The sequence below is a fragment of the Pinus tabuliformis genome, chromosome 6 (assembly GCF_031772625.1).
Source record: "Pinus tabuliformis cultivar Carrire ecotype Pingquan chromosome 6, CPIR1, whole genome shotgun sequence".
NCBI lineage: Eukaryota > Viridiplantae > Streptophyta > Pinopsida > Pinales > Pinaceae > Pinus > Pinus tabuliformis.
In genome coordinates, this window is record NC_142292.1 from 629,394,834 (window position 1) to 629,539,012 (window position 144,179).

Genomic DNA, 144,179 nt, shown 5'->3' on the forward strand with positions numbered 1-144,179 from the left:
AAAATTGTAATTTATAATTTTAAAATTACTAATAAAAAATATTAACATGCCAAATTCTTTATTATTATTAAAATTTGTCAATATTTATTTTCATTTTAATGGATAATATTTAATATATAATGGAAAGTATAAATTTGGAAAGGGCTACCCATATTATAAATATTAAGTGCATTATAATGTAATTTGAACCATTTAAATTTATGATTTTATATTTTTAATTTAAAAATAAAATTTAAAACATATAATTAATTAAATTTATGATTTTACATTTCTAATTAAAAAAATTTCAAAACATAGAATTGAAAACATATTGAAAAGAGGGTCCTCTGCATGGAGCTGGTAGAAATGTTCACTACAAATGAGATAAGGTGTCATTGAAATCACATTATACACTTGTCTGATTCATCACTGTAATGAGCCAAGGTATACGAATTTTAGGGATACCCAAAGAGCAGCCAGTAGCTAAAATTCTTTATGCCAACACTATGAAACTAGAGGGAATGGATTCAATGGAGATCAAGACCTTGCTTTGTGCTTTGCTAAGTGGAAGAGGTCCCTATAAATTAAAATTTTCTTGGAGATAGGGACAAGCAACTAATAAAAAGTGAAAGCACTAACAATGTATCAAGGAGTCAAGTTCCTCAAGGGCATTGTGCAAAAGGATGTAGTTATTGTTGAGGACTCCAACATAATCACAAGATTTAATTTACGGGAAATACCATTGTACTATGAGGAGCATACAAGAGTATGCTTATGTATTACTACTATATTCAATGCTAACCTTAAAATTCATGAATGGTATATGTTGAACCAGTGTTATGATTTATTATCTATGTTGTTTATAATCAAAGTAATAATGAGAACCAACACCTTGCAAAAAAAGAACAATTATCATGAAGTATATGGAAAGTGAACCAAATGGTAGCATACCCTCCTAGTGGAATTATGTCTTTCATAGTTGAATATTACCTTGTTATTGAGTCACAAGTGTAATCACTCAATCAAATGTTGTAAACATACCATTGTCATTTTGGAACTAGATTGGTAAGCCTAATAATAAATGTTATGTTAATTTATAAATAAGATTAAATACTTGTTGAGTAGCAATGACATGGTACACTAATTAGAACCAGTGTAGATCCATATTAATTCTGAATTTATTAAATGCTAAGAGGGATCAAATTTTTTGGCATGCAAACATTTCTTCAGGTTTTGCACTAAAGGTTTTCACTTCAAAAAATTTGACCCCTCTCAATAATTGATAAATGATTTAGGCTAATATATTAAATGATTTAAATAGCTGATATTCACATTGTATTAATATAAAAAGTTATTAAATCATTTATAATTCAACTTTATATTTCTTTTAATTCAAAATATATTTGAGAAATTATACTTGTTAAATAATTGATAATTAAATATATCATTTATATTAAATTTTAAATCTATTTTTTTTAGATTTAATGATAATTTTGTCTCACTTATATTAATTTCATTATTTTTATTAAATATTAAAATTTTATTATTTTTAAAAAAGTTTACTAAAATCACTATTGATATTTCAAAATTTTAAAGATATTAACATTTATACACAATTCAATTAAAAGGCTCAAACTTACATAACTTAGAAGGCTCTCTTATATATAATTTATTTAGTTAAAAAGCATTTAATTTAAACAATTTGTTAAACTGTCTATCATTAATACCAATCTAGATCCATTTTAACTCTTTATCTACTAAAAAGGGATTTAAATCCCATGGACAATACCATGGGTTCTCATAAACTCAGAGCTCAAAAACTAACTTGACCAAGTCAAATTTACCATAACTACCCAATAAAAATTAATTAAAAAAATAATAACTTTTTATTTTAATATAGGGTTATTTTTATTTTTATTTCAAATTTACCTTAACTACCCAACTAAAATTGATAAAATAAATAATAACTTATAATTTTTATTCTAATAATGTTATTTTTATTTTATTTTAAGTAACCAAAATTATAATATAATATATCAAACATTTCACCCAAAAATAATAATAAAAAATGTAATTAAATTAATTACATTTTACACCATTAATATTATTAAACATTTATCAACATGAACATTAAAGACCAGCACCAACTTTGAAAGAATTTCTTCGCTATCACGAGCCAACTCTAAATAAAGCCACTCCAGATTTAGTGACATATGTAAAGGTGTGTCAGATTTAGTGACATATGTACAGGTGTGTCATAGCTTTTATTACTCTGCCATATAGTGCATACATCTCGCTCAATGTTGGGAATTGATATGTAATTTGCAACCACCTTGTCTCTTTCATGATAAGCTCCAGTGCAAATATTGTCATAATAGTACAATTCAAGCAGAGAAAAATATTAAAAGACTCGTTGTAGTAAACAAATAGAAAAAAAAAAATCCAAGTTATTTTTATTTTAATTAGATTTCGAAACTATTTTAAAATTTGACGAAAAAAATGTTAAATAATTGACATCGTTTTTATCAATCAAATTCAAAAATATTCTATATGCAAAAAATATACAATCACATTAAATTCAACTAGTGTAAATACTTTGCAAGAGAAGTTTCGTTATATGTTTAAACACTTATATTGGACTTTGACGGAAGAAACAAGAACATAAGGAGTCAAGACACATTCTATGGTGGATGTGCAATAACCATCAAAGTTGGCATCCTTTTCATTGTGCAATTTGTTTATCGAAAATCTAAGTAAGATGTTGTAGAGCTTGATATCCACTGTTTAGGCATTGAACCATACCGCTTTCTATTTGATTTCTATTGTTGATTTTTTTAATAAACAGTTAGTTAATACAACATTAACTGCTAGAACAAAAATAAGGAGTGGTGAGATTTTTTTTATCAAATGAGTGAAAAAAGTACCTAGCCTCTTTCTTGTTATTATACCTGCCCACTGCTAGGTATGCTAGGTATATAGCAATCGATAAATTGCTGAAAGCTTATTATTTTCTTTAGATTTTTTCCATATGGCTTGATTTAAGCCAATGTTTTCTAGAAATTTTTATTTTAAATTATTTTAATTTTATTTTAAATTTTTTTTATTGGACAAGCAGTCAACTCAACTGATATTTGGAAAAAGCAGTCACACTTCAAATCAACGGTTAAAAGTGTGTCACCTGATCCAACAGAGCAGAGCAAAACTTCAAAGCAGTTAAAAGTGTTGACGATTGTTGATCCATACCCTTAAAAACTGATATCCATTGCCATGCATTGATAACATAATAGATAAACTTCAAGGAACTAAAAAATTTGGTAAGATTAATTCAAATTCACTTGTAAATAACGTGATTAGGGAAATTAGTTGTACAACAAATAACCAGTAATATAAAAGGAGATCTGCCTCATTGTATGCAATGGCCCCATTTGATATAAAGATCATATTTTACATCTCCCATGCATTGTGTATTTGGTCTTTCATATTGACAAACAATACCAAGAAGAAAGAGAATAACAAAAGATCATCCTTAGTCGGTTAAAAACAAATATTGGTATGTTAACAAAAATGATGACCCATCGAATGACAAAGAAAGAGGAATGCTCAGTAAATTTCAAGAAAGAAGGAAATTCTCATCAAGAGGATACTAAGGTTAAACAGCCTGAAACCTTCTGAATTTGAGGACTTCCTCGTTATCTTCCACCATGCTTTAAGGTGAGACAGCTATATGCAATCTTTGAAGCAGCAAAGGAGACCCTCGATAGTATCATGGCAGACATTCAAAATGCTGTTGAAGGATCAGTTCTACGATATTGGATATCAAGAAGATCCATTTAATTGTGATATTTTCACAAACAAAAGAAAAATTGTTCAGGACTACACCACTGAATATAAGAAACCAACAAGCTTGCTAAATCTCAAAGTAGAAGTTCCTCAAACGTTGATAAAAAATTGAGGAGAACTACATGGCTACATCAGAAAGGAATTTACCCCATTTGAAGTAAAGAACCTTAATGATGCTGGTAAGAAGGCTCTATTTATTGAGTACAAGAACAGAAAACCAGCAGTGGGGAAATGGAAAACCAAGGAAAGGTACCTAACATCAAAAATCTCCTAAGCAAACGAACAGAAATAGGACTTTCACCACTGCTCAGTGACTCAAAAGACAACACCAGGAATCACTGCAATCATTGCAGTGTTGATTTATGGGCACACTGAGAAATAATGCTGGAAATTACATCTGAAATTATATCCTACAATTTGGAAGAAAACATCTACGAGAATGTTGAGTGACAAAACTGGAAAGTTTCCAAAAGAGAAGAATATAGCTTATATGAGTGCAGACCACCAACTAAAGAGGACACATTATTTAATCCATTGTCACATATTTAAAGGCATATGTCCATGTGCGTGCAATTTTGACTTGTCTAGCAGTGTATAACTCATGAGGTACTCACCGATGAAGCTTGATATGCATTATCCAAAACAAGCAGCAAACTTCACTTTTCCAGCAAACAATTAGTAAAATTTTCATTTTCCAATCTTCTTAGGCAAAGGATCGATTCAGCAACCCCCAAAACCCTCAGCACACTCTGTTTAAAAAAATAGCAATTAGTTTTGGGCTGGGACTATAATCCCTCATCAAATTTTCGACCGCAAGTCCACTGGAGGGGCATCAGATAAAAAGGTGTGTTTTGCTTAATTTTTGTGAAATGCGCTCAACAATCAGGTTCCAACCCACAAGTGCTCACAAAGATGACTTAATAATGGCAAGTTTAAGTTGTCAGCAGAGTCAGACTCGTGACCTAGTTAACTAAGGTCAGCAGCAGAGCCCAGCTGGGTTTCACCCAGGAGAACCCTGAAAACTCTGTTTTTTTCAACAGAGCTGGTTGGTAACATAGCAATAAAGAAGATTAAGAGCTCAAGCCCAACCCTATGTTCTTATTAAGATCTACGACCTCGTTCTAATCAAAAAAATGGGAGCTAATGTTAAAAAGAGAAGCCCAGCCCATGTTCTCCTTAAGGCCTGCGACCCCACTCAACTCAAAAAATGGGGAGATTCCGTATAAAAAAAAGGCCCACGACTATGTTCTTAAGGCCTGGGGCTGCCCACCTCTCTTCCTCGCAAATAGTTGGCCTCCATCTAGACCTTCTCATGTTTAGACGCCCTCCATCTAGACTTCTAATCTTTAGAGCCTTTTGGGTTCCACCTGTGTCTAACCAAAGGAGGGTGCAACGAAGTAATTTTGGTACTCAGAAATCTCAAGCAGAGAACCGCTTATCCAATTGGCTAGTGAATGTCATTTGCCAAAAAGTACCCTTGGGTTCAATGTGATTGGACTGAGCAACTGATTATATAATATGGGCCCCATTGTCTATGGCACAGATGGGATTGTAGGTCGTGGAAGAGGAAGAGGCCGTGATTTTCGATTAGATGAACAAATGCATGGAGTGCCTGCGGTAGCCTGATTGTCTGATACAGTTAGCCTTAGAACATATGGATGCCTGCTCTTGGAAGCTTAGAATTTTAACGAGTATATGAATTTTGTGTATTCTCACATCTTTGACGAATGAATCGATTTGATTGAGTTAAGCATAAGAGTAGTCAATTCATGCTAGTATTTTCCAATTTCTTTCCCAACAATCTAAGTTTAAATTGATCATGCGGATTCCCCCTGGGATAGGCAGTCTCCTTGGTCGGGCAAGGCCATCAAGGTGACAGTGAGTGGCTTGCCTATTATGCGTCTAGGCTGTCCCATTGAGGTTAGGACTTTTCCTCCTAGGTGATAATTTGAGTGGTAACAGTGAGTTTGGGTGATATTTATGAGTTAAACTTTAAAGAATAAGTCGGGATTGATTCAGATTCAGCTGATTAGACTCTGTTTCCTCTTAAAACATAGTCAAACTCGCGACTCCACTTGGACTGGGAAGAGTCTGATAACACTGCCAAGAAGCTTCGTATGGCATATGGCATAAATTGCAGAGCAGTAAAAGCATTAGTGGACTGAAAAGAAAATGTCATACAGATCAACTTGGTTAATAATTTACTCAGTCCATCTATATTTAAGAAGCACATCTATAATAATTGAAAAGCCACTGACCTTGAAGAAGAGGGGATGGTTGAGGTTCTGTTCCTACATCTGTTTGAGGACTGCAAGCCAATCTACTCTTTTGGGCTTCATTATTCTGACCCACTTCATGATTAATTCAGATGGATCATCCTCTTCTGATAAACAAATTATATGTTTCATCAAGGCCTTGCTCCTTCCAGACAACTTTGGAGGCAGAGCTTCTATGAGCCTTTTTTGCGCCTTATCCAATCCATTGTCGTCTACATCAGCCCACCTCAATCCCTTGCCCTTTACTTGCTGGTTGTCTTTATCTCCCCCAACATCAGAATCTGATTCGTCCTCTGCATTTTCAACCTCAACTTCATAATACTTTTCTTCATCGGTTGTCGCTGTTGCTGTCGTTAATGGGTGTCCGGGGCAACAAGGTCGGAGTGCAGAGAATCGAGAATGTAATATTCTGGGAGGCACGGAAATTGCAAAGCACGTGGAGCATAAACTGCAATGTACAGAACCCTAGAATTGCATTGCATACATAAATCCTAAGATAAGTCAGCTGGCATCAAAATCAGAAAAAGCATAGCACTTGGAGTGCATTAAATTTTGATGTGTGGAACCTTAAATTTGCATTTGTGCACAACATAAATCCTATTCAGCATGGGAAACCTTTCAGGGAAACATCCTATTACATATAACAGAAAGCGCAGCACCTGTAGTAAATTCCAGGGAAGAATAAAGATGACCCTTGCAATTATGTTCAGCTTCAATTACACAGGCACACACAAAAATACAAAATAGTTCCATTTTAACCCTCAGTAGATTCAAAGTAGCTTTGTGAATTTGAATGATGAACCTTGGGGTCCACAAAAGAAGTGAGTTAAATTTTGGAAGGAAAATAATGCTAGAAACAAGATGTACCTGATCATGATTTCTATTCTGTTATGATACCATTGTCAGGCCAGTGCTATAAATTAAATTTAGATGATATGATTGCAGGGTTAAATTTTTCTGTTCTCCTTACCATAATACCCCTTATTTTTTGGCCAAGTCAGGGACTGATTTCCCCAATCTGCTGCTAAAATCTATTCATATCAGAACTGCACTTCTGGGTATATGGCTGAGAATTCTCTTATTTTTCCTGGGAGCCCAACTTGGGCCAGCAATACACCGATCTTCATTCTCTGAAGCATTGATCTATCTCATTGGTATAATTTCCTTTGCCTATCTTCAATATCATAAGCAAGGAAGAGCATATGCATGGGCAGATTGATCTGGCAGTCAGTGATATTGTTGACATCCACTGTCTATACTATTAGCATTTAAAAATCAAAACTATCTTCTACACTTGGGGTTTCAGTTGAAGCAGGGTTTCAAATCATAACCCTGCAAAAAGTTTTGAATAACAGTAAGATCTTCATCAAGTTTGAGCTTTATCTAGCAGCAGGGCTGCTCCATTTCAGTAGTATGAATGACTTGTTTCAAGTATGGTAGTAAGGATGACCAGGAGGAACAATCTGTACAGAATGGAGCTGAAGAGACACAAGAATTCAAAGTTGGAGAAAATATACAACTTGTGAAAGTAGACACAGTGGCCAGCAACCAGGAACCTTCTAACATGGATACTCCATTGAAGGTGCCTATGCTTACAGAAGGCCTTGATATGTCTTCTTGCTTGAATTCTTTTTTTGGTAACTGGTTGGTTGATTGTTCAGTGAAGGGCTGAACTTGTTGGTTGATTTACTTCTGAAAGATGGCTGACTGTAATGGTGCAACATTCATTGTGAGTTTATCCATTGTACAGTACTAAGTGGGGGCTGTAATTTTGCAGAATTTGCAATGGAGCAGCAGGGGATGTCTGCTGATGTGATTCGAAAGGCCTTTTTAGCAACAGAAGAGGGGTTTTTGTCCATTGTTACAAAGGCATGGCCTACAAATCCACAGCTTGCAGCAGTTGGGTCTTGCTGTTTAGTAGGGGTGGTTTGTGGTGGGGTGCTTTATGTTGCCAATCTGGGAGATTCCCGTGCTGTTTTGGGAAAATTGGTCAAGTCTACAGGAGAAATAGCTGCCATGCAGTTGTCAATGGAGCATAATGCAGGTATTGAGGCTGTGAGGCAAGAGCTACAATCTTTGCATCCAGATGACTCACAGATTGTAGTTCTAAAGCATGGGGTTTGGCGTGTGAAGGGTATCATTCAGGTACATTTAATCTCTGCTTAATTTACTGTGTTAATACTGGGCAATTTTACGTCTTTACAGTGAGACCACAGCTCAGCTGACATGGCACTAAAGTTGGTACCAACTTATTATCAGATGCATCTCATGGAAAGTGAGTAATTGGAAAATAAATATGGTACATATGACCATAACCATGTACACAGGATAGTCCTTCCCATTAATATATACACTACTAAATAAATAAAAGATGAACACTTCTATTTGAATCTGGAAAAATGACTTCTAAATCAAAGTTTTATTGCATCAGATCATTGCTATAGCTAAGAAACAAAATGACAAATTCTTTTATTTGTCAGATCACCACACAATGCATGGACAATGGGCTATTTATATGTTTCAACCAAACTAACGGTATAAGCCATCAAACCTTCCAAGATAAAATACGAGTTCATCAGCAAAATTTTGCATCCTGGATTTAGAAGGTAAGTTCGTAACTCAAGTCCAGATATTTCTCGTAGCTCAGAGAAGGATATTTTCTCAATTCAACACAAACAGAGACAGATATAATTGTTATTACATAAATAAACAACAAACGTCAAGAACTCCCTCTGGAATCAACTTTACATTAGAAAATACCCACCCAAAAAAATAGTTTTACATTGTAAAACTGCAAAGTAAACTACACCTAAAGCTCAATGGAAAAATCTCGAATTGAATTTTTGTATATAAAATTTTATGCTGAACCATCTCAAATTGAATTTTAGCATATACTATTTTATATTGAACCAGGCTTTTTTTTAATCCTTGAGAGAAAACTAACCAATAAATCAATGTTAAATTAATTTATTAAGGATAAAAAACTTGAAATGCATACCTCTCAACAAATAATACACAATTTATTAAGGATCAAAAACTTGAGATTCCTACCTCTCAACAACTAATAACACAATATATCCTGCCGGGCTAACATTGATCTATGCTAGTTTATTTACAATTGTTATTTAAATATACACCTTGATTGTTATTCAAATATACAGCCCTGTTTAACAGGATCTATGTTAGTTTATTATTATTTAAATATGAAGTAAAATAACTAATTCATCCCTGATATGGCTCTGTAATTCATCTTATTAAAATACCATCACATCATCCCCAGACTGGCTTAGAGTAGTTTATTGTTATTCAAATATGACAAGTAAAATAAATAATTAATCCCTGCCAAGATATGGTTCTATTCTTCATTTTATTAAAATACCATCACATTATCACCAGACAGGCCTAGATTACCTCCTTTCTCTACGTGCAATAGCAAAATAAGATCTGGGCCTAGAGCACCTCCCTTATCTATATGCAATAACAAATTTAATAAGGAATAATACATCTTGATTAAGACAATACAGGTTCCAATTACTTTTAAAAGAAGCAGCATAAAGAAACTACAATGGAGATAGTAAATGAATTATTGTCCATAATCTTCTCTTAATAGAAGAAGCATGCCAAAAGCCCTATCTAATATGTAATTTATGGAAATCTTTCAGCTGCTCTCTGCTTATGAGAGCATAACTACAGAGTTTGGTACAGTGAATACATATTATAGCATCCAGACCACTAACCATGCAATTTCAAAACAATATATTTAAATTTTATCAGAGCAGCGGTTACAATACCTGGATTTCACACAAATAAAAGGTCCTTTATATTTCACAAAGAACAACATTTTTTGCAGAATTGGATGCAATTGCCGTGTCCAACAACAACATGCACAGGGCATGGAAACCCTGAAGACCTGTTTGGGACCATCAGAAAAAACTGAATAATTTCCACATCTGAAACAAACCCAAGCACATGACATTTCTAATTTACAAGCACAAATCCCCTTTAAATGCTGCAATTATCTCAAAAATAATTCAGGACTTCATATTGCAACTACCACCCACCAGTTATTATAGAAAATACTTTTCCCAAAGTAATAAAGCATTAGCCGACTTACCAGAACCAACCAATGCACATAATTTTTTTGTTTTAAAGGGGGGGCTTCTTACCAGTAAGTTCGCATAAACCCTAAGCCCAAAAACCCCAGTGATTAACCACCGTGCAGCTTCACTTGAAGGACCCCGCGCTCATATTTCTGCACAAAATTCGAGCGTTCATCTCGTTGACGGTATCAATAAGCCCTCCTAAGTCCATAGTTCCACCGGAGGCCTCGTTCTCCTTGTCTTTCTTCTCCTGGGGTTTAGCCGCTCTACGCTTAAACTCAGTTGCCTTCTCGAAGAAATTCTCATAGATATACTCTGCCGTGTAGCCCTTCTCCTCATCATAGAGCATGATGTGACCGTGCCATTCCCAGACGCGGTAGCCGGGCTCTGGGTCCTCGTGGAACCCCACGCAAACTTGGTGCTCGCTAATGGTGACAGCCTGGCCGGAGTTCGCCTTCAGTTTATCAGTGTCCCCGCTGGATATAATCTGAACGATATTCTTCTCCAGCTTCGCCTCCTCTCTCTCCAATGGGCTCTTGCTCTCGTCCGCGATGATGCAATCATACGAGTTGGATAGGAAGGTATTGGTGTCCAGAAAAGGGCTGCGCATATTTAGCCGACTCATCATGGTGCTCACAACCAGGCTTTCGAAAGAGTTTTTGGTGGAATACTGGTTCGCCATTTTCCCTCCGATGGCTGATATCCACTCTCCAAGACTTCCTTCCGGTGGATATCAATATATAAATTGCAATGGCCAGGCATATGTGGGCTCTCAAGGAATTTAACAGCTTGGGGATTGGAGGAAACCAAAGGGAAAAGGGCGAAAGCAATAAATTTCCTTTGCCTTTATCGCCATCAGAGTATCAGTGTTTATCTTCATGCCTGACAGTTAAACCCCAAAATTAGCATCCTTCAAGTTCATATCCTCTGGCAGCATTTAACAGCTTGGGGATTGGAGGAAACCAAAGGGAAAAGGGCGAAAGCAATAAATTACCAGGAAGCGCAGGCATGGCGCAAGATGCCACGGGCTTGGGACTCTTCTTGACCTTGACGAGACACATACGGCAATTTCCGGCGATAGAGAGGCGGGAATGATAGCAGAAGCGAGGGATAGGCGCGAATGATAGCAAAAGCGAGGGATATCGACCCCCGCTAGGCACCGATAACAAAAATGCCGACCATTCCGCCTGAAGGATGAAGACCATAACAGAAATGATTGAACAATTTCCCGCTGAATGTGGACGCCAGGTGTCAGTCTCAGAAACAAAAGGACGACGAAAGTTTCTTTCAAAGGAAGGCCTATCGGCCTAATAATAATCGATTCCTTTCTACTCGTGTTTTGAATTTCTGGAATTTTTATATAAGAAGTCCCATTTTAACGAAAGCCCACCTAAGGGGGAGTCTCCCTAAGCACACTAGCATTTCCTCAGCTCTTGTTGTTGCTACTTGAAGTCTTTTTGCTGAAGTAAAATGCAGTGGCATAGATTATCTTGTGTTCTATGTCCCCAATCCCAGTTTTCATAAATATTGTTTTTCCATTGTTTGCAGAGTTGGTATCTATGTTCTAACAAGACTGATTTGAACACTTTAAGTCAATGTAGAGTGTTATGTTGGTATCAGAGCTCCCCCCTACATAAATAAATCTCACAATCTGGAAGATGCAAGTGGAATTGGAAAACCATCTCGGTAATTGGCTAGTCCTCTGTGCTTTTATTCAAGTTACTCTAATATGTTACCTGGTACAATTATGTTTTGTTCTAGCTCCTTGAATCTCTTGGCTGTATTGACTAAGTTGTTATTTGCAGCATCATGGTAGTTCACTGTGCACTTAATTTGAATTCCTCTTACTTAGGATGCACTCTTTCATTCATTTCATTTGCTTTATTGATACAGCCATATTTGGATTAAATCTCAACCACTTAAAGATTAATATCCAAAACTTACCCTTGATATTGACTGTCCATGGACAACCCAAGAGGGATTCCTTTCTGTGCTAATTGTCTCGAGCAACCCAAGAGGGATTCCTTTCTGTGCTAATTGTCTCGGGTAACCCAAGAGGGATTCCTTGTTGTGGATTCCTTTCTGTGGTAATCTTTGAAATGCATGGCAGCAGATAGCATTTAGGGACAGAGTGCCCAACGCATCCATGAACCAACGAACACTTAACCAACTTGGAATTGCATCTGTGTCCATTGCTGAAGTCAGTTGCAACCTCTATAAGAGTAGCTTCTGACCATGCTCACTTTATCAGTTGCGCTTCCACTTGCGCCTTTAGTTAAAAGAGACACTTCCGCTGAGCCTGCGATAGAACCATTTCAGTGCACCATATAGTGTTACATCCAGTACCGTAGCACTTAATCTAAAGGAACCCTTATCTGCGGTTCATATCTTGGGCCCGCAAAATAGGACCTCGGTATTCTCTATGCCAAGCTCCTCACTATGGTATGTCACCCCCGGTATAAACGAATCAAGGGCGATCTTAGAAGCATACATTTTAGTAGGATAAAGAAATCATGTTTGAAACCACACTTGGGTATGAACTACCACCACTCTACTGACCCCTTGATATTGTACTAGCACTGAAACTACTAGTACTTCCTCCTACTACTGCACCAGGCTGACTACAATTGCTAGAATAATGATTGTACCAAGGCAAATAGAAAGCAAAACCAGAAAAAGAAAGTACCATATGACTTATGGATGTCAAAGTGGTCAACATTGGGCTAGCTCTGTGGTTTCTTGACATTACCTCTTCGACAACGGGGGTTCAGAATCTCAGCTTCTTTCATTATCAAGAAGCAGACAGTTTAGTAGGCTAAAGATTCAATCAGGATTGCCATACAGTTCTCGATGATAGATTTTTACTGATGAACAGTAGTTTCATGTTCTAACTCTAACCAGGGCACTATGCTTTGCTAATCATAGCACTATGTTTTTATACACCTATAGGGTGTTATAATATATTCTTTTGGTTCTTTGGACTTCTTTGGAGAGAAAATCTCGTCTGAAGTTCTTTAGTGCAGTGTGTTACTATCACTGGTCTACTCTCAACATATGGATGGAAACTTCCCTTCTGTAGATTTGCAACTTGAGGTCACATTGTTCTCCACTGTTCTTTATGGGTTTGAGGTGTGAGGGCCTTGCCTTTGAGACAAACTATGCCAAGATATAGAGTGTAGAGACCCATATGCTTCTGCATGATCAAGAGAAATAAAACAATTCCGCATGCCATTGTTCACGTAGAGTTTGTGACCCATTCACTCTGGCTTGAGACCATTTTTAGATTGGTCTAGCTGTTGCATCATATTTGCTATATCTTTGACACAATATTTAGTAGGGAGTGTTATCCATACTTTGCTTTTTATACCTATTAGGCCATAGCCTCGAATAGAGACCCATTGATTGGCTTCATTGTTGAAAGCAAACTCGAATAGACCCATTGATTAGCTCCATCATTGATGCTTTCAGAGGTTTCAGACCATCGCCAGTCAATTGGCATCTTGGTGGATAGCTTTCACATATACAGGCAGGATGTCTAGGCCTGACTTGACCTACCAAGTGGGTTAAAGGGCAAAATGGCCTTTTTTTAGAGATTGTTCCCTCATATGGTATGAGGTATTCAACCTGGATTCTCGATTGATCTATCAGTCACAGTGTATGGTCTCTCCATTTGAGCTACAAGGTGTGGGTCTTTGTTCCGTTGGTAGTTCAAGGGCTGCCCTCCAAAGTTCACCATGCCAAAAGGAAGTAGTCAGATAGTTTGTGCCCCTTTTTCATCGTTTAAAATCCTTGGAGCATCTTTTAAGGGATTGTAGATTTTATAGATCATGCTGGAGGTTGGTGCAGGACTGGCATTTTGTTCTGCTTCATGGGCAGCTTGATTCGTGCACACAGTTTCATTGGTGTGCAGGTCTTCTTGGGGTTTTTCAGTGCTTGGTTTCATGCTTTCAGGGGTTTGGGACTGTATTTAGATTTCAGCTTTGATCCACAATCTAGAAGCTTCAATGCAAGTATGCTTGAGGTCAATTTTATCAATTATTTTTTTCACTTCTAGCGAAAAGAAGTAGGTATGAAATTATTTGTCAAAGGATACCTCCTAATAAAGGATGCCAAAGAGCTTATTGCTATCACGTACTGAGGTTATTGATGCCTTAGTTTCTCTCAGGAAGAGGATATGATTCATGTATGTATACACTCTTTTCTTTTGGTTGGTTTTTCTGTTTCGGATACTAAGTACAATAGAGCAAAATTTTATCACTCCTTGTGGACTTCCACTAATGAGGCAAGGTAATTTGCCTATTCTCGATTCTACACTACATATTAACAATGTAAAGCCCATTGCACAGTTTGTATAATAAATTACACTACATATTAACAATGTAAAGCCCATTGCACAGTTTGTATAATAAATTTGCAATTTTTGGATTTTACACTACATATTAACAATGTAAAGCCCATTGCACAGTGTTTTTAATAAATTTGCAATTTATGTAAAACATACCTGGGTAATTGCAGAGATCTTATAGATAATTTATAAACCTTGAGTGAGTAATGTGAAGTAGCATTAAAGTCATTTTTTTCAATATAACAATAGTGTTTTCAATGGCCCAGAACAAATGGGAGGTGCAAGTCATTTAAGCATTCAAATATTACTGTTGTAAAGGCCTTGCACTAGGACTTCTATTGTTGATTTCACACGGTTTAATTAAAAACAATGAACTACATTATATTTAGATGTTAGCATTCTCAATAATTGATTAAGATTGAAAACTTTCTTTGAATCTTGCACTTGAGACAAATCAGATGGAAGAAAAAAGCAATCATATTACCATAGGAATCTAAAGGGTTATGGTAAAATGGGATCCAGTTATATGAGCAAATCACAGTAACAAGTACCTAACAAAAATACTTTCAGGAAAATGTTTATAGGGCTTAAAATGCATTGGGAGTAAAAGGGCTAGTTGGCCTCTTTTCTGTGGTGGATACCTTCGAAGTAGTATTCCACATGGTAAGCACATTCTCTGGCCTCTCTGCAATAAGATATACATTTGCTAAAAATCATTAGAACTTCATAAAATCTTCATTTTCCACCCATTAATCCCCACCCTAAATCCATTTCTATCTCGCTTCTCAAATCAAAATAATTTAAGACCTCGAAAATATGAGTTTTTTCCCTCAGCATAATAATATAGTTCTGAGATGACACGCAGGAGTGATCTGAGAACTTCACGTGCAATTCCTTAATGTAGCACCATATACTTTGCCTTGTATAACTCACTACGTTGTACTTTTCCTTATATGACTTACTGCAATGTAATAGACTAAGCCATGCCTATTATTCTAGCTAGACTTAATTTTATGATTTTGGGGCCGAAAAGTTCTTTTAAATCTAAGAACCGTTGTGTATATGGGATTGATGTTGTTCATGGTCACAACAATGTCTATGGGGCTACCGTCTTCCCTCACAATGTTGGGCTTGGAGCTATCAGGCAAGTAGAGTATCAACTCCATTTTTTCTTCACAACATTTCCTTGCAACTAGAAAATGTCATGGCTAATGATTTAAACAAATGAGTAGGTTGAGTGGTCGGCTATATTTCATGAAAACCCTTTATCTCTAGACAATACTAGAGAGCCTGGCCTATATCCGTAGGCATTATTTTTTCATCGTAAGTAGTATTATGATTTAGAAAGTGCCAAGGGGCACTCTGATTGCAATCAGCAAAATGTTAGGAGACAATGATTTGAAAAGTAACTAGGGTTATCTGAATGATTATGGGCAAAATCTTGAGTAACTGAATTGGGATAATAACAGAATCAGGGTGAAAATGTTGATGTTTAATATATCATGGGAACTCTGGCTTCTGATTAGTACCCTCAAAATCAAAATCTTCTAGAAAGTTTGGCTAACAATTTGTATCAACGTTTTATGGATACAGGGATCCCGATCTGGTTAAAAGAATTGGAGCTGCCATAACTCTGGAAGTTCGATCTACTGGCATTCAATACACATTTTCTCCATGTGTTGCTGTAAGACTCTGGCATGGAAGTGCTCGATGGAAGTTCATTCAAAAATGAGAGTCAAGTTTTCACTGTTTAGAATGTCTTGTTTGATGCGAGCAGGTTTGCAGGATCTTTACAAAGGGGGTGTCGTATGTGGCTGGACAGTAAGTTTCAAACTTTTTGTTTTATCCCTACTTAGAACATAAATTTCTTTGATCAATCAATTGTACCACAGTTTTCTATATAATTGGACATTAAGCTGCAAACCTTTTGCTTTATCCATGCTTAGAATATGAATTTCTTTGATCAATCAATTGTACCACAGTTTCCTGAAATAGTTTTCTAACCATGTGATTTATTGATGTTTGTCAGGTCAAATATTGTAGCGTGTGCTAAGCACTTTGTGGGCGATGGTGGAACAACCCAGGGTGTCGATGAGAATAACACTGTCAGCAATTATAAACAATTAGTCAACATCCACATGACCCCCTATTTCAATGCCATTGCCAAAGGAGTCTCCACCGTTATGGTTTCTTACTCTAGTTGGAATGGACAGAAGATGCACGCTAACCGTTTTCTCATTTCTCATGTTCTAAAAAAGCAACTTAGCTAATAGAATTCCCAAATCTATAATAGAATTCCCAAATCTATTTTATATCGTATTGCATATTGTAGATTAGTAGATTGATCTAAAATTTAATTTTCATTACTGGTTAAAATCATGTACATACTTTTATGACAAATCAACTTTCCTCAGAAGCATCAGTTAGTTAAAAAACAAATGGAAGCCATTAGAATTCTCTGTTTTTCAAATATCGGACTAAATCAGATTTGGGCGTCTTAATGTATTTGAATTCTATTTCCTGTGCTTCAAAAGATTTGTAGGCTCCAGGCTGTGATATATATCTAGTGCTTTAAGCAAAGACCGGTTTTCAGTATACCTGGCCTCGTTTCTCTGGTTTGAAGCGATGCAATTGGGAGTGGAGTCCCATTAATATTCTATAATTGCACTTCAAATCTAAACTCCTAATGAATTCTGAGTGCAGGCATTGAGGGTGTCTTCAGTCTCATATATCACTGCGTGGTTCATTATATTATTTTCAAATGTTTGTTAGGATCCCCATTCAGCTTAATAACAACGAATGTAAACACATAATTTAGGAAATTTTAAGGTGTAAATTTCAGTCTTAAATTAATTTTGTATTTTCTAAAATGATTTGACTAGGATAAAAATATTTTACATTAAAAATTTCCAAATCTTTTTAAAAGCTATATAAAATCCTTAAGAATTCTAATTTTTTTAAAAACTACATGATCAAACATGTTATTATTAGTATTTTAAAAATTAATATTCATAAATTTGGAATTAACTTATATCTATGCTAATAGACTTGCCAGCTTGAAGCATTGGCTTCTTTGAAAGCTGAAATTCAAAGCCTTTCACACATTCATATGATTCCTTAACCAGAAAACCAAATCCAGGTATTTGGCAATGTATCTACCATATACTTTTCATTTCAATGGCTTGTTAACATACTTGCTATAGGGGTGCAGAGCGGGGTATAGAAAATATAATTGGATCCTGCTATAAGGGTGCAGGGTGGGTTATAGAAAATATGATTGGATCCTGATGTGGTTTTCCTATTTCATAACCATAGAAGGCAAAAACTATAAAGACACTTGTATCTGGTTGATGTATAGAAATTGCATCAGATACATGAATTGTCAGCACTGTGTGCATATATTTGCAGGGCAATGATAAAGGCACTCAGTACAGATCTGGCATATATTACTATTCAGCTGATCAAGAAAGAGCTGCACGGGAATCAATGGAAAGGCACCAAAGGCCACTGCATAAAGAGATCGTGAGAGAGATCCTGCCAGCGAAGAAGTTTTACAGAGCAGAAGAGTATCATCAACAATACCTGGAAAAGAGATCAGCTGGTGCCAAACAATCTGGGGCCAAAGGATGCAATGATCCAATTCGATGTTATGGTTGAATAGTGACTCGATCAAATTAACTGGACTTCTTTCAAAATTAAAGTATTTGTATCTTCTTGTTTAGTTCAGCTAGATATTACAACAGAGTGTTGTATAGGGGAATAGGGGAGTATTATGGCGGTGGAAATTTTGCGTCATGCCTCAACCATCCATCTTGGATAGTGTCATCCGATTTCAAGCTCTTAAAGATGATTTTGATTTCAAGCTAGTAAAGCTCAGGGCTCAAGTATAACTCTATACTTATCTTTATTTGTAATCCTGCTGTCAAAATAAGTTTAGCTTATCTAGTTAGCTATGTTGTTAAATGTCATTTGGATTTTAGTTGAAAGAAACAGAGGAAGAGATGAATTGTTTCTATTCTCTGCATATTTATTGATATAATTTGATTCTCTTCAAAAGAAACTTTATGAACAATGATAGTTAATAGTTCATAACTTTAGGACTATTATCTTCTCTCAGGAAATATGGTTTCTAAGAAAGAGTACAATGTACTTATATTCTACTCTTGTACAGAAGGAATTCCTATTAGACATTGGAAGACTGTTTGTGGGATATGGAGTTAGACTTACTTGTTTTACTGTATGTTTTTGAACTTGATTAAGTATGCCATTAGAAGACTATTTGTGGGATATGGAATTGGACTGTTTTCATTTTTTGGATGCAAGAATTGACAGTATTTTCTCTTAGCATCATGCCCTTGGGCAGGGACTTGTTACTCGCAACCCATCTTGTTAAAATATCAATCCACAGTCCAAGCGTATTTTACCAAAAAGGGTAAAACATAAACAAGACAAGAGACATGACTGCATGGTGAATAGAACAAGAAATAGGACTCAAGGTTTCTGGCGAATTATAAGCGTAAATCACCTAAGTGACGGCGTACATTACCACTATAAAATTGAGTTTTGGAGATACAAAACCTAGTTTACTAGAAATAGGAAACATAAACATAACTAGAAACAAAACAAAACTAGAACCGTGACTATAGAATTTTAACGGATAAGCAACTTGAACCCACCCATCTCCCTGAATATATCATGCACTTAAAGACTGGTGGTGTTGTAGAAGTGTAATCCCAACAGAGGAATGGAAATGATAATAGGAACAAGAACTGAATGGAAAAGAGGTATACTAGTCACGCCTCTACTGACATTGATCTGAACAATGTTGCATGTCATTAAATGGGCATGTAGCACAGGATAGAGAAGTCCATCGGTCAGGGGTAGACCTAATCTTCCATTCATTTCCCATCGTAGTTTTAACAAAAATTTACTTGGGAATATCGACATCCAACCTAAACCGTTCTATTGAATGACATGCAAGCTATTAGTTATTTCAAAAGTGAAAAACTCTACATAAGCCACCAATAAGGCATTGGTTCACTAGTGAGGTCAGCAGAGTTTAACCCAACCACCAGGCTTTACTATCACTGTTGTCCATGCCACCTAAATGGCATAACAGAAAAGCACCGGGCGATTTTGGTAGAAAAATTACCATCCAGACTTATCACCTAAACCAACGGAAGTCACTCATGGGCAAGTTTCTTGCATTAATTCTTATAATTAAACAATAAAAATAAAATGTAGTTACCTACCTCTTGAGTGGGTTTAGTATCCTCTGGAAACCTCTCCTCTGGCACAGAGCCTCGATCCTGCTTGTCTTAGCTCACATCCATTTCCTCGGCATCTGATTTCATTGCTCCGGAACTCTCGGAACCCTGTGGTACAAGCAAATCTGAGGCCTTTTTTGTGTCTCTGACATTTATAGGGACGACTGGATCATCACAATCCACCTGTGGCAGAGCATCTAGATGGTGACCTCCTACATTCTTGGGACATTTTATTTCCTCGTCTTAATCAACGCATTTTTGCTCTCTTTTCTGCTTAATTTCTTCACTGATTTCAGGGTCGGAAAGACACCTATCGCTTCTTTGGCACATAACACATACCTTCGGCTCCATCTTCCTCTGCGGAATCTTGTACATACAGCCTCTTGAGTGCCTCTTGCACTTGTCTAGAAGTATTTTAAAGTTGCAAAGAGTGATGGAGGCTTGGGGATGGGCCATCGCACAGGAGTGTGGGGAACCTTGTGCAGATCCCTTCGTAGAATGAAACCACCACGATTGGAGGCACCTAGAATCCAATTTCTTGTATTCAACCAAATGTATCAAATCAAACCTGCGACAACATGGCCGCGACCTTCCTCTTTCTTCCCTGGAAAAACCCTGCAACGTGAGGGAAATGAATAAATTTTGATCTTTGAGAAACATAATGGGATGATATGGCGACCTTCCTCCCTGGAACGCGAGGGAAATGAAAAAATTTTGATATTTGAAAAACCCTGGAACGCGAGGGAAATGAACAAGTTTTGATATTTGAAAAGCATAAATGCCGTGAAACCTTGAACGGAACTTAAATGAAATGCTATTGTGTTTTTCAATTGGAATTAAATGAAATGTGTAAGTGTTTTTTTTGGCTTAATGGGGAGGTATTGCTTATGGTACTGAATGGAAAAATTATTTGAGGGGATTTTAGTTGAATTGGAATTAAATGAAATGTGTAAATGTTTTTTTTGGTTTAATGGGGAGGTATTGTTTAGGGTAAAGAATTTTATGTAGGAAAAATTATTTGAGGGGATTTTGGTTGATTTTTTAATGTAATCATGTTACATTAAAGGTGAATTATGGTGACATAAAAACAAGTTGTGTGTGGTCAAAAAGTGCAATGAAGTCGTAATATTATAAGATTAATGATTATTTCTAATAAAATGTTTGGTTTAGTAAGGTTAACTAATCTATGGAGATGCTCCAATATTAGATAAGAAATTGTAGATAGAACAGAAATCAAATGGAAATAAGGAATTTGTCTAGAGAAGATCAGATGGAAGAATCCGAGAGGAATTTCCATGGCGGTCTAACCCTAGGGTTTTTTCTGGTGCGAAGATGGGTTTTCACCTACACCCGGGAGCGATAACAGCGTGAGAGAATGGTCACAACGCTAGCAAACAAGGGTCAATACACCTGGTTTATATTTATCTGCGGCGGTTTGGCAACTTATGGTCTCGCGGGTTTTCTCGGTCAACTAGTAAGGGGATCAAACAGTGGAGGTGAACATTTTGTTCGGTTGGGCCAATGTCTCTCGGAGGGTGTTGTGCACAGCATCACATGGGGATAGTATAACAGAGTACATGTGAACATCATTTTATATCGATGAGGAACTTGTGGATTATTCTTCTCATTCTATGGAGGCTTCCCAAATTTGGGTTGAGGGGCCACATCAACACCAAACTGGGGTTTCACCGGCGATACACCATGAACTGGAAATCCAGGTCAACGCATTTACGTCAGAGATGGATGATGTGAAGGTTTCCCTAAATTCCCTAGGGTTTTCCCACCCGGGCTCGATGGTAAATCCAAACTTTCTTCAACTGCAGGAGGACCAGGCTCAACCGGTCCTGAATATCCCATCACCATCGGAGTTACAGTATTGGGAACTCGAACAACAAGGTCTCGCAACAAATGTACAGGGGGCGTCTTATGTGGTGGTTGAGGGCACGAGCGTTCATGGAACTAATACATATGGCGTCGTAAATACTGGGAATAATGTACCATGCTCATCAGGAGCAGACCCCCAAGGCTAGCAGCCTGCTCATGTGGCTCGCACTTCAGGACGTTTTGATGGCATCACTCGTCAGGAACCTTGTATTGAGGATACTAGAGCAGCGGATTCGAATGAGTAGGAGTCAGTAGAGGACGAACAACACCCAATAGACCACGCATAGAGAACGGGGGGGAAGAAAAAAACAAAATGCACCAAGGTGCATGAGAAGGGACGTCTATTGGTATTCGGAGAAGGTATTAGTATGGCCCAACAAGCTAGACAACTTCAAATTGTATGTCCCTTTCCGAAAGGGGCTTCCTCCTAACAGCCATCTAAGAACTCTAACCACAATTGGAGGGATCTTAAGGACAGAAGGGGATCTAAAAATTCAACTAGACAAGGAAGAGACAACCCACAACATCCTAATACATTGAACAATAAATCTTAATGCATTCAAAGCATATTATTTTGGATTAAATATTCCTCTACAGGTCAATCTTTAGGAGAATACATTTGAGGTGCTTGGACCAGATGGAATGAAGAGCTTCCTGGGCGGATCCAATGGCTTCATGGATCTATCTATTCTCAAGGAAGGCAAATTGCTGGGGTGCAATGTGTTTAGACAGAATGGGTTTGAGCCAGTTTGCAATGATCTTGGATATAATCTTGTAAAGGACATTACACAAGGATATGGGGCGAAATTCATCAAACGAGGATGGGGAGTCAGTTTTAGGGATAAGGGCAATGAACGTAGAGTTTATAGCATGATATAGACACCCAGATGTTCTGCTTTCCTCTACCACCCTGAGTAGGTCCTGTCCCAGCAAGTAAAAAAAGGCTAAATAGAATTCAATAGTCCAACCATCCGGCCCAAGGCTCTTGTCTTTTTTGAACCATTTTAAAGTGCTCTCCAGTTCCTCCATAGTTACAGGAGCCGTAAGATCAGCCGAGTCCTCCTCGTTTACAAATCTAGGGAAATGATTAGCCACATTAATGATCTCTGCCAAATTTGTGCCTGGTGTGCTTCTGTAAATGCTTCTGAAATGAGATGTTCCAAGCTGGGAGAGCTTGTTGAAGGAGTCTACGAGGCCCCCTTCTGGTAGAGGGAGATTCCAAATAGTATTTGCCACTTTCCTTCCCTTTGCATAATTATGAAAGAACCTTGAGTTTTCATCCCCTGCTTTCAGCCAGATTGCTCTACTTCTCAATCAAAGAGATTCTTCCCTTAGTTTGAAAATATTTGTCTTCTGGTTTTCCAGCTCAATCAATCGAGCCTTGTCTGCTCTAGTGTTAAATCCCAAATTCCGTTCATCTAAGAGAGAGCTTAACTCTGCTTCAATATGTGTGAGCTGGGCAGTATCCTTGATGTTTTTCTCCTTGGCCCAGATAATGACTAGATGCTTCGAATCAGCTCTGTAAGGTTTTTACAAAACCCCTTCGCCAGTGATGCTTCTTTGTCGATAGAGTGTGCCTTCCAGAAATCTGTGACCAATTTCATGAAGTCTTGGTCCTGTAGCCACGAATGGTTGAATTTGAATGGGGCTTTAGGCTTTCGATGAGGGCCAAGAATCTCCAACAGTATTGGGGAGTGATCAGATATACCCCCCGATCCAACCCATTGTTTATAGTGATGTAAATGATGAAGCAGGGGGCCTTTTAGTAGAAATCTGTCCAGTCTGCGAGCCAAAGCTGCTGCGCCCACCCTTCTGTTCCTCCAAGTAGGCATGGGTTTTTGCATAGGGACATCAATAAAGTTTGTCTGTTCCAAGGTATTTTTCATGAACTCGGTGATGGCATCCACCTGAGCCAAAGAACCCCAGGGTTCGCTGAAGCCCAAGGAAAAATTTAGATCTCCCCCCAGGATGATGTGGTCAGATGCCATTAAAGTAAGATTTAGGAGGTGCCTCCAAAACGACTCTCTCTGGTGGCAAGGGCCATATATATTCACAATTCAGAGGGCTTGACCGAGTTCCATAGAGAAAATATCCATTCCCAAGAATCCATTTCCACCCCAGGAGGCATCAACCCTGATGTTCCTAGGGTTATATTCGAGCGCCAGTCCCCCAGATCGCCCGATAGCATCAATTGCCAAAAACTTCCATTTTGGTGCCAGAGAATGTAAGGATTGAGAGATAGCCTCGGCCGAACCAAGAGTCTCTTGGAGGAGAATAATATCAGGCTGTTCAACCTCAAAGAGTCTCTGAAGGGCTAGTTTTTTGGGGGCACTAGCCAGACCCCGACAGTTGAAAGATAAGCTTTTCATGGGGGAACCCTTCGAGGGGTTAAGGGTGCTCTAAGGACCCCTTCAAGAGTGGATTGTCGACCAGATGCGACCTCCGCCCCAGCTCGCCTGATAGCTTTTGACAGATCAGATTTCCTACCTCTGGAGGACAGAGGTCCCATTCCCAGGGAAACAATACCCAAGCCGACCTGAGGTCCAGCGGCATCCGCATTGTGAGTGCGGGGACGCAGAGAATAAGGGTGGGAGGTGGACTGCTTGGGGGAAGACAGCGAGGAGGATGAGGATGAGGCTGGCAGAGTTGGAGGGGCAGTGGAGGCTATCATGGGGGGGGGACGATATAGTGCAGTGAGCCATGGTGCACGATGCATTTGATATAACCAAAGAAGAGGAGATACCAAATGAAAAGGAGGAAGGGTTAAGAGCGGTACCCGAGACCTGAGCGGCTGCTGCTGCGGCCCGAGCCCTAGTCAATGGAGGCGAAGACGAACCGAGCCCCTTCGTCCCTGCTTTTATTGGGGTAGCATGTGCTGTTGCGATCCCCTGTGATGGGCGAGGAATGACAGGGGAAGCTCCTCTAGAAGGTATATGAACATATTCCTTTCAGATGTCGAAAATTCCATGAGCATGGGCACCTATTTAGAAACTGCCCTCTCAGCAAAATAGAGAACAAAAGTAAGGCGAACACAAAGAAAGATACTAAAGGCTTTCACAAAGTGGTTCATAAAGGAAAAGGGGGCAGGAGGGGGCTAAAGCAGCAGCAGATAGAAGGACCACAGACTAATCTAAATAGGTTCCAAGTTCTCGAAGAAGAAGAAGAGATAAGAAAGATAAATCAGGTAATGGAAAGAAGCCCAAGGGAAAAGGAGAAAGAGGAAGACACAGCTCAAACACAGGATAGTATCAAATAGAAAGAGACTATGATGAGCGATGCAGAACCAAAGATGGACCAAGAAATGACCCAGAGTGAGATGGAAATGGAAGATCATGAACTACAAGAGATTCTTGACAGGGAACACCTAGATCTGGAAGGATTCTTGAAACAGGGGACCATGAGTGGGGTAGACTTTTTACCGCCAGAAGATTTTAATAGGGTACAACAGCTGTTCCTATGGAAAACTCAGGCTATAGGGCTGGATAGACAAGGAAAAAGTGAAAGGCAGGGCAATGAAGGTGTGAAAACCATGAAAAACACACCAAGATTAGCTCCCAGAATTTCAGGAAAGAAAAGAGGCAGGAAAAAGCAGAACGAGTTATTAATGGAATGTGGAAAGCTAATGATAGATTCAGGTAAGATGAAAGGTCTAACCAGCTACTCCTTTACAAATCTTTAATAATGAAGTTTACATCTTGGATAGGTGCACTTTTCAATTTTCCAACTTCTCCTTAGCATCATTGCCATCCAATATCACGTTTAGCATATTCACCTTCACATTACACTGTTTCTTGTAGAAAAATAAGGACACTTGTAGCAGTTTGCAACCCGACTTCTAAGCTTGCCCAAATTCACACGAAACACATGATTTTCGTTAATTCTCTATACATACTTACTGTCTCGATACTCGACACTTAACATACATACGAGCTTGTAGATTGAAGCCCTAATTTCTCAATACCCGATATGTTGAAAGGCCAATGGTTGAGCTATCAAGCCACTGGGCCCTCAGGAAGAGGCTAGAGAGTGTCATTGATACTAATTAGTTGATATCTTAACATCCAAACGCCCAACATCCACGTTGTCACTATATGGTTACCACCTATACAACACCTCGGTGCCAAGTCAACCTTCCATTGCCATGTCAACATGCCATATCACTTGCCACATTGGTATGCCATGTCATCTAGACCCACATTGGTGCCACATCATAATGAGACGTTAGCATGTCAAATCAACTGCCACACAATTGACATGCGATATCCCCGGGTCCACATCCACTCATCACATCATTACTCTATCGTTATCAAGGTTTCTTGTTGGTGACTAGTGTCCTACTTACTGATGTCTACTACTCAATATTGTGACATTTTGATAGGTCGATAACGAACAACTAATACATTGCATTCGTGTTGGTTGACCTTGAGGTGTCCTTAATACAGTTAGCCTGACATTTGACCTCTTGATGGACTATAGTCCCCAACCATCAAGTGAGAGTCCTTGAACCCTCTATCTCCATGAGCTAATAGATAATGTAGGATAATATGTTAATATCGAGGACATCTAACCTAGACTAGGTTAGTTGGGGCTTTTTGCACAATTAGGTGATGAGGAGCACTATTTGCCAGCATTATAAACCATAGGTATATAAATGTTGTATGGGTGTTAATGTGAGGATTTGCCCAACAAGGATGACTTTTGTTGGGGCCTTGGACATCATCTAAGAAGAAACACCATTATCATCTTAAGGCCTATGAATGGTTTTTAAGGTTTAGCAATAATATAAACTATGCACATTATACAAAACCACTTCCCGGTGCCTCTAAAATGAATGGTTTATAAAATGCAAATGTATGTTTATATAATTTATAGGATGCACAGGTTAGTTAATATTATATGGTTTGTATTAATAAAATAAATGGACAAATTAATAAAACTGCTGGCAAATCAACATTTAAAAAATTATTATGATGAAGACTTTTCAAACAATTTTATGGGAAAATTCAATTAATAGAACTGTTGGCAAATGAACCTTTAAAAAAATATTATGAAATAGACTTTTCAAACATTTCTGTGAGAAAATTTAAAATTTTGTGGGAAAATTTGGGCTTGGCGCCAATCGGCTGTTCGTTTCTCCTTGTCTCGAAGTCCCACCGCCTGAACATTCTCTTCCAACGATTGATTAAGGTGTGGCTGTCAGGGTTCACACCCAGTGGAAAGCTTATTTTCTGAACCAGCTGTCTTATATTATTATATGATATTTGGCAAGGTGGGCTCTATAATATCTGGTATTCAACGATTTGGAAAACTTTTGAGCAGACAGATCAGTGTGCTTTGAGGAGCAATAGCCAAGACAGGTTTACCAGCTCTGCATTTACTACTATTTTTTCTGTGAGGCCGATCTTCCATAGTTTTTGCCCAAAACAGGTATGTGTTTTAGCTTTCTCTTTGTTTTCTTAAAAAATAGCTCCTTGAAGATAGGGTGTAGAAACTGCAGGCAAAATTAGAGACAGGGACCATAGCAGCTTCCTCCCACTCCAGCGAGAATCATCACATCCCGTCGTATACCCTACCGGATTCCCAGTCGTTGCAGATTTCGTCATAACCTGTCATCTCAGGGTTAAAATTATATTAAAACACCCGGGACTATTGGACTTCAAAAAAATCATAAAAATTTTGTTCTTGGCACTTCTGCACTTGCTAAGACAGCGATGAAGGAGAAAATACTGGTTGTGGCTGAGCAGTATACGGATATCTACACCAAAACCCAAAACTGGTTGAATCTAGCCGATCTTGCATTGCAAGACCTTGATAGGGGTATACCGATTTTATCAATAGGATGCATATGTTTGTGTAGTTTTTTTATTGTCTTAATCATATGACGAAAACCAGAGTACAAGAATATGGGTTTCAATGCTTTGCAACCGTTGAGTTCTTGAGGCTCGGTTGCAACTTGGAGAACTAGGAATATTTTGAGAAGAGTATATATATTCTTTTCAATCCATGTCCTTGCCTTGCAGGACATTGAGGGGTATATAGATTCTTCTCAATGGAAAACAGTTGCCGTTTGTGTGGTTGTTTATGATCTTGCCATTTATTCACGTTTTTTTGTAATATGTAAAAAGTTGCAACCTCATTAAATGACATTTACACAGCTAGAATACACCAGTGCTACCTCTAGAGAGATAAAATCAGCTGCGTTCATCTGATTCCTCAGTGCTCAAGATACTGGCCCATTGTATAAACATAATCGAAGGGAATATCCTTCGCTTTGACAAGTGAAATAGCTAGTAAACTCAAGGCAGCAATATCAAGATGAGTCCATATGTGCTACATTATTAGATTAACTTGGTAAACTGATATCCTGTTGCCTGTTCAGATTGTTGGGGCTACCTTTAGATTCTTTCTTTTTGATTGTACAGACTTTAAACACATACCCAACCCATTTCCTTGTAAGCGTTACTAAGCATAGGATGATAATATGGGGCATTTTCTTGGATCGGATTCCAGCTTAGTTATTTCCTCTGCTTTTGGGCATATGTAAAGTTAAGTGCATTTTAATGGAATGTGATTGCTTGTTTCTGTGTTAAGATATCTGCAAATTTCCTTGCTGACACTTTCACATCAATGTAAGAGAAGTCCTTATAATCAAATGGGTATTTATCCCAGGAGTTTATTCTTGCACATTCTCACACTTTCAAGGCTTGCATATGTGCCATAAATCATAGACAAGTACCTAGACTTGGAAGAAAACTCAAAGTTAGAACCTCTTTTGACAGCGTATAGGTCCTCCTCATAAGACAGTTGTAGAGACTTCTCCCTTCAATGCGGTTGGGCTTTAAGACTACCGCTAAGACGCGCTAGGTCTCCTTACTTGAACAACACCTAAAACACATCCTTTAGGACTGTGTATTTAGTCTATTTCTTATTGTGGATTAGGGGTTCATTTAGGCTCCCTTTGACTGCCTCTTAGATGTGAATAGAAGACTGCAGCTAGGGCTCTTTTGGAGCTTCCTTTGACAGCGCATGGAAGCCTCCTTGCTGTGATGAAGAGCCTTCTTTTGGGACATCGAAGGAGCCTCTCTTCACTGTGATTTAATCCCTTTAGGATAGCATATAAGGCTTGCGGCTAGGGCATGTTGTACAGCAACTAGGGCTCCTCCAAGGCTGTCCTAAAGGGCTCTTTAGATGAATCCTACACCTCTTGACAAGACTGTCCTATTGTGCCACTGCTGCACTATGTCATGGCTGTCCCGTTGTGCCACTACTGCACTATGTCATGGTTGTCTCATTGTGCTTTGCCATACCATAACAACACCATGAATTTGCCACACTAAATACTAGTTGTCCCATGTTGTACCATTGTACCATTGCTGTCCCGTTGTGCACTATATGCCATTGACCATTGTTGTCTCATTTTTGTAACATATGCTGCACCATACTGCACCAAGTTGCCTTTGCTGTCCCATTGCTGTATCATTGCAGCACCATGTAGCATTGTTGTCCCACTGCTGCAACAAACTTCTTGCTATCCATACTGCTGCACCATTGTTGCAGCATACATTTTGTTGTCCATTCTGCTGCACCATTGCTGCATCATACATCTTGTTGTCCATACTGTTGCACCACTGTTGCACCATACATCTTGCTGTCATCGATAATACTACTATGGTCCCTAACCCCATTTCCCTGCTCATTAATCAGATGAGAGGTACTTCCAATGAGTCTCAGATTGCATGGGTAGGATGCCTCGATAGGGGAATTGATCATCTATCCTACAGGAGAACTAATCATCCTGGCTCACAGGAGAATGAATCATCCTATCCCAAAGTCACCTTGGGGTATTACAAGGGAAGGCTAAGCTATTCATCTTGTACACAGTGCACCATTAGGGGAGGGTGAGTTGCCCTATGGTCGTGTGTTGCTCCAGTAAGTACCCCAAACCCCTTAGATCTCCCAGAGCTCAATGCATGCAACATGCAGGACCCTTATACGAAGGTCTCTCAACGACTCCAGGTTGTTCGGGAAAGTCACAAATTTGACCTTTCCCCTGGGCTTTGACAAAATGTTTGCAACCTGTACATCAGTCTCAATGCGATGGAGCCTCCTCGCTCATCGACTTACCATATTCTAGATAAGTTAGTATTTGATGTCTATCTACTGGAGCAATCATCGAATACAGATTTCTCAACAATCGAATCCCCCCTGGTTGTCACAGAGGATCACAGTGTTATTCATCATTTGTACAAACAACGCACTGAAGAGCTTCCACAACCAGGCAACGTCACACAAGATCATACTCGTAGCTATGTATTCGGTCTCGGCGGTGCTTATAGCAATCGACTTCTGCTTCTTGCTCATCCATGATATCGAAGCAGAATCCAAAGAGAACTAGCACTGAGAAGTTCTCTAGTGATCCTCCCCATAGCCTGCCCAGTCAACATTCGAATAATCATGCAGCTTCATATTTCAGGCAGTGAATCTCAATCCATGAGAGATTGTGCTCCGAAGATATCTCAAAAGGTTCTTGGCACCAATCTAGTGAGGCTCAACCAAATATGAGCTCACCATGCTAACTATAAAACATATATACGGACAAAAGTTCACCAAGAACATCAATGCAAATGAGTTTATGAAACTTAGAGGCATTTCCCAAATCTGGTCTAGCATCATCACAATATAACTTCTGAAAGTTAAGATCCTCGAGGTAGTCACGGTCTTGCAGTTTACCATTCCACATCCGGAATCCAACTCTCTCTTACTTTTGCAAGTGAGAGGGTCTGCACCTATCAGAAATAGGTCGTTCTTTGAAGGTGTCGGTATGAGAGGTCTATCATCCACAATCTTCAAACAATGGTTTGGATTGGCTTCACTCTTAGTGAATCTCAGCTTCATCTGACAATTATCAATCCTCTCATATCAAACCCGGGGTGATTTGCTTCAAGCCATAGAGGGCAGCGTATTTGATGCAGAGGCCCAGAGAGGCCAACGTATTTGACGCAGAGGCCCAGAGAGGCCAACGTATTTGACGCAGAGGCCTAGAGAGCTAACGCAGGGCCTCCTGGGGTTGACACAGGCCTAGATAGGCTGACGCAGGGCCAACGCTGGGCAAGGAGAGGCTGACGCAATCCAGATTGGGCAGACGCTGGGGTTTTAGTGCAATTTTGTGCTAAGGAGTTGCCAGAATGATTATCTGAGGTTTCAGCCAGGAGATCTGTGAGAAACTGTGAGGTATTACTGCTAAGGAAATTCTCTGTTGGGTAGGCCAGTTTTGACACCCAGATTGTACTCTTATATTGCTTAGTAAAAAAATCCCTCAGATAGCTGCACCGGTTTTCCCGCATTGGGTTTTTTCGGGGACATTGGTCCAAAAATAACGGTGTCATATGGTGTGTTTGTTTCTGTTTCTTTTAGTAGCCTTTTGTGTTGTAAAAAAAACCTCTTATACTCCCTTTTTCTTCAACTAGCCTTTTGATAGTAATATATACGAAGGTCTCTCAACGACTCCAGGTTGTTCGGGAAAGTCACAGATTTGACCTTTCCCCTGGGCTTTGACAAAATGTTTGCAACCTGTACATCAGTCTCAATACGATGGAGCCTCCTCGCTCATCGACTTACCATATTCTATATAAGTTAGTATCTGATGTCTATCTACTGGAGCAATCATCGAATACAGGATTTCTCAACAATCGAATCCCCCCTGGTTGTCATAGAGGATCACAGTGGTATTCATCATGTGTACAAACAACACACTGAAGAGCTTCCACAACCAGGCAACGTCACAAGATCATACTCGTAGCTATGTATTCGGTCTCGGCTGTGCTTAAAGCAATCGACTTCTGCTTCTTGCTCATCCATGATATCGAAGCAAAATCCAAGGAGAACTAGCACTGAGAAGTTCTTTGGTGATCCTCCCCATTGCCTGCCCAGTCAACATTCGAATAATCATGCAGCTTCATATTTCAGGCAGTGAATCTCAATCCATGAGAGATTGTGCTCCGAAGATATCTCAAAAGATTCTTGGCACCAATCTAGTGAGGCTCAACCAAATATGAGCTCACCATGCTAACTATAAAACATATATACGGACGAAAGTTCACAAAGAACATCAATGCAAATGAGTTTATGAAACTTAGAGGCATTTCCCAAATCTGGTCCGACATCACAATATAACTTCTGAAAGTTAATATCCTCGAGGTAGTCATGATCTTGCAGTTTACCATTCCACATTCAGAATCCAACTCTCTCTTACTTTTGCAAGTGAGAGGGTCTGCACCTATCAGAAATAGGTCGTTCTTAGAAGGTGTCGGTATGAGAGGTCTATCATCCACAATCTTCAAACAATGGTTTGAATTGGCTTCACTCTTAGTGAATCTCAGCTTCATCTGACAATTATCAATCCTCTCATATCAAACCCGCAGTGATTTGCTTCAAGCCATAGAGGGCAGCGTATTTGACGCAGAGGCCCAGAGAGGCCAGCGTATTTGACGCAGAGGCCTAGAGAGCTAATGCAGGGCCTCCTGGGGCTGACACAGGCCTAGATAGGCTGACGCAGGGCCAACGCTGGGCAAGGAGAGGCTGACGCAGTGCAGATTGGGCAGACGCTGGGGTTTCAGTGCAATTTTGTGCTGAGGAGCTGCCGGAATGATTATCTGAGGTTTCAGCCAGGAGATCTGTGAGAAACTGTGAGGTATTACTGCTAAGGAAATTCTCTGTTGGGTAGGCCAGTTTTGACACCCAGATTGTACTCTTATATTGCTTAGTAAAAAAAACCCTCAGATAGCTGCACTGGTTTTCCCGCATTGGGTTTTTCCGGGTACATTGGTCCAAAAATAACGGTGTCATATGGTGTGTTTGTTTCTGTTTCTTTTAGTAGCCTTTTAGTAGCCTTTTGTGTTGTAAAAAACACCTCTTATACTCCCTTTTTCTTCAACTAGCCTTTTGATAGTAATATAATATGTGGCAAACCTGGTGTCACAAGGCCCGAGCAACTCTCTAGATGCATTATTCTTGTACAAGCTCAATGTGAGTTGATGGTTAAATATGAAGTGAGAAATTTTTTCCCCCTCCGAACTGTCTCATTAATCCATGGAAACTTTGCCAAGTCATGTAACAATAAGTCAAGACAATGAGCAACACAAGGTGTCCAATATATTTTTCTGTATTTATCCATGATCATTTTTCCTGCTCCGACACAATTTGAAGCACTAGACCACATTTTCTTCTCCAACCTCAAGAATAGCTTCCTCTAAAATCTTGAAAATAAATTCAGAGGTCTTCTTATTCCCTGATGCATCAACTACTTTAAAAAAAAGTACCCCTTTAGGGCAATAAACCAACACATTAATAAGAGGTCTATGATTCATATCTGACCAACCATCTGATAAAAGTGTGCACCCTGTTTCCTTCCAAGAGTCTTTGATCTTCTGCAAATTGTTTGTAACCCTTTCTTTTGACCTCTTCAAAAGAGTGGTCCTTATAGTCTCAGAACTAGGAGGGACATATCCTTTACCAAAACTTGCCATCATCTTACACGCATTGATTAAGTAAGGGCTTCTTGCCACATTAAATGGAATTGCAGATTCAAAAAACATATCAGCTACAACATCATCAACTTCTTGTTTCTACATGGGCTTTCAAAGAGAATTTAATGTAGCTGTCCCACTTGATTTACCGATCTTTGACTGAGATGAACTCCCAACACCAACCGTGAATTTTTTCCTTTTTTAGATGATTGCAATGTAGAATATTAATATATGTCCAAAGTTTTGAGTCGTTAGCTCAGATTCTATAACTATAAGTTATTATATGATGGACTAGAGGGTCGACGATACCTGTGTTACGTGTAACGTGTTCTAGTCGTGCACACTACAGTCAACGTTGAAGCTCGAACGAAGGTGCAACAAATCACGATTCACACTGCACAGCCTACGGCTATAGCTTATAGGCTCACATGGTAGTGGGCACGGGCTCAAGCAGCCGCGTAATCAGCGACTAGCAGTGACTGAACTTGCAAGGTGCCTGCATGCCGCTGCAGGACTACATCGATCTCCTCAAGGCTCACACTGCACAGCGCAATAAAATGCACAACAATATGCCAATACAAATGCACTCCTGCTATGCCAATACAAACACTCTGCTAACTCAATACTCTATTCACTCGACCGACTGGCACAGCTTGTGCCAAATCCTTAGAGCGCCATTGTTTATAAAGAAAAAATTGGCGGGAATCGTTGTAGAAAAGCAGTATTGGGCCCATGGTTTTTCACGTAAACAGGCAATTAAAACTGTAAAAAAAAAGTGGCAAACCCTAAGTCGAACCTAAAAAAAAATCGATCAAATTCGCGTTCAGGTTCGTGTTCGGATGAGGTTCAAATTTGATTAGGTTCGCCTTTTGGGTTCAAATTTCAGGGTCGGTGAACTTGAACGAATTTCAAATTTTTTTTTTGAGGTTTGCCGAATTTCAAACCTAAACCTTCAAATTCAGCGAACCTTGTGACATAGCCTGCTACATGAGGGGAATGGTCCCTTTGTAAGATTTTCCTTCGGTACATCTCAGACATGTACCTTCATGCTCCTTTTGTATTCAGGCATCCCAGTCACCATCTGACTCACATCGAGTAAGGCCCCACAATAAGTAGACCTTTGGTGCTATAGATGAGATGTGTCAACTAACATGGTCCCCGATGGACCATCCTGCAACTTGGTACAAATTGCCAATGCTGAACCCATGAGTAAAAGCATCTTTGAAAATTCTATTTTCAAACACGTACCTTCCCATCGATGAATGCCACCCTGAAACCTTTGACTTCTGTTGCCGAAATGGACACCAGGTTCTTCTTGCGATCAGGTACATAAAAGAGATTCTGTAAATGAATTGAGTTACCCTCATTCAATTGAGGGGTAACATTTCCTACACCCTTTTCGGGATAGGTGGCATCGACTCCAAATATAATCCCACGATTGTTTCTTACCAAATTCAAGAGAGCACCCTTCTATTCGATGAAGTGCCTTGAAGCACTATAATCAATAAGCTAGCTTCCCACAGAATCTGAAGGAGAGGGCCAATACAAGATAACGCTTCTTTATCTTATCAGAAACAACATTTGATTCTTCATACCTGGGGTTCCTTGCTTTCTTTGAAGAGTCAGTCGTTTCCTTGATGACCTTCATTATCTGTCATTCCTTCGATCATTGAAGATGTCCTTGGAATGATTGTTATCTTCATCAATAGATGTGTCCTTGCCATTTGTACATTCCTTCGCATAATGGCCGAACTTATTGTAATCTGCCTTTCCTTTCACCCTGAGATCCGGACTTCCCATTGAAGTGATATGTAGGTAGGCCATCAAAAGCTTCCGCTGCGCCATTTTGATGATATGCTCTGCTTCGACTTTACCCTTGGCAAATTTGAAGAGGGATGAGGAATCCATGGATCCTTTTGTCCTTTCCCAACTGCCTTCACTGATTGCTATTTCACTCATGACTGCGTATGGGATAAGGGATTTTCCTTTTATGACTGCATATAGGATAAGGGCTTTTCCTTTCATGATAGCAAGGGCATTCCATGTGTAGAGCACTTCTTCTAGGACGATGTTGAGGTGCCATCTCCATTAGGCAGCGTAGCGACTAGGTTTAGGGCATCTCTTCTCCTTAGACTTGCGGCCAGGGTTTCTGCCTTCATTTCCATGGCTGCATATTACTACTTCTTCATAGGGCAGCATTTAGGGCTTCTCCATAGGGCAACATTAGGGCTTCCTTCACCGTGCTAGATCTCCCTTTCCTCTCGCATCTAGGGATTCTTCATTAGTGCAGTGTAGAGCCTAGGGCACTCCCTCTAGACTAGTGCTATAATTGGTCACTTTTGATGATGGTTATCCTCTTGAGCGTTCATTCTCCACACTAGCAAATGCATATATTGGATTAAGTATAGAGAAGGAGGATGATGGGTGAGACAACAATGGTAATACACAAATTCTAATGATTATGGCATCGAGGAGGACTACTGATAGTCATCGGCTATGAGAATCTTCCATCTATGGTTCTAGTGTCCATGCTATTTTGTATTTTCCATTGGCATTCCAATCTGTAGTAGCATTGAATCAATATCTATGTTGTATGTTTTCTACATTCTGATTTTTATGACTTAATGAGAAGACCACAGATTGTGGTTCTAACTTCTTGTGTTTGCCATTTGATCATCATTGATGTAGTACTAGTAAGTACTAGTTGTATGATTGAATTTGTATCATGTAGATGTTCTAGTTTCTAAATTCTAAAATAATTGAAATCCTTATTGTCATGTTTTTAGAGTCGATGTGTCTTGTCTCACATATGAGAGATGAAACACTTGGTATTACCTTAGATTGGGTATTTATTTGGTATTTGCCACTGTAAATGGGTTGTTATTTGGTTGCTTGAAACTGTTCATGTACTGTAGGTGTAGAATTTCTTTGCTAACAAAATTCATAGTTGATTTGCCTCCCAAACAAATTATTGTTTGTGTGTGGATTTTTTGATTTGTTGATCTTATATGTCTTGCCATAATATTACAAGTGTCCACAATGAATGAAACTCTGTGATTTCTTGTTGGGGTTGCACATTCTCTAAGCATGCTCCTATTTGGATCGCAGGAAAATCAAGGTTATGGTCTTGAATACCAACATGATTGGACCAAGAACCAGTAATGTATGTCTAACAATAGACCTTAGGCATCACAAAGGACACACTTCCAGTCATATGATGGTCTGATAATTGATGTCAAAGAATTTTTAAACTCCAGTATCAGTTGTAGTTGCTTTAGTTTCTTAAATAGTTTCTTCTCCTGTGATTGGGTGCATAGTTATACTTATCTATTGATCTGATTTTGTCAAAAATTGGGTTCAAAAACTATCTTGAATTCATGTCTGGAGGGATATAATAATAGTGGTCACTGCAAAAGGTAAGTTATTAATGGTAGTTGTTGCCCATATTTCAGAAATTTTGATATAAATCCTGAGAGAAGCTTTGTATCCTAAATTGAGTGGGGCTTTAGAGACTTGGGGATCCTAAACAAAGCATTGGAAGAGAAATTATGTTGGGATTGACTTCGGTTAGAGATGAACTCTAGAAACAAATATGGGATATGAAATATGGCCACTCTTCTCAATTGAAAAAGTTGCAAGCAACCAAGCATCCTCTAAGATCTTCCATATGAAATTTGCCACAGGCCAACTAGACCTTAATTCAAAGTCATGTTTTTTGAGAGACCTGGAATGGTCACACTAGTGACTACATTATTCTCAAAAGATTCTTGGCAATAGATGCCACAATTGAGGGATTGTTAATCCTAGAGATTTAATAACATTTACTTCAAAGCATCAGGGTCTTACTGTAGAAGAATTTTAGAAATTGATTCAATCCCCTAGGCTATGGAAGGAATGGAAAACAGTTGAAGATTGGCAATCACATCCATCTTTCTCTCCTTGGCCTATTTTAGCTCATGAGCTTCAAAAATGAAAATAATCCAATGCTCAGGATGAAGACAAACTCTGGTGAGGTTCTCAAACCAAAGGGATGTTTACTCTCAAGGAATCCTACTCTCTTATAGTTGGTCATCAAGACATCCACTAGGATCCCATTTGGAAGAAAATCTAGATGAATGGTGTTTTCCCATGGTCCTCAATTCCTTTGGCTAGTTGAATGACGTAAGATCCTCACATGGGATCAAATCAGGAAAAATGGATTTTAGGGCCCCTGACTTTGTACTTTATGTTGGAATTATGAATATTCTATGGAGCATATATTGAATGTATGTCCTTCCATTGAACATATTTGGATGCATAGTTGACTGCCTTTTGGATCCTTGTACTGTAACTTCAACAGTTTTTTATACTTGTACTCCCTCATAGATCCAGCATATTCAATAGTCCAGTTCAAAATAGAGAGTGGATTATTTCCCGTAGTTTTGTCATGTCAATGCTTTGGAAAGAAAGGAAAAACCAAATATTTAAGCAAAAGAAAGAAAGGACAAAGTCATGGTCTACATCAAAGTGCAACATGGGGGTTACGTTATTCCTACTCAAACTCACAATGAAATGCTGAGGTGCCAAGTGTATTACCATGAAAGTCTACAGCTCCCTTACTTTCAGTGTCTGTGAAAATAGGATTAGTTTAATGAACTGTATTTCTGTGACCTCAATAGTGTTTTCAGGATTTAAATTATCAGCAAGGAAAGCGTGATCTTCACCATACTTTTCATATGGTTGATTTTCTTCCCCTACCTTTGCATGTTGTATATGTACTTGTATGTTTCTTTGGTAGAGATTTCTCCTCCATGAGAAAGACTGCCGCAAGAATGCCTATCTGCCCTCTTAGACAGAGCAATATCTGCGTAATAGAGATGAGATCTGTAATTTGTTGATCTTATATGTCTTGCCATAATATTACAAGTGTCCACAATGAATGAAACTCTGTGATTTCTTGTTGGGGTTGCACATTCTCTAAGCATGCTCGTATTTGGATCGCAGGAAAATCAAGGTTATGGTCTTGAATACCAACATGATTGGACCAAGAACCAGTAATGTATGTCTAACAATAGACCTTAGGCATCACAAAGGACACACCTCCAGTCATATGATGGTCTGATAATTGATGTCAAAGAATTTTTAAACTCCAGTATCAGTTGTAGTTGCTTTAGTTTTTTAAATAGTTTCTTCTCCTGTGATTGGGTGCATAGTTATACTTATCTATTGATCTGATTTTGTCAAAATTTGGGTTCAAAAACTATCTTGAATTCATGTCTGGAGGGATATAAAGATAGTGGTCACTGCAAAAGGTAAGTTATTAATGGTAGTTGTTGCCCATATTTCAGAAATTTTGATATAAATCCTGAGAGAAGCTTTGTATCCTAAATTGAGTGGGGCTTTAGGATTGAGAGACTTGGGGATCCTAAACAAAGCATTGGGAGAGAAATTATGTTGGGATTGACTTCGGGTTAGAGATGAACTCTAGAAACAAATATGGGATATGAAATATGGCCACTCTTCTCAATTGAAAAAGTTGCAAGCAACCAAGCATCCTCTAAGATCTTCCATATGAAATTTGCCACAGTCCAACTAGACCTTAATTCAAAGTCATGTTTTTTGAGAGACCTGAAATGGTCACACTAGTGACTACATTATTCTCAAAAGATTCTTGGAAATAGATGCCACAATTGAGGGATTGTTAATCCTAGAGATTTAATAACATTTACTTCAAAGCGTCAGGGTCTTACTGTAGAAGAATTTTAGAAAATGATTCAATCCCCTAGGCTATGGAAGGAATGGAAAACAATTGAAGATTGGCAATCGCATCCATCTTTCTCTCCCTAGCCTATTTTAGCTCATGAGCTTCAAAAATGAAAAATATCCAATGCTCAGGATGAAGACAAACTCTGGTGAGGTTCTCAAACCAAAGGGATATTTACTCTCAAGGAATCCTACTCTCTTATAGTTGGTCATCAAGACATCCACTAGGATCCAATTTGGAAGAAAATCTAGATGAATGGTGTTTTCCCATGGTCCTCAATTTCTTTGGCTAGTTGGATGACGTAAGATCCTCACATGGGATCAAATCAGGCAAAATGGATTTTAGGGCCCCTGACTTTGTACTTTATGTTGGAATTATGAATATTCTATGGAGCATATATTGAATGTATGTCCTTCCATTGAACATATTTGGATGCATAGTTGACTGCCTTTTGGATCCTTGTACTGTAACCTCAACAGTTTTTTATACTTGTACTCCCTCATAGATCCAGCATATTCGATAGTCCAGTTCAAAATAGAGAGTGGATTATTTCCCGTAGTTTTGTCATGTCAATGCTTTGGAAAGAAAGGAAAAAGTTAAAAACCAAATATTTAAGCAAAAGAAAGAAAGGACAAAGTCATGGTCTACATCAAAGTGCAACATGGGGGTTACATTACTCCTACTCAAACTCACAATGAAATGCTGAGGTGCCAAGTGTATTACCATGAAATTCTACAGCTCCCTTACTTTCAGTGTCTGTGAAAATAGGATTAGTTTAATGAACTGTATTTCTGTGACCTCAAAAGTGTTTTCAGGATTTAAATTATCAGCAAGGAAAGCGTGATCTTCACCATACTTTTCATATGGTTGATTTTCTTCCCCTACCTTTGCATGTTGTATATGTACTTGTATGTTTCTTTGGTAGAGATTTCTCCTCCATGAGAAAGACCGCCCCAAGAATGCCTATCTGCCCTCTTAGACAGAGCAATATCTGCGTGATAGAGATGAGATCTGTAATTTGTTGATCTTATATGTCTTGCCATAATATTACAAGTGTCCACAATGAATGAAACTCTGTGATTTCTTGTTGGGGTTGCACATTCTCTAAGCACGCTCCTATTTGGATCGCAGGAAAATCAAGGTTATGGTCTTGAATACCAACATGATTGGACCAAGAACCAGTAATGTATGTCTAACAATAGACCTTAGGCATCACAAAGGACACACCTCCAGTCATATGATGGTCTGATAATTGATGTCAAAGAATTTTTAAACTCCAGTATCAGTTGTAGTTGCTTTAGTTTTTTAAATAGTTTCTTCTCCTGTGATTGGGTGCATAGTTATACTTATCTATTGATCTGATTTTGTCAAAATTTGGGTTCAAAAACTATCTTGAATTCATGTCTAGAGGGATATAAAGATAGTGGTCACTGCAAAAGGTAAGTTATTAATGGTAGTTGTTGCCCATATTTCAGAAATTTTGATTTAAATCCTGAGAAAAGCTTTGTATCCTAAATTGAGTGGGGTTTTAGAGACTTGGGGATCCTAAACAAAGCATTGGAAGAGAAATTATGTTGGGATTGACTTCGGTTAGAGATTAACTCTAGAAACAAATATGGGATATGAAATATGGCCACTCTTCTCAATTGAAAAAGTTGCAAGCAACCGAGCATCCTCTAAGATCTTCCATATGAAATTTGCCACAGGCCAACTAGACCTTAATTCAAAGTCATGTTTTTTGAGAGACCTGGAATGGTCACACTAGTGACTACATTATTCTCAAAAGATTCTTGGCAATATATGCCACAATTGAGGGATTGTTAATCCTAGAGATTTAATAACATTTACTTCAAAGCATCAGGGTCTTACTGTAGAAGAATTTTAGAAACTGATTCAATCCCCTAGGCTATGGAAGGAATGGAAAACAGTTGAAGATTGGCAATCACATCCATCTTTCTCTCCCTGGCCTATTTTAGCTCATGAGCTTCAAAAATGAAAAATATCCAATGCTCAGGATGAAGACAAACTCTGGTGAGGTTCTCAAACCAAAGGGATGTTTATTCTCAAGGAATCCTACTCTCTTATAGTTGGTCATCAAGACATCCACTAGGATCCCATTTGGAAGAAAATCTAGATGAATGGTGTTTTCCCATGGTCCTCAATTCCCTTGGCTAGTTGGATGACGTAAGATCCTCACATGGGATCAAATCAGGAAAAATGGATTTTAGGGCCCCTGACTTTGTACTTTATGTTGGAATTATGAATATTCTATGGAGCATATATTGAATGTATGTCCTTCCATTGAACATATTTGGATGCATAGTTGACTGCCTTTTGGATCCTTGTACTGTAACTTCAACAATTTTTTATACTTGTACTCCCTCATAGATCCAGCATATTCAATAGTCCAGTTCAAAATAGAGAGTGGATTATTTCCCGTAGTTTTGTCATGTCAATGCTTTGGAAAGAAAGGAAAAACCAAATATTTAAGCAAAAGAAAGAAAGGACAAAGTCATGGTCTACATCAAAGTGCAACATGGGGGTTACGTTATTCCTACTCAAACTCACAATGAAATGCTGAGGTGCCAGGTGTATTACCATGAAAGTCTACAGCTCCCTTACTTTCAGTGTTTGTGAAAATAGGATTAGTTTAATGAACTGTATTTCTGTGACCTCAAAAGTGTTTTCAGGATTTAAATTATCAGCAAGGAAAGCGTGATCTTCACCATACTTTTCATATGGTTGATTTTCTTCCCCTACCTTTGCATGTTGTATATGTACTTGTATGTTTCTTTGGTAGAGATTTCTCCTCCATGAGAAAGACCGCCCCAAGAATGCCTATCTGCCCTCTTAGACAGAGCAATATCTGCGTGATAGAGATGAGATCTGTAATTTTCCCATTTGACATTGAGCTCCATCAGAAGAGCCAAATTTTCAGCATGTGGCCAACTGGAAGAGGAGGAAATGACAGATTGTTGGCAGCCAATATCAGCAAGAGTGAACAGCTCATGCCTGTGAAGAAACTGGATGATTGGGGGAGGAAGAATGTGATTCCCAGCCAATCCAATGATTACTAAAATGGCTTACAACTTCTTGTAGGATGTCTTTCTGAGTATTTAGTATTATATTGTCCATATTTCTAATATACCAGATTGTGTCGGAATTTTTTCTTTTGGAAGCTATCTTATGAAAGTACTTAGTATTATTATCTCCCCTAGAAACCCGCGTCATTTTTATTTTTTGTCTCCATTCCTCTGCCTGATAATTTAGAGAGCTCCAATATTGTATTTTTGCTTTGTTCAGATAGGAAATTAGGCCTTGTAGGGTCCATCAATTCTGAAATCTCTTTATCTATAATAGAAAACTCCCGAGAGAGTGTCTTCTTGCACTTGATGATGCATGTCTTAACCTTTGACTTTAGCCTGTGCAGTTTTTGAGTGACCTGATACATCATTTTATTTTTCATTATCCCTAAAGGCCTCATCCAAGATATCTTAATCAGGTCCACTAAATATTTATCTTGTAGCCATACTTGATTGAACTTGAATGGTAATTCCTTGGCTTCTTGTTCACCATTCCATTCCAAAAAGATTGCATTATGATCGGAAACTAAAAGAGCTAACCGGTTAATAGATAATTATATTGCGGCACAGTCTCAAACTCCAATTGCTAGCCCCTTACAAACTATACACACCCCTCTAACACCTCCAAGGCCAAATCCACCAAGAGTGATGGCTGCTCGTTTTGCACCCGTTGTTCTGCCTCAAGTTCTAGATGATATGCCCGCAGATTATCAAAGCAAAATCCCGTTTTTTGATGGCACTCCTAACAACATTACTGCCCAGCAACATGTGGACAAAATGGCAAACTTCTATGAACTTCATGAGATCGATGCCGAGAATGTGGCATTGAGACTCTTTATACAGACATTTGTAGGTGAAGTGAGAAGTGGTTCAGAGGTTTTCTGGCAGCACGTATCGCTACCTTGGCTGATCTACAAAGAAAATTTTTAAATTGATGGAAGTAAAAAAGAATCCTCTTCAAATTTTGGCTGAATATGAGCAAATTAAACAAAATGCTGGTGAGTCGGTCCAAGATTATTGTGTTAGATTCAATACAGTTTATAACGAAATTCCAGATCATCTAAAGCCACCTGTGGGACTAGCTATGATGAAATTTCCAAATAGTTTTGACGCTGATATGGCCTACCAATTAAGAGAGAGAGAACCAGCTACAATGGAAGACATGCAAAAAATCGTGGTCGGCGTTGAAGCAAATCTCCTGTCCAAGAAAGCTAGATCGAAAATAGAAAAGAAAGTCACGGTTAAGGAAGAGTCTTCTTTAATGGATCAATTACCCAAAAAGGTAGAGCAGATGCTTGAAAGGGTGAAGCTCGACAAACCTGAGCCACAAGTTAGAAATCCTAACTTCCGGGGCCAGCAACAACCACAATATAGAATAAGACAAAGAGATCAGCGCGCCCAAGAGTAGATATCACAACAACCAGTATAGACACCTTTGCAGCAAAATTTTGTGCATGGAGCGGAGTCAGATGAAGATGGAAATGTAATAGGTGAAGAAAACCACCTCTTTACTCTAGATGAGCTGCCTACTTACATTACTGAAGAAGAGGAGTGTGCGGTGAGCTCAGCTGCACACAAAGATGCAGATTTCATTCTAGCAAGTGACACTGTTTACAAGAAGAATCAAAGGAGTATCAAAGGATATATGAATGCTATGTCTGCACAACAGCAACGATATTCACTTAGAAACAGAGATCTGTTGGCCAAACCAATTCAGAAAAAGAAGGATGTTGAAGCATCAAAGAATGATTCATCAGTTTCATAAAGGAAAGGAAAGGAGGCGGTTGGTCCCGAGAGTAGCAAATCAACATAGGAAGAACAATCACATCAGCAAGCTGCATCAAAAGAAAAGAAAAAAAAAAGAAATCCCAGTCAAAGAGGTAGAAAATATTCCCGCTTTTAATTTAGAGAATGAGATTTCCAAATTAAAAGTATCCATCCCCTTGACTGAAATAATGAAGAGTAATAGTTATAGAGGACAAATATCTAAGATAATGAATTTGGACACAATATCTGACATGGTGAATGTTGAAGACGATCAACCTGAAATGATTTTTGGACGAACATCGAATGGTGAGTCTCCTGATAGTGATGTGCCACCCTTTTATATCAGTTTAAGAGTGCATGAATTTGTGTTACATAACGCCATGTTCGATTCCGGAGCTTCTCACAATCTCATGCCCAAGGCTATCATGGATAAGCTTGGTCTGGACATCACCCGTCAATACCATGATCTATATTCATTTGATTCCAGCAGAGTAAGATGTATAGGACTCATCAAAGACATTGTTGTGAGTTTGGATCAGCTTCCCATGAAAAATGTTTTGATGGATGTTGTGGTAGCAGATATTCCTCCAAGGTTTGGCATGCTTCTTTTCAGGTATTGGGTAGTAAAATTGAAAGGGACACTACAGTTAGATTTCTCCTATGCAGCGATTCCGGATGTTCGGACAAATGAGGAAATTATATCGGGAACAAAAAATGAAATATATGATCACAAGCAAGGAGAAACCCATAAATCATCTAACTAAATATCTACATACAAATTTAGAGTCTTTTGTGTTGTATTCAGATAGTTTAAATGATATAGATAGTCAGGTAGTAGAAGCAGATGATATTTTGGAAATAACAGAAAATTTCAAAGAAATTTTAAAGAAAGAAGGACAAGAACATCAGAACAACGTTGGGCCATCAGCTGAAAGTAATGGACAACGAGTAGACAAGGCATAGCAAACATATTTCTAGCACTTACAAGAGGAGGAAGAAGGTTTGTGGACCATGGATTTTGATGGAGCAGTGGGAAATGATGGCGCTAGAATTGGAATTTGGGTACGCAGTCCTTTCTACGCCCCAAAAAAAGTGCCTAGTAGCGTGAGGGTTTGCTCTTACAAGTTCGCTTTTGAGTGTTCAAACAATGAAGCTGAATATGAAGCTCTGATTGCTGGCCTGAAGATTTTAAGAAAGCTGAATGCTAAGAGGATTTTGGTATATAGCGGCTCCGAATTGGTAATAAAGCAGGTAAAAGGTGAGTGTCAAGCAAAGCATCCTAGGATACGGGCCTACCATAATGCAGTTCTAGACATCCTAAAATTATTTTCAGAATACACCTTGACATGTGTGCCTCGTATACAAAATAGTATTGTTGACACTCTTGCTAAGGTAGCAAGTAGTTTGAAGATCCCAATGAATTCCAGCAACAAATTCGAAATCCATGTCAAGCATCGTCCAACCATTCCAAACAATCATAGATATTAACAAGTGTTCCAAGATGATGAGGAGATTAAGGATTTTCTGTAAAACAAAGGAAAGTTTAAAGAAACCTCAATAGATGTATAAAATGACGATGGTAAAGGGAATGGTGCAGATGAAGTGCAGATCAATGAAATGGACGTGTTGCAGCTGAAGAATAACGTTATTCCTAAAGGCTTGATACCTTTAGAAGAAGTTTTTGATCAAGATGATGTAGCCCGCAAGCCAACACTACAGCCAACAAAGAAAGGTGTAGAAGAGGTCAACATCGGAACAGCTGCCAATGCTAAGTTGGTAAAATTGTCCAAGCCATTGCCGCCAAAGATCAAGGACAAATACATTAGTTTGTTGGCTTCATTTGCAGATGTGTTTTCTTGGGACTATTCTGACTTAAAGACATATGATACCAATATAATTCAGCACACTATACCCATCAAGCCCAATCAAAAACCATTTAGACAGAAGTTGAGAAGGAAAAATCCAAAGTTGCTGCCATCTATTGAAAAGGAGGTAAACAGGTTGTACAAGTCAGGTATCATTGTGCCCATCAAATTTTAGAATTGGATCTCTAACTTTGTGCCCGTATGAAAGAAGAGAGGTGAGATCCGCTTATGCATTGATTACAGAAATCTAAATAAAGTTTCATTGAAGGACAACTATCCACTGCCCAAAATGGAACATATACTTCAGTGAGTAGTGGGAGCATCTTGTATGTCACTACTTGATGGCTATTCCGGATATAACCAAATTTCTATCCATGAAGATGATTGGGACAAAACAACATTCACCACTCCATGGGGAACCTTTCATTATGCTAAAATTCCTTTTCGTTTAAAGAATGCAGGTGCCGCATTTCAGCGTGCAATGGACTTGGCTTTTGCGAATGAGAAGGATGTGTTTTTGGTGGTGTACATGAATGATTTTATGGTGTTTTCCAAATCTGATTAAGAGCACATGCATCATCTAAAAATTGTCTTTCAAAAGTGCAGAAAATATGGTTTATCGCTGAATCCGATGAAGAGCTTATTTGCCATGGAAGAAGGTAAATTGCTTGGGAACATTATCTCAAAATATGGCATTCGTGTTGACCCAACACTTGTGCAAGCAATTCAACAAATCGACTTGCCCCAGAATAAAAAAGAGATACAATCATTCAATGGTAAGATGAATTTTCTATGTCGCTTTGTACCTAATCTTGCTGAACACTTAAGATAAATGAGAAACATGCTTAAGAAGGACAACCAAGTGAAGTGGACGGAGGAGGCTATAAAATCTTTCAATTTGGTCAAATTGGCTCTTTCTTCAGCTCCAGTTCTAGTCAACCTGGACTACACTTAGGATTTCATATTGTTTTCATTTGCTTCAGAGCACACTATGGCAGCAGTATTATTGCAGAAAAGAGATGGTCATGAAAGACACATTGCATTCTTCAGAAGAGCTATAAGGGATGAAGCCTTAATGTACTAAATCATTGAGAAACAAGCCCTGGCACTTGTGAAGGCATTGAAAGATTTCCAGGTATATATTCTACATTCTCATATTCTGGCCTATGTACCTAATGCTGCTGTAAAAGATGTTTTAGTGCAGACCGATCCTGAAGGAAGAAGAGGCAAATGGATTGCAGCCTTGCTGGAATATGATGTGGAAATAAAGCCCACAAAGCTAGTCAAAGGACAGGGATTGGCAAAGCTAATGGCTGAATCAAACTTGCATGCCTTGGACATAAATCTGATCGCTGCTATGTCTGATGAGAATGAGGAAGGATCATCCATTCAGGTATCTGAAATGTTTACTCTTTCTCCATGGTATTCAGATATCATATATGTGCTTAAAAATCTGTCACCACCGCCCAGCATGACTAGAAACAAAGCGAGAACACTCAAGTTGAAGGCTGCCAAGTTTTTCATTTTAAATTCTATGATGTATTGGAAAGATCCCAGTGGCGTTTTGTTAAATTTTTTGGTGGAAGAGGAGGCAAAGAAAGTCATGGAGGATTTCCATGGAGGAGAGTGTGGTTTTTGGAAGTCAACAACAAATAAAATTCTGAGATTAGGGTACTATTGGCCGACATTATTTGCTGATGTACATAAGATGGTTAAGCGTTGTCATAAATGTCTGGTTTTTGAAGGAAAACATAAGTTACAGCCTTTGCCACTTAAGCCTATTGAGATGAGCGCTCCTTTCCAGCAGTGGGGGTTGGATTTCATTGGTGAAATTCATCCCCTTCTTCCGGTCAGCATAGATGGATCCTCACAGTGACATATTATTTCACAAAATGGATTGAGGAAATTCCCACCAGACAAGCTACAGATACAGTAATCATTTCATTTCTTGAAAATAACATCCTGTCTCGTTTTGGTTGTCTGAATAAGTTAATCACCAATAATGCAGCAGATTTCAAATCAAAAAGGATGGTAGAATTTTTTCATAAATATGACATCATTTTGTGTCATTCAACTACTTATCATCCGAAAGGAAATGGAATGGCGTAGTCTTCAAATAAATCATTGATCAACATCATCAAAAAGCTACTGGAAATAAATAAAAAGAGTTGGAATAAGAGGTTGGTCCATGTGCTTTGGCCAGATCGGATCAGTCAGAAAAAATCCGTTGGTATGTCACCATTTGAGCTTGTTTATGGACTTGATACAATATTTCCTACCTCTCTCGATGCCCCGGTAGTTAGACTTCTTCAGGAGGCCGACAGTGAAGAACATACCGTGCAGAGAAGGTTGAATCAAATGATCCACTTGCAGGAGACAAGAGAAGAAGTTTTCAAGAACACATCCAAATTGCAGGAGAAAATAAAGAAAATTTATGACAGAAAAGCAAAGGCAGATAAATTTCAGTTAGATGATGTGGTGCTGAAGTGGGATGCAAGGAATGAAGAGAAAGGTAAGCACAGAAAGTTTGAGAATCTTTGGAAAGGTCCTTTCAAGATTGCAGTATATAGGGGTCAAAATGCCTTTCTTTTGAAGGAAATGAACGAGGAAGATTGTCCAGGAGGGCCGATCAATGGTCGGCTGCTCAAGCGGTACCACTGCTGAGTTATTAATGCTGATTCCACTATCATTGTAAATACCATTTTTATTTCAGTTTGGTTTCAGTTTGTCAAGTTAGTCTTTGAGTCATTTCAATGTCAAGTTTGAGTCAATTTTTTGGTCATTTTAGTTTCATAAATGAGTCAGAGTCCTGTGTTGTTGTCGAAATGATGACTCCTTAGCCCAATGGATGAAGGAACTATCTAGCTCTTCCAGAGATCTGCTGTTCTTGGCACCTCCAAGGAGCCACCATCCCCCATTGGAGCCAATGTTAGAGTTGGTATGGTCAGCCCTCCATCAGAGATCAAAACTATTTAAGCATTTCATGTTTAGGTGTCCCTCTCCATTCATTCAGCTGCATTCCGCTAAGGGCATGCCATGATCTGATGGAGAAGGTCATGCTAGTCATTTCCCCTCATGTCTGGCTCCTGCTGGCTTAGGTCTTTGGTTAATCCTCACAAAAGTCCATGACAGTCAAGGTCTGGTCCTTTGATGGACAAAGGTCGTTGTTGATCATTAGGTCTAGGGATTTATCAGTTTGGTCTTTAAATATGTCCAATATAGCCATGCATGCCAGAGTGGTGCCCGTGTAAATTGATGATTCATAGAGTTTCATCATCATATTGATAAACTTCGACTGTTCTTCAAAACTCTATTTTGAAGAAAAGTCAAACAGTGTTATTGGTGAAAAAACTTTCAAAAAGGTCTCTAGTTGATTTCTTCAAGTGCAGTAATGGTTTCCGTGGCCAAATGTCCTGTCAAGAAATCCCTGCAAAGAGTGCCTAAAATTCCATCACTTGAGCCTAAATTCAGAGGAAAAGTGAAAATCAGGGTTGTTTTAAAGTCAGTGAAAAAGTGTCAAACATGACATTAGAAAAGTGGGTTTTTTGAAAAATAAAAATTTAAAATCATGACCTCCAAGTCTTATACACAAGTTTCCATCACAAACCAAACCAATTGTGCAATCAAAGGCATAGGGAAAACGTTGCAAGGTCTTGGAGTGTGAAATCGTGCGATTTGGAGAAGTTTGGAAGAGGCTTCAGGGACACGACGCACATAGGCAGCGGCGTGGCGCACACACAGGGAACAATGCACACAGAGCCCGCCCGTAGTGATTTTTTATAACTGTCGCAGCACACACAGACAAATGGCCAGAAACAGTGCCAAACTCCCTCAAATCTTTTGTGAAGCCCATCAAATTGCAAGGTAGGCTCTATAACATCACTTGCTCCTCAAATTTTATAGATGATATGGTGGCTTTATGCCTATGATTGAAATGCATCAAAACTCATAAAGCAACCACAAGAAAACACAAAGGGCCATTTTTGCTAGGGTTGTGTAATTGTGTTGTTGCTGCCAAGGCTTTATTTTCCCTACCTTACCCCTGTTCCTCCCCATTACATTACTCCCCTCCTAATACTCCCTTTGTTTCATTGTTCCCCTTGGTGGCAGATATCACAAACAACACCCAGCTTCACCATCATCAAAGGGGCAGCCTTAATACGGTATATAAACAACAGTCATGGCATTTGAGGGTTCATCAAAGTATGAGGTGGAAACCCATAGTGATATAGCTTCAGGAGAACATGCCCCTAGGAGATATCACAAGAGTGGAAAACATGTTAGGTATGAGCCAAACACCCTCACTGAATTCCAGGCATGCCCTCTTGCTATCTCATGTTTCTAGCACCTAGCATGTTTTGAATTTTGTCAAAGGGTGGAAAATGTCAGAGTTCATCATGAGTTGGCCTATCTGTTTGTGCTTCACCTACATAGAGGCCAGTCTATCTCGGTTGGGGTCACCTTCACATTGACACCCGAAACTATCTCAGTGGCAACAGACATACCAAATGTTGGAGAATAGTGGCATAAGAAAAAGAAGGTGGATAGGCATCATTATGAGCCTTACATTAAGGCCAGTTGTTTGAGGCATCTCACAAGAGTCTTCCCATTCAAATTTTTGAAAGATGAGTATGCTCCGCTCATGAAATTGATCATGCAGTACTTCAGTTGTGAGGGGAGGTTTTCTCACCTATATGCCTATCACATCAGGTTGCTCATGCACTTTACCAAGGTGCGGATGATGAACCTCCCATTTTTCATTTGAAGGGACATAGAGAGGATGAAAAATTTCATGCAGCATAAGACCCCTCAACAGCAGCTCAACAGTGTTTATCACTTTGCTCTTATCCGGATTTGGTGGATCATTAGTTGGGATTGTAGGGAATTTTTGGGTGGACTTCATCTCCCGTGACTTCTTCAGTGCTCCAAAGGTAGTATCAGAGGCAGAGCATGAGATAGGTGGTCCTTCACATCAGTATGAGTGCCATGAGACTGCTACTATGCCAGTATTCATCACCTATCAGTGAGGCAGTAGACATTTATTTGCAGTGGCAAAGTGAGTGTTATCTCCACCCGGGGTGGAAGGGGCCTCGTTTCCGACATCAGCATCACAGGAGCAGAGAAGGGGTAAGGAGCCAGTGCAGGAGGAAGGGCCATCAGGTGAACAAGAGACCGAATTTTTTCTCCTCCATGATGATGAGACAGATACAAAACCAACAAATGCAGAGCTTAGAGAGATCATCTAGGAGCAACAATCAGTGATTGAGGCCTTATCCCTCGACTTGGAGAGGGCTAAGTGGAACATGAAGTACTTGGAGCAGAGAAAAAAATAGCTAGAGTATCAACGGGTAATCATGGAGCTTCAAAACATTCGTGAACATCGCCAAGCTGCACAAAGGAGAAGAGTTGAGCTCACATCATTGGAGTAAGAGATCAATGAGGACTGGGAGGCCCATATTGAGAGCATCAAAATTCACTTGGAGAGGCTTCTAGACAAATTTGACAAGGACCATGCTTTTCTGAAACACATGGCTTATCATTACAGGACACGAAATATGAGTGCAAAGGCCCGGATAAGGAGCTTGAAGGCTAAATTGAGAAAAGAAACAAAAGAGGCAAAAGAGGCAAAAGAGCAAGATTAGCTTCGAATCTTGGCTGAGGCTTCTTTGGCACAACATAACACCCCATAGAGAACCTTGAGCCCAAATTTCAAGGAATTTGGGGAAATTTTGGTCACATGAGAAATATTTGGGCAAAACACATGTTTTTTCTCCTGCTAAAAATTGGGAGCTCCAAATGAGTAATGGTTTGCATTTTTGGATTCATCATGAAAAATCACGACTACTGGTGCCTGGACAAGAAATTTGGGCAAGATCTGAGCCTCCAGGAGGTCAAAAACACCCAAAAAATGGCCTCTCTGCCCCTTTTTTGACACACAGTAAGCAGTCTTGGGAGAATGAAGATTTGGAGGGGAAAATGAGCACCAAATTCAGAAATTCTAGTTGGGTTAGAAATCAGACAGTACAGGCTTTCTAGCAACCACACTTGGGCACATTTTGGACACCTGCAAGTGCCTCAAATCAAGCTCCAAAGTAGCACAGCGCACAAAGAAAAGGGCACGACACACATAGGAAAAATTGCCAAATTTGCTTCCGTTTCGCGAAATTTCGATTCGTGACTTCTCCTAGTGGGCCCACTCATCTACATTTCGATTTTTTGACACCTAAGGCGGCATTTAAATTATTTTCTCTCCAGATTGGCTTCTATCCAAGTGGCGAAGGAAGGAAAATGGTCACCCAAGCCATTTTTCATGTTTGTAACACTGCACCTGTAGCTGATGGTTGGCTCTTCACCTCCATTTTGAAATGATTCGAGTAACTCCCCAACCCTTGGGCGTTTTATCTCTTCATGGCACATTCTATATATTGTATGCAAGTTATTTGCAAAGGGTTGGTTGGCTTGTAATTTCTGGGAGACCGTGGGAAAGAAACTCTGCTTCTTCACTGTATATTTTTGACAGAGAATTAATGAAAGGTAGCAGCTCTGTTTCATGAGATTCATGTGGTTGTCAGTGTAGCAAATGTGTCTCTTATGTTTTCATATGTATTTCATTATGTTTCGTAATTCAATTCATCTTCAATTCCAGTGAAATTTTCTGAGTTAGATAAGGTAGAATTCAATTTTATTGCTCTGCCTGTGGGAGAATTTCATGTTCAATGTTCTTCTTCTATTGAAAAGGATTCATTTTCCTATGCCCTTTTCACTCTCCTAAACAATCTCTCCATTCCGTGTTATTTCAAACTAAATTGCTACACTTTCTTCCTGCCTTGCCTCACAAAGTAATCTGTGCCTTTGTATTAAATTCTTTGTTCTTTGCTGACCATTGGTCCCATAACATCCCAAAATCTCGGTCATTCATGAAAATTGTTTCTTGTATCCCTATTCACTTACTAGCCTAAGATCAATATTTCACAATAAGTCATCTCAGACCGTTTTTTTCTTATCTATTCACTGAGCATGACTGGGAGAGAGCCCTCTCCTGTTCTGGTAGGGCTAGTTACCAGACTGAGCATGGTTTGTGGTTACCCTGAATTTCACCTTCCTTCAGCCTAGGGTGGATTTAGTTGCTAACATTACTGACGGGTCAACTTGGACTCATTTCCAGGTCGGTGGAATTTCTTCGTGTCGTGGAGGGTTTGGAACTATGAGAGTCTTTCCAGTTTATACTTGTATAGGATATTTTGGATGGCGATTTATAACCGACATTTATTGTACTTTCAACCTATGTTTGCTATGGTTGGCAATATTTTAGTTTTCCTTGGTACTGAATTTATCTACTTAATTTATTTTGGTAGAGTAAGAGTATAGGCCTTTGGCTTATGTTAACTTGAGAAACATATTTGGAATTCGGTCAATTCTTAAGACGTTGTTAATGAAACTGTGTTGATATTGTGATGGGGTACTTCCTTTGTACTTTGTTTCCATGTGTATAATGAAATTATTATTTCAACCCTTATATATGGTTCCATGATAATTATCTATGTGGAAAAAACCAGTTTTGTTGCCAAATGTTATTTCGTCACTCATATGTTGTGTCTGTCTAATTCTAATGATTGTAGAATAGTTCACTATGTATCCGCGACAGGTTCACTATTAGTATTCCACTCCATGTTTCACACATGCACTACTAATTTCTCCTTTTTCTTGAATTTTAACAGAAACCCATGACATTATATGTAAAGTAATTTTCGTTATTTGATAATGTTGGCATGTTGAGGCTACTAAATTCCCTCCAGTTTTTAATTCTACCACATCCATCTACTAGCACTGTTTAGAATTCATGTTTTCAAGCCAAATATATATTGATGATTAATATTGGTTTCATATCTTCCATCTGTTGATTATCTTTGTAGAATGTGATTCCTCAACCCTGGATCAAGCTACTGCATTTGCCTCTGCTTCCCAAAGGGTTTCGATCTGGTGGTTTATGGAACAACCTCAATCCATCTCTTAAGCTATCAATGGACCAGTAACCATTCGTGTTATTTTGTCTTTCTAATGCTATGATCAAGATTCCAAAATAAACTTTTATATTTATTTCCATTATTTGATAAATTAAATTGAAATTATAGTGTTGTTGAATAAGATTTATAATAAAAAAGATATCCGTGTTACAGTTACCCATGATTGTTATAGGAATGCTATGTTTATTCCTAGAATTTTGTTCTTAAATAAAACTTCACTGTGTGTGATTCATATATTCTCATCGGTTGTAATCTTAAAAAAACTGATTTTTTTTCTTATATATGCATCAGTCTTCTCTTCCATTCCTACTATAATTTCCCATCATTTATTGTTTTTATTACCAGAATACTTGTATTTCTGTAAAATATATCTTCTAGTGATACTTTCCACATGGAGAGAACACAATAGTGCTTGTCTTAGGATCACATTTCATCAACATAGGGAAAATGATAATATCTTGAGAGGTGCAACAATATTCTATTCCAGCCTTTCTAATTGCGAACGATACAAATATTTACCTAATAAAATTTTAGAAAGTATGGTAATGAAAATTACAAAATAATAATCCTTTTTTCTTTGTTTCCTAAACATTTATAAATTTGCATACATAATTTCATATAAGATAATATTTTATCACCTCTTCAAAGCTTGCATGCAATACTAAAATAAACGTTTCATAGAAATTAAAACGAACTTTACCAATCCAACCATAATTAAACAAAGCATTATCAAGATAACTAGTACTATGAAACTATTAAGCACTTGAAACTATAACATTGTTTTCCTTCTAGTTGTAGAACTAATTGTCTCAGTTCAAAAAAGAGTAGGGATTCCCTTTTCCAAGTGATCAAAAACCCATGTTGATCCTTGCGATAGGCATTTTATGATTTCCTTCCATGTGGGATTTTTCCTCAAGCAATATCCTGCTTTTGTGGTTTTATTTTCAACCAAAATATCACTTTTATCTCCCAGCGATGCTTTATGCCAATTCCATCTTAGCATTTATCTCCAGCTAAGCACCTAATGGATCTTTCTCTCCCATCCATTAAGTTATCCATAATTGTTTCTAGAATTCTTATCATGGAAAGGTGATCGAATCTCATCTGCAATTGTTTAGTTTTCAAGTGTTTCCAATTTGTTTCTCATTATCAATAAAACATTTATTTACATAATTATTTTATTAATTTTTTTATGACTTTTCGGTCATCATAGTTCATTTTTGGCAACCAATTTTTTTTATTAATAGTTCCAATAGAGGAGGGTCATTACAACCCCCCCTTTTATTTACACCGTCCTTGGTGTTTATGTCTCAATTTTGGTTTTATGAAACATAGCTCGATACTTTTTCTACATTGATTCTTCAAGTTCCCAGGTGGCCTCTTCAGGAGTAGAGTGCTTCCAATGAACCTTAACCTTAACAACAACTAGATTACGAAGTCAAATCTCTTTCTTTTCTTGAATGGCGAGTAGTTCCACTTGGAAACCTTCTTAGAGTTCCACCTATAGCATTTTCCAATCAATAATATGCTTACCATCATGTACATATTTTTCTTAATAAAGATACATGAAAAAATTTATGAATTTTAATGTGACTCGGAAATGCTAACTGGTAAACTACAGGTCTGACTCTGTCCAAAATTTTGAATGGTCCACAAAACCATGAAGATAGTTTTGAACAGGTCCCTATGCATAGAGTTCTTTTTCCGAGTTTCACCCTTAGATAAACATGATCACTGACTTTAAATTCCTTGTGTATCCTCTTCCTTTCAGAATAACTCTTTTGTTGATCTTGTGCTGCTTGAATATTCTGCTAAATTTTCTGAATAGTCTGCTCCATTTCCTACAAGATCTCTGGCCCAAAAATCAATTTGTCTTTTGGTTGAATCCAACTGAGGGGTGTGTGGCATTCTTTACCATACAAAGCCTAAAAAGTTCTCATTTTAATATAGGTGTGGTAGCTGTTATTATATCAAAATTAAGCTAAATGTATAAAGTATTCCCACTTTATAGGTTTATCCATCACATACATTCTGAGAATGTCCTCGAGGATTTGGTTGACCCTTTCGGTCTATCCATTAGTTTGATGATGGTATGTTGTACTAAAATTTAACTTAGAACCCATGTTTCCAAGCAATGACATCTAAATTTTTTAGTGAATTTGGCATCTCGTTTCGATATTATCATTTTAGGCACTTCATGGAGTCGAAAAATTTCCTTCATAAATATATTAGCAGTTTTTTATTTGCCATAGGTGGATTATACAGGTATGATGTGGGCTTGTTTACTTAGCATATCGACTACTACCATAATAGAGTCATGTTGTTTTTTGTTCATGGTAGTCCAGTGATAAAATCTAACAATAGTATTTCCCACTTCCATTCAAGAATAGGTAATGGGTTCAACAACCTAGCAGGGTGTTGATGTTTGACTTTAACATGTCGACACTCTATATATTTCGATAAATATTCTGCCACCTCCTTTTTCATGCCTAGTAAAAACAAAGTTTTCCTCAATGCTGTGATTGTCTTCTCGTATCCTAGATGTCCCGCAAATAGCTTCTTATGATACTCACAAGTATCATCTCTTTCAATTTCGGTGTGTTGGGTACATATAACTTCCCTTTGTAAGTCAACAATTTTTCAACATTTTATGCATACCTTGGTACATGAACTTGCTAAAATTTTTGCTACATATCCAAGTATTTTATATCCTTATGCATATCATCTTTAATTTTCTCTAGGAAGTTGTTTTTAATGCTACTCATAATTACCTCCATTATATTGTGAGAATTTCTACTTAAAGCATCCACTATTTTTTTTTTCTTTTCCCTTTATATGCTTAATGTCGAACTTGACTTTGCTGAGAAAGGCCATCCATCTAGCCTTCCTTGCATTACGGTTTGTATGAATAAACAAATAATTTAAATGAAAATGATCTATTATTAAAGTGAATTTCTTACCTAACAGGTAGCACCTCCATATTTTCAATGCATGTATAACAACAACCAATTCTAGATCGTATACAACATAATTTCTTTCATGATTCTTCAACTTTCTTGATTCATATGCTATTACGATATTATCTTGCAATAAAAATCCTTCCAGGCCCTCCATACATGCATATGTACATAATTTAAATTCCCTATTGGGATCTGCAAGTTTTAAAGTAGGTGTTGTGGAAAGTAACTATTTTAACTTATCAAACATTTTATAGCATTCAACGGTCGACACAGATTTTACCTCCTTTTTTTTGCAAAGAAGTGATAGGGTATGCTATACTAGAAAAGCCTTTATAAACCTATGGTAGTATCCTGCAAGTCCCATAAATGATAGGACAACAACTACATCTTTGGCCATAGGCCAGCTTATCATGGCCTTCACCTTATCTGGATTGACGACTAATCCTTCGTTTGAAATGACATTTCCCATATATTGCATTTTGGTTTTATAGAATTCACACTTGCTATAATTGGCATAAAGTTTTTTTTTCCCTTAATGTTTGCAGTACCTGCCTGAGGTGCTCCTTATGTGCATATTTATTTCTATAATATACCAGAATATAATCAATAAATACAAATGCAAATTTATCTATATATTCACTCAATACATTATTCATTAAGCACATAAAACTTATCGGGGCATTTGTAAGGCCAAATAGTAGCGCTACAAACACGTAGTTTCTATATTGGGTTCTAAATGTTGTTTTATAAATATCCTCATTTTTAATTGTAAGTTGATGATATCGTGTCCTTAGGTCAATTTTGGAAAAGATGGTGGATTCCCATTCTTAATCAAATAGATCATCAATGTGAGGTAGGGGATACTTATTTTTAATAGTTAGCTTATTCAACTGATGGTAATCAATGCACATTTAAATGTGATTTTATTTCTTTTCTTTTAACAAAGAGTACACATGCTCCCCACAGTAATACACCAGGCCTAATATATCCTCTATCTAACAACTCTTGTAGCTACATTTTCATCTCCATTAACTCTGGCGGACTCATATTATAAGGTGCTCTATACACTAAGGTGCACTAGGTACCAGATCTATGGAGAATTCAATATATCTATGGGGTGGTAAACTCAAAATATCGTCTAGAAATACATCTAAAAATTCATTTATCACTAGGATAATGTTTACCTCTAGTTTCCTGCTTTGTTGTTAATTATATTCGACTTGAACCATGTATATTCGACATCCTTTCTCAACACTCTTATTCATTTGCAGGGTTGTAATTTCCCTAACCAACACTGGTTTTGTCACACCCTGAAGGATGTGAGTCAGTGATTGTGAGTGAGTCGGTGATTTTTGAAAGACAACTTATAAGTGTTGCCTGCTGCTCCATCCAATCCATTCCAATTAATACATCAAATGACCCAAGGGACAATATGTTTAAATTTATTGTTTTTAAGTAACCAACTAAATTTAGTTACATTGTTTCACTTGGATAGTGATCCTTCTTTTGGTAGAAATTTCCAATTACACCAGACAAGATGTTTTATATTTTTGAGTTTTTAATTTACACTTCTCTAGTATTTGTGGTCCAATATAGCTTAGAGTAGCCCCAAGATCAATCAAAACAGAGACAGGTTGGTTGGTGAGAGTAACTTCTAGCTCAATCATTATGGATTGATGTTCCTCTTGTCTGTTCTCCAAGGCCGTGCTTATCCTCGGGATGCTACTAGCTAGGTTGTTTACCATAGTGGCTTCATGGTCGGCTTGCATATGTTGTAAAAATATGGGTTGTGTGGGAAATCCCTCAGTAAAAGAGGTTTACCACATCCCCAACATTTCAGTTCTCCTTTCTCCTTGTCTCCATTACCCCTTTTAGCACTCAAGTCTATAATTTTTGACCCTACCTAGGATTATGCTTGCTGATTTGTAATCACTTTATGAAACCTTTTTTTGTGGATGATCCTTTCCAAAATTCTTAAGATATCCCGGTTTTTGTCGCTTGCCTCCCATTTTGGCCTTGGTTCTATCCTTATTATGCAAAAATTTGGCACCTTTCCCATTATTCTTAAGTTGTTGGTAGCACAATCATTCTTTCCTAACAAATTCATCCACTGTTTTGGGGTTATCAAACTCAATTCTTCCTTTTATACTATATGTAAACAATTTACAAACCAGTGCACCTTGGTTTTTTCCTCCTTGAGATATGGAACATATCTCAATAAGTTTGTAAATTTTGATACAAACTCATCCATTGTAAGTAGTCCCAATATTATCTCATGAAACTCTTTAGCGTGGTCATCATAGTATCTCTCACTTAACTAACAATTCTTAAAGTGTTTACATAATTCATCCCATAATATATTTTGTTGTCCTCCATTAGCTATGCACCCTTCGCCTCCTCCCCCACAGGGAAGCCTTGTCTTCCATTAGCTAATCTGGCTTTCAGATTTCTTTCATAATAATAAACCTGGAAATATTTGGTCATATTTAATGACAAAGCCTTTACATCCTCCTCATTTTATCCATCAAAGGTAGAGGGTTTAATTTTACAGAATTATCCCTCAAGTTCTATCTGTCTCTTCCATTCGGATTTTTGGAAGTAAGTTCTATCTGACTCCCCTTCACTCTCAGATTTTCCATTTTTCATCCCCTCTAGCTCCACTATTTTTCGGTTAGATTTCTCTATCAATTTCATGATAATCCTTTCTTTCTCCTCGCTGACACGTAATAGATGCTCATTACTAACTCTTAAATGTGCGAACTCTTGTTGTAGATTTTGTATCACCTCCATGAACGGATTAGTGGTTGGGGTAGCCCCTTCCACCAGTTTTCCATATAAACCATCCCCTACTAGGATGTTATTTTTGTTTTCATTCATCTTACTCAGTATGTCCTTAACTTGGTTAACCTACAATTAATGTGAAGAAAAAATTTCACTTGTTAATTTAGTGTATTTTTCTGTATTTTTTTTTTTCTTTTTTGGTGGTTTATTGAGGTTTAGTGGAGAACATGGGCTCTGATACCATTTTTCATATCTCTCCTTTTAATATCACGATAACCACATAAAATAAATAAATTGTTAAGCCTAATTTAATTTAATTGCATGATCACTCCATATGGAATTAACTTAGCTATGACAGTAATTCCTTTATCGAACCAAGGCACACATCTTCTCTTAATAATATTCTAAGTATTTCAATTTGTGCTAAGTGCCTCCTAGAGGTAATATTGACTTCATAGGTTTGTGTAATTGATCTTTAGTAAAAGGGTTGCTTCCATGATCTAACATTTATCTTAACTCTTCTTAGGTTCACAGACCTCTTTGTTAAAGTGGCTATCCAAAGGTGAAGGAAGTTAGATCTTGATTATAATATAATGTTTCAAGTGATTTATATATGTGATCACTTATGTAACTAATTTTTTCTCTATACTTCAGAATCTTGTAAGGAAGCACCAATGTTTATACCTCATGACATATGTCTATGCCCCCCCCCCCTCCTCCATGGTCATATGTGAACAAATTTTGCACTGGTGTTTTAATTTATGGACTTAATGGATTATCTGTAGCCCACCCAGTGTGCCAACAAAGGTATGACACGAGATCCTCTTCATGTGATGAGGCGGGACACCCATGTGGTGCGTCGAGTAACTTGGTAATTTCTCAATGACTGTGATTTTTTCCCTAGATATCTACGGTGCTGCTACAATTTCAACCCTAATTCATCACTTTACTGTAATTTCTATCCTCATTTCATCATTCAGCAACCGCGTTCGGGGTAAGGACTTGCAGAGCTTCTCTACCTAGTTCTGGATGAAACCCTAACCAATACCTTTGGTTTCACCATTTTGTTGTCATATAGACACCACTGCATCTCCATCTTGGTCATTTCTTGCCGCTTCTAGCATTTCTTACTCTTTGTTTACCGGACCTTTGGTTACAATGTCGTAAAGTTCTGCATAGTAGGTTTCATGGTGACAAAGGTTTGAGAAGGCAACAATTACAGGTATTTCTCTTCTTTTCATATGGTATTTTTTAGTGATTTTCCCTGTGTTATGCATTCAGGGTTTTAGCAAGATGAATCTAAATTATTTGGTTTCTGGTTTCTTGTTAAAGTGATCACTTGGGCCCATAATTGGTAAAAGAAGGTGGCTAGTGATCCATGTTAGTGTTACCTCATCTTTGATGTTTACAATTAGACTATGAATACTTTACACCTAGTACATAGGTACCCACTATAGCTATTGGTTGTTTGGTTTGGTAAAAATGCATATCCCTTTGTACAGGGTTTTCATACTAACCCTTTTCTCCTCTTTTCCTAGCATATCTGAAGGGGGTGCCAAGATTTACCTTCCATTCCTTAATTTCCTTCAAGTAACATGGTTTCCGCTCTCATTTTATGTGTTTAATAGTTTCTCATTTGCTAGCCTTCGTATTTATTCTTGGCTTTAAGTCTTACTGTGTTTTCTTTTTATCCCTTATGTAGGTACCTATCTCTCAATGACCTATGATCTAAGTATGTTGCATACAAGGTTTATTCCTATGGTTATTAATAGGTGAACCTGAACTCTTCTCTAGGTTGGTGGAATTTATTTATCTCGTGGAGGCTTTGGAACCACAATTTCTAAAAAAATGTTTGCTTACTCATGCCACTATGAGTAGGGTTCAATTTTTTCGTAGATAGACCTCACGATTAGATGAAATCATTACCTGTAATACACAATTCTTCCCATTTCATACTTCTATATGATATTTTGCAAGGCGATTTATAACCAACCTTTCTTGTACTTTGGGTCTATGTCTCCTATGAATGGTTCTATTTTATTTTTCCTTGGTACTATGTTTATCTACTTAGTTTATTTTGGTAGAGTAAGAGTACAAGCCTTTGGCTTATGTTAGCTTGACAGATATATTTTGAATTCAGACAATTCTTAATATGTTGTTAAGGGAACTGTGTTGATATTGTGATGAGGGACTCCCTTTGTACTTTGTTTCCATCTATATAATGAAATTATTATTTATGCCCTTATTATGGTTCCATGATAATTATCTTTATGGAAAAAACAAGTGCTATCACAAAATCTTATTTCTTTTCTCATATGTTTCATCTATACAGTTCTAATGATTCTAGAATATTTCTTTGTGTGTCTAATACAAGTTTACTATTAGTCTTCCACTTCAGGTCTCACACATGCACCACTAATTTCTCCTTTTTCCCGAATTTTAACAGAAACCCATAAGATTATATGTTGGGTCCCTATAATACTAGTGATTACCCCATTACTATTGTAGTTATACCCCTTATTTATATTGTTGTGCCCCTATTACCCCCATGTTGTCATTTCTGCGCCCCATAGAATCCCTCTATTGTTATTTTTGCGGCTTTATATTATTATTGTTTGGTCGGCTGGGTTATATTGTGACTCCTTAGACTCCTATATATGGAAAGGAGGTTTTGTCATTTGTATCATCCAAGAATTGTTCATTTATGTAGTAAAGGAGGTTTCCCCCTCGAAGAGGCTAAATTCGAAGGCATTGATCTATCTTTTCTATCTTTTCTTGAGTTGGTTTCATAACATTTGGTATCAGAGCTTTGGATTCTAGGGTTTCGCTGCTCCAAATAGGTCATCGTGGCATTTTTGCTATAACGTTTTTTCTGTGATATTTCAGAAGTCGAAAAAAAACCCATTTGAGAAGAAATCGCGCTAAACCTTGGGTCCAAATTTCAGAGCTTTTCAAGCAATATTTGCGGAGATATGATCTGAGGAAGTTGGTATTTTTGCAGACTCCTGAATTACATTCAAAACAGGTGACCTGGGGAAAATAATCATAACTTTCTCTCTGGGGATTGGATTGAAATTTCATAAGAAGATATAGAAAGAGGACAGACTTTATTTTCTTGTATGTGTATTTCAGATCCAAAGGTTGAAACATTGACTCGTGGCATGTCATACAAGTTCGCTCTACTGAACTAGTCTAAAAGAAAGTCACTGTGTGAGATTTCACATAACTCTTCCTTGGAGAATCCAATTTGGGCCAGACTTGTGGAATTGGAAAGAGGATGTAGAAGGCTACTGCAGGTCGCAGTTTCAGAACTGGATGATTCAAAATTACAGAGATACATCAGATTCAATATCAGGCTTCTATAAAGTGAAAAAAGGTGTGTAGTTTTTTTTTTTTTTTTTTTTTTGTAAGCTTGGTTTAACGGAATTCAAAGGGCATAGTAAAGCATTATTATCGGTAATTGATGCCCCGAGGAAAGAAAATGCAAACACCTAGTAAGGAACCTGAAAGCTCTAACATGACTCATGAAGAAGAGGAAGAAATGCTACATGATATATCAAAATTACAAGAACAAGTGCAACAAATATCACGCTCACAAAAGCTAACAAAAGCTAAGATAAATGGCGTGGAATCTAAGATAAATGGCGTGGAAGCTAAGATGGATGATTTGAAGATAGATTTGAAGACAAATTTGAAGAAAGACATGGAAAATTTGAAGACAGATTTGAAGACAGACATGGAAAATTTGAAGACAGATTTGACAAATGTTCTACAAGAAATACTTACTAATGGTGAAAAGGTTGTATAGGAAACTCATGATGTGAATAAAATTAATGTTAATCATGATTCCATAGTCTCTAATTTTGGATCGAAGACCCACCATATTCCAAAAATCGATATGAGGAAGTTTGATGGCAAGGATCCTGCCACATGGATATTAAAAATGGAGCAGTTCTTCGATCTCAATAATGTGAAAAACACACAAAAGGTACGTATGGAAACTGTATATTTGGAACCAAATCAGTTTGTATGGTATCAATGGCTTATCTCTAGTAAACAATTTATCACTTGGGCAATTTTTATGGAAGAATTGATAGCAAATTATGAAGATACAAAAAGCAACACTTTTTTAGCCAATTGATAAGTCTCAAACAAAAGGGTTCAGTAATGGAGCACATTGAGGAGTTCCAAAAATTGAACATAAGGGTAAAAGATATTCCAAAGGAGCATAGGATTGATGTGTTCATAGGGTCTTTAAAGGATAATATCCAACATGATGTTCGCCTTTGGGAACCTGATTCATTAGAGAAGGCATTCAGGTTAGCAAGAAAAATGGAAAGCAAAATTATGGCAACGAGGAAGCATACCACTCACAACTATAAAGACGGAAGTGTTGTTTCCCCTAGTCTTCCACAACCTATAAGGTTGACACCACAAAAATTGGAGGAAAAAAAAAGAAAAAGGGCTTTGTTACAGTTGTGATAGCAAATACACAAAGGGTCATAAGTGTGCTGAGAAGAAATTATTCTACATAGATTGTGAAGAGGAAGAAAAAAAGGAGCAAGAAAGGTCAAAAGAAGAAGATATACTCTAGGAACAAAGCCTATATGGAGAACGAATAAATCCGACCATATCTTGTAATGCATTGGCAGGAATTACCACTCCTCAAACCATCAAGATAGAAGGACAAATCAAGAAGAAAAAGGTAATAGTGTTGATTGATTCAGGAAGCACCCACAATTTTATTCATTGTAGGGTAGCAAAAGAATTGAATTGCTTCCTATATCCAGCACCAGAGTGTCAAGTGATGATTGCAAATGGAGGAACAATAAATTGCTCTGTAAGGTGCCATAATATCAAGCTATCCATGGGAGAATATGTATTGACTAGCCCAATGCTTTCCATTCCAATGGGAGGTGATGATGTTGTACTAGGAGTCCAATGGCTACAATCCTTGGGTACAATAGCTTTTAATTTTCAAGAACTTTTCATCAAATTTTCTACGGAAGGAAAGGAATTTGAATTAAGGGGTATTGCAGGGAAACCAGGAAAGATAATCAGCTCTAATGGTATGACAAAGCTTCTAAAAAAGGAGCAAAGAGGTGTAATTGCACAATTATGTTCGCTAGATGTTTCCACATCGGAATCATCTATTTCTCCAGATCTCCAAAAAGTCCTGGACAATCATTCCAAGGTATTTGAGACTCCCAAAGGTCTCCCACCTATGCGTGATCATGATCATGCTATTCATCTGATTCCAGGAAGTGTTCCTCCAAACATCAGGTCGTACAGATATCCCTATGTCCAAAAAAGTGAAATTGAACGTATGGTTGCAAAATGCTAGAGGCTGGTATAATTCAACCAAGTCAAAGTTCTTTCTCTGCTCCAGTAGTATTGGTGCACAAGAAGGATGGATCATGGCGCATGTGTCCAGATTATAGGGAGCTCAACAAGCTCACTATTAAAGATAAGTTCCCCATTCCTGTCATTGATGAATTACTAGATGAATTGCATGGATCAATTTACTTCACCAAGTTGGATCTTCGTTCAGGATATCATCAAATCAGAATGAAGACTGAAGACATTCCGAAAATAGCATTTACAACTCATGAGGGTCATTATGAATTTTTGGTCATGCCTTTTGGCCTTACCAATGCACCTTCAACATTTCAAGGTTTGATGAATTCAATTTTCAAACCATTCCTTAGAAAATTTGTGTTAGTATTTTTTGATGATATACTAATCTACAACAAGTCTTGGAAGGATCATGTTGAACATGTTGACAGGGTGCTACAACTATTGGAGGAGAAACAATTATATGCAAAAAGATCCAAATGTTTCTTTGGAGTACAGGAGGTGGAATATTTGGGTCATATTGTATCTCATGAAGGAGTTAAGGTAGACCCTAGCAAAATTAAAGCCATTAAGGAATGGAAAATTCCCACATCCATAAAGCATCTGCGAGGATTTCTTGGGTTGACAAGGTATTATCGCAAGTTTGTTAAGAATTATGGGAGAATAGCAGCACCTCTAACAACATTATTGAAGAAAGATGAATTTTCATGGACTATGGAAGCAACAATGGCATTTGAACATCTTAAAGAGGCAATGTGCCAAGCACCAGTCTTAGCTACACCGGATTTCACAAAAACCTTTATTGTGGAATGTGATGCTTCAGGAAATGGAATTGGTGTTGTTCTAATGGAAGATGAAAGACCCATTGCTTTTGAAGGTCGTCCAATCCAGGGAAAGTTTTTTAGCAAAGTTATTTATGAGAAGGAAATGTCGGCAATACTCCATGCACTTAAGAAATGGCGACCCTACCTAATGGGAAGACACTTCAAGGTAAAAACGGATCATGATAGCCTTAAATACTTTTTAGAACAAAGATTATCCTCTGAAGAGCAACAAAAGTGGGTCACAAAGATGTTGGGTTATGACTTTGAAATCATCTACAAAAAAGGGAAGCAAAATGTGGTGGCAGATGCACTCTCAAGAAAGGATGAGGATGTGGAAGCATTGTTGTGCGCCATTTCTATTATCCAACCAGATTGGATAAACGAAGCAAGGGAGGAATGGAAGAATGATGAAGAAGTGTGGGCACTTATTCGAAAGCTACAACAAGATTCCAGTACGTCTGGTACATTTAGCTGGCAAAATGATTCGTTATGGTACAAAGATCGCTTATACCTCTGTAAGAATTCCCAGCTAAAACAAAAGATTCTTATGGAATTTCACACTTCTCCCTTAGGAGGGCACTCAGGATTTTTAAAAACTTACCACAGGGTTAAGAAGGAATTTTTTTGGGATGGCCTTAAATCAGATATTCAAAAGTTTGTGGTGGAATGTTTGGTTTGCCAACAAAATAAAGTTGAAACAATTAAGACACCGGGTCTATTACAACCTTTATCCATTCCAAGCCAACGTTGGGAGGAGGTTTCAATGGATTTTATCACAGGTTTACCCAAGTCTGAGGGAAAGAGTGTCATCATGGTGGTAGTTGACAGACTTACCAAGTATGCACACTTTTGTGCATTATCACATCCGTTTAAAGCCAGTACAGTTTCTACTGCATTTGTGGAAACAATTCAAAAGCTACATGGAAACCCAAAGATTATTGTAAGTGACAGAGATCCCATTTTCACTGGAAATTTTTGGACAGAATTATTTTCTTATCTTGGTACTCAGTTAGCTCATAGCTCATTTTATCATCCTCAATCTGATGGGAAAACTGAGATAGTAAACAAATGTTTGGAAGGATATCTTCGTTGCTTTGTATCTGATAAACAGACACAATGGGTCAAATGGTTGCCTCTGGCTGAATGGTGGTATAACACTTCCTTCCATACAGCAACAAAAATGACCCCATTTATGGCACTTTATGGGTATCAACCACCATCCATCACATCATATTTAAGAGAAAATTCTAAGGTTCAGGCAGTGGAACATCACATCGAACATCAACAACAAGTCCTCCAACTCTTAAAGGATAACCTCGTGTTGGCACAAAATAGAATGAAACAACAGGCAGATCAACATCGCAGTGAAAGAAGTTTTGATGTAGGTGATTGGGTATTCCTACGGCTACAACCATATAAGCAAATGTCCCTAAAGCAAGCTAAGAAGGATAATAAGTTATCACCACAGTATTATGGTCGTACAAGGTGTTGCAAAATATTGGTACTATGGCATACAAATTGGAGCTTCCTGTAGCTTCTCGATTGCACCCAGTTTTCCATGTTTCATGTTTAAAGAAGGTTATAAGCAACAAGCTCCCGGTTCAAACAATATTGCCAGAACTTGACGAGGAAGGAAAAATTATATTGGAACAGGAAGTAATCACAGAAACAAGAACTCGACAGCTATGAAATCGATCAATTTCAGAGTATCTTATCAAGTGGAAGAACTTATTTGCTGAAGATTCCACATGGGAGGATGAGAATTTTATGCAGAAGTATCCAGAACTACTCAAGCGTTGAGGACAACACTTTTTTGAAGGAGAGGGGCATGTTGGGTCCCTATAATACTAGTGATTACCCCATTACTATTGTAGTTATATCCCTTATTTATATTGTTGTGCCCCTATTACCCCCATGTTGTTATTTCTGTGCCCCATAGAATCCCTCTATTGTTATTTTTGTGGCTTTATATTATTATTGTTAGGTCGGCTGGATTATATTGTGACTCCTTAGACTCCTATATATAGAAAGGAGGTTTTGTCATTTGTATCATCCAAGAATTGTTCATTTATGTAATGTAAAGGAGGTTTCCCCCTCGAAGACGCTAAATTCTAAGGCGTTGATCTATCTTTTCTATCTTTTCTTGAGCTGGTTTCATAACAATTTTGGTAGAGTAAGAGTACAAGCCTTTGGCTTATGTTAGCTTGACAGATATATTTTGAATTCAGACAATTCTTAATATGTTGTTAAGGGAACTGTGTTGATATTGTGATAAGGGACTCCCTTTGTACTTTGTTTCCATCTGTATAATGAAATTATTATTTATGCCCTTATTATGGTTCCACGATAATTATCTTTATGGAAAAAACTAGTTCTATCACAAAATCTTATTTCGTTTGTCATATGTTTCATCTATACAGTTCTAATGATTCTAGAATAGTTCTTTGTGTATCTAATACAGGTTCACTATTAGTCTTCCACTTCAGGTCTCACACATGCACCACTGATTTCTCCTTTTTCCCGAATTTTAACAGAAACCCATAAGATTATATGTAAAGTAATCTTCTTTTTTTATCATGTTTGCATGTTGTGGTTACTATAGTCCCTCCAGAGGTTAATCCTACGACATCCATATACTAGCATTATTTATAATTCATGTTTTCAAGTCAAATATATCTCTTTGATTACTATTGGTCCTATATCTTTCGTCTCTCAATTATCTTCGTAGAATGTGCTTCCTCAACCCTAGATCAAGCAGTTGCGTTCGATTCTACTTCCAAAATGGGTTCAATATGGTGGTCTATGGAACGAGCTCAATCCATCTCTTAAGCTTTCAATGGACTAGTAATTTCTCATGTTATTTTATCTTTCTAATGCTACGATCAAGATTCCAAAACAAGCTATTATATTTATTTGCTAACATCATTTGAGAAATTTAGTTGAAAGCATATCATTGTTTAATAAAAAATTATAATAAAATGGATATCCTTATTACAATTACCCTTGATTTTTATAGGAGTACTATGTTTCTTCCCAGAATTATGTTCTTAACTAAATATTCACTATGAGTGATTCATATATTCTCATTGGTTGTAATATTAAAAGAACTAATTGTTTATATATATATATATATATATATATATATATATATATATAAATATATATATATATATAGATATCAGTTTTCTCTTTCATTTCTATTGTAATTCCCGATCATTTATTCTTTCTATTACCATAATACTTGTAATTATGTAATATATATCTTCTAGTCATACTTTCCACATACAGAGAATATAATAACACTTGTCTTAGGATCAAATTTGATCAACATAGGGAAAATGATAATATCTCAAGAGGTGAAAAAATATTATGTTCCAATCTTTCTAAGTGCCAACTATACAAAATATTCACCTAATAAAATTTCAGAAAGTATGCTAATGAAAATTACAAAATCATAATCCCTTTTTGCTCTATTTCCTAAACATTTCTCAATTCAAATACAAAATTTCATATAAGCAAAGTTTTTATCACCTCGTCAAGTCTTGCATGCCATACCAAAATAAACATTACACAGAACTTAAAACAATCATTACCAATCCAACCACAATTGAACACAACATTAAAAAGCTATCTAGTAATATGCAACTATTACAAACTTGAAACTGGAACATTGTTTTCCTCCCAACCGTAGCACTTCTCATGTCAGCTCACCCCCAAGTAGAGATTCCCTTTTCGAAGCGATCAACAACCCCTATTGATCCTTGCAATAGGTATTTTATTTATTCCTTCCATGTGGGTTTTTTCCTCAAGTGACGTCCTGCTTTAGTGGTTTTATTTTCAACCAAAAACTCGCTTTTATCTCCCAGCATTGCTTAATTCCAATCCCATCTTAGCATTTATCTCCAGCTAAGCACCTAATTGATTTTTCTATCCCATCAATTAAGTCATCCAAAATTCTCTCTAGAATTCTTACCATGGAAAGGATAACATACATAGAATCTCATCTGCAAGTGTTCGATTTTCAAGTGTTTCCAATTTATTTCTCATTATCAAAAAAACATATATTTACATAACTTTTTATTCCTTTTTTATGACTTTTGGGTCATCATAGTTCAGTTTTAGCAAAATAAAATAAAACTATTAATACTTCTAATAGTGGAGGGTCATTACATCCTCCCTCCCTTTTATTTACACCATCCTCGGTGTTTATGTTCCGAATTTTGGTTTGTTAAAAAATAGCCAGATAGTTCCTCTACATTTCTTCTTCAAGTTCCCAAGTGGCATGTTCAGGAGTAAAGTTCCTCCACCGCACCTTAACCTAAACGACGACTCGATTCCAAAGGCAAAACTCTTTCCTGTCTAGAATATAGAGCGGTTCCACTAGGAAATCACCTTCGGTTCCACATGTTTCATTTTCCAATCTTTAATATGAGTATGATCAAGGACATATTTTTTTTAATAAAGATACATGAATTTTTTTTTTAATTTTTATGCGACTGGGAAGAGCTAAGTGGTAAGCTATATGTCCAACTCTATCCAAAATTTGGAATGGTCCACAAAACTGTGGAGCTAATTTTGAATAGGTCCCTGTAGGTAGAGTTATTTTCCTGGGTTTCACCCTTAGATAAACATGATCCCTAGCTTTAAATTCCTTATGAATCCTCTTCGTATCAACATAACTCTTTTGCTAATGTTGTGCTGCTTTAACATTCTGCTAAATTTTCCAACCATTCTGCTCCATTTCCTACAAGACCTCTGACCACAAAATCAATTTATCTTCCAGTTGACTCCAACTGAGGGGTGTGTGGCATTTCCTACCATACAAAGACTTGAAAGGAATTATTTTAATAGAGGTTTGATAAGTGTTATTATATGCAAATTCAGCTAAATGTAAAACGTCTTCCCACTTTGTAGGTTTATCAATGACATTCATTCTGAGAATATCCTGAAGAATTTGGTTTACCCTTTCAGTCTGTCCATCAGTTTGAGGATTGTATTTTGTACCGAAATTTAACTTAGTGCCCATGTTTCCAAATGATTCCCTCCAAAAGTTTGCAGTGAATTTGGCATCTCGGTCTGGTATTATCATTTTAGTCACTCCATGTAGTCGAAACATTTCGTTCATAAATATATTAGCAATTTGTGTTGTGCCATAGGGGGATTGTATGGGTATCAAGTGGGCTACTTTAATTAGCGTATCCATTACTACCATAATAGAGTCATGTTGTATTTTTGTTCATGGTAGTATAGTGATATAATCTATGGATATTATTTCCCACTTCCATTTAAGAATAGGTAATGGGTTCAAAAACCCAGCAGGGTATTGATGTTTGACTTTAACATGTTGACACTCTATACATTTCGATAAATCTTCTACAACCTCCTTTTTCATGCGTGGACAAAAGAATTTTTTCCTCAATGTTGTGATCATCTTCTGGTATCTTGGATGTCCTACAAATGGCTTCTTATGATACTCATCAAGTATCATATCTTTCAATTTTGTTGTATTGGATACATATAACTTCCCTTTATAAGCCAACAATTTTTCAACATTTACTGCATACCTTGGTACATGAATTTGCTGCAATTTTGGCTGCAAATCCAAGTATTTTAGATCCTTATGCATATCATCTTTAATTTTCTCTAGGAGGTTTCTTTTAATGCTACTCATAGTTACCTCCATTATATTGTGAGCATGTATGCTTAAAGCATCCACTATTTTGTTTTCTTTTCCCTTTATATGGTTAATTTCGAACTAAAATTCATTAAGAAAGGCCATCCATCTAACCTGCTTTGCATTAAGGTCTTGATGACTAAAAGAATACTTTAAACTGAAATGATATGTTATTAAAGTGTATTTCTTTCCCAACAAGTAGTGCCTCCCTATTTTCAAGGCGTGTATAAGAGCAACTAATTCAATATTGTGTACAACATAATTTCTTTCATGATTCTTTAAATTTCTTGATTCCTATGCTATTACGGTATTATTTTGCAATAAGGCTCCTCCCATCCCCTCCATACATGCATCTCTACATACTGTAAATTCCGTGTTGGGATCTGTAAGTTTTAAAATAGGAGCTGTGGAAAGTAAATGTTTTAACTTATCAATTTTTTTCTGGAATTCAACAGTCCACTCAAATTTTACCCCTTTTTTCTACAAAGAAGTGATAGGGTGTGCTATCTCAGAAAACCCTTCATTAAACCTATGGTAGAATACACAAGTCCCATAAATGACCAGATAGTAGCTACATCATTGTGTATTGGACAGTTGATCATGGCCTTCACCTTATCCAGATTGATGACTAACCCTTCCTTTGAAATGACATGTCCCAGATATTGCATTTTGGTATTATAGAATTCACACTTGCTATGCTTCGCATACAATTTGTTCTCCCTTAAGGTTTGTAGTAACCATCTGAGGTGCTCCTTATGTTTTTCCTCATTTCTAAAGTATACCAAAATATCATCAATAAATACTAATGAAAATTTATCCATATATTCACTGAGTACATTAGTCATTAAGCACATGAAAGTTGCCAGGGAATTTGTAAGGCCAAATCGTAGCACTACAAACTCATAGTGTCCATATCAGGTCCTAAATGTTTTTTACGAATATCCTCATTTTTAATTCTTAGTTCATAATAACATTTCCTTAGTTCAATTTTAGAAAAGATGTGGCTCCCTTTACTTGACGAAATATATGTTGGGCGCAACCCAACTTGGTCTTCATTTTGGTCAAAGACTCTGCATTTTAGGGAGCGGAACGCATGGAGATGGCGAAGTTCTATTCATCATGCAGTGTTTAAGGGCTTTGGGGTGAATTAAAAGTCTCTTATTTTGTAATGGGTTTCGAGAATTAGTCAATTGTTTTGTCATATCCACGATATGTGGACCATGTCCTTGTAGTAAGAAAGCCTATATAAATAAGATGTAATACTTTTTCAAATATAAATAAGCATAGATAGAATTCATAATTGATCATATTTTCTAGATCTGTGTTTTGGGGAAGGATCCTCATCTGAGTGTGTGGAGGCCTTGAAAAGTCTGCAACTGAGTGCGCAGACCACCTGCAGTTGGGTGCATAATTCAGAGAAGTGTATGTATTGAAGATCCTTATTAATAAAAAATAATTTTTGGTGAAGTATTGAGTATATTTCTGTGTTCATTATTTTTTTAATATATATCATTATGCATGATTTTTATTGAATTACACAAAAATAATACATGTTATACTATTCTCTGTTATGTTTATGCATTAAGTACCAATATATAAAGTTAACCATCAGCACGAAGGTATTCATGTACGCGAAGTTGTAGATAGATATAAGATAGAAGTTAATACATAGGTGCCACAACACACATATCCCTCAGGCTACAGAAACTTGGTTCTACGACCTACAATAACTGCTTCGAGTGAGAATGCAATATGCTTTCAGGTCATTGCCAAAAGGGCTACTAGTTGAGGTTTTCTGTTAGTGTGCAATACACTCTAAATCTGGGTCAAGCCCCCCAAAGCTAACAAATGGTTCTATTTTCAGGACCGAGATGTGCTTAAGGGATATGTTTTGGTGTCTGTCAAAGGAAGAAATCTAGGAGTGGGTTGAATAAAAAGAAAGAGAATTTGCGGAAAAATGGAATAGAAACCCTCGATTATCCATTGAATACTAGTTTCATAAGTACATCTTCCAAGAGAAATAAAAAATCTTCTTTGGTTCATTCCACGTTGAATTGTATGAGTGGGTATCTATGTTGACCAAGCATAAGACTTGTTTCACAAATGAAAAAACTAAGGAGTGGAATCATGAATTCATACAACGACTCAAGAATGCCAATAACAATATCTCAAGGGTTGTTGATTGCTGGATTGATAGCATTTTGGAGGATTTATCACTGACTTCGCGATAGATGTGATTGTGTCCTATAGTGAAGTTGAACAAATATTTTTCAAAGGATCATGAGGTTAGTCCTTAAGATATTTTAATCGCTACATTCATATGTTATTGTGTGGAAAGGGGATTTTGCGAATGTAATGTGATTAATGTTTGGACGAAGAGGAAATAATCCTGAAATGGGGTCCACGTGAAGTGGAAAATGATATAGAATAGATCCGAAGAATTTTTTTGAGGCTGAATATAGCCCCTTACTAGGAGGATCTGAGAGAAAAGAAGAAAGGAATAACCCTATAACCCCTCGAAATTCCCCCATCTGTCCTGAAGCCGCGTTGAAGTTAGGATTTGAGAAAAATCAGGGCACCTTTGGGATTCCCCATCCATCCACCACCGTTACACCCCATTCCCCTTCACATAACTCTCTTACACCCCTAGCCCCTCACCCTCCACCTAGCCTACCGAGAAGGAAAATTGTTGATGACATTAAGCTGCCTATTTTTAAAGGACTAGTATCAGAGGATGTTGACGAGTTTTGGTTTGTAGCTGATGTAGTATTGGCAACAAGGCAGATCACTAGTAACGATGTAAAGAAGCTAAAACTCATCACATCACTCTAAGAAATAATGCTAACATGGTATATTAAATAATCTTTGACTAATTTGACCACTTTGTTTGATAAAATTAAGAAATCAGTGGTATCAGAATTCAAGAAGCTGAAATCATAATCACAATGAATCACAGAGCTAAAATAAATAAAAAAGACAACGATTGAATTAGGGTGAGAGTTTGGATCAACGATTCAAGGTGATGATGGGTCAAGTAAACTTTAATATACCCCCAGAACAACATAAGGAATGGTTCATAGTCGTGCTACTGCCGCATATTAGGGTACTGTCAACACAACACAAGATCGTGACTTAAGAGAAAGCATTGGAGATTGCAATGAAGCTAGAAGCTTCACCGATTGGCAATACTCATGCAGGGGTACAACAGATACAAATTCAATTAGCCAATTTTACCTTGGATTTGAAAGATATCAAGAAAGGTAAAGAAAAAATATCGAAAGTATGGTGTAAAAAATGCAAAGCAGAGGGTCATCATAAGGATCAATGCCCTGTGTTCAGAGATTATTTGGCAAGTGGAGCACCTAATCTAGTAAACCTAGGTCTATGGTGTGGAGTTTGTAGAACGAGAGCCAAACATCGCTCTAAATATTTCTACCTATTACAAAAATATGTGCAGACCCCGAAGCAATTATTTTGTAGCTTTTGTAGATCAGTAGGCCATGATGAGAAAAATTATCAAAGTTTTGACTTGATAATGGAGCGCAATGCTGATGCTTATAGAATGCAAGCTGAAGGAAATACACATGAGGAGCTAGGTCAACACGCTTATCGAGGGGGATTTGAAGGATGAGGACAAGGAAAAGGACGAGGAGTTGGTCGAGGACATGGCCATATTATTTGTTATAACTGTGGTGAGGTAGGACACTTCATAAGAGACTGTCAGAACCATATGACAACCTGCAGCTACTGTAATTCTTTTGATCATGTGATAGAAGAATGCCCCATCCTTATTGTTGATGGGCCTAAAAAATGCCGATGTTTTCATCATGCAATATCACCATTCATACCCTAAAACCATAGGTCTTTTACTTGTTCCATACCCTAATTCGATCAACTTGCCGCCAAATCACATTTTATGTCTTGTGATTGACTATCGTTAGTTTTATTAGATTTTCTATGATTAGAGATGATTATGCCGTGATTTACTAATGACGATTTCTCTACGCTCATATTTTCACAGGGTTCCATCACCGAGTTTTCTTACAAGCTAGTAGAGTACAGAAATGACCAATTTGGAGCTCTGACACTTTCGACATGCTTATGGAGAAACTGAGAGAGGTTATTATTAAAAATAGTGTTTTAGCACCTTTCCATAACCTGGATTGCACCCAGGTCATTGATTTGGGCCTCTAGAAGGAAATTCACAAATTTTCCCAAATTTGCAATATGTTTCAAACGTCCAACTTACGCCTCGATTTATATATAGGTGGAGGAGAATGGAGAAAATATGGCACATGGGCTTTGGTCCTAGTACAACCAATTTACTAACTGTGAAATGTTTTTCTACAGTTCTTTATGGTTTGGAAGATATGTGGAGTTCTTTGAGGCTAATTTATATAAAATATTGAGATTTGTAATTAACAGTCAAATTCGGATTTGCCTACTTTTTGGCCACAGCTATGGTTTGGATAAATATAATGATTTGGTAAACTTCTTCCACATCCTCATGACTTCTAGAAAGTTGAATAAACACAACTCATGAGATCTTGATTAAAACCAAGCTCAATGTTTTCCATAATGAGGATTCTCCAGAGAAGAATTGCGCTAATGATAGCAGTTGGTTGAATGCATTTGTTTCAAGCAAATAATGTTGATTTGGGATCAGATCAAAGAGCCTGGATTAGTATTAATTTGTTGAGTTTTCCATGTATGGACTTACTAGTATTTTATATATGAATTGTTGCTTATAAAGGCCAGCATTGTAATGAGTTAATGAGTGCCATTAGAGAGTTGATTTGGTGCTAATTATTAAGTTGTCAAGTTGCTATTCAGACATGATGATTTGTAAGTGAAGACTCTACTCCAATTGATATATCATGGCTATGTTTTGAACCAAATTGTTCCAAGTCATGGTTTGTTGTAAGTTCTCAATTTGAATGTTCTAAGTTGTTTTTCTTTCACTGCAAGTAGTTTAAGCTCACCCAGGTATGGTTGGGCCTACCATCATGTGGGACAAAGCTTCATTATTAGCTGAAGATAGATAGTTGTGTGAAAATTTTACAGATTCAGTCTTTTCATTTAGTTATTGCATGAATCCATTAAGTTTCCTAAGTGATTTCATGGAGTATTTACTTTTATTTCAAAGCATTTCTGATCATTATGACAACACAATTCTCAATTCGAAAAAGTATCAAGTGTTTTGAGTATATATATTTCCATTTGTTCCATAATTTTGCTTGTGCCTCAGCATTAAGCCATGCTCTATCTCCCTTGAAAAACCAAGTCTATTTTACTATAATTGGAGTATTCAATGAACATAACATAAATCATTCTCGTTTACCTTATGCACTTAGATAATTGATTCATGATGCATGATGAAAGTCCGAAACAAATTCCTCCCTTTGTGCATTAAATGGCTAATTTGTATGTTAAAGGATAGTGGAATGAGTGAAGTTCTGGTTTGATATATATATATATTTCAATTTGATTTAAGATTGAGTGAGGAGATATTTGGTTTAAGAGTAGTGTGGTTTGCTCTATTTTGAATTTGATTTGGGGTTAATTGAATCAAGTTGAGTATAATATTAGAAGTAGTGTGATTCACTTTGGTTTAATTTTTTTTAAGACAGGGTAATTCAATTTGGTAGCATGAGGTAATTTAGTTCAAACAATTGCATTGGATTTGATTTTGTGAGTAGTGTGATTATAATTAGAAACATAGGTTGAATTGTCATTTGAGTTTCTTTCCAGCATTAAATAAGGAGGTCAAATTTGATAGGTTTCTTAACAATAGATTTCAGTTTCCTTGAATGTCATTAATTTAGATTGCTTAGGAATTATTTCAAGTTTCTTTGAGATAGGTAGTCTTTGCATTGAATGTTGAATGTTTCTCTTTGATTGAGTTAAATTAGAGAACTCTGGAGCTTAATTCCAATTCCACATTCACTAGCTTAATTCAAATTTCGAGTTCATTAGCTTAGATTTAATCTTTATGCACTTTTGATTTAGTGATTCATGTTTTGTCTTGATCAACATTAGAATAGATAAATTAGTGTTTTCTATTATACATAATTTGAATCCCGTAATTAGCATTTTTATAAGTCAAATTTTACTAGAAATAGTGTTTGATTTGTTTATGTACTTAAATGACAAGTTGATTTATTACTCTAGTCTAGGTTAGATGCTCTGATCCTGCATTACCTATGCTTGTGCCTTTAAGTCTTATGACCCCGGATTGATAATTTAGTGTTGGAAACTATAACAAAAATAATTTCACCTACAATTGCAAAAATGCAAGAGAAAATGAACCAGCAACCTATGGAAAATATTCAAATGATGACCGTTGAGCCAAGGAATGATCAACCACACAACGAAATTGTAACAAGAAGTGGAGATGCATCTAGAAATGATAAAGCTAATGGGAAAAAGGAAGTTGAAGCTACATGGGTAAGGCAAAATACTGAAAAAGCTCTTGAATTTGATATCTTGAAGGAAAAGAAAGTATCCATGGAGGCGAGGTGAAGATTTATGGATGATGGGATCTCAACCTCTACTACACAACCGACTCAGAAGGATAACTACGAGATAGTACTAGTTGTGAAAAAATATGTGGATCGAAATATTTTGAAGTCTTTTCTACATACTTGCATGAGGCTGGTTAGAAATCAGAAGGCCATAGAGGGATTGTAGGATTTGATAGAATATTGTGCTCCTAAAGAGGTACCATAGAGTGAGATGCACACAGTGAATAATATATATAGACACAAGAAGCAGACTGGAAAGGAAATGAGGCTTCCAAAGTAGATTGGAGAATACAACATGGATCAGGTTATCTTGGTTTTATGATATGATGCCAATGTATTTCCAAACAAAACATGGGAATTGATGGGTATGCCGAAGCTACAATGGTTAACTATCCAGATAAAGATGATGAATCAACAAAATATTTCCCATCTACGAATATTGTCATGTATCGTAGTACACATTGATGGAGTGTGCACTACCACTAATTTTGAAGTAATTGAGATTGTGGATGACAGTAATCCCTACTCCACATTGCTTGGATTAGATTGGGCATTTGATCACATGGCTATAATTAACTTGAAGACAATACAAATGATATTTGATAGGAACAATATGAGAGTTATTTTTCCATTTGTCCATTGGAGGGAGAAAGATATACTAAACTTGTAAAATAAGAGTACAACGCGAGTGAAATCAGCAACATTTATGAAATAACAAAAAAATAAGAAGAATGGATTAACCCTACTGCAGATGGAAACTCCACATTGCTTGGATTAGATTGGGCATTTGATAACAAGGCTATAATTAACTTGAAGACAATACAAATGATATTTGATAGGAATAATATGAGAGTTATTTTTCCATTTGTCCATTGGAGGGAGAAAGATATACTAAACCTGTAAAATAAGAGTACAACGCGGGTGAAATCAGCAACATTTATGAAATAACAACAAAATAAGAAGAATGGATTAACCCTACTGCAGATGGAAAACTAACTTGGGAGCAAGATAGTTGCTTCACTTCAAATTGATAAGAGGAATTAGAGAACTAGCAAAATAGGTTGCATGAAGTGTCTACAAGGCGATGTGCAAGGATCACTAAAGTAGTGCGTTGTATGAAAACTGAGGTATGTGTATGTTTCTATGATGGTTTGGATAATATAAATACTTTATTTAGAGATTATGAAATATGGGTACGAGAATGTCAGAGATTGTTAGGTTTGGATCAAGCACTGAGGGCTTATCTTGTTAGATTGTGGGTTACTCATAAGAAGAATATAGGAGATTGGAAAAATTATAGAAGGTTGATGTGGGTAAGGTTTAGACAAGTAGAAACAGAGCTCGTAGACAAGTATGATGGCTAGAATGATCCTAGAGGCCACATACATATTTGTATGATAGTTTGGGTGGAAATTCTGTGAGAAGAATGGGTGCATGGCTTCATCCATACCCTTGAGACAATTCCTCACAATTGGCATTTGGAAACCAAGATTTGACATGGTACTGCTAGCTGAGAAGAAATGGTTGATGGATTTATAATCACATTCATATTTCAAGATGATTGTCCACATATAGATGCAACTTTGAATAGAGTTAAGAAGAAGATTTTTGAGAACAAAGTTCCAATTATCTGGAGACCTAATTGGGCTACGCAGATACATAATGTAATGGAATGCTATAATCTCCCTGTGTAAGAGGATCCCACGAATATCGCAGTTACTGTGAATGTGCCAACACCAAAAAGAGAGACAAATTTTCACAACACTAGGACACATTATCTACTATAGAAAGTTTATAAAGGGGTATGCATATATAACTGCATCGATGGAGAAATTTCTAAAGAAATATGTGACTTTTCAATGGAGTGATGAGTGCCAAAAGAGCTTGGATGTACTAAAAGAGAAGATGGTAATTACGCCTATTCAAGATTTCTCGGACTAGAAGAAGGACTTCCATGTACATATGGATGCATGTTTCATAGTATTGGATGTAGTACTAGCACAACTAGGAGTAGGAGAAATTGATCATCCCATAGAATTTACAAGTAGGAAACTGTCCAACACAGAAAATAACTTTAGCATGATAGAAAGAGATTAGCTATGGTATATGCATTACGAAAATTCAGGCACTACTAGTTTGGGGCACATTTCAAAATCTTCACTCATCACTCCACGCTGAAATATTTGGTGAATAAGCCTATGTTAGGAGGAAAGATCTGTTGATGGTTGTTATTATTTCAGGAGTATGACTTCAAAGTTATAGTGAAGCTAGGGAAATTGAACGCTGGGCCAGATCATCTATAGAGAATAGAGACAAGAGAAGAACCCACAAATATCGAATATAACCTGCCCTATGCATAGTTATTCACAATTAGAGTTGCAGATGATCAATTCACTGATATTATTCAGTTTCTAGCACAAGAATGGTGCCTACAGAGTACACTATGAAGCAAAAGAAGGAGTTGGTGGTTCAAACAACTGATTTCTTGTTGATTATTGGACACTTGTACAAACTAGGACTAGATGAAGGACTACATAGATATGTCCCTGAACATGAATGATAATGTATTATGACAGAATCTCATAAGGAGTCACAGGATGGAATTATGCAGGAAAAGCCACTACATAGAAAATCTTGAGAGCTGGGATATGGTGGCCCATAGTACATAAGGATGCAAAAGAATTCTGTCAAGCATGTTATGTATGTCAAAGAATGGGAAATTGATCTACAAGAGATGAGATGTTGTTAGTACCACATGTAACTTTGCAAGCTTTTGACAAATGGACATTTGATTTTGTTGGACCTATCATCATTGCCATTCATTATTTGACAAGATGGGCTGAGGCACAACTAGTGAAGGATTGCAGTGCAAAAAATGTTGCAAATTTCATCTTTGAATATATACTATCCAGGTATGGTTGTATAAAATGATCTTTATGATTGATCAAGGCACACATTTCTTGAAGAACATTATTGAAGCACTAATTGAGGAATTTTGGGTTTACAACTAGAAGAGCACTCCTTATCATCCTCAGGAAAATGGAACAATATAAGCTTTGAATAAGATTATGGAGAAAGCATTGACCAGGGTATGAAATGTGAACAAAGATGATTGATATTTAAGGATTCCAGTGGTGTTGTGGGCATATAGAACAACATGTAAGAAATTTTTAGGGAAGACACCATTTAGGTCAATATATGGACAAGAAGTAGTTATGCCTATGGAATACATTATGCGAAGTTTGAGAATTGTAGATGTCATAGATATGGGAGACCCTGTCATTATGAAAGAAATAATGTTGCAGATACTAGCTCTAGAAGAGGATAGGTTGATAGCATGGTTGCATCAGCAAGCGTAGAAAGAAAGGGAAAAAGCATGGCATTACAAGCATATCAAGAAGAAGACATTTTGGGAAGGAGATCTTGTATTATTATATGACAATTAATTTGTGAAGTTTTGAGGAAAATTTAAAACACATTGGTTAGGACCATATATCATCAAGCACATATTTGATGGTGGTGCATTTCATCTCACACAGATGAATGGTCAGCTAATTCTAGGACGATTGAATGGTAGCAGGTTGAAGGTATACATGGACGTCTCTGTCCCTAGAGCTTCACAATGAAAAAAGAAGGGAAAGAAGTCTTAGTGCCACTAGCAATTGAAAGTGGATGCGAAACTATAAAGTACTCTGCATAAAGGGACTTCATTGAAGGAAGATTATTACATGATACTTAGGTGTATGAAGAAAAATGAAGGAACTACGAGAAAGAAAAGGTGACTGCGCTATGAGGGAAGGTTTGTCGAAGTTGGCTGGAAATGTGACCGTTGGAAGGAAAAATAAATCGTTAAAAGGAAATTAGCATTAAGGGGCATGAGAGAAGAGAAGCATGGTTGGTTGTATCTAGTCCGACACCTACTTTAAATGAGAAAATCTTGAACCAATCATGGGGTTGGGAATTCAAATTAATTATAATAACCATATCTCACGCCACATTTGACACTTTTATATCTCGAGAAGTTGAAAATTTTCATCTAAGTTTGAAGAGAAGAGAGCTATTGTATGTCTGAGGAGAGTATTGTGGAACTTGTTAAAATATTTGCAAAAAGAGGATTAGTAGGTATTCTAGAGGCACAAGAAGCAAAGGTACCCATGTCTCTAGGGTGCCAGAGGTCCCTGAGAAAGAAGGTACCCACAAAACCACAACCACAAAATAACCAAGAGAAGAGACCAGCTGAGGCCTCTAGGGCGGAAATCAGAACATCCCCGAGGAAGAAAACAAAGAAGGAAGTGTGCATGAAGAACAAAGAAGATAAAGGGAAGAAGCCTATGTAGAAAGGAAAGAAGCCGATGCAGTACAAGGTGGCTCAACAGATCAATGATGGTGAAGAGGAATTTGAATTTCACAGGATGGAAACAGAGGATGAAGAGATTCTTGTTGTGCTCCCACCTTACATGCCACCAAGAAAATTGAATGCCAACCTGGTTAAGGAACCAAAGGATAGAAACTTTGCCACATAAACTTGATTGTTGCTAGAGGAAGTGGCGTTTGATGGTGAAGTGTTGGGGAAGATCCCCCAACTAAATATGGAAGACTAGACTTTAACGATAAGAGAAAATACTCTCAATTTGAACCAAGTAGATATTTGAAGCAGGTTTAGTACCCAAAAGAAGGAGCACAAGGTTGGAGCCATACTAGTGGGTTGCATGATTATAAAGAGCGGTCCTCTTGAATATGTTGAATGTGCCACACTTTGGCCGAAGCACATCCAGTACAATATGCGTGTGACAACTCCTCGCACTCGTACTTGATGGATGCATCTGGCTAGGGATGAGGATCCCAATTGATGAGATGTTAATCAGAAAAATCATAGTGTTGCCTCATTAGGGAAAATACCCCATAAAAGAATTTGTGGGAAAAAATAAGGACAAGGAGATGGCACAAATGATGAATGAAAATTTTGGACTAGTGAAAAAGTCAGAGGGATATGATATCAATTCCATTGATGACCAATGAGTGCATTTCACCACGCACATCTTCGAAGGTAAGATAATGAGGAAGTGTTATCCAAATGAGGTGCCTACATCTGTAGTATCTTTGGTCGAATAGGGGTCTAGTTTAACTAGGTTTCCTATTTGTGCAAGGAATTTTTGATAGATTTCATGGAGGCATAGGAAGAGGGGAAGATGTTTTACTACACTTGGTTGATAATCCTCATAGCACTAGTTGAATGGAAAGACCTAAAAGACTCATAGTTTCCATTTGTCAGGTGGATGTTTTTGAAGTAGTGAGGTATGCCTCCCTTTGGTTTACTAAGGAGCTGACATGCACAATAGAGAATACAATTTTATTTGTGGTGACGGAAATGGATCTACACATGGTGGTGAATCAATATCCAAGGTTGTCACCTAGTTTATATAAGAAGCATTGTCACATTAATGTGGGTGTCAAAGTGGACTTCCATAGAGTCTATGTGAAGGAAAATGAAGGACCTGAATAGCACATGGAACCCATTTCCATACTTAGTAACTGAAGACAATTTTCTCAAAGTAGTGCAGTATTGGCTAGAAGAATGGGTGACTCCACTGGGTGGAGCAGTTCGAATAGAGAAGGGTACCCCACAAGACACAAGAAAAAGTGGGAAAGGATGCAAGGATAGAAATAGAGGAACAAAGCAAGAGCATGAGGAACCCCTTAGTGATGCAAGCGTATCAGAGGAGTCACATTTTATCTTTAGAAGGAGAGAAACAATAATTATGGCAGGCAAGAGGAAAAAGAAGGAAGAAGATAAGTCCAAGGGTGAAAAAGCACTTGTCGTCACTGATGGGGACATCGGCAAGATCAGCGAGAAGGTACAAGAGATCATATTGGAGACCTGGGACAAAATTGATGATCACTATAGAATTATCTTGGCTCAGGTAGAGAAGGGCGTCGAGGAGCTAAAGGAATACTGTAAATAGAAAAACAACCAAAAAAAATAACTCAACCATCGCAGGTAGAGAAAAGAATAAAAATGCAATTTGGTGTCACAATTTTGTAGGTGCCAGCTCAGGAGCTATAGTTCTACACATTGGAGGAAAAAGAATGATCCAAAGCATGTACGACCTATAAAAATTGTCACACTAATCATTCAGGTGCGACATGAATTCCATAAAAGTTTAACAATTGAGATACAGGAGTAGGAACAATGAACCTCCTAAGTTGATGATATAGGTGGGAAAGTAGAAAGTTGCACTGAAGAAGGAGCTAGAGTAGGTGGCTGAGAAAAGAGATGATGCATGTCAACAACAACAACAGTTGGAAGAAGCCTTCAAAGATACTTGCGACATAGTCCAAGATGTGAAGATTGGTGAGGAGGAACCACCAACAGAGAAGGTCGCGAAGCTCATCCTCACGATCAAGGAATCAAATAATACATTGGAAAAGATAAAATTCGAGTATTAAGTGAAAATATCAGAGCTGCAAATAAGGCTACAACCAGGCACAACATTAGAAGTGTGGGAGCATAGGTAGAAATACTTAAAGGAAGCATTGAAAGGTGTCTGTGACATAGTGGTAGACTACGGGAAATTATTGAATGACAGGATGCACATTTGGAACTCACTGTAGGAGGATCAAAACATCCAAAAGACCAAGGAGGAATTACTGGTGAAGCAGAAGCAGCGCGACGAGATCATTGCAGCTGTAAATACCTCACCATTTTTGTAGAAGCTCACCTATATTACTGAAGGAAAAAACCTCCAGAAGAAGATAGACGATATTTGGAGGAAGGAGAATATTTTGCAAGAAAGGACTCAAACGTGGTAGGATGACACCCTCAAAAATTTCTCAGGTAGTGGACGAACAACTCAAAGAGTCAAAGAAAAGGGAGGCAAAAAAATAGTAGAAGGGTTCTGGCCCAAGCACAGAGGCATTTCTGGATGAGGCATGTAGAGAGGAGAATCAAATGGCAGATATATTACAACAGTATAATGTAGTATACAACAGAATTGCAACGAAAATCAAGGGAACTATAGCTGAGTGAATTAGGACGACTCATATGTGAGTTTTGGGGGCCTATTGGGCACATCCCTACTTGGTCCAAGTTTTTTTCAAGGACTCCACATTTTGAGGAGAGGAGCATGTGGAGCTGGTGAAGTTCTATTAATTGCACAATGTTTAGGGGCTTTGGGGTGGGTTAAAATTCCCTTATTTTGTAACGAGTTTCGGGTATAAGGCCATTGTTTTGTCATATCCATCATATGTGGACCATGGACTTGTAGTAGGAAAGCCTATATAAAGAATATTTAATACTCCGTCGAATATAAATAAGAATATATAGAATTCATAATTCATCATATTTTCTGGATCTATGCTTTGGGGAAGGCTCTACAACTAAGTGCGTAGAGGCATTGAAGAGTCTGCAACTAAGTGCACATACCACCTACAACTGGGTGCATAGGTCAGAGAAGTGTATGTTGAAGATCCTTATTAATAAAGAAGAAGTATTGGAAAATTATTGAGTATCTTTCTTTTTTCATCATCTGTGGTTATATATATCATTATGCATGATTTTTATTGAATTATGTGGAAGAATACATGTTATACTATTCTCTGTTATGTTTATGCATTAAGTAACAATATGTGAAGCTAATAATTAGGGTGAAGTTATTCATGTATGCCAAGTTTTAGATAGATATAATATAGAAGTTAATACATGAGCAGCACAACGTGTATATCCATCAAGCTGCAGAAACTTGGTTCTGCAACCCTTCATAACTTATTCGGGTGAGACTGTGATTTGCTTGTAGATCATTGCTGAAAGGGCCAGTGGTTGAGGGCTTTTGTTGCTATGGAATACACTCTGAACCTAGTTCAAGCCCCATTAAACCAAAAATATATTCACAATTCAAGGCAAGGGATACTTATTTTTGATAATTATCTTATTTAGCTTACGATCGTGAATGCACATTCTAAATGTGCCATATTTCTTTTTAACAAAGAGTATAGGTGCTCCCCATGGTGATGCACTAGGCCTTATATATTGTTTATCTAACAACTCTTGTAATTTCATTTGAAGCTCCATTAACTCTTATGGAATCTTCTTGTAAGGTGCTCTAGACACTAGTGTTGCACAAGGTACCAAATCTATGGAGAAGTCTATATCTCTATGGGGTGGTAAACTAGGAATCTCCTCTTGAAATACATCTAATATCACTCGGACAATGTTTACTTGTATATTCCTTATTTTATTTTCATTATCTTCTTGCTAAACCATGTATGTTGGGCATCCTTTCTGGGTGCTCTTCTTCATTTGCAAGCTTGTTCCTAAGCAATATGGGTTTTGGCACACCCTAAAGGGTGTGAGTTTACACAAGTCACAATTTTTTATTAACAATTTATGAGTGTTTCCTGTTGCTCTAGCCAAATCATTCTAATTAATATATCATAAGACCCAAAGGGAAGTAAATTTAAATTTAATGTTTTCAAGTAACTAGCTAAATTTTGTTGACATTGTTTCACTTGGCTAGTCATCCTTGTTTTGGTACCAGTTTCCAATTGCACCAGCCGATTTGTTTTATATTTTGAGTTTTTAATTTACATTTCTTCACTATTTGTGGTCCAATATAGCTTAGAATAGCCCCAAGACCATTCAAAACAGAGACAACTTGGTTGGTGAGAGTACCTTCTATCTCAATCACTGTGGATTGATGTTCCACTTGTCTATTCTCCAAGGGTATGCTTATCCTCAGGATGATCCTAGCCATGTCTTTTACAATAGTGGCTTCATGGAAAACTTGTATATGTTGTACATATTTGAGGTTGTGTGTGAAATCCATCAGTAAATGAGGTTCACCACATCCTTGACATTTCAATGCTCCTTTCTCCTTATCTCCATTACTCCTTTTAGAATTCAAGTCTATAATTTTTGACCCTAATTGTGCCTATGCTTGTTGATTTGTATTCCCTTTATCAAACCTTTTCTGCTAATGATCATTGACAAAACCCATAATATATCCTTGTTTTTTTAGCCTTCTTCCCATTTTAACCTTGGTTCTATCCTTATTCTACCAAATCTTGGCACCTTCCCCCTTAGTCTTAAGTTGTAGGTAGCACAATTGTGCTTTTGTAATAACCTCATCCATTGTTTTTAGGTTATCAAAATCAATTCGTTCCTTGTATACTGTAGGTAAATAGTTTATGAACCACTGCACCTTATCTTTTTTCTCCTTGAGATATGGAACATATCTCAATAAGTTTGTTAATTTTGCTACAAACACGTCCATTGTAAGTTGTCCTAATCTTAGCTTGTTATGGAACCAGCTCACAAAAAGATAGAAAAGATAGATGAATGCCTTAGAAATAAGCCTCTTCTAAGGGGAAACCTCCTTTACATTACACAAATGAAAAATTCTTGGATGATACAAATGACAAGACCTCCTTTCTATATATAAGAGTCTAAGGGTCATAATATAATTAGAGCCGACATAACAATAATAATGTAAGAGCAAATTAATAACAATAGTGGGCTTCTATATGACATAAGAATAACAATATGGGGACTACATGGGCACAACAATATAATAAGGGGGTTGTACTAATAACAATAAGGGGCTACACTAGTAGTATATGGACCTAACATGCTCCTCTCCTTCAAAAAGTGTTGTTCTCAACACTCGAGTAGTTCTTGATGCTTCTATATAAAATTCATGTCCTCCAATGTGGAATCTTCAGTGGCTAATGTCTTCCACTTGATGAGATACTCTGAAATTGATCGATTTTGTAGCTGCCAGGTTCTTTCTTCTATGAATGCTCTAGGTTCCAATATGATTTTTCCTTCCTTGTCAAGTTCTGGCAATATTGTTTGAACTGGGATTTTCTGCAACTTTTGAATGAGTGGCCAAACTTCTTCATCCTTATTCCATTCATCCCTTGCTTTGTTTATCCAATCTAGTTGGATAATAGAAATATCACAAAGCAATGCTTCCACATTGTCATCCTTTCCTAAGAGTGCATCTGCAACAACATTTTGCTTTCCTTTTTTTCAGATGATTCCAAAGTCATAACCCAACACATTTGTGACCAATTTTTTATGTTCTTCTAAAGATAATCTTTGTTCTAAAAAGTATTTAAGACTATCATGATCCATTTTTACCTTGAAGTGTCTTCCCATTAGGAAAGGTCGCCATTTCTTAAGTGCATGTAGTATTGCCAACATTTCCTTCTGATAAATAACTTGCTTGAGATGTAGTCATAAAAATACCCAATTGCCTACATCAAAACGTTTTTCACTGTGATGTTGATTTGCCTGTTATTTCATTTGACTCTGCACCAAAGTGGCGTTATCCTTTAAAAGTTGGAGAACTTGTTCTTGATGCTTGATGTGATCTTTCATTGCTTGAATCTTTTTCTTCTTGATATGTCCTTCTATCTTGAGAGTTTGAGGAGTGGTAATTTCTTCCAATGCATTACAATTTATGGTCAAATTCATTTCTTGATGCTCGATGTGATCTTTCACTTCTTGAACATTTTTCTTCTTGATATGTCTTTCTATCTTGATAGTTTGAGGAGTAGTAATTCTAACCGATACATTACAAGATATGGTCTGTTTCATTTCTTCTTTCTCGATGTGATCTTCCTCTTATTGAACCATTTTCTTCTTGATATGTCCTTCTATCTTGAGAGTTTTAGGAGTGGTAATTCTTGCCAATTATTTACAATGTATAGTTGGAATCACTTCTTCTTTCTCTGGGGTTGGTTCCTAGTGTATATCCTCTTCTTTTGATGTTTCTTGATCCTTTTCTTCCTCCTCTTCACAATCAATGTAAAATAATTTCTTCTTAGCACACTTATGACCTTTAATGTATTTGTTGTTAGGTCCCTATAATACTAGTGATGCCCCCATTAATATTGTAGTTGTATCCCTTATTAATATTGTTGTGCCCCTATTGTCCCCATATTGTTATTACTGTGCCCCATAGAATCCCTCTATTGTTATTTTTGTGCCCTTATATTATTATTGTTAGGTCAGCTTGGTTATATTGTGACCCCTTAGACTACTATATATAGAAATGAGGTTTTGTCATTTGAATCATCCAAGAATTGTTCATTTATGTAATGTACAGGAGGTTTCCCCATCGAAGAGGTTGAATTCTAAGGCATTGATCTATATTTTCTATCTTTTTGTGAGCTGGTTTCATAACATTTGGTATCAGAGCTTTGGATTCCAGGGTTTCGCTGCTCCAAATAGGTCATCATGGCATTTTTTCTATAAATTTTTCCTGTGATATTTCAGAAGCAAAAAAAAAAACATTTGAGATGAAAGCACACTGAACCTCAGGTCCGAATTTAAGCACTATATTTGCAGAGATATGATCTGAGGAAGTTGGTCTTTTTGCAGACTCCTGAATTACATTCCAAACATGTGACCCAGGGAAAATCGTCATAACTTTCTCTCTGAGCATCAAATTGAAATTTTGTAAGAAGGTACGGAAAGAGGATGGACTGTAGTTTCTTGTATATATTTTTGAGAGCCAAAGGTCGAAACAGTGACACATGGCACTTCATACAAATTTGCTCTTCTAGAAAGGTCTATAATCAGGTCATCTTGGGAGATTGTGCATAACTCTTCCTTGGAGAATCCAATTTGGATTAGATTGGTGTCATTGGAAAGTGGACGCAGAGGACTACTACAGGTCGCAATTTCAAAACTAGATGATCAGAAATTACAGAGATACATCAAATTCAATATCGAGCTCCTACAAAGTGAAAAAATATGTGTAGTTTTTAAAATTTTTTTGCATAAGCTTGGTTTGAAAAATTAGTTTGAAGGAATTCAAAGGGCATAGTAAAGAGTTATTATCGGTAATGGATGCCCCAAGGAAAGAAAATGCAAACACCTAGTAAGCAACCTAAAAGCTCTAGCATGACTCATGAAGAAGAGGAGGAAATGCAACATGATATATCAAAATTATGAGACCACGTGCAACAAGTGTCACTTGCACAAAAAGTAACAGAATCTAAGATGGATGGTTTAAAGAAAGATGTAGAAACTAAGATGGATGGTTTAAAGAAAGGTGTAGAAGCTAAGATGGATTGTTTAAAGAAATATCTAGAAGCTAAGATGGATGGCATGGAAGCTAAGATGAATCGCATGGATGCTAAAATAGATGGCATGGATGATAAGATGGAAGAATTGAGGAAGAATTGAAGATAAATATGAATAAGTTGCTACAAGAAATGGTCACTAATGCTGAAAGGGTAGTAAAGGAAACTCATGATGAAAACAAAAGAAATGTTAATCATGATTCCATAGACTCTAATGTTTTCTCGAACACCCAACATATTCCAAAAATCGATAGAAGGAAGTTTGATGGCAAGGATCCCGCAACATGGATATTACAGATGGAGCATTTTTTTATCTCAATAATGTGCAAAACACACAAAAGGTACATATTGCAACTTTATATTTGGAACCAAATCAGTTTGTATGGTATCAATGGCTTTGCTCTCTTAAACAAATTATCACTTGGGAAATTTTTATGGAAGAATTGATAGCACACTATGAGGATACAAAAAACAACACTTTTTTTAGCCAATTGATAAGTCTCAAATTAAAGGGTTCAATAATGGAGCACATTGAGGAGTTACAAAAATTGAACATAAGGGTAGAAAATATTCCAAAGGAGCATAGGATTGATGTTTTCATAGGGACTTTAAAGGATAATATCCAACATGATGTTCACCTTTGGGAATCTAATTCATTAGAGAAGGCATTCAGGTTAGCAAGGAAAATGGGAAGCAAAATTATGGCAACCAGGAAGCATACCACTCACAACTATAAAGCTGGAAGTGTTGTTGCCCTTAGCCTTCCACAACCTATAAGGTTGACACCACAACAATTGGAATAAAAAAGAGCAAAAGGGCTTTATTACAGTTGTGGTAGCAAATACACTAAAGGTCATAATTGTGCTGAGAAGAAATTATGCTACATAGATTATGAAGAGGAAGAAGAAAAGGAGCAAGAAAGGTCGAAAGAAGAGGATATACTCTAGGAACATAGCCTAGATAAAGAAGAAATGAATTCGACCATATCTTGTAATGCATTGGCTGGAATTACCACTCCTCAAACCATCAAGATAGAAGGACAAATAAAGAATAAAAAGGTAATAGTGTCGATTGATTCAGGAAGTAACCATAATTTTATTCATTGTAAGATAGCAAAAGAATTGGATTGCTTCCTATATCCAGCACCAAAGTGTCAAGTGATGGTTGCAAATGGAGGAACGATAAATTTCTCTGGAAAGTGCTTCTATATAAAATTATCATCCTCCTATGTGGAATCTTCAGCCGATAAGTTCTTCCACTTGAAGAGATACTCTGAAATTGATCGATTTCATAGCTGTTGAGTTCTTGCTTCTGTGACTGCTTTCGGTTCCAATATAATTTTTCCTTCCTCTTCAAGTTCTGGCAATATTGTTTGAACTGGGAGCTTGTTGCCTATAACCTTCTTTAAGCTTGAAACATGGAAAGCTAGGTGCACTCGAGAAGATACAGGAAGCTCCAATTTGTATGCTTTCGTACCAATCTATTACAACACCTTCTATGGACCATAATACTTTGGTGATAATTTATTATCCTTCTTAGCTTTCTTGAGGGACATTTTTTTATATGGTTGTAGCCATAGGAATACCCAATCACCTACATCAAAACTTCTTTCACTGCGATGTTGATCTGCCTATTGTTTCATTCTATTTTGCGCCAACACGAGGTTATCCTTTAAGAGTTGGAGGACTTGTTGTTGATGCTTGATGTGATTTTCCACTGCTTGAACCTTAGAATTTTCTCTTAAGTATGATGTGATGGATGGTGGCTGATATCCATAAAGTGTCGTAAATGGGTTAATTTTTGTTGCTGTATGGAAGGAAGTGTTATACCACCATTCAGCCAGAGGCAACCATTTGACACATTGTGTCTGTTTATCAGATACAAAGTAACGAAGATATCCTTCCAAACATTTGTTTACTATCTTAGTTTGCCCATCAGATTGAGGATGTAAGATGAGTTATGAGCTAACTAAGTATCGAGACAAGAAAATAATTCTGTCCAAAAATTTCCAGTGAAAATGGGATCTCTGTCACTTAGAATAATCTTTGGGTTTCCGTGTAGCTTTTGAATTGTTTCCATAAATGTAGTAGAAGATATACCGGCTTTAAATGGATGTGATAATGCAAAAAAATGTGCATACTTGGTAAGTCTCTCAACTACCACCATGATGACACTCTTTCCCTTAGACTTGGGTAAACCTGTGATAAAATCCATTGAAACCTCCTCCCAACATTGGCTCGGAATGGATAAAGGTTGTAATAGACCCGGGGTCTTAATTGTTTCAACTTTATTTTGTTGGCAAACCAAACATTCCGCCAGAAACTTTTGAATATCTAATTTAAGGCCATCCCAAAAAAATTCCTTCTTAACCATGTGGTAAGTTTTTAAAAATATTGAGTGCCCTCCTAAGGGATAAGTGTGCAATTCCATAAGAATCTTTTGTTTGAGTTGGGAATTCTTACAAAGTTATAAGCGATCTTTGTACTATAACGAATCATTTTTCCAGCTAAATGTATCAGATGTACTATAATATTGTTGTAACTTTTGAATAAGTGCCCACTCTTCTTCATCATTCTTCCATTCCTCCCTTGCTTCATTTATCCAATCTAGTTGAATAATAGAAATGGTGCATAACAATGCTTCCACATCCTCATCCTTTCTTGAGAGTGCATCTGCCACCACATTTTGCTTCCCTTTTTTGTAGATGATTTCAAAGTCATAACCCAACATCTTTGTGACCCACGTTTTTTACTCTTTAGATGATAATCTTTGTTCTAAAAAGTATTTAAGGCTATCATGATCCATTTTTACCTTGAAGTGTCTTCCCATTAGGTAGGGTCGCCATTTCTTAAGTGCATGTAGTATTTCCAACATTTATTTCTCATAAATAGCTTTGTGTAAAATCTTTCCCTTGATTGGACGACTTTCAAAAACAATGGGTCTTTCATCTTGCAGTAAAACAGCACCAATTCCATTTCCTAAAGCATCACATTCCACAATAAAGGTTTTTGTGAAGTTCGGTGTAGCTAAGACTAGTGCTTGGCACATTGCCTCTTTAAGATGTTCAAAGGCCTTTGTTGCTTCTGGAGTCCATGAAAATGCATCTTTCTTCAATAATGTTGTTAAAGGTGCTGCTATTCTCCCATAATTCTTAAAAAACTTGCGATAATACCCTGTAAACCCGAGAAACCCTCACAGATGCTTTATGGATGTGGGGATTTTCCATTCCTTAATGGCTTTTATTTTGTTAGGGTCTACCTTAACTCCTTCATGAGATACAATATGACCCAGATATTCTACCTCTTGTACTAAAAAGAAACATTTGGATCTTTTTGCATATAATTGTTTCTCTTCCAATAGTTGTAGTACCCTGTCAACATGTTGAACATGATCCTTCCACGACTTGCTGTAGATTACTATATCATCAAAAAATACTAACACAAACTTTCTATGGAAGGGTTTGAAAGTGGAATTCATCAAAACTTGAAATGTAGAAGGTGCATTGGTAAGGCCAAAAGGCATGACCAAAAATTCATAATGACCCTCATGAGCTCTAAATGCTATTTTCAGAATGTCTTCAGTCTTCATTCTGATTTGGTGATATTTTGAATGAAGATACAACTTGGTGAAGTAAATTGATCCATGTAATTCATCCAATAATTTGTCAATGATATGAATGGGAAACTTATCTTTAACAGTGAGCTTGTTGAGCTCCCTATAATCTGGACACATACGCCATGATCCATACTTCTTGTGCACCAATACTACTGGAGCAGAGAAAGAAATTTGATTAGGTTGAATTTTACCAGCGTCTAGCATTTCTGCAACCATATATTCAATTTCACTCTTTTGGGCATAGGGACATCTGTACGGCCTGATGTTTGGAGGAACACTTCCTGGAATCAGATGAATAACATGATCATGATCACTCATAGGTGGGAGACATTTGGGAGTCTCAAATACCTTGGAATGATTGTCCAAGACTTTTTGGAGATCTGGAGAAATAGATTAGTTCGATGTGGAAACATCTAGCGACCATAATTGTGAAATTACACCTCTTTATTCCTTTTTTAGAAGCTTTGTAATACCATTAGAGTTGATTATATTTCTCGGTTTCCCTACAATACCCCTTAATTCAATTTCATTTCCTTCCACTTAAAACTTCATAAAAAATTCTTGAAAATTAAAAGCTATTGTACCCAAGGATTGTAGTCATTGGACTCCTAGTACAACATCAGCACCTCCCATTGAAATGGAAAGCATTGGGCTAGTCAATACATATTCTCCCATGGATAGCTTGATATTATGGCACTTTCCGGAGCAATTTATTGTTCCTCCATTTGGAACCATCACTTGGCACTCTGGTGCTGAATATAGGAAGAAATTCAAATCTTTTTCTACCTTACAATGAATAAAATTGTGGGTACTTCCTGAATCAATCAACACTGTTACCTTTTGCTTCTTGATTTTTCCTTCTATCTTTATGGTTTGAGGAGTGGTAATTCCAACCAATGCATTACAAGATATGGTTAGATTCATTTCTTCTTTATCTAGACTTTGTTCTTGGAGTATATCCTCTTCTTTTGACCTTTCTTGCTCCTTTCTTTCTTCCTCTTCACAATCTATGTAGAATAATTTCTTCTCAGCACACTTATGACCTTTAGTGTATTTGCTATCACAACTATAACAAAGCCCTTTTGCTCCTTTTTCTTGCAATTGTTGTGGTTTCAACCTTATAGGTTGTGTAAGACTAGGGGCAACAACACTTCCATATTTATAGTTGTGAGTGGTATGCTTCCTGATTGCCATAATTTTGCTTTCCATTTTTCTTGCTAAATTGAATGCCTTCTCTAATGAATCAAGTTCCCAAAGGCGAACATCATGTTGGATATTATCCTTTAAATTCCCTATGAACACATCAATCTTATGCTCCTCTAAAATATTTTTTACCCTTATGTTCAATTTTTGGAACTCCTCAATGTGCTCCATTATTGAACCCTTTTGTTTGAGACTTATCAATTGGCTAAAAAATGTGTTGCTTTTTGTATCCTTATAATGTGCTGTCAATTCTTCTGTAAAAATTTCCCAAGTGATAATTCGTTTACGAGAGGAAAGCCATTGATACCATACAAACTGATTTGATCCCAAATATAAAGTTGCAATACGTACCTTATGTGTGTTTTGCACATTATTGAGATTGAAAATTTGCTCCATCTGTAATATCCATGTCAAGGGATCCTTGCCATCAAACTTCCTCATATCAATTTTTGGAATATGGTGGGTCTTCGATCCAACATTAGAGTCTATGAAATCATGATTAAAATTTCTTTTGTTTGCATCATGAGTTTCCTTTACTACCCTTTCACCATTAGTAAGTATTTCTTGTAGAAAATTTGTCAAATCTACCTTCAAATCTATCTTCAAATTGTCAATCTTAGCTTCCACGCCATTTATCTTAGCTTCTGTTAGCTTTTGTTAGAGTGAAATTTGTTGCACTTGGTCTTGTAATTTTGATATATCATGTAGCATTTCTTCCTCTTCTTCATGAGTCATGCTAGAGATTTTAGGTTGCGTACTAGGTGTTTGAATTTTCTTTCCCCTGGGCATCAGTTATCGATAATAATGCTCTAGTATGCCCTTTGAATTCCTTCAAAATAATTTTTCAAACTAAGCTTAAGAGAAAATAAAATAAAAATCTACACACCTTTTTTCACTTTGTAGGAGCTTGATATTGCCTCTGATGTATCTCTGTAATTTTAGATCATCCAGTTATGAAATTACAACCTATGGTAGCCCTCTGTTTCCTGTTTCCAATGCCACTAGTCTGATGCCAATTGGATTCTCCAAAGAAGAGTTATGCCAAATCTCCCACAGTGACCTGATTATAGAGTAGTTCAATAGAGAGAACTTGTACGATGTACCACATGTCCCTGTTTCAACCTTTGGCTCTGAAAAATACATACAAGAAACTACAATCCGTCCTCTTTCTGTACCTTCTTATGAATTTTCAATCCGATGCCCAGAGAGAAAGTTATGACGATTTTCCCCAGGTCACCTGTTTGGAATGTAATTCAGGAGTCTGCAAAAAGACCTACTTCCTCAAATCATATCTCTGCAACTATAGCGCAAAAAGCTCTGAAATTTGGACCTGAGCTTCAGTGCAATCTCATCTCAAATGGGTTTTTTTTGGCTTCTGAAATGTCATAGAAAAAAAGTTATAGAGAAAATGCCACGATCACCTATTTGGAGTAGCGAAACCCTAGAATCCAAAGCTCTGATACCAAATGTTATGAAACCAGCTCACAAAAAGATAGAAAGGATAGATCAACGCCTTAGAATTCAGCCTCTTCGAGGGGAAACCTCCTTTACATTACAAAAATGAATGATTCCCTAATGATTCAAATGACAAAACCTCCTTTCTATATATGGGAGTCTAAGGAGTCACAATATAACCCAGCCGACCTATCAATAATAATATAAAGCTGCAAAAATAACAAAAGAGGAATTCTATGGGGCACATTAATAACAATATGGGGGCAATATTGGCACAACAATATTAATAAGGGATACAAATACAATAGTAATGGGGTAATCACTAGTATTATAGGGACCTAACAGGATATCATCAAATTAGAATTAAGACTCAAGACATTCCGAAAACAAAATTTAGAACTCATGAGGGTCACTATGAGTTTTTGGTCATGCCTTTTGGCCTTACTAATGCACCTTCTACATTTGAAGGTTTGATTAATTCCATTTTCAAACCCTTCCTTAGAAAATTTGTGTTAGTATTTTTTGATGATATACTAATCTACAGCAAGTCTTGGAAGGATCATGTTGAACACTTTGACAAGGTGCTACAACTATTGGACGAGAAACAGTTATATGCAAAAAGATCCAAATGTTTCTTTGGAGTACAAGAGGTGGAATATCTAGGTCATATTTTATCTCATAAAGGACTTAAGGTAGTCTCTAGCAAAATTAAAGCCATTAGGGAACGGGAAATCCCCACATTCGTAAAGCATTTGCAAGGATTTCTCGGGTTGACAGGGTATTATCACAAGTTGTTAAGAATTGTGGGAAAATAGCAGCACCTCTAACAACATTGTTGAAGGAAGATGCATTTTCATGGACTCCTGAAGCAATAAAGGCCTTCGAAGATCTTAAAGAGGCAATGTGCCAAGCACCGATCTTAGCTACACCAGACTTCACAAAAACCTTTATTGTGGAATGTGATGCTTCTGGAAATGGAATTGGTGTTGTTTTAATGCAAGATGAAATAACCATTTCTTTCGAAAGTCATCCAATCAAGGGAAAGTATTTACACAAAGCTATTTATGAGAAGGAAATGTTAGCAATACTACATGCACATAAGAAATGGAGACCCTACCTAATGGGAAGACACTTCAAGGTAAAAACGGATCATGATAGCCTTAAATACCTTTTAAAACAAACATTATCCTCTAAAGAGCAACAAAAATGGGTCACAAATATGTTGGGTTATGACTTTGAAATCATATACAAAAAGGGGAAGCAAAATGTTGTGGCAGATGCACTCTCAAGAAAGGATGAGGATGTGGAAGCATTGTTGTATGTCATTTCTATTATCCAACCAGATTAGATAAATGAAGCAAGGGAGGAATGAAGAATGATGAATAAGTGTGGGAACTTATTCGAAAGTTACAACAAGGTTCCAGTACATCTGATACATTTAGCTGGAAAAATGATTCGTTATGGTACAAAGATCGCCTATACCTCTGTAACAATTCCCAACTCAAACAAAAGATTCTTCTGGAATTGCACACTTCTCCCTTAGGAGGGCACTCAGGATTTTTAAAAACTTACCACAGGGTTAAGAAGGAATTTTTTTGGGATGGCCTTAAATCAGATATTCAAAAGTTTGTGGCAGAATGTTTGGTATGACAACAAAATGAAGTTGAAACAATTGAGAAACCATGTCTATTACAACCTTTATCCATTCCAAGCCAATGATCGAAGGAGGTTTCAATGGATTTTATCATAGGTTTACCCAAGTTTGAGGGAAAGAGTGTCACCATGATGGTAGTTTACAGAATTACAAAGTATGCAAACGTTTGTGCATTATCACATCCATTTAAAGCTAGTACAATTTCTACGTCGTTTATGGAAACAATTCAAAAGCTACATGGAAACCCAAAGATAATTGTAAGTGACAGAGATCCGATTTTCACTGGAAATTTTTGGACATAGTTATTTTCTTGTCTTGGTACTCAGTTAGCTCATAGCTCATCTTATCATCCTCAATATGATGGAAAATGGAGATAGTAAACAAATGTTTGGAAGGATATCTTCATTGCTTTGTATCTCATAAACAGACACAATGGGTCAAATGGTTGCCTTTTGTTGAATGGTGGTATAACACTTCCTTCCATACAAAAACAAAAATGACCCCATTTATGGCACTTTATGGATATGAGCCACCATCCATCACATCATATTTAAGAGAGAATTCTAAGGTTCAGGCAGTGGAACATCACATCAAGCATCAAAAACAAGTTCTCTGACTCTTAAAGGATAACCTTGTTTTGGTGCACAATACAATGAAACAACAAGAAGATCAACATCACAGTGAAAGAAGTTTTGATGTAGGTGATTGGGTATTCCTACGGCTACAACCATATAAAAGAATGTCCCTCAAGCAAGCTAAGAAGGATATAAAATTGTCACCAAAGTATTGTGGTCCATACAAGGTGTTGCAAAAGATTCATACTATGTAATACAAATTGGAGCTTCTTGCAGCTTCTTGCAGCTTCTCGAGTGCACCCAGTTTTCCATGTTTCATGTTTAAAGAAGGTTATAGGCGACAAGCTCCTAGTTCAAACAATATTGCGAGAACTTGACGATGAAGGAAAAATTATATTGGAACCGGAAGCAGTCATAGAAACAAGAACTCGAAAACTACTAAATTGATCCATTTCAGAGTATCTCATCAAGTGGAAGAACTTATCTGCTGAGGTTCCCCCATGGGAGGATGAGAATTTTATACAAAAGCATCCAGAACTACTCAAGCGTTGAGGACAACACTTTTTTGAAGGAGAGGGGCATGTTAGGTCCTTATAATACTAGTGATGCCCCCATTAATATTGTAGTTGTATCCCTTATTAATATTTTTGTGCCCCTATTGTCCCCATATTGTTATTATTGTGCCCTTATATTATTATTGTTAGGTTGGCTTGGTTGTTATGTGACCCCTTAGAATCCTATATATAGAAAAGAGGTTTCGTCATTTGAATCATCCAAGAATTGTTCATTTATGTAATGTAAAGGAGGTTTCCCTATCAAAGAGGCTGAATTCTAAGGCGTTGATCTATATTTTCTATCTTTTTGTGAGCTGGTTTCATAACATTTGTTATCACAATTTTAACAAAGTCCTTTTGCTCATTTTTCTTCCAATTGTTTTGGTGTCAACCTTGTAGGTTGTGGAAGGCTAGGTGAAACAACACTTTCATCTTTATATTTGTGAAGTGTAGAATTCCTTGTTGCCATAATTTTGCTTTCCACTTTTTTTGCCAACCTGAATGCCTTCTCTAATGAATCAGGTTCCCAAAGATGAACCTCATGTTGAATGTTATCCTTTAAAGTCCCTATGGAGACATCAATCCTCTACTTCTATGGGATATCATTTTACCTTATACTCAATTTTTGAAAGTCCTTAATGTGCTCTGCCATTGAAAACTTTTCTTTGAGATTTATCAATTGGTTAAAGAAGGTGTTTCTCTTTGTATCCTCATAATGTGCTATCATTTCCTCTGTGCAAATTGACCACGTAATAAGTGGTTTACGAGAACAAATCCCTTTATACCATAAAAATTGATCCGGTTCTAAATATGAAGATGCAATACGTACCTTTTGTAACAATTTCACCTCATGTAGATCCAAATATCGCTCCATCTGTAGTATCTAATTTAACAGATCCTTGCCATCAAACTTCCTCATATCGCCTTTTCTTGATTTTAGGAGCTCGATCTTGAAATGTCTGTAAATATGTAATTTCGAATCTTCCAGCTTCGAAATCGTGACCGATAGTAGCCCTCTGTGTCCTCTTTCTAATGCCACCAGTATGATCAAAATTGGATTCTCCAAGCAAGCGTTATGCAAAATCTCCCAAGATGACCTGATTATATACCTTTTCAGAACAACGAACTTGTATGAAGTGCCACATGTGATTTTTTTGACCTTCGGATCTGAAAAATATACACAGAAAACTAAAGTCAGTGTTCTTTATGTAACTTCTTACGAAATTTAAATCTGATGTTTAGAGAGACAATTATGACGATTTTCCCCAGGTCACCTGTTTAGAATGTAATTCGAGAGTTTGCAAAATCCCTAACTTTCTCACATTATATCTCTGAAAATATAATGAGGAAAGAACTGAAATTTGGACCCGAGCTTCACCACAATTTCAGTTCAAATGGGTTTTAATATTAGAGTCTTCCCCTTTGTAGAAAAAATATTATAGCGAAAATTCCACAATGACCTGTTTGTGATGAAACTGTGGAGCTTGCGGAAGCTCTAACCTCCTCGGATCATATCTCCAAAAAACTAGCGATACAAGATCTGAAATTTGGACCCGGGGTCATAATATAATCAGAGCTGACATAACAATAATAATGTAAGGGTACAATAATAAAAATAGTGGGTTTCTATGGGGCACAATAATAACAATATGGGGACTACATAGGCACAACGATATAATAAGGGGGTTGCACTAATAAAAATAAGGGGTTACACAGTAGTCTAGGGACCTAACATAGCTCATGAAAATATTTAGCATGGTCATCATAGTATCACTCACTTAAGTAGTGATTCTTAAATTGTTTACATAATTCATCCCATAATATTGCTTTTTCCTCCAATAGTTGTACACTCTTCACCTCCTCCCACCATAGGGCTGCCTTTCCATATAATTAATACATAGCTAATATGGAATTCAGATTTATTTCATAATAATAAACCTAGAAATACTTGGTCATTTAATAATCAAGCCTCTACATCCTCCTCCTTTTCTCCGACAAAGGTAGGGGGTTCAATTTTCCAGAATTCTCTCTGGATTTCTGTCTGTCTCTTCCATTTGGATTTTTAGGAGTAAGTAACATCCATCTACCCTTCACTCTCATATTTTCGATGTTCCATCCCTTCTTCCTTTAGTCCCTCTAGCTCCACTATTTTTTTGTTAAATTTCTCTATTAAACTTCTAATCATCCTTTCTTGCTCCTCACTGACACATAACAAACGACCATTACTCTTTCTTAATTGTCCCAACTCTTGTTGTTGATTTTGTATCATGTCAATGAATGGATTAGTGGTTGTGGTAGCTCCTTCCCACAATTGTACATATAAACCATCCCTTGCTGGGATGTCAGGTGTGTTTTCAACCATGTTGTTGAATATGTCCTTAACTTGGTTAATCTACAACTAACATGAAGAAAAAAAATCACTTGTTAATTTAGTGTAGTTTTCTAATTTTTTTCTTTTCTTTTGTGGTGGTTTATTAAGGTCCAGTGGAGAACATGGGTTCAGATACCATTTGTCATATATCTACTTTTAATATCACCATAACCACATAAAAGAAATGTTAAGCCTAATTTACGTTAATCACATTATCACTCAATATGGAATGAACTTAGCTATGACAATCATTCCTTTATCGAACCAAGACACATAACCTCTCTTAATAATATTATAAGTGTCTCAAGTTGTGCTAAGTGCCTCCTAGAGGTAAGATTAACTTCACAGGTTTGTGCAATTGACCCTTAGTAAAAGGGTTGCTTCCATGATCCAACATTTACCTTAACTCTTTTTAGGTTCACACAACTCTTTGTTAAAGTGGCTATCCAAAGGTGAATGAAGTTACATCTTGGTTATACTATAATGTTTCAAGTGATTTATATATGTGATCCCTTATTTAATTAATTTTTTCTCTATACTTCATCATCTTTCTAGGAAGTGCTAATGTTTATATCTCATGGCATATGTCTATGCTTCCCCCTCCTCCTCCATGGTCATATGTGAATAAATTTGGCACTGGTGTTTTAATTTATGGACTTAATGGATCACATTTAGCTTACGTAGTGAGCCAATAGAGTTCTTCCATGACATCCTCATCACATGATGAGGCAAGGCACCTATGTGATGCATCAGGGTACCTTGGTAATTGTTTAACGAATGCGATTTGATCCATGGAGATCTACGATGCTGCTACAATTTCAACCCTAATTCATCTCATTACCCTAATTCCTCTCCTTATTTCATCATTCAGCTGCTGCGTTTGGGGTAAAAAATTACAGAGCTTCTCCGTCGAGTTTAGGAAGAAACCCTAACTAATACCTCTAGTTTCTATGTCTGGTTGTTGTATAGATGCCATTGCATCTCTATATTGGTCCTTTTCCGTCGCTTCCTGACATCATTTACTCTCTTTTTATCAAACCTTTGGTTACAAGCTCACACAGTTCTGCATAACATGTTTCATGGTGGAAAAGGGTTGAGAAGGCAAAACTTACAAGTATTTCTCTTCTTTTCCTATGGTATTTTTTGGTTATTTTCCTTGTGTTACGCCTTTAGGGTTTTAGTAAGATGAATTTAAATTCTTTGCATTCTAGTTTCTAGTTTCCCTGCGTTACGCCTTCAGGGTTTTAGTAAGATGAATTTAAATTCTTTGCATTCTAGTTTCCAGGAAAATCGATTATTCAAGCCCATAATTGGTAAAAGGGGGTTGCTGGAGGTCTAGATTTGTGTGATCTCATCTCCAGTGTTTACAATTGGAATATGAATAATTTACATCTAGTACACAACTACCCACAATAGCTTTTAGTTTGGTGGTTTCATAAAAAGATATAGTCTTCTATACAGAGTTTTCTTACTAAGCCTTTTATCCTCTTGTCCTAACATACTCGAAGGTGACTACAAGATTTACCTTCGATTCCTACATTGCCTACAGGTAACATGGTTGTCACTCTTGTTTTAGTTTCTTAAAAGTTTCTCATTTGCTAGCCTTCGTCATTATTCCGGGATTTGAGTCTTACTGCATTTTATTTTTCTCTTTAACGTAGGTACCCATCTCTCAACGATCTATGATATGAGTATGATGCATACAAGGTTTCTTCCTCTCGTTACTTATGGGTCAACTTGAACTCTTCTCTAGGTTGGTGGATTTTCTTTGTCTCGTGGAGGTTTTGGAGCCACGGTTTCTAAAAAAAACATTTTCCTACTTATGCCACTACCAGTAGGGTTCAACATTTCCATTGACAAACCTCATGGCCAGATGAAGCCACTATTTGTACTATAGGAGTCTTCCCAGTTTATACTTGTATATGATATTTTTCATGTTGGTTTATAACTAACCTTTCTTGTACTTTGGCCATATGTCTTCTATGACTTGCTGTATTTTATTTTTCCTTGGTACTGCGTTTATCTGCTTAATTAATTTTGGTAGAGTAAGAGTACAGGCCTTTGTCTTATGTTAACATGACAGACATATTTGGAATTTAGTAAATTCTTAATATGTAGTTAATCGAACTGTGTTGATATTATGACGACAGACTCCCTTTGTACTTTGTTTCCATCTGTATAATAAAATTATTATTTCTACCCTTATATATGGTTCCATGATAATTATCTCTATGGAAAAAACTATTGTTGTGACTAAAGGTTATTTCTTTGCTCACATGTTGCATCTTTCCATTTCTAATTATTCTAGAATAGTTCATTGTGTATAATATGCTATTGGTTCACTATTAGTCTTCCACTTCAGATTTCACACATTCACCACTGATTTCTCCTTTTTCCTACATTTTAGCAAAAACCCATGAGATTATATGTAAAGTACTTTTTATTCTTTGATCATGTTGGCATGTTGAGGTTACAACAGTCCGTCCATAGGTTAATCCTTCCACATCCATCTACTAGCATTGTTTATAATTCATGTTTTCAAGTCAAATATATCTCATTGATTACTATTGGTTTTGTATCTTTCGTCTATCAATTGTCTTTGTAGAATTTCATTCCTCAACCCTAGATCAAGTGATTGTGTTTAATTCTTCTTCCTAAGGGGGTTTTATCTGGTGTTCTATTGAATGGCTTCAATCCATCTCTTAAGCTATGAATGGACCAGTAATTTCTCATGTTATTTTATCTTTCTAATGGTATGATCAAGATTCCAGAACAGACTGTTATACTTATTTGCTAAAATCATTTGAGAAATTTAATTTAAAGCATATCGCTATTTAATAAGAATATATAATAAAATGTATATCCTTGTTCTAGTTACCCATGATTGTTATAGGAGTACTATGTTTCTTCCTAGAATTCTACTCTTAACTAAATCTTCACTTGTGTGATTCATATATCCTCATTGGTTGTAATCTTAAAAGAACTGATCATTTTTTTTCATATATATATATATATATGCTCCTCCATTCCTATTGTAATTTCCCATGATTTATTATTTATATTACCATAATACTTGTAGTTTTGTAATATATATCTTCTAGTCATACTTTCCACATGTAGAGAATATAATAACATTTGTCTTAGAATGACATTTCATCAACATAGGGAAAATGATAATATCTCGAGAGGTGCGATAGTGTTTTGTTCCAGCCTTTTTGAGTGCCAACTATATAGAATATTCACCTAATTTTTTTTTAGAAAGTATGCTAGTAAAAATTACAAAATCATAATCCCTTTTTGCTTTGTTTCCTAAACATTTCTCAATTCACATACATAATTTCATATAAGATAAGATTTTATCACCTTGTCAAAGCTTGCATGCATACTAAAATAAACATTACACAAAAATTAAAACAACATTTAGCAATCCAACCAAAAGTATACAAATAATTAACAAGCTAACGAGTTATATGCAGTTATGAAATGCTTGAAACTAGAAGATTTTTTTCCTTCCAACCATGTAACTACTCATATCAGTTCACCCCGAGCAAAGATTCCCTTTGCCAAGGTATCAAGAACCCTTGTTGATCCTTGCAATAGGAATTTTATGCCTTACTTCCATGTCCGATTTTTCCTCAAGAGGTGTCCCTCTTTTATGGTTTTCACTTTCAACCAAAATCTCACTTTTATCTCCCAGCAATGCTTTATGCCAATCCCAAATTAGCATTTATCTCCAACTAAGCACCTAATGGATCATTCTCTCCCATCCATAAAGTTATCCAGAATTATTTCTAGAATTATTATCATGGAAAGGTTATCATATTTATAATCTCATCTACAAGTGTTCAATTTTTAAGCGCTTCCAAGTTTTTTCTCATTATCAATAAAGAATTTATTTACATAATTATTTTATTATTTTTTTTATGACTTTTAGGTCATCGTAGTTCAGTTTTAGGAATCAAACAAAAATATTAATAGTTCCAATAGAGGAGGGTCATTACATGGAGAAACACCATGGATGACACTAAAATTATGAACATCTTAAAATCATGTAATTCATATTATCCTTCTCTCGAATCAAAACAAGTGAGGTTTGACAAGTTTTATGAAAAGTGTTAAGGCAACAAAAGGAAAAAGAGAAACTATCTATAACTGAGTTAAGTGAGGAAGCTAGGGTGATCTATAGGATGAGACAATACTTCTCGAAGGATAGAACTTGCAGATAAAGTTACAACTAAAAAAAGTACTCTAGGGTTCTTTTAGTGATTTGTCAAGTGTTGAAGTTGCTACAACACCCTTAAAATTTTTTCCTACATTTAAATTTTGGAGAACTATTTTGATTTTGTCATATTTCATTTCAAGTGATTAATGTCATGCTCAGTCATGTTTTCTAAGTGTTCAAGTGTTCCCTTGTGAAATATAAGTGTAAAAGATACTTTCTCTCACATGCTTAGCTCGTGATGCCTTCATAGGACACTTCTTCTAAGAAAGCCTAGAATACTCCTTGTTGACAATCTGTGTGCACTCTTTGAACCCAAGCAAGTGCACCTCTTTTTCATAGGCATTGTGTAGTTCCCAGAGACAATGATTGTGCATTTCCCAAAGACAATTATTATGTACTTGTTTTTGACAAATTGCACACTCCTTATTGATAGTCATTGTGCAAATATTGTTGACAGTGAGGGTCCATTTCCTTAAGTAAGCGCTACCACACTTCTAGAAGTAGGCAACTCATCCTTATCTCCTAATTTTTTGACATGCCCTGAGCACATTGACAAACTATAACCCTAATCACATGTGTGCTCTCCCTATACAAGGAGTCCAACCTAGAGTTCATTTTACATTCATCATTTGCTTTAGAGATTTATGAATTCTTTGAGCGTAAGGATAGTCCTTAGTTGCAAATGCATTATTCTCTGGGTAAGTTCATCAAATGCCATTTTTTGTTGTTTCTTCTTTTGCACGTGTTTCTTTTCTTTTGAATGTGTTGTCTTTTCTTGCTCTTTATTTTTTAACCGTTTCTCTTTCTTACTTTCACTCCCACATGTGTCAACTTTTCTTGGTTTCACATATATTATTAAGAGAACCTTGACGCATTTTGTAGAGGCAAATCCATCACACTTTCATACACTATTCAAGCTACCCTCTCGCAAGAACATGCACTAGGAACACTTACATGAACTAATGCACTTTTTGGTTGCATTCAACACATATGCTGGAAATACTTGTGCTTACCTATCTTAGTTGGAGAGTAGTGTCATTTAGTGTCATTTCTATGTATACATGTTCATTTTTGGTTGTGTTCATTTTCTTCCTATGAGAGTGATTGTGTATGTGTGTGTGATCATGTTTGGGACATGTTTGTATGTTCTTTATCTCTTCCTCTTGTTCCACTGATATCAGACATAGTAAATTTTGGGATTCTTCCTTGACCTCATACCTTGCACAAGTACTGAGAATGTAAACCATACAAATCAATTCTCGAGTGCATTTGACATTCCCAGGACCTAAAATCACTCTATTATAGCTTACAATTGTTCCCTACATCCATTAAAAATCCCCCTTTCCCTCACAAGCTCATTTGACATCACTAAGACACATTCCCTGACCCATGTCTACTAAAATTGCACTCAACTTGAAACCAAATCTCTTGATAAGCGAATTGTGCATATCCAAGCCACAATCATCATCCCCTACCTCCTACAACTGTGTCCTAGGAAATATTTGTCCAACCTGGCCCTCACAACTGCACTATGCATTCCCAATCAGCTAACTTGTGAGCTTTTCCTATTGGACCTGTGCTCCATCCTTAAAATTATATCTTTTTCTTAGCCTAACACAATGTGCACTCCTAGTTAATAGTTTTCCACCTATTTCCTCCTAAACCTATGCCTTATTCCCATAAGGTGTTCCATTTATCCCTAACAAATTGTCCCATCACAACTAGTATCTTGCGTGAGAAAACTAAGGTAGAAAGGGTGATTTTGGGACTGACATTATATGTTCATCAGTGAAATCCGTTGGTAGGTATTATCATCTTAACATGGCATATGATGTTCAAGGATGTCATCAATAAGAGTTTTGAAGAAGCAACTTGTTGAAATTGGACACAAATATGCCATCATGGAAAAGAAATGGAATCATGGACTACAATAAATAGGCAGAAACTCATGTTCCAATACTTATCCAAACTCTTTGGAGGGTGAATATGAAGCACATTTCAGACCTTCCACGAAGTGTTGAAGACATAGAAACAAAGAGAAGATCTTGGCATTGACACATTATAATGAAGTTTCATGCCACAGTTTCTAAATTGTAGAGTAGTTTCTCATAGTGTGAACACAAGACCATTATTTTATTCTATGTATTTTCACCACATTATTAGTGGAATGTAATTATGTAATTTTGAAAATTGGAAAATCTAAAAGTGTGGAAGCCCAAGGGTTACAAAAGGAATGTGAAGAGTCACTAGGATGTCCAAAGGTGATGTAGGATCTCAAAAATCAAATGGGATCTCAAGAATCATGAGGGAAGTTAAGAGTCACATGGGAGGTGGAAAGTCACCCCATTTGTTATAAATATTCCCTCATGCCTCAATTAATGGAATTTTGGGCATGGATTCTCAAGCATAACATGGGATCTAAGGTAATTCTTAGAGGATAAAGTGACAACTTCATTTTCCACTCTCGGGGCTAGTGATGCATCATTGTGATTGTGTATCTTGGAACTTTCACTTGAAATATTGAAGCTCTCTAAGTTGACAATTTTCCATGCATGTATCATGGATGTTGTAAGACTATTATTTTAATGTTTATGATATATGTTTGTGTTAATATGTATTAAGGAAAACGAACTATTTTGTTATATTTAGCACACATCTTATTGAATGGAATGTCTTACTTGTTTTCATGATCATTATTACTTTTCCAACTATTTTACAGTTTAATTAATGATTATTTCTATGTACATGTATATCTCTATGAGGATGGTACTATTTGTTTTCTTCTAAAGCATCACTCTATCTTTTCCACCCATGGAAGTACCTTATATACATTGCAATTGTATGATTCACATGGATAATTTACCTACTTATCTAAAAGTATATGCAAGCTATGTTATGTTGTAAATTTAAGGCAAGGCAAATATCTAGTTATAAATGGAATTCGAGCATTTAGTCTGGATGAGGATCTGATCCCAAATAGTGTGAGGCCTAACTGGGAAATCATACGAACAAACCACCTTGAATTAACAATATTTAACATTGTCAACACTATGATAAGGAACTCTATGGAGTGTCTCAAGTTGTTAAGAAGTTAAATAACTACTTGACAAGAAAGGAAACAATTAATATCATTGATCACAAGAAATTACAATATCATAATCCTAAAATAAGGTTTAATAAACCAAAACATTATGAATTGATATTATTTTTGCAATAAATTTATCTAATCATCAAAAATGATAGGGGAAGGATTAATAAATTTTTTAAATATTCTTTGAAGGACATGCATAGATTCAATGAATATATTTATTGTAAATATTATGCACATGGATCATTTCACCCATTACACATACATAGAATATGAATACTTTAAAGATATTTTTCAATTTCTATAGGGATAGATTGATATAGAAGAAGGTGATAATAACGATGACTCTAAGCTACATAAATCGTTATAAGATATAAAATAATTATGTCCATAAATATGAAATTTTGTGTCTTATAGTAGAGGAAGACAACTCCGAGGTTATAGAAACTTTCGGTGTTGAGAGACTAGTTCCAAACATACAAAGGTAATGCAAGGAGATGTCATTCAATAGATTGGAGGGTGTATACTTTGATTTTCCAAAAAAATAAATAGAAATAAATGTTTTTACCATACTTTTTTGCAACCACTAGCCCCAAAGCACACACTTAGATTGATTTTTAGGGTTGTTTTCCTATATTTAGGAAATAATTTGAATATCTATCTCTACTAATTCCCAACCTTAGTAATATGCTCACTTTTATTCCTTACAAACAAACAATCATAAGACAAAAATTAATAAACATGTTCTTTGGATAGGTCAACATTCACTTTGGGATGCAAAGTAACATCACCTTAGATACATGTGAAGTAGCATCACATTAGATATGGGTATCATATTTCTTACTCCATTTTGGACCCAACGTTAGGAGAATTTAGACCCCAAGTTGAGGATATTTTATAACATTCCAATATCAAACTCATAAAAAAGGAAAACAAATCCATATGGAATTGGTTCAACTTAGGAGGGTACAATAAAAATTATCCAAATACTTTGGAAGGAATTTTTTATCTATATTGAAAACTATTTAATAGGGATGTTTGTACATTTATGAGTAAGTTATACTTAAAAAATTAATTTGAATATTTTCTTTCTTCACACTTGGATATTGTATATAAACAATGGGGATGACAGGTGGAACATTTCATATGATAATCATTGATAGAGTCTGTTATAGGAGAATATTTTTGAAACGTTATACAAATGTAGTTTTAAGTAAAATATAAATTGAAGAAGTTATAGGCCTAGTTACAAGGCTTGATATTGAGAAAGTTCAAGTTTGGAGATAGAATGTTGTTTTCATTGGATAAATAAATGTTAGAAGATTGTGGTAAGAAGAAAAATATTGTATGGTTTGATAATTTTGAATATGGGTGATAATTTGTATACTCTTAGTATTCCATTATATATGTCCATTTACCTAGTAGAGAATTTTGAAAATACAAAATTATATGAGGCTTCAATGTTGGATAAAGAAACTTCGGAAGTGCCACATAGGGTTCAAATCACCTCTTTCAAATACAGTTGAAAGGACTTTCTCCTCAGGGAAAAAGGGTACTTAAGGGAGAAGGAAATTCCTCACTTCATTCAAAAAAATATTTAGGGAACTCGATTCCTCATTAAATGGGAAATTATTATCTAGAATATACCACTGAATAATTTCTCACATATATTTTAATGTTTTAATGGAAACTTTTAAGCCCCATTTAAGTGCTAGGTCCTAGTTTATAAATTTTATAGTCTTAAAAAGTTCGAAACCATTTTTATCCATCAAATAATACTTTTTGCGGTAAAAATAATTTGACTATTCTTTTCTATACTCATTTTTATCCAGTGCAATCAAAACATTCCAATAATGTGAAAATCACTCCTATTTGTATTCCATAAACTAACCACCATGATAACTAGTATATTCCATGTTAGCTCCCATTTTCCATGAACCTATACTTAGCCCATTGTTTTGTTTTTCCCTGTATCATTAATTCGGGCGTAACTAATTATTCATTCATTATAAAACTCCATTAGGTGTTCATTTTAACACTCTTAATCCAACAATGGGGTAATTATGTTCAAGAGGAATATGCAGGCTCTCGTTGTTTCCCCAAGAACCTTGCAGGCCAAGACACTGAATTTCATGGTTATCCATCATTAGCGCACTACAATTATTCTCGCTTATTTACAACTCATGGCCACTCAATGACCTAACCTTAAGAGACAAATAATTGCATATCCTTAATACGTATAATCTGAGTAGCCTTGATGAGCACGCTACCTTCCCTAAGCACTCACATTAATCTAATGCCCTTATATCCAAATGCATGTGACATTTAATACCGCAGATGGTATCACTTGGTCATTTTTGAAATTGGTGTTTATGGCGCATGCGTTATATGTGAAGGGTGGCACAAGCAAATAATGAAACACTAGCTCAGCTGATCTGAACATACCGGGCAACTTGCTCTCCTGCATGTATGATAGTATTGTGGGTTGGATAAATCAGCGGTGGTGGGTTTCCTTCTTAACCATACTACCAAACCATGATTTATTCTCTTGCCGTGATTTTCTTCATGCGCCACTCAAACTGGTTGGTGTGTACAGACCTCTGTGAGCTATGGCATACTCCTAGTTATCTGGCTACAATTTTGCACATCACTGCTAAGGTTCAGTTGGGAAATGGATGGCGCTACGACCAGGTTGTGTTTTTCCCTCCATTTCGGCCCATTTATTTATATCATATTACCTCCTTCAATGTTATGCTAGGGTCTTTCTAATTTCTTACGAGTTTTTCATGCCTCCCATGTTTCTTCTCAGTGTGGTAGAAACTTGGTCAGATATTTATGTATTCGTTGGATGAGTCAAGACCTCTTCTCTGCATGATTCCTTTCTTAGGTAATTTTTCAAAGGGCTCGAATCGTTCACAAGCTCTGTCCTCTTCCCTTAGATCTCATTCCCAATATTTCGCAATTCGCAATTGCAGAGGAGTTCTCCACCCAAATCTGGGTTCCCTCTATGGATCTGCATTGAAGGGGATTTTATGTTTCTCATCTCTCTACTTGAATCTTAGATGCCACAAAGATTAAAAAAACCCTATGCCTCTACTCACAGGTGTAACCCTCTTACCAGTTGCATGTCATACCCTGCCCATTGTACACACTTCCTTAGTTCCTTTTGTTCCATTCAGGGCTTCTATTGAGGATTCTGAGTGACATACTTTCAACCTTGACCATTTCATGTATGATGTTGAGATTCAGTGTTCAAGTATCTTTATGGATTCACATATGGTGTGAATTGGTTGCTGACAGACATTATATGTAGGAACGGGTTGTAGTGGGTTCCCTAGATACATAAATAATATGCAAATCATTTGTTAACACAGAGTCATGAACCTCTAGGTTCCGACATCTTGTGTAATCATTGGTGTCTCTGGTACAATGTACGATGAGTCGTGGCCATGGACCACTACCTATCTCTTTAGGTTTACTATCTATACACCTTAATCATTTCCACTTGGGTACGTTAATCTTCCTATCTGGATTTATCATAGACTAAATAAACCCACTTCATATCTCCAATCTTCCTTTTGCTACGTCGATTGTCGGAAGTGATTCCTATCTAGCAATGAAATCCTTAGGCAACCCTTCATGTCCTGGCTAGTTGATACTATTTATTTTGTGAATATTCATTTTGGCATCTTACTTGAATTTGTCCTTTCTATATCTTTATGCTATGTTTCCATAGGTGGAAATGTGTCATTTTGATAGAAAAATCTACTTCCCCATCATGTGTTGATCCTCCTTAGTACCCAAAGAGGGTTTCTCTGAAACTTTCAATAACCAAGTGAGTAAACAAGAATCGTTCAAATATAATACTATGTGGTATCTCAATGCACTTCCACCACTTGTGGAACTTACCCTAGAAACACCATTCTCACATTGTATATGTCGTTTAATTTTATCGCATTTGGTGATTAATTCTATGTCAAGTTTGTTGAAATTGTAGCATATTCTACATAATTTGAGTTTCGTTGCTAATACGTATGGGTATTTCTCGTAGCCTAGATATTGTGATAATATCCATCCAAAAATTCCTCTCCATCATCTTATGCGATGCTTGGCACACTCAATAAATAATCCTGGTAGCAAACCCTCATACCGACTTACTTGTAACCTTGTTGGGTTTTGTCTTCTGCTTTAATTTTTTAATTTTGTTTATTACTCTACATCAAAATTATAAAATAATTTTGATTGTCTTTGTTTCAAGTCATCAATGACAAGGCAGAAACTTGGATCTCTGTAACATGTAACCAAATATACGATTTATTGAATTGAGGGTGGAAAACCTTGCCATCCTAGGATGTGTTGATCTAGATGTTAACACTTTATTTGTGTCCCTTTTGAAGGTATGAGGTAATCCTTTTTCGTTGGGACAATCATTTTTGGGTCATGAGTCTAGAGACTGATGCTAATATTGTTGTATCCTCACATAGGTCTATTCACTATTTCGAAAATCATGAAAGGAAATACCTGAGAGAAACATGCTTCCTTCCTTGAAAAACTCATTTTTTGGGGGTTATGATGGTTGTGAACCTAGCTTGTTTATATTTACAAATCAAAGTATATGTAAGAGAAATCATTTCCCCATGAGAGGGATACTTGCAAATATTAGGGGTGATTTTTTGAAACAATTATTTCGAGTTCTATAACCTATGATATTTAATAACTATAGATTATGAAGTTTTAGAATATTCCTTAACTTCTTCTTCTTGTATGGAGTGACAGTGAGAATACATATGTTAAGTTTTACCTAGATTATGCTTTTACGAAATGTACTATGGTTGTATCTATTTGTAACTTTAGTTTCATTTTATATGAAAAAATGGTAATGTCTCATTTGATTTTTAACAATTGTATAGGAATATTTTTTTGTTCACTTTATGCATGGATATCTATTCCATATGACAATAATTTATTAGTTTACTGCTACGGTACTTATTACCGAATTACTGCTTTGAGTCCTTATGGAAGTAGCATCTATTCTTGTGCTCACTCGACTGTATAGTCCCCATTTTCCTTGCACTAGTTAGCTGAATAAGGGTTGGTGTTGTAGGTATTACTCAACTAGTTACTACATAACTCTTCCTTCACCTAGAACTACTACAACTTCACATGCAATTGGTATCTATCGAAGCCTCTTCGGTAGAAACCACTTCCTACTCTAATCAGTAATCGAAATTCCTGACCCTTCTACCTAAAACCATCCAAGCTATGTAAATTATATGCATGACTATCCCATTGGTCCTTCATGTATTTCTCCATTACAACAATGCAGGGGTATCATGCCTTGCATTTGTCCCCAAGGTTTGAGAAAGTATAACTAGCACAATCTCCACTCATACTTTCAATAAAGAAATCAATTTAAAAAATTATGTCTGAGTTCAAGAAATCAAATTCATACTATCTACATCTCTATGTTCTTCAATTTAGGATTCAGTATACACGATTCCATAGTTTTATGACCCCAATTGTACTAACTAGTTTAGTAAGGTGCATATGGTATAATTGTTTTGTATTCACAATTCACCATAGCTAAGTAAACAATATTTAGATTAACATGCAATCGTATACTTGAATATAACCATCCCCAGTACACTATCACCATCCCCAGTACACTATCAGAAATGGAATTTGGAACCTGTGGAATGACTAACTCTACTTACTACAACTACAATTTTCCTTTTTATTTTGGCTTGTAAATGATCCAATATAAAAACTAATAATCAATTGCAAACTTAGCTCTTCATTTCGTGGAATCACACTTACATAACCTCTTGCTTCGGTGTAAAATTTGCATGGTTTCACAAAGATAACATATACCACAATTATCAATACTTTAAAATTAACATATATATAGTTATAGTAAAGGAGTTGCGAATACAAACAATTCTATTAAAGCAGTTAGAATTAATAGTTAAATTCACATCACACTAGAAGTACTTGGAATTATCACACCTATTTTTCACCCAACTAGGAATTGATTCCTCCAAATTGCCCTCGAGATGAGAAGCTCTTTCCATCTAGGCACCAAAAACCTCTTGTTGATCCCCCTCATCAAGTAATAGTACTTGTCTTGCATGATAAATTTTTCTTCTCGTGGCCTCCCACTTTTTGAATATTCTTATCCACTTGCCTAGGATTTTCCCATAAAAACTTGCCTTTCTCTCCCACGATTCTTTCATGCTTTTTCCAAGCTTAGAATCTTTCTTTAGCTAAGAAACTTAATCTATATTTATCTCCAATCCATTAAGCTTATCTAGAATTCTTATCATGAAGAATTATCCATTCTCATTCACCGATGGAATTTTATTCTACAAGAGTCTCATTTCTAGATGTCTTGTTTCCAAGTACATAGATTCCACTTATTATTTATTATTCGTTTACATAATATTTTTCATGGATTTTCTGCCATGTTACCCAATGAAATTGAATCTTACCCAAGTGGGATTCTAATAATGGAATGGAATTACATGATCCCCCCTTTTATGAAAATCATCCTCGGTGTTCTCCGTCCCATTTCTTTTTCTTGAAACCTTGCTCAATACTTTTCTTCTTTTTATATTTTTCCTCTTGTGTGTCTGCTTCAGAAGTACAAGCTTTCATTATATTTATCCTTAACCACTACTCAATCCCAGAGCCAAACCCCTTTCTAGTTTAAGATACTGGTTGTGCCACATAGTCTCCTTTGGCTCTACATGTAGAAGTTCAGAATCCATTAGATGAAATTCATGATGTACTTGTTTTCAAGTAATGATATCTATATATATATAAACATGACAATTGTAACTATGACAAGGAAATATTGATTGATATGCTATAGTGCCAATTTTTCTAGTTCTTTGTGGTTTTGGCATTTTTTGCTTGACATATTGTTCGAGAGATTCCATATATTATAACCAAAATAAAGTTTCTTCCTTTCCTTCATTGTCTTTCACACTCAAAAGCATCATTTTGTTTTCCATTTGGTGTGACGACTTAGCTCAAAAACACCTACTCTTACATTGATTCCATGATTTTTTTTCTTCACACGTGTACCCTTGCTGAGTATCTATTTTCATAATTTCCATATGCATTCCACATCCTATTCACATGCATTCACTCAAGTTAGCATCATTAAAAAATTACTATAACAGACCCAATGGTCATGCGTACTGACATAAAAATGATTTTCTTATAACTTCAAAATTGTACATTTCTTCTCAAACTCTCATATGAAGATAACAATTATCCAAGGAATATTTGTATCATGTTATAAATTAAATATCATTTTATCGCTAGTGAATATACCATCCTAGCTATTTTTATGACGGATAAGTCATATTTACAATGATGTATAAGTGGAATCAACTATGCCTATGCTTGACTACTTTTTTTTTCTAGTCGGTCACGATCATCGACAAGTATCTTTTTTTTTTAAAATTTCACATAATATGCCTGACACCCTTTTTTCCTTTTCTCATTCAACACCATTAATTCAAAATTTATTATCTTTTGTTAGGGCTACTTAACTTATAGTCCTTATTCTAATATCATCACATTCCTTGCACAGATGTCTTTGGAGATTTAAGTGTAGGATATCCTACTTAAGGTTTATTAGTCTTTTACAACGATTTCATCCACACAACCTTAGGGGTTTAATTCCTCACCGTAGAAGTAGTACATTCATCATACCTATGCTTTTAACCTTTATTTAATTGATGTGAGTATTTTCATCATATCCATATCCTTACTTATGTTTTTTTTCTTGAAACATATGTACTGTGAATGTGTGCTCTTACAACATTAACTCCCGCTTCCACAACCAGAGAATCATCTGTGATATATCCTTTTATGGGTTCATGAACATCACATAGAGTCAGGTGTATTGAGGCCCCAATAATTCTCTTAATCATTAAATATATTTCATATTTCTTTCCTGCAGGTGAGCTTAGGTTGGATCTGACTAACAACATCTGTAGTGCAATCAATATATACTCTCCAACCACTTTGAAATGTAGTGGAATTTGCCATATCTAAAAAAATAACTAGTCTACGATTTTCCATATAGAAAAAATTAACAAACGCCATTTATAACTGCCCACTACAAAGATCTTAGAGTACTGCATTTTATTACTGCTAGAGAAATGTTCAATTTCCCAAGTAAACCTAAATTTTTCAAAGTGATTATTCCTCATGACCAGGCTCTCACTATTCGCTAGCTTCCTTTCTCATTGAAAACCCATTAACATGATTGAAGAACATAGAACTATAGAGTGTAAAGAATTACAAAGGTTCCTTGATATCTAGGTAAATTTATTTAACCCTCATGCAAGTAATAGGTTTCTCTTAATATTAAAGAAACAATTTCCATTCTTGGTAGTTTCCCTAGCCTTGTTCTCGGAATTGGCACCCCACAATATCTCTATCGCCATCCTCAATAATGGTTGGTTAATGAAAGGGCACTTATGCAAAGGATTATTAGTTTTAGAATCATGTTGCAACCAACCAGCTTGAGATCTAAGCCTTTTGGGCAATTTAACTCAGTCCTATCATTGCTTTTGCATTCGACATATTGACACTAAGTCCATTTGGGCTATTTTTCAATATTATAGTATTTTTTCTAAAAATAATGCATGCATTTACTGATGTTCAAAAAGTACAAATATTTATTGTTGAGGATCAAATCCTAGATATGAAAGCAAGTGTTGCAAAAAAGTGTTGCCTATTCCAAAAAGTAGACAAGATTCAAATGATTCAAGGTTTCTTCTTTAATAGACATTGCTCATGAGCCACGATGAAGAAACTCCATATGTTGTACTATTTAAATTGAATCCTCCTTCGCTGGACAATCTATAGTTGCGACATTTATGTCTGCTCACGATTTGCATCAAAAATATGCTAGGACAAGGACATAGTGTTGTTTTGCAACCATTTTTTTGAATAAACTAGCATTCAAACACACTTTTCTAACAAAAAAAATCACATTCATTCCTTCCATTCTCATTACACTAGTGGTCAAGTCAAGAGAAACCATGTGCTCTTCCATTCAAGTGGAGGCAGGTATATGTTTACTTCATGTTAGTCTTCTTGCAATATTCCTACCCACACAAAAGAGATTCAATTACACTAGCATGAATTCACCTTAACTTCCAATCTATTAAGCTCCAAGAGATACACAACTCAATCTTATTTATTCCTCTCAGTGCTAAATAGTTATGGATTTAATATTCATGTACCAATTCATATTTCACATGGCTACGAAGGTCCATTAAGTAGCATTTCAAATCATATTCATTTTATCTCAATCATAGTAATTCAAACAATATTTTACCATAAATATATATAAAAAATGGTCGCTACTATGTTCCTTCCCAAAACCATGCTATGAAAAATGACATAGGCCACAAAATCTCAATATAGGCCTTAGGCCAAAAAGGTAGGTTAATCAGAACTTATGAAGTGAGTACATTAAAAAGGGGATAATTGAAAAACCTTCAAGACTCCAAGAAAACACTGTGCATCTCTTGATGATGAAGTATGGTCCTTGATTGATTGTGAGAGAACCCCAACTCCTAACAACACACATATCATGGGGATTTTTTTTCATTATTTTTTTTCTTCAGTAACTTCATTTCACAAGAAGAGCTTCCTCTTCTCAATAAGTTTTGTTAAGTATATAAAAGAATTTTTTCCACATATATGAAATCTCTTAATGTCTTATTCATAGTAAAATTTTGCCTACACATTGTCGACCAAGTGATGGAAAATTCTTCAGTAGTTATACTGACACTCCCTCATTTCCAGGCTTACGACTATTCCCATTAGGCCTGAGGGTTTAGCCTAAGATTTGATACCACTTGTCATGAACCTATACTTATCCCACATTTGTTTCCATGTATCGTTAATTTTTGTGTAACTAATTATACATTCACTATAAAACCCCATTAGGAGTTTATTTTAATACTCTTAATCCAATAATGGGGTAATTTTGCTTAAGAGGAATATGTAGGCTCCTATTAGCTCCCCATGAACATTGCAGACCAAGACATTGAATTTCATGCTCATCCCTCATTAAAGCGCTGCAATTATTCATGCTTATTTATAACTCATGGCCACTCGATGCCTTAAGCTTAAAAACAAAATAATTGCAGATCCTTAATACTTATAATCTAAGCTTTGATGAGCATACTACCTTCACTAAGAACTCTCATTAATCAAATTCCCTTACAACCAAGTGTATGTGATATTTAATACCACACATGGTATCACTTGGTCATTTTTGAAAATGGTCTTTATCGCACATGTGTTATATGGGAAGGGTGGCACAAGCAGATAATGACACATTGCTCAGCCCATGTGAACATACCGGCCAACCTGCTCTCCTACACGGATGGTGGTATTGTGGGTTGGTGAAATCAATGGCGGTAGGTTGCATTCTTAACCATATTTCCAAACCATGGTGTATTCTCTTTCCTTATTTTTTTGTGCGCCACTCAAACTGGTTGGTGTCCCCACACCTCTGTGAGCTATGGAAAACTCCTAGCCATCTGGCTACAACTTTGCACATGGATGCCATGGTATAGTTGGGAAATAGCTCGCTCTATGAGAAGGTCGAGTTTCTCCCTCCATTTTGGTCCATTTAATTATATCATATCACCACTTTCAAAATTATTCTATGGTCTTTATGATTTCTTACGAGTGTTTCATGCCTCCAAGATTTCTTCTCAGTGTGGCAACCACTTGGTAGGAGCTTTTTGTATTCCTTGGATGAGACGAGACCTCTTCTCTGCATGGTGTCTTGCTCAAGTTATTTGTCAAAGGGTTTGACTTGTTGACATGCTCTATATTCTTCCCTTAGATCTCATTCCTGACATTTCGTGGTTGGAGAGGAGTTCTTCAGCCAAACATGTGTTCCCACTATGGCTCTGATTCGAAAGGGATTTTATCTTTCTCATCTCGGTTCTTGAATATTAGATGTCACAGAGATGATCAACCTTGTGCCTCTACTGATAGCTATAACCCTCCTATGAGTTGCATGTATTACCTTGACCACTATAAGCACTTAGTTCCTTTCTTTTCATTCAGGGATGCTATTGATGATTCTCGGTGGCACACTTTGGACCCCGACCATTTTAGGTAAAATTCAGAGATTCAATGTTTATGTATCTTTATGGGTTCACATATGGTATGAATTGGTTGTTGAAATCTATTATATGTAGGCATTAGTTGCAATGGGTTCCCTCAATACATATAAAAATATGGAAATCATTTGTTAACACAAATTCATGACCCTCTAAGTTTCAACACCCTTTGTAATCGTGGGTGTCTCTGGTACAATGTACGATGAGTTGTTGCCATGGACCACTACTTATCTCTTTAGGTTTACTATCCATCCATGTAAGCATTTCCACTTGGGCACACTGATCTTTCTAGCCAGATTTGTCATACACTAAATAAACCCACCTCATATTTCCAATCCCGCACTTGCTATGTTGATTCTCAGATGTGATTCCTATCTAGAAACGCCATGCTGATATGGCCCTTCATGTCATGGCTATTTGATACTATTTATTTTGTGTATATTAATTATGTCCTTTTACTTGAATCCATCCTTTCTATATCTTTACGCTCTATTTCTGTAATTGGAACTATGTCTTTTTGATAGAAAAAACTAGTTCCCAATAGTGTGTTGATCCTCCTCGATACCCATAGAGGGTTTCTATGAACCTTTCAATAACCAAGCGAGTAAACAAGACTCATTCAAATATAATACTATGTGGTATCTCTATGAACTTCCACCAATTGTGGAACTTACCCCAAAACCACCATTCTTGCATTGATTGTGTCGTTTTATTTTCCTGCATTTGGGGATTAATTCTATCTCAAGTTTGTTGAAATTTTAGTGTATTTTGCATAATTGGTGTTTCATTGCTAATACTTCTAGGTATTACTTGTAACCCAGATATTATGAGACTATCCATCACTTCCTATCCATCGTCTTACGCCATGCTTGGCACACTCAATACTTCATCCTAGTAACAAACCATCATATCGACTTACTTGTAATCTTGTTGGGTTTTGTCTTCTGATTTTAATTTTCTTTTATTACTCTACATCAAAATTGTAATATAATTTTTGTTATCTTTGTTTCAAGTTATCAACAAGAAGGCGCAACTTGGATCTCTATAATAGGTAACTAAATATATAATTTTATTTAATTGAGGGTGGATAAACCTTTCCATCCTAGGATGTGTTGAGCTCGATATTAACACTTTATTTGTGTCCCTTTTGTAGGTATGAGGTAATAATTTTTTTGTTGGGACAATCGTTCTTGGGTCCTGAGTCTCAAGACAGATGCTAATATTATTGTATCATCACATAGGTCTGTTCACTATTTCAAAAATCAAGAAAGGAAATACCTTAGAGAGACGCGCTTCCTTCCGTGAAAAGCTATATTTCATTTTGGGGGTTATGATGGTTGTGATCCTAACTTATTTATACTTACATATCATAGTATATTTAAAGAGAATTCATTTCCAAACAAGAGGGATACTTAAATACTTGGGGTGATTTTCTGAAGCATGTATTTCAACTTCTATAACCTCTGATATTTAATAACTACAGATGGTTGAGTTTTATATTATTCCTTAACTTCTTCTTATTGTATGGAGTAATAGTAAGAATACATATGTTATTTTTGGCTAGATAATGTTGTTATCAACTGCGCTACGATTGTATCTATTTGTAACTTTAGTTTCCTTTTGTATGAAAAAATGATAATGGCTCATTTGATTTAGAACAGTTGCATAGGCAAATTTCATTCTTCTTTTTATGCATCGAAATCTCTTCCATATGGCAATAACTTATATGTTTATTGCTACGATACTTATTACCTAACTACCACTTTGAGTCCTTACTAAAGTAGCACCTGATCTTGTGCCCACCCAGCTATATAATCCCCTTTTTCCTTGCGTTGGTTAGTTGAATAGGGGTGGGTACTACAGGTATTACTAAACTAGTTACTACATAACTATTCTTTCACCTGGAAATACTACAACTTCACTGGTAATGGTATCTACCAAATCCTCTTCGGAAGTGACCACTTCCTACTCTAATAAGAAATTAGAGTTCCCAACCCTTCTGCCTATAATCATCCAAACTATGTCAATGATATGCATGCCTATCCCATTGTTCTTTCATGTATTTCACCATTACAATGCCACATGGGTAGAATGCCTTGCATCTGTCTCCAGGGTTCGAGAGATTAGAACTAGCACCATCTCCGCTCATACTTTCAATAAATAAATCAATTTAAAAAATGGTTATTGAGTTCAAAACATCAAATCATACTATCTGCATCTCTATGTTCTTTAGTTTAGGATTGTGTATACATGATCCCATATTTTTATAACACAAATCATACTAACTAGTTTAGTAAGGTACACATGGTATAATTGTTTTGTATTCAGAATTCACTGTAGCTAAGTAAACAATATTCATATTAACATGAAACTGTATACTTGAATATAACCATTCCTAGTACAATGTAAGCAATGCCAATTATAACCCGCGGAATGATTAAATCTACTTAATGCAACTACAATTTTCCTTTTTATTTTGGCTTGAAAATGATCTGATATAAAAATTAATAATTAGTTTTACACTTAGCTCTTCATTTCCCGGAATTACACTTATAGAACCTCTTGTTTCGGTTTAAAAATTCCATGCTTTCACAAAGATAGCATATAACACAATTATCAATACTTTAAAATTCACATGCAAACAATTGTAGTAAAGGAGTTATGAATACAAATAGTTCTAGTAAAGGAGATAGAAATAACAGTTAAATTCACCTCACACTGGAAGTAATTGGAATTCTCACACTTGTTTTCCACCCAACCAAGAAATTCTTCCTCCATTTTTCCCTCAAGCTTAGAATCTATTTCCATCCAAGCATCAAGAACCTCTTGATCATCCCCTTCAACAAGTATTAGTACTTGTCTTTCATGATAAAGTTTTCTTTTAGTGACGTCCCTCTTTTGTGGATATTCTTATCCACTTGCCTAGGCTTTTCCCATAAAAGCTCACCTTTCTCTCCCACTGTGCTTTCATGTTTTCTCCAAGATTAAAATCTCTCTCTAGCTAAGAAACTTAATGGATATTTATCTCATCTAGAATTATTATCATGAAGAATTATCCATTCTCATTTACTAGTGGAATTTTATTTGGAAAGAGTTGGATTTATAGGTGTCTCATTTCTAGGAAAATAGATTCTGCTTATTATTTATTACTCATTTACATAATATTTTTCATGGATTTTCAACCATGTTACCCAATGCAATTCAATCTTACCCAAGTGAGATTCTAACAATAGAGGGGCATTACACCATTAGTCACACATTTGTAATTTCAAGAATAATTTTGAATGTTGAAAACCTTAATAGTATTTTAGGGCTACGAATGAAAAATACTTAACTCTAGACAACTATTATGCTATGTTAAATACCAAGTCTCTATGAAGATATGGGTTTCATTCTTTTACAATTGTATCTATTCCAAAGTTGAGAAGAGCATCTAAGAGTCTGATTCAAGAGAATAACATAGAAGGTTGAACGTGTTATAGTAGTTGGTGAGCCCTAGTATTGCACCAAGAATATTGGAACTCTCAATGGCTCCTCAACACAAATTGTCAACCCAAGGTTCATACACACTTGGAAGTGATAGTTATATATGCACAATAGATATGAGTCCACTCATGCCACCCTCAGTTATGACATTAGATCAAAAAGTGCCCAAAGACCCTTCCTTCTACTAAATTATAATGAAAGATTGATAAAATGACAAATTGGAAATTTCTTCTAAATATGAAAATATAAATTCCATTGACTCAACTTGTAAAATCCTAACTACTCAATTCATGAAAAGATAAAGTCTAACCTTCTTACATAAATGAAGTTATGTTATCTTTCATAATTCATCATACTACCTCATCTACTTGCAAAAATGAAACTAAACTATCTTGCATAATTCATAAAACTACCATCATAGGTATCATCTACCTAGTTCATACTTTCTCATAAATCAATAACCTATTTGGATGGTAAAGAGACTAACTCTACTTTGGTTTTGTAGTGAATAAAAGGAAGGTCTGGAGTGGTCTAGAAAATTTTCTTGATCTACTTATCACATCTGGAGGTCATTATGCATTTATGTTAGGTAAAAGTTGTAGTGTGGGTGAAAATGGATGAAGAAAAATGTTGCTACATGTTTGCTATAGGAGGGCATCCGAGTGGTTTTTGAAGTTGAAAACGTTGGCTTGAGGGTATGGCAAGTTGAATAGTAGTTGAAGAAAATGAAATAAGGTTGGTTTTATCCCGTAGCTGAGTTTAGGACCTCTTAGAGGCCTATCTTGCAGTAGGATGAGTGCTCTAGGTGACCTAAACATAATAGCTTATAAAACAAGATTTTTTGGGACAAAGCTTGGAGGTGGAAGGAGAAGGTGAAAGAACTTAGAATGGAAGTGATGAAGTTTCCATTCCTTCAGATCAATACACCCTACAATCAATCACATGCATGCATCCATTTATCATTTTCAAAATGAAATAACTTATGATGGAAAAGATGAGTTGAATTTAAATGGTGTATAATTCATGCAAGCAACTGATCTACTCACTGAGCTAACTTCTAAACTACAAAAATCAAATGTAAAACAAGGACACCGATACTAATATATTTCCAAGTAATCATAAACACAATATTTTTGGGTTGTGGTTGTGAATCCTTCCACTCATTCTCCCAAAAGAGAGGTGATGTAGAGAATATAACCACAGGCTTTTATAGGTTAACTTCTACTGAAATGCAAGAATAAACATAAGTACAAGAAGAGGGATCAAAGTCTCTAGTTTGGGCCAAAAGCCAAGGGTCTTAGCCCCCTGAAGCTAACTCAGATGTAGCTTAAAATCCAACTTCTCATTATCAAAAGGTGTAGGTCTAATACATCACATAAAATTTGAAAGTAACAATGTCAATGCTTAGAGCTTAATAGCTACAACTGGCTGAACAAAAACTTTGAATCCTAATGAGGTATTCCTCTAGTTTATTTATACAAAAGGGAATCTGAAAAATATCCCTTCAAAGTAAGAATGGTTCCCTCCTAGATCTCGAAAATGGTGGATCTTGTCCACCTTGATCTTCACTTGGACTATGGAGTCACTCTATTGTCGATGAACTCGAACTGGTGAGAGAGGGTATGGTGATCCCAAGACGAGTTTAGGTAGTTAAGGAGGTGGATAGACCCCCTAGATTTTTTCCTAGTTATCTCCATTGAGCCCCTGCATAATAATAGCCTAAAACTACCTCATTTTCCTACAATTAAACCACATTAGGCCCCATACTATGAAAAACATCTTCTACTCCTCTTACTAACCATAATATAATGAAAAATATGAATTAACACAAGAGAAGGGTAGTTTTAAGGTTGGAGGATGGCATATTAATCTTTGAAATGTACCTATTGATGAGACTCATCAGCAGTGAATAAAACCAAGGTTTCATAAGGAACTACATAAAGAGATCCCCTTGAATTTTCATAACTAAAGAAAAGATACAAAATCATGGACCTAACCTTCTACCTCATTTTTCTCTTGTATTTAGAATCCTAAATCACAAGTTGATTTTGTTTGTGCGATTGATAAGTTCATTTGCTTGCTCTTTCATTTTTTGAGTTTAGTTGTTTTCACAAATTTGTGCAATGAACTAGTAATAGTAATTTCATTCCATTAATTTGTGCAATAAGATATTAATGATAAATTTTGAACCAAAATAATTTTGATAATAAAACATAATAAAATATTTTAATATCTATTCTGAAAAATATATTATACTATAATATCTACTAAACTTTCATATGAATACATAACATCATAATGATATTTTAAATATTATGAATTATAGAATGCAACATTGTTTATAATCTAAATACAATATTAGGACTACTTTTGACTTAGTGTGAGAAGGAGTATGTCTAATATAATATACATATTTTATTTCTAAATTCCATGTCACTAAGAATTATATTTTTTATATGTATTTTGATGTGGATATTTTTTAATATAAATAAAATATTTAATATCATTTATATATACGAACTACAGAAAAATATTTAGTATACAAATTTCCACAAGGTTTAGTAGTTAAATCAATGCTTATAGGGATTTCCTTGCTTTGTCGGATGTCTCATATATGAATTTAGAGTCTAGCTTCAACCTTGAAATTATAGATATATATATATGTATGTATGTATGTATGTATGTATGTATGTATATATATATATATATATATATATATATATATATATATATATATATATATATATACATACATACATACATACATACATACATACATACATACATATATTAGAAACCCCTCATTTGAAAGACGGTAGCCATGGTAAACCCTAGATTATTTAGGTCATGAAGCTAAATAAAATAACTGATAAAATCTCTTACAAAAATATATTAATTATTAGCTCAAAATGTAATTTGTGGGAATTAACCCATTTTTATTTATGCAAGAAAAAGTATCTCCACTAGTCATGAAAGGGGAAGTTGAAATGTGTATATATTTAAGGATGTCGACTATGAAAATAAATAATAATTATGTTGATAAGAGTTCTATTTTGGAATAGTGATTACAAAGTTTTCATTTAATTATCAACCAACCTAGATACATCTTAACCCCAGATCTATCAAGCACCTTGTTATGAAACCAGCTCAAGAAAAGACAGAAAAGATAGATCAATGCCTTAGAATTCAGCCTCTTCAAGGGGGAAACCTCCTTTACATTACATAAATGAACAATTCTTAGATGATTCAAATGACAAAACCTCCTTTCTATATATAGGAGTCTAAGGAGTCACAATATAACCCAGCTAACCTAACAATAATAATATAAAGCCACAAAAGTAACAATAGAGGGATTCTATGGGGCAATAGGGGCACAACAATATTAATAAGGGGTATAACTACAATAGTAATGGGGTAATCACTAGTATTATAGGGACCCAACATGCCCCGCTCCTTCAAAAAAGTGTTGTCCTCAACGAATGAGTAGATCTGGATACTTTTGTATAAAATTCCCATCCTCCCATGTAGAATCTTTAGCAGATAAGTTCTTCCACTTGATAAGATACTCCGAAATTGATTGATTTCGTAGTTGTCAAGTTCTTGTTTCTATGACTGCTTCTGGTTCCAATATAATTTTTCCTTCTTCGTCAAGTTCTGGCAATATCGTTTGAACTGGGAGCTTGTCACCTATAACCTTCTTTAAACATGAGACATGGAAAACTGGGTGCAATCTAGAAGCTGTAGGAAGCTCCAATTTGTATGCCATAGTACCAATCTTTTGCAACACATTGTATGGACCATAATACTTTGGTGATAATTTATTATCATTCTTATCTTGCTTGAGGGACATTTGCTTATATGGTTGTATCCATAGGAATACCCAATCACCTACATCAAAACTTCTTTCACTGCGATGTTGATCTGCCTGTTTCATTATATTTTGTGCCAACACGTGGTTATCCTTTAAGAGTTGGAGGACTTGTTGTTGATGTTCGGTGTGATGTTCCACTGCCTGAACCTTAGAATTTTCTCTTAAATATGATGTGATGGATGGTGGTTGATACCCATAAAGTGCCATAAATGGGGTCATTTTTGTTGCTGTATGGAAGGAAGTGTTATACCACCATTCAGGCAGAGGCAACCATTTGACCCATTGTGTCTGTTTATCAGATACAAAGCACTGAATATATCCTTCAAAATATTTTTTTACTATCTCAGTTTGCCCATCAGATTGAGGATGATAAGATGAGCTATGAGCTAACTGAGTACCAAGACAAGAAAATAATTTTGTCCAAAAATTTGTAGTGAAAATGGGATCTCTGTCACTTACAATAACCTTTGATTTTCCATGTAGCTTTTGAATTGTTTCCATAAATGTAGTAGAAACTGTACTAGCTAAAAATGGATGTGATAATGCAAAAAAGTGTGCATACTTGGTAAGTCTTTCAACTACCACCATGATGACACTCTTTCCCTCAGACTTGGGTAAACTGGTGATGAAATCCATTGAAACCTCATCTCAACATTGGCTTGGAATGGATAAAGGTTGTAATAGACCCGGTGTCTTAATTGTTACAACTTTATTTTGTTGGTAAACCAAACATCCCGCCACAAACTTTTGGATATCCAATTTAAGGCCATCCCAAAAAATTCCTTCTTAACCTTGTGGTAAGTTTTTAAAACTTCTGAGTGCCCACCTAAGGGAGAAGTGTGTAATTACATAAGAATCTTTTGTTTTAGCTGGGAATTCTTACAGAGGTATAAGCGATCTTTGTACCATAACGAATCATTTTGCCAGCTAAATGTATCAGACGTACTGGAATCTTGTTGTAACCTTCGAATAAGTGCCCAGACTTCTTCATCATTCTTCCATTCCTCCCTTGCTTCATTTATCCAATCTAGTTGGATAATAGAAATGGCACACAACAATGCTTCCACATCCTCATCCTTTCTTGAGAGTGCATCTGCCACCACATTTTGCTTCCCTTTTTTGTAGATGATTTCAAACTCATAACCCAACATCTTTGTGACCCACTTTTGTTGCTCTTCAGAGGATAATCTTTGTTCTAAGAAGTATTTAAAGCTATCATGATCCATTTTTACCTTGAAGTGTCTTCCCATTAGGTAGGGTCGCCATTTCCTAAGTGCATGGAGTGTTGCCAACATTTCCTTCTCATAAATAGCTTTGCTTAAAAACTTTCCCTTGATTGGACAACTTTCAAAAGCAATGGGTCTTTCATCTTGCATTAGAATAGCACCAATTCCATTTCCTGAAGCATCACATTCCACAATAAAGGTTTTTGTGAAGTCTAGTGTAGCTAAGACTGGTGCTTGGCAGATTGCCTCTTTAAGATGTTCAAAGGCCTTTGTTGCTTCCGGAGTCCATGAAAATGCATCTTTCTTCAATAATGTTGTTAGAGGTGCTACTGCTCTCCCATAATTCTTAACAAACTTGCGATAATACCCTGTCAACCCAAGAAATCCTCGCATATGCTTTATGGACGTGGGGATCTTCCATTCCTTAATGGATTTAATTTTGCTAGGGTCTACCTTAACTCATTCATGAGATACAATATGACCCAAATATTCCACCTACTAGACTCCAAAGAAACATTTGGATATTTTTGCATATAATTGTTTCTCCTCCAATAGTTGTAGCACCCTGTCAACATGTTCAACATGATCCTTCCAAGACTTGCTCTAGATTAGTATATCATCAAAAAATACTAACACAAATTTTCTAAGGAACGGTTTGGATATTGAATTCATCAAACCTTGAAATGTTGAAGGTGCATTGGTAAGGCCAAAAGGCATGACCAAAAATTCATAATGACCCTCATGAGTTGTAAATGCTATTTTTGGAATGTCTTCAGTCTTCATTCTGATTTGATGATATCCTGAACGAAGATCCAACTTAGTGAAGTAAATTGATCCATGCAATTCATCCAGTAATTCATCAATGACAGGAATGGGGAACTTATCTTTAATAGTGAGCTTGTTGAGCTCCCTATAATCTGGAAACATGCGCCATGATCTATCCTTCTTGTGCACCAATACTACTGGAGCAGAGAAAGAACTTTGACTCGGTTGAATTATACCAGCCTCTAGCATTTCTGCAACCATACGTTCAATTTCACTCTTTTGGACATAGGTATATCTGTGTGGCCTGATGTTTGGAGGAACACTTCCTAGAATTAGATGAATAGCATGATCATGATCACACATAGGTGGGAGACCTTTAAGAGTCTCAAATACCTTGGAATGATTGTCCAAGAATTTTTGGAGATCTGGAGAAATAGATCATTCCGATGTGGAAACATTTAGCGAACATAATTGTGCAATTACACCTCTTTGTTCCTTTTTTAGAAGCTTTGTCATACCATTAGAGCTGATTATCTTTCCTGGTTTGAAAATTAAAAGCTATTTTACCTAAGGATTGTAGCCATTGGACTCCTAGTACAACATCAGCACCTCCCATTAGAATCGAAAGCATTGGGCTAGTCAATACATATTCTCCCATGGATAGCCTGATATTATGGCACTTTCCAGAGCAATTTATTGTTCCTCCATTTGCAATCATCACTTGACACTCTGCTGCTGGATATAGGAAGCAATTCAATTCTTTTGCTACCTTACAATGAATAAAATTGTGGGTGCTTCCTGAATCAATCAACACTATTACCTTTTGCTTCTTGATTTGTCCTTATATCTTGATGGTTTGAGGAGTGGTAATTCCCGCGAATGCATTACAAGATATGGTCGGATTTATTTTTTCTTCATCTAGGCTTTGTTCTTGGAGTATATCCTCTTCTTTTGACCTTTCTTGCTCCTTTTATTCTTCCTCTCCATAATCTATGTAGAATAATTTCTTCTCAGAAAACTTATGACCTTTAGTGTATTTTCTATCACAACTATAACAAAGCCCTTTTGCTCTTTTTTCTTCCAATTGTTGTGGTGTCAACCTTATAGGTTGTGGAAGACTAGGGGCAACACCACTTCCGTCTTTATAATTGTGAGTGGTATGATTCCTGGTTGCCATAATTTTGCTTTCCATTTTTCTTGCTAACCTGAATGCCTTCTCTAATGAATCAGATTCCAAAAGGAGAACATCATGTTGGATATTATCCTTTAAAGACCCTATAAACACATCAATCCTATGCTCCTCTGGAATATCTTTTACCCTTATGTTCAATTTTTGGAACTCCTCAATGTGCTCCATTATTGAAAATTTTTGTTTGAGACCTATCAATTGGCTAAAAAAAGTGTTGCTTTTTGTATCCTCATAATGTGCTATCAATTCTTCTGTAAAAACTGCCCAAGTGATAAATTGTTTACGAGAGCAAAGCCATTGATACCATACAAACTGATTTGGTTCCAAATATAAAGTTTCCATACGTACCTTTTGTGTGTTTTGCGCATTATTGAGATCGAAGAATTGCTCCATCTGTAATATCCATGTGGCGGGATCCTTGCCATCAAACTTCCTCATATCGATTTTTGGAATATGGTGAGTCTTCGATCCAACATTAGATTCTATGGAATCATGATTAACATTTCTTTTGTTCTCATCATGAGTTTCCTTTAGTACCCTTTCACCATTAGTGACCATTTCTTGTAGCAACTTATTCGTATTTATCTTCAATTCTTCCATCTTATCATCCATGCCATCAATTTTAGCATACATGCCATTCACCTTAGCTTCCATGCCATCCATCTTAGCTTCTACGCCTTTCTTTAAACAATCCATCTTAGCTTCTACACCTTTCTTGAAACCATCCATCTTAGCTTCTACATCTTTCCTTAAACCATCCATCTTAGATTTTGTTGCTTTTTGTGCAAGTGACACTTTCACTTGTTCTTGTAATTTGATTTATCATATAGAATTTCTTCTTCTTCTTCATGAGTCATGCTAGAGCTTTCAGGTTCCTTACTAGGTGTTTGGATTTTCCTTCCTCGTGGCATAAGTTACTAATAATAATGCTCTACTAGCCCTTTGAATTCCTTCAAAATAAATTTTCAAAGCACTCTTAAGCAAAAATTTAAAATAATCTACACACCTTTTTTTCACTTTGTAGGAGCTCAATATTGATTCTGATGTATCTATGTACTTTCAGATCATCGAGTTCCAAAATTCCAACCTGTGGTAGCCCTTTGTGTCCTCTTTCCAATGCCACCGGTCTGATCCAATTTGGATTCTGCAAGGAAGAGTTATGCAAAATTTCACACAATGACCGGATTATATACTAGTTCAGTAGAGCTAACTTGTACGACGTGCAACGAGTCATTGTTTCATCCTTTAGCTCTGAAAAATATATACAAGAAACTATATTCCGTCTTCTTTCTGCAACTTCTTACGAAATTTCAATCTAATTCTTAGGGAAAAAGTTATGATGATTTCCCCAGGTCACCTGTTTGGAATGTAATTCAAGAGTCTTCAAAAAGACCAACTTCCTCAGATCATATCTCCGCAAATATAGCTCAAAAAGGTCTGAAATTTGGAGCCCAAATTTAGTGCGATGTCTTCTCAAATGGGTGTTGTTTTGAGATCCTGAAACATCGCAGAAAAAAAGTTATAGAAAAAATTCCACGATGACCTGTCTGGAGCAGCAAAACCCTAGAATCCAAAGCTCTAATACCAAATGTTATGAAACCAGCTCAAGAAAAGATAGAAAAGATAGATCAGTGCCTTAGAATTCAGCCTCTTTGAGGGGGCAACCTCCTTTAAATTACAGAATTGAACAATTCTTGGATGATTCAAATGATAAAACCTCCTTTCTATATATGGGAGTCTAAGGAGTCACAATATAACCCAGCCGACCTAACAATAATAATATAAAGCCACAAAAATAACAATAGAGGGATTCTATGGGGCACAGTAATAACAATATGGGGGCAATAGGGGCACAACAATATTAATAAGGGGTATAACTACAATAGTAATTGGGTAATCAGTAGTATTATAGGGACCCAACACACCTAGAGGGATCCAATATATCGAGGTGTAAACCTCCTTTTTGAGTGTAAAACTTGAGGAAAGGTTTGCACCTTGAGAGATTTGATCCCTCTCAGTGCTTGATAGATTTGTGGATAAGATAGATCTAGGTTGTTTTCAGTCATGTGTGATCATAAAATATTTATTGAACATCTAACTATTCTGATCATTTTAACTACCCTAAATATGTCTGAGATTAATTTGGTCATTAATGTTAAATTTTCTTAATTATCTTAGTTTCTTGAGATGAGAGAGGTTGTTAGTAACATAAATGATGAAAAGTTATGAAATAAAAAAATTGAATGAAAAGTTACAATGTAACAATGTTGAATGATAGAAAATGTGAATAATAAGAATGTAGTTTGTTACAAACAATCTTGAATGTGATCAATCTCAAGTTGTTTCCTTCTACTGTTCAAATTGTCACACCTATTGTTTTTTCCATATTTCATATCAATCATATGAAAAGGGAAATTGAAACCATTGACCATTCAAATATTTAACTCGATTTATTATAGTAAACATCATACCTTGTCTCTCTTTCTCTCCATTATTAATAGTGGTTTTCTCCAAATTCAATCATTATGACTTATGAAGTATTAAATCAGAAATAATTTTCGACGATTGTTGTTTATATTACATGATTTTAATACAAAGTGATTAAAATTTTTGAATGATGGAAAATTGGAATAATAAGAAAGATTCCAATTACAAATAGTTTAGAGTTTCAAGAAGCAAGCATTTCGAGTAAGTGAACATTTTATTTAAGATGAAAATTCAAGTATTGTACTTATGGTTGAATTACTGTAACACATAATTCAATGCATATCATCAATAATTTTTATGTTCTTACAATGAAATTAATGCACACTATTAATCTAATTACTTTGAAATTAATGTACATCATACATCTAGTTGCTTCAAATGAGAAATCAAAATCTACAGTGGAATCAATGCATCTAGTGCAAACAATCACATAGGATTAGAAATCAACATCTATACTGAAATCAAGGCATCTAGGGAAATAAATTAAATAGGATTAGAAATTAATATCTACACTAAAACCAATGCACTCAATGCAAACATTCGAATAGGATTAGAAATCAACATCTACACTAAAATCAATGCATCTAGTGTAGACTATCAAATAGGATTAGAAATTGACATCTACAATGAAATCAACGAATACAGTATTAGAAATCAAATAGAATTGTAAATAGACAACTACACTAATCGATATATCTATTTTAGTGAAAAACCAAAATATTCATGAATTTCTAAAACTAACTTCTATGTTTGTATTTGTTTATGTGTTTCTCTTTTTCTTCTCTCTATTCCCACCTCACATCTTTATGTCTATCTACCTCCCTCTCTCCTTCTCTCTCTCCCCGATATCTCTCTCGCCACCACTCCCTGCCACCCCCCTCTCTCTCTTATTCCCAAACTCCCTCTACCATCTATAACTATACCTCCCTCCATCTCTCCTTATTTGTCTCTGTATATAAACCCCCTAAACACATGTCACTCTCTCTTCTCTCTCTATCTCTCTAAATATCTATCTCTCTTCCTCACTCCCTCTCTTTGTCTCTCTCTTCTTCCCTCTCACCCCCTACATCTATATCTCTATCTCCCTCTCTATCTCCCTATTTATCTCTATATATATCTTCACACAAACATACACTCTCTCTCCATATCTATCTATCTACCTACCTATCTATCTCTCCATCGCTCACTTACCCTTCTCTCTCTCTCTCTCTCTTCCTCTTCTCACTCCATCTATCTCTCATCCTTCCTCCCTTTATTCGTCTCTCTCTTCTTCCCCCTTTACCCCTTCCATCTATATCTCTATCTACCATCTTCTCTCCTTTGTTTCTCTATCTCAGCCCCAAACATACACACTGTCTCTCCATATTTTTGGGTTGTGTTATATTCTTTCGATGACTAGCCCACGTAGTTAAAAAGGGGGTTAGAAGGGGGCAGAGCCCCCCCTTTGTTGCACTGATTGTGTAGTGGGGGGAGGCACATGGGGTTTGAGGGGTGCAGGTAACCCCACTCTATGGGGTCCGAGGCAGCATCCCAGAAGATTTTGGTTTTCGACCCTATATTAGGTTGGGTGGACCTACCTATGGTATTGTGCATGTTTTTCACACATGGATTTAGATGTGATCGTTTTCGGTCCATGGTTTTGGATGGAATAGTTTTTGGTCCATGGTTTTGGATGCAATAGTTTTTGGTCCATGGTATTGGATGCTTCGACATGTATAAATATGTATTGTAACATTGAAAGGAATGTAATGAAAAATCAAGCTGGTAGTCCCGGTTTTGGGATCTAGGGGAACATAACTATGTATATGTGTTATGCTCTCGCATTATTTATTTTCTGTGTTTTAGAATTCGTATGAAGGTAATTTATGTATGGGGTTAAAACCTACATTTGGTATCAGAGCTATTTTTGCTTCAAGGGAACACCTTTATTATTGAGGGCTTTCGCCCGGGCCTGTGGTAGACCCCATTCAGTGGGAGATCTATGGGATCAATTCTGGTGATGAAAGAAGATGAAAAGCAGTGGAAATATAAAGATCGAGAAATTTAATGGTAAGAATTTTGAGTTGTGGAAACTCAACATGGAGGATTTGTTGGTGGATAAAGATCAGTGGATCCTGGTAGATCTGGGTACTAAACCAACAATAGTGTCTGATGAAGAATGGAAGAAGTTGGATCAGAAGGAAAAGAGCACAATATGATTGCGTGTCTTATATTAAGTATTGATAAATGTATTAGGGGAAGCTATGGTGAAGGCTTGGTGGGACAAGTTAGGGATTTTGTACCAATCTAAGTCTCTAGTGAATAAATTGTTCCTATGGAAAAAGCTGTATAACCTGAGGATGAAAGATGGAGACTCAGTGACAGAGCTTCTTAATGCATTTAATACTATGGTAAGTCAGTTATCGTCTCTTGATATCAACATTTCATATGAAGATAAGTGCATTAGTTTGTTGTGTTCTCTACCAGATTCGTGGGATAGTCTGGTTATTGCAATAGGTAACAATGCAACTGCCTTGCAATTTGATGAAATAGTCTCATCCTTGCTGAAGGAGGAGATGAGACAAAAAAATATGGAGAGCTAGAATGGTGATGGCGTGTTTGTATGAGGACGATCCCAAAATAGAAACAAAAATAAGTTATCGAGTGGGAGATCTAAATCTAGAGGGAGATCTAAATCTCCAGGAAAACCTGTAAAGGTGGTGTGCTGTAAATGCGGAAAGGAAGGGCACTACAAAAGGGAGTGTAAATCTAAATCTCCTAACAAAGGAAAGGGATCTGATGATGCTCCTTTTGCAGAGGTGAAAACCACCTCAGATGAAGGTGGAGATGTGTACTTGGCTTCTTCAAGTACACACGTAGATCATGTGTTAAGTTATGGTATGTTCTATGCTCATAACAGTTTACTTCTATTTCTTATTATATTCCACCGATTAGCAATCACATGTACATAAAGTAAAGTGCAGATAGAACATTAAACGATCGACAGAAAACAAGCCAAGAAAAGAGACACAAGATGTGGCGGCTAGCCAGGGACAAACCCCACAATGTGTGGGGAAACCCTTTGATCAAATATTCTTTTATCTTCAATAATTCAGCAGAGAGAAATAGTACAATAAATCTGATTCATATCAGCAGTAGCAAACCCTAGATCAGTAGCATCAGCATTAGCGGCTTCATTATCAAACTAGGGCAGACGATATCTCACAAACCGACCGTCGGATTGACTTCATTCCACCACAAAAACTTTCAGCTTCTAGAGGAGATTCAGATGAACCTACAGCACAGTTCAGATGAGGATATCTTCTAGGCCACGCAAGTCAATCTTTACTTCTGCAGTTGCAGCTTCAGTTTCAGCAGTTTCCGGCTTCAAACTAGGGCAGTCGATATCTTGTAAACCGTTCAATTGATTGACTTCATTCCACCACCAAAAGTTGCGGCTTTCAAAGGAGGTTCAAATGAACCTACAACGTAATTCCAAAGAGGAGATATTCTAGGCTACGCAAGTCAATCTTTACTTTTGCAGTTGCAACTTCAAATTCAACAGCTTCAGGCTTCACATGTGTGAGAGAGAGAGACCCATTTCAGCGCAGTAGAGAAGAGACTCATATATGCGCAGTAGAGAGAGAGAGATGTGATGAGATGAGTGAGTCTAAATGAGGAAAATTCCTCTTATATTTATACACAACGTTGGTGTGTGAATAGATGCGACTGTTGGGCTTCTGAGCCTACATGAGTTGTAGGTCGGCTTGATAATAATTCCATAATCAAAATAAATTCATATCTCCATGAATACTTATCGGAATTGGATGATCTTTATATCAATCCTACACCTCTCGACGAGAGGAATCTAAAAAAAATATTATTAGCCATGAATAGGATGACCCACATGAATTTTTTCCCTGGTTGCCAATTTTAACACTCCCTCTCAACCATGGAGAACTTCATCTACAATTTGTCTATCGGTCGTTACTATTCATCCATCAAATGCACTGCCTTGTACAGCCTAACCCTTGCCCTGCTCTACTCTATTTTGCTTGTTCTGCTTTGTCTTGTTCTGCCCTGCACTGATCTGTACTGTTTTGTTCTGTTTTGCTCTGGTCTAGCATTGTTCTGTTTTACTCTGCTTTTGTCCGAATTATGAAGAAGAAGAAATGATTGAGGATGTATCATACTGACTCAAAGTCAGTCTCAGAGTATGTACCACTAGTCCCAGACCAGTCTCAACCAACCCAAAGTCAGCGTCATAGTGAGTACAACTCCAATGGTCCCAGAACAATATCATCCTCCACTGACTCAAAGTCAGTCTCACAGTATGTACCACTGATCCCAGACGAGTCTCAACCAACCCGAAAGTCAGCATCATAGTATGGTACAACTCCTACCACTGGTCCCAAACCAGTACCATTGATCCCAGATCAATGGAGGTAATCCTAGCGTAGGGAGTACGGTAGATACAACGATGCGTCCATCGCTACTACTATGGTCCCTAACTTCATTTCCCTGCTCATTGATCAGATGAGAGGTACTTCCCATGAGTCCCAGACTCCATGGGTAGGATGCCTCGATAGGAGAACTAATCAATCCTATCCTCACAGGGGAACACATCAATCCTGCTACAATTGCCATGGAGAACACATCAATCCAGGCCTCACAGGAGAACATATCAATCCTGCTACAATTGCCATGGAGAACACATCAATCTAGGCTGCCATGGAGAACACATCAATCCAGGCCTCACAGGAGAAAAAATCATCCTGCTACACAGGAGAGCGAATCATCCTGTTCCACAAGAGAGCGAATCATCTTGTCCCACAAGAGAGTGAATCATCTTGTTCCAGTGTGCACCACCAGGGGAGGGTGAGTCACCCTGTGGTCATATGTTGCTCCAGTAGGAACCGGAAGCCCTCAGAGCTCCCAGAGCTCAATGTATGCAACATGTAGGACCCTTGTACAAGGGTTTCCTGCCAACTCCAAGTCGTTTGGGAAAATCACAGACTAGATATTTCCTCGGGGCTTTGACAAGGTGTATCAACCTGTACATCATCTTAATGTGATGGATCTTCCTTGCTCATCGACTTACCATATCCTAGATGATGTCTATCTATTGGAGCAATTGACGAATATGGGATTCCTGAATAATCAAATCCCACCTCTAGTTGTTACAGAGAATCACAGTGGTATCCAATGTAAATCCAAACAGCTCACTGAAGAGCTTTCGCAACCAGACTGCCTCACACGAGGTTATGCTAGCAACAATATATCCTGCTTCGGCGGTGTTCAAAGCCACCGACTTCTACTTCCTGCTCATCTAGGATATTGAAGTAGATCCCAAGGTGAAACAGTACCCGGAAGTGCTCTTACGGTCAACCACACTTCCTGCCCAATCAACATCAGTATATCCAAGTAGTCTCACATCTCCGGCAGTGTATCTTAATCCATGAGAGATTGTGTCCTAAAGACATCTAAGAAGATTCCTAGCATCAATCCAGTGAGGCTCAACCAAATATGAGCTCACAATGCTAACTGCAAAACATATGTTCGGACGGAGGTTCATCAAGAACATCAATGCGAATGAGTTTTTTTTTTGAAACTCAGAGGCATTTCCCAAGTCTGGTCCGGCATCACTACCACATAACTTCTAAAAGTTAAGATCCTCAAGGTAGTCACAGGCTTGCAGTCCATCATACCAAATCTTTCCAATATATTTACCACATATTTTCCTTGAGATAGGAAAATTTTCCTTGGCTTCTGCCACACTTCAAGTCCTTGGTCCTTCATTTCAAATTCAGAAGCCATCTCCCTCTTACATTTGTGAATGAGACGGTTTGCACCTGTTTGAAAGTGGTCATCCACATACAACACCAATATGAGAGGCTTGTCATCTTCAACCTTAAAGTAAAGGTTAGGATCAGCTTCACTCCTAGTGAATCCCAGCTTCATCAAGTAGCTATCGATCCTCTCATACCATGCTCGGGGTGCTTTCTTCAGCCCATAAAGAGCTTCCTTCAACCTGCATACATGAGATTTTCGATCATAAATCTCAAATCCTTTGGGTTGCTCCACGTAGACCTCTTCTTTGATCGAGCCATGCAAGAATGTAGTCTTGACATCCATATGATGTAGGTTCCATCCTTGTGAAGTGGCAAGGGCTATGATCGAGCGGATGGTCGTATATCTGGCAACAGGTGCAAATATCTCATCATAGTCTATACCTCCCTTTTGGGAGAAACCTCAAGCAACAAAACAAGCCTTATACTTTTCCGTGCTTCCATCTGCTGCATGCTTTATCTTGTAAAGCCATTTGGAAGTAACAACAGTCTTGTCCTGGGGTCTGGGAACTACTTCCGAAACATCATTCTTTATGATAGAATCATATTCTTTGGTCATAGCATCCTTCCATACTTGATGCTTGACGGCATATGAGAATGACGAAGGCTCATTTTGTATGATCATTCTCATGATGGTCAGGTATCCTTGATACCTATTAGATTTCTTACTTTCACAAAAGGTTCCTTGGGGTGCAGCATGTCCTTCAACATCATCAGGTAACCCCTTAAGCCATGAAGGCCTCTTTCTAGAAGAGGAAGGCTCATATGGAGGAGGATCAATTGGATCCATGGGTTCTTCTACATCAAGCATTGATTCATCATCCCTTTCTTTCGGTTCCCTGGTTTCGGCTTCTTGAGAGCTCCTCAAAGTCGGAAGATTGATCACCTTGCTGAGAGCCATATCTTCGTCAAAGGTGACATCATGACTAATTATGACTTCCCTTCGATCGACTACATAGATTCTATAGCCTTTAGTATTTTCACCATAGCCCACGAAAATTCCCTTCTTTCCAGATGCTCCCAATTTATTTCTTTTCTCTTTCGGCATATGAAAGTATACAGGGCTTCCAAAAATTTTAAAATGAGAAACATCAAGTTTCTTACCGGGTGAATTTTTCTTCAGGAGTCTTGGAACCCAATGCTTGATGAGGGCATCGATTTTGTACATATACGGCAGTGTTTGCAGCTTCAGCCCATAGAATCTTTGGAAGTCTTTGATCATGTAGCATGGCCCGGACAACTTCCATCATCGTGTGGTTCTTCCTTCCCACCACACCATTCTTCTTAGGAGTATGTGGTGTGGTATTCTCCCTCTTAATGCCAACCTCAGGTATGCCTCAGTAAACCAATTGTAATATATCGAAGGTCTTTCTTCGGCTTGGGGGAAATGGTCCCCTTTTGAGCTTTCCTTTGGCACATCCCGGACATACACCTTCTTTTTCTACTTGGAATTCGGGCATCCCTATTACCATCTGTCTTACATCGGGTAGAGCTTTGTAATGAAGGTGGGTAAACATCTGATGCCAAAGTTCAGACTAAAGAGTTGTGTCACAAGACATGACACGTAGCAGACTTCCATCGACCTGATATAATGAATCAACACTAAACCCAAGAGTAAAGTCATCTTTAACATTATTTTTCCATATACATACCTTGCCATTGCTGAAGGTTACCTTGTAGCCTCTGTCTTCCATTGCCAAAATGGACACTAGGTTCCTTTTGAGGTCAAGTGCATTTAATACATCCTAGAATTTCTACCCTTCTTGAATGCTTGTCCTCTTCCTTGATTCCCAGCTCTCCTCTTACCTTTGCTGTTGAATTTTTCATTCGTTTGATTGCCATCAGAGGGATTTCGAGTTGCACCACTACATATTGTACCATGCTTTTCTAATCATGATTATCATCATGCTGCCCATGTCCATGATTTTATCCAACATAATGCTGGGCAAACTAGTGTGCATCATCATCATGCTATCCTATATGTCCATGATATCATGTTTCCCTTTATGTCCATGATCTCATTCATCATGATGTTCATGATCTCATACATAGTGACTTGCTTTATCGCAAATGTAACATCGTCATTTTCTTCTACCCTTAGGTCCAACCTTTCCTTTTGATTTAGTCCCGGAATTATTTCTTTTCTTTGCATGAGAAGAAAAGGCAACAAGAGGACCTTTAGGCATTGACATTTCTTGCACTTCTTCCCTTGTTTCTTCTTGAATGCATCTAGCCATTAATTCCTCGAAACTAGGAATTACATTATTGTTCAGAAGAGTAGTCCTGAACACATACCATTTAGATGGTAATCCTCCAAGAGTTGTGAGTGCCATTTCTCTGTCAGTAATGGTTTCCCCAATAGATAGGAGATCGTTCCTGATCTCGATGATTCTGAAGAAGTATGCTTGCATACTTTCATCTTTACCCTTCTTGATTTCCCTCAACTTATTTCTAAGAAACAAAACTTTATTTGCATCATTAACTTTAAATAAACTCACCAGTCTGTCGTAGATTTCCTTGGAGGTGTCTAGATCAGAGATGCAAGCCACCAAGCGCTTGTCGATAGAGTCCCGGATGATCTTCTTTGTTTTGACTTCTCCATTTTTCCATTTGTTCCAGGCAGCAGCAGATGCATTTGATGAAGGCTCAACAATATTGCCTCTTACATGGTCCAGCACTCCTTGATCTTCAAGGGTTAGATCGATAGACATCTTCTATCCGTGATAGTTAGTTTTCTCACGGAGCTTGTCTTCGGTAGGAAAGATTGTTGAGGACCCCATAGTTCTTTTAGGATAGCCTTGCCAATCTTCTCTTCAATGATTGCTCTTGCTCTTGCTCGGGCTTTGTCTTCACCTCAGCTCTGATACCATGTTAAGTTATGGTCTGTTCTATGCTTATAACAGTTTAGTTCTATTTCTTATTATATTCCATCGATTAGAAATCCCATGTACATAAAGTAAAGTGCAGATAGAACATTAAACGATCAACAGAAAATAAGACAAGACAAGAGACACAAGATGTGGCAGCTAGCCAGGGACAAACCCCACAATGTGTGGGGAAACCCTTTGATCAAATCTTCTTTTATCTTCAATAATTCAGCAGAGAGAAATAGTACAATAAATCTGATTCATATCAGCAATAGCAAACCCTAGATCAGTAGCATTAGCATTAGTGGCTTCATTATCAAAGTAGGGCAGACAATATCTCACAAACCGAACGTCGGATTGACTTCATTCCACCACCAAAAGTTTCGGCTTCTAGAGGAGGTTCAGATGAACCTACAATGCAGTTCAGATGAGGAGATCTTCTAGGCCACGCAAGTCAATCTTTACTTTTGCAGTTGCAGCTTCAATTTTAGCAGTTTCCGGCTTCAAACTAGGGTAGTTGATATCTTGCAAACTGTTCGTCGGATTGACTTCATTCCACCACCAAAAGTTGCAGCTTTCAAAGGAGGTTCAGATGAACCTACAACACAGTTCCAAAGAGGAGATCTTCTAGGCCACGCAAGTCAATATTTACTTCTGCAGTTGCAGTTTCAAATTCAACAGCTTCCGGCTTCACATGTGTGAGAGAGAGAGACCCATTTCAGCGCAGTAGAGAAGAGACTCATATCTGCGCAGTAGAGAGAGAGAGAGATGTGATGAGATGAGTGATTCTAAATGAGGAAAATTCTTCTTATATTTATACACAACGTTGGTGGGTAAATAGATGCGAATGTTGGATTTCTGAGCCTACATGAGTTGTAGGTCGGCTTGATAATAATTCCATAATCAAAATAAATTCATATCTCCATGAATACTTATCGGAATTGGATGATATTTATATCAATCCTACACCTCTCGACGAGAGGAATCTAATAAAAATATTATTAGCCATGAATAGGATGACCCACATGAAGTTTTTCCCTAGTTGGCAATTTTAACATCATGAGGCATGGTTGGTTAACTCAGGTGCATCCTTTCACTTCACTCTCCATAGAGAGTGGTTCTGCGAATATGAGAAATACAATGGTGGTGATGTCTTCTTAGGGGATGATAGGAAGGCTAGAATCATTGGTCGTGGAAAAATTAAGTTGAAGTTGCAAGGTGGAAGGGTTAGAACACTTCCGGGTGTTCTACATATTCCTGCATTGCCTAGAAATCTGATTTCTATAAGCAAGCTGGATGATGCAGGTGTAAAAACTGTGTTTGAGAAGGATACCTACAAGATGGTTCGGGGAGCACTGGTATTGATGTGAGGAGTTCGGATTGGAACTCTGTACAAGCTAAAAGGTGGCACTGTTGTTGATGGGTGCAACAATTTTGTGGTTCCTGAAATTGGAAAAGAAAATCTAGTGGCCTCTGGAGAGAAGACCATGCTGTGGCATCAAAGGCTTGGACATATTGGAGAGAAAGGCCTTCGAATACTTCATGGTAAAGGTATGGTAGAAGGTATGAGTAATAGCTCTCTGGATTTTGATTTTTGTGAAAATTGTGTATATGGGAAGTTGAATTGGGTGAGTTTCCCCTCTAGTTGTAAGAGGGCGAAACAAATATTAGAGCTTGTGCACAATGATGTGTTTGGACCTGTGAAGGTTCCATCACTGGGTAAGTCTGTGTACTATGTATCCCTTATAGATGACTTCTCAAGGAATACATGGATATATTTCCTTAAGAAGAAATCTGAAGCCTTTGACAGGTTTAAAGAATATAAGACTCTGGTGGAAAATGAGACAGAGAAGAAGATAAAGGTGCCGAAGACAGATAACGTTGGAGAGTTTTGCAGTAAGGAGTTCGAAGAATTCTATAAGTAGTGTGGTATAGCATGGTATAAGACTACTCGATATACACCTCAACAAAATGGAGTTGCAGAAAGAATGAACAAGACATTGATGGAAAGAGCAAGAAGCATGCTCAGTGGTGTCTAGTTAGGACAAGAATTCTAGGCAAAGGCGGTGGAGACAGCATGTTACCTGGTCAACAGATCACCTTCATCAGTGTTGGAGGATAAGACTCCACAAGAGGTATGGATTGGTAAGAAATCCTCTCTTTCACATCTGAGGGTATTTTGATGTGATGCATATGTACATATTCCAAAGGAAAAATGAACCAAGTTGGATAGTAAATCTGAGAAGTGCATCTTTATTGGATATAAGGATGGTTTAAAGGGTTATAAGATTTGGAACCTTGTAACAAGGAATGTTGTGTACAACCAAGATGTGGTGCTCAGAGAGGTAAAAGATGTTATTAAACATGAAGTCGAACCAAAGGAACTTGAGAAGATAGAGTTTGAGCTAAAGGAGGAAGAATTAGACTCTATAGTAGAGGAGGAATCGAAAGATGAAGAGCCAAAAGCTCTGGGTGTGAGAAGATTAGTTCAAGAAAGAAGGCAGTTAGAAAGGTATAGTCCATCTACTTTCTGTTCAAATTTTTCTTTATCTATTACTAATGATGATCCTAGAACTGTGAAGGAAGCATTAGATTTAGAGCATGGAAAACTCTCAAAAGAGGCCATGGTTGATGAAATGGCATCTT

At 36.7% G+C, this 144,179-nt stretch overlaps 1 protein-coding gene across 1 annotated transcript; it reads right to left on the reverse strand.

The window, feature by feature from the left end:
* Nucleotides 1–9,788: 9,788 nt before the first annotated feature.
* LOC149260203 (uncharacterized) lies at nt 9,789–10,891 on the reverse strand. Its single transcript, XM_089379298.1, has 2 exons — nt 10,262–10,891; nt 9,789–10,005 (listed from the first exon to the last, which is right to left on the reverse strand). The coding sequence occupies exon 1, from the start codon at nt 10,875–10,877 to the stop codon at nt 10,320–10,322; it is 558 nt and encodes a 185-aa protein (XP_089235424.1). The 5' UTR covers nt 10,878–10,891; the 3' UTR covers nt 9,789–10,005; nt 10,262–10,319.
* Between the last annotated feature and the right edge of the window lie 133,288 nt (nt 10,892–144,179).

Excerpts from the sequence above, each read along its gene's own strand:
- LOC149260203 (XM_089379298.1), bottom strand. The coding sequence starts at position 10,877 with ATGGCGAACCAGTATTCCACCAAAAACTCTTTCGAAAGCCTGGTTGTG.